This window comes from Pseudopodoces humilis, chromosome 28 (genome assembly GCF_049639895.1).
Source record: "Pseudopodoces humilis isolate 2021_Gansu_Grassland_sample_001 chromosome 28, ASM4963989v1, whole genome shotgun sequence".
NCBI classification, from domain to species: domain Eukaryota; kingdom Metazoa; phylum Chordata; class Aves; order Passeriformes; family Paridae; genus Pseudopodoces; species Pseudopodoces humilis.
In genome coordinates, this window is record NC_142227.1 from 4,585,706 (window position 1) to 4,723,381 (window position 137,676).

At 54.6% G+C, this 137,676-nt stretch overlaps 4 protein-coding genes across 14 annotated transcripts in view; all 4 read left to right on the forward strand.

The window, feature by feature from the left end:
- Nucleotides 1–7,895: 7,895 nt before the first annotated feature.
- On the forward strand, nucleotides 7,896–90,996 carry TCF3 (transcription factor 3). Of its 10 annotated transcripts, none has more exons than XM_088067886.1 (20): nucleotides 7,896–8,002; nucleotides 10,111–10,212; nucleotides 17,205–17,277; nucleotides 51,383–51,456; nucleotides 52,512–52,608; nucleotides 61,352–61,419; nucleotides 64,485–64,614; nucleotides 66,221–66,270; nucleotides 71,685–71,787; nucleotides 72,329–72,468; nucleotides 72,595–72,721; nucleotides 73,608–73,666; nucleotides 74,347–74,425; nucleotides 75,492–75,565; nucleotides 76,173–76,376; nucleotides 77,790–77,913; nucleotides 78,598–78,760; nucleotides 79,638–79,876; nucleotides 83,589–83,733; nucleotides 84,613–90,996. In XM_088067886.1, the coding sequence occupies exons 2-19, from the start codon at nucleotides 10,138–10,140 to the stop codon at nucleotides 83,729–83,731; spliced, it is 2,022 nt and encodes a 673-aa protein (XP_087924012.1). In that variant the 5' UTR covers nucleotides 7,896–8,002; nucleotides 10,111–10,137; the 3' UTR covers nucleotides 83,732–83,733; nucleotides 84,613–90,996. The 10 variants fall into 10 exon arrangements, with proteins under 10 accessions (XP_087924012.1, XP_087924014.1, XP_005531396.1 ...); XM_088067888.1 differs by lacking the exon at nucleotides 79,638–79,876 and adding an exon at nucleotides 82,698–82,921; XM_005531339.3 differs by having other exon boundaries at nucleotides 78,598–78,745.
- Nucleotides 90,997–92,666: 1,670 nt separating this feature from the next.
- UQCR11 (ubiquinol-cytochrome c reductase, complex III subunit XI) lies at nucleotides 92,667–95,947 on the forward strand. The gene is made up of 3 exons (XM_005531340.3): nucleotides 92,667–92,764; nucleotides 93,943–94,077; nucleotides 95,711–95,947. Exons 1-2 carry the CDS (start codon nucleotides 92,715–92,717, stop codon nucleotides 94,061–94,063), a joined length of 171 nt encoding a protein of 56 aa, XP_005531397.1. The 5' UTR covers nucleotides 92,667–92,714; the 3' UTR covers nucleotides 94,064–94,077; nucleotides 95,711–95,947.
- A 5,559-nt stretch (nucleotides 95,948–101,506) lies between these two features.
- MBD3 (methyl-CpG binding domain protein 3) lies at nucleotides 101,507–117,575 on the forward strand. 2 transcript variants are annotated; one of them, XM_005531341.3, is made up of 8 exons: nucleotides 101,507–101,662; nucleotides 105,619–105,675; nucleotides 107,624–107,783; nucleotides 109,869–110,006; nucleotides 112,052–112,142; nucleotides 113,047–113,224; nucleotides 114,366–114,563; nucleotides 115,712–117,575. In XM_005531341.3, the coding sequence occupies exons 1-7, from the start codon at nucleotides 101,649–101,651 to the stop codon at nucleotides 114,556–114,558; spliced, it is 831 nt and encodes a 276-aa protein (XP_005531398.1). In that variant the 5' UTR covers nucleotides 101,507–101,648; the 3' UTR covers nucleotides 114,559–114,563; nucleotides 115,712–117,575. The 2 variants fall into 2 exon arrangements, with proteins under 2 accessions (XP_005531398.1, XP_005531399.1); XM_005531342.3 differs by lacking the exon at nucleotides 105,619–105,675 and having other exon boundaries at nucleotides 101,517–101,662.
- Nucleotides 117,576–126,267: 8,692 nt separating this feature from the next.
- Nucleotides 126,268–137,676, forward strand: part of MEX3D (mex-3 RNA binding family member D) — a 12,727-nt gene continuing 1,318 nt past the window's right edge. The window contains exons 1-2 of the mRNA XM_005531343.3: nucleotides 126,268–126,724; nucleotides 136,627–137,676. The exon at nucleotides 136,627–137,676 is cut by the window's right edge and continues 1,318 nt beyond it. Of these exons, the coding sequence (XP_005531400.2) occupies nucleotides 126,268–126,724; nucleotides 136,627–137,676 (1,507 nt within the window). The remainder of the gene's footprint in view (nucleotides 126,725–136,626) is intronic.

Sequence of the window (137,676 nt, forward strand, 5' to 3'; positions counted from 1 at the left end):
CACACACACACACAGCTCTGGGGACACACACACAGCCCTGGGGACACACACACACACAGCCCTGGGGACACACACACACACAGCTCTGGGGACACACACACAGCCCTGGGGACACACACACAGCCCTGGGGACACTCACACAGCCCTGGGGACACTCACACAGCCCTGGGGACACACACACAGCTCTGGGGACACACACACAGCTCTGGGGACACACACACAGCTCTGGGGACACACACACAGCTCTGGGGACACACACACACACACACAGCCCTGGGGACACACACACAGCTCTGGGGATACACACACAGCTCTGGGGACACACACACACACACAGCTCTGGGGACACACACACAGCTCTGGGGACACACACACACACACACAGCTCTGGGGACACACACACACACACACAGCTCTGGGGACACACTCACACAGCTCTGGGGACACACACAGAGCCATGTGTAGCTGTCAGTCACACTCAGCCAGGAGAGGAGCCCAAAGGAGGGGGTGTCCTGCCCCGAATGGCAGTGACAGGGACTCCCGGAGTGGTGACAGGGACTCCCGGAGTGGTGACAGGGACCCCCGGGGTGGTGACAGGGACCCCTAGGGTGGTGACAGCAGGGGAGCAGAGCCACTGGTGTCCCTGCTCCACGCTGTGTCCAAAGGAAGAAGAGGGTGATGATGCCTCCTGGCAGGGGGGACAATGAGGATGACAATGCTCTCGGCATCACTTCTGTCCCCACGGCTGGAAGAAAAGGAGTGAAATAGGCTGGAGAAAGGGATCCAACGCTGTCACCTATGTCCCTCAGATGCCCTTTGGGGCAGCCCCAGCAGGCTGGGATGAACTGGGATCTGTCATGTGTCTCCAGAGTGTCCCACGGGGGACAGTGACTGTCACAACTCAGCTGGCAGGGTCGGAACAGCGGCGAGGGCTGCTGGTGACACATGGCAGCCGAAGGGAGGATGGCTGGCAAAGCCAAGGATGCTCCTGAGGTGCTGCTGTGACACGTGCTCACCCCATGGGTGCAGGAAGTGTCCCCATGGGTGCAGGAGGCAGAGGGTGTTCCAGCTCTGCGGGGGTGGCCGGGAAGGGGGGGACACCCTCGGAGGGGAGTGGGACAGTGTGGCCAAAGCAGCCAAGCCAAGCTCAAAAGTCGCCCCCGCTGGGAGCCCATCCCGGGGGCTGCTCCCCCCGCAGGATGGGAGGGAGCTGGGGACAAAGTCACTGTAATGTGAGAGATGGGCGGGATTTAAAAAGAGGAGGGGAAAAAAAAAGAAGAAAAAAGAAAAAAAAAAGTTTTGAGGCCTTTCTTCTCTCTCGCTGTTGTTGTTGTTATCCATAAATAATAATTAAACCACCATTTCCAGCCCAGGCCACTTGTTTTAAATTTCCTGGCTAAAGTGATGTAACAGCTGTGCGTGATGCAACGCCATGTGGAACACATCATCCAGGAAACCAAAAACAAAATCGCCTTTCTGGCCAAGTGCTCGGCACAGCTCCTGCCCCCAGCCCCCGGTGCGGGGGTCCCGCAGCCCCCGGGATGGGCTGGACACGCTGATGTCCCCCTGGGACCCGGCTCTGGGTGCAGGGGGCACCAAGGGGGGGACACAAGGGGGAGGCAGCTGCTGCTCCGAGCCTGCTGAGCTCCAGGTCAGTTTTAATTAAAAACTTTACAGATCAAAAACTGGCGTTTTGCTGAGGACAAACAAACCTGCACAAGCCTGACACGTATCCCGAAGCAGAGGGGAGGGTCTGTCCTGGCAGTTTACCCCATTTCCTCCCACTCCTCCCCCCCCAGTTTTGCCCTGCCCTGGGACCTCTTGGCAATGGCCAGAGGAGGCAAAAGCTGCTGGTGGCTTCAGTGCCACCCCCGTGTCCCCCACCACTGCTGGAGAGATATGGGGGCTCCCTGGATCAACCCTCTCCACCTGGCAAGGTTTAACTCTCCTTTGGCTTCCCACTGCTACAGGGAAGAATAAACTCTGCGGGATGTCCCTGCCCATCCCTCTGCCCCATCCACCTGTGCCCGGTGCCAAGGACCTGTCTCTGGAATGGGGCTGGCCAGAAAGAACAGAGAAAGGGAAGAAAAAGAAGAGAAAGGGAAAGGGAAAAGGGGAGGGGAAAAAAACCCCCTGCAAACAAAAAGAAAATAAAAAACCAACCCAAGGTTGCAGTGGGAAATCAGAAGTCAGAGCTGAGGCATTTCGGCAGCCGGGGCTGGAATGTCTGACTCACACTGTGACTAAATGCAAATATGAACCAAACCTGCTCCTTAAAGTCCTCGGGATCCAGCGAGGAGCCCCGGGCTCTCTCCAGCCCCTTGCCAGTGGCCCAGCCCGGCTGGACACCGGCCATTCTCAGTGGCTCCAGGATGGGCATCTGCAGTGAGCAATGCTGTGCTTTGTTTTACCTCCCTGAGGGAGGATGAGGATGCCTGGGGGAAGACGGGGCTGCCAGGGCTCTGGGTGGGACACGTCACCTGCTTGTGGCCCTCACCCCTCCTTGGGCTGTCCTGGTGTTTAGGGCAGGGGGGCTCAGTGCAGCCACCGGCCTCGCTGGGTGGTCCTGGCCCATCCATCTCCTCTGGACCAGGCAGCAGGTCCCTGGCTGTGGGTGGCTGTCACAGTGTCCCCAGTCACTCACAGAGGGAAAACGGGTCTGGGTCCCTGGAGGGGGCAGTGCCATGCCCAGGGAATCACAGGGTGGAAACCCAGCCCAGCTCAAAGGAAATTCCAGGGAAATGGGGCTCCAAACCCTGGCCAGCCTGGTCTAGAACACTTCCAGGGATCCAGGGGCAGCCACAGTTTCTCTGTGCAGCAGAGCTGAGGATGACATTGTGGAGGATGACCTGCCTGTGGGGGAAGCTCTCCACGCCCTTTGGAGTCTCCACTACACTTTTCTCCCCTGGCATCACCAGCTCTGAGCGTTGCAAGAGTCGCTGTGAAACTGCATTTCAGGCACAACTCCCAGCACTTGGACACAGCTTCAGCATTATTTTCTTATTTACCTGCTGTGTGTTATCAGCACAACCAATTGTGAAGAGGGTGAAAACTGCTATCCCCATCCCAAAGGTCCAGGGGATGGAAACAATGAGAACTCAAGATGTTCTTGGGAGAATCTTGATGGTTCTGGGGGCTTCCCTGTGTAGGGCCAGGAGCTGGATGATCCTTGTGGGTCCCTTCCCACTCAGAAGGTCCCAGGATTCTGTGGTTCTGCGTTGCCCATGTTGTGTTTTATGCCCCTACCCCACCTCACGAGGTGCCCAGGGGATGTTGAGGTTGCCCCTGAACCTGAGGCTCCAGCACTTCTTCAGATGGGGAATGTCACTGGAGCCCTGCTGGTGTCACCTCTGGGTGGATGTGTCTGCACAGCATCCCCATGGTGCCCCTTTGTGCATCCCCTCATCCCCTCTGCTTCCTCCTGCCCTACCAAAATAGCCTGAAATGGGAAACTGAGGGGGTCATGCTGTGAACAGGAAGGGGGAACTTCTCAGCTTCAAGAAAAAACCCCACAATGTCAGAGGAGTTTTAAACTTTCCTGGTTCCCCACGAGCAGGCCTGGGGACACGTTTTTTGCCATGATGCTGCCACCCACAAGAAAGGAGGCATTATTAATTATAGGTTAATTAATAACGGGCTGTGGAGCTGGGTGGGCATAAACCTAAGGAGGTTCAACAAGGGCAAGTGTAGGGTCCTGCACCCAGGCAGGAACAACCCCAAGTGCCAGCACAGGCTGGGGGTGACCCACTGGAGAGCAGCTCTGCAGAGAAGGACCTGGGGGTCCCAGTGGATGACAAACTGTCCCCGAGGCAGCAGAGTGTCCTGGGGCCAGGGGGACAATGGGACCCTGGGGGCCTCGGGAGGAGCGTGGCCAGCAGGGCAGGGAGTGACCCTGCCCCTCTACTCAGCCCTAGTGAGGCACACCCGGGCTGCTGTGTCCAGTTCTGGGACAAGAAGGACAAGGAGCTACTGGAGAGGGTCTAGCAGATGATTTGGGGTCTGGAGCATCTCTGTGATGAGGAGAGACCGTGGGAGCTGGGCTTGGGTAGTCCAGAGAAGACTGAGAGGGGATCTCACCAATCCATACAAGTATCCCCAAGGGGTGTCAGAGAATGGTGCCAGACTCTGCTCTGGCACCCAGGACAAGGAGCAGGTGGCCATAAACTAAACCACCAGCAATCCCACCTCAACACGATGAAGAACTTCTTTCCATGAGGGTGGCAGATCCTTGGAACAGGCTCCACAAAGAGGCTGTGAAATCTCTGTCCAAGAGTGGGGGACTCCAAAACCCACCTGGATGTGTTCCTGTGTCACCTGTTCTGCGTGACCCTGCCTTGGCAAGGAGTTGAACTGGATGATCTTCAGAGGTCTTCCCCAACCCCAACCATTCTATGAAACACAAATTCTATTTTCAAAATAGACCGAGTGACCAAAACAGCTCAGAGCAGGAAAATCTCCTCACTGCCTTCATCCCACACTGTCCTGACCATGGATGCCTGTGGAAAACCAGCGAGGCTCATGCCAGCTCCTGCCCATGCCATGCCATGATCCCTTGGCTTTCCTGAGTCACCAGCAGCAGTAGAGCAAAACTCGAAGGTTTAATTACAGTTGTTGGCAGAGAAATTATGGCCACACATGCAAAATTAGAATATAACTGTGTTAGGGAAATGTTTCATCTTCTCCCTGTCATCCCCAGGAGAAGAAGGCAGAGGGGGAGCAGCAGGAGAGAGATGGCATTGGCAGGAGGCCTCACAGAGCAGGGAGTGGCTGAGCTCAGGGTGCTGAGGGATGACACCAGTTCCAAGGGCCACTGGGCACAGCAAAAATGCAGCAGAAGGTGGTGAATGGCTCCTTTTTACAGAGCAGCAGCAACAAGGCAATGCTTGCCTTCCTTCACCCAGAGCTGGAGAGGGACTGGGGACAAGGCCTGGAGAGAGAGGACACAGGGAATGGCTCCCACTGCCAGAGGGCAGGGCTGGGTGGGATATTGGGAAGGAATTGCTGGCTGGGAGGGTGGGCAGGCCCTGGCACAGGGTGCCCAGAGCAGCTGTGGCTGTCCCTGGATCCCTGGAAGTGCCCAAGGCCAGGCTGGACAGGGCTTGGAGCACCCTGGGACAGTAGGAAATGTCCCACCCTGGGGCATGATGATGGAACAAAATGAAGTTTAAGGTCCCTCCCCACCCAAACTGATCCACAATTTTATGATTCCATGTGCCTTGGACCAGCACCTCACTGCCAGCCCACATCCTCATCCTTGCTGAACTGGGGCAGGGGCCATCCTCACCCCTGCGATGATCCGTCCCTGATGACAGGAGATGACTTTGGTCAGTGACCCCATGTAAATGTGGGCAATTCTTTCCACTTAAAAAAAAAAGAAAATAAAAGCTAAATGGCCCAAAGCTGCAGGTGACAGCTGGCCCAGATTTGGAAGCAGAAGGGTCAGGCACAGGGAAAGCCAAACCAGCTCTGCTGACCGATGAGCTTGTAACTGCTTGGGCAGAGCAGGAGCAGCAGCTTTTGCCAGGGAGAGCAGCCCAGCTCCTCCAAGATCCCTGTGTTGGGATCCAGGGTGGATGCAGGGAGATAAGGTAAACCCCATCCCACACCTGCTGCAACCATGTGTTTGTGCCTCTGCTCCTGCACCTCCTGAACAAGGTTTAACTGGGAAAAGCACCATCTCTCCACCGCCAGGCCCAATCCCAGCTCCTCTATAAACTAGCTGGAAAAGAGGTAGGGGAAGCAGCTCCCAGGACCCCAGGGAACAATATAAATTCCCTCACCCCAGCCAGGCAGACACACATTCTAGGAGCCATTGGCACCTTTGACCCCAAGCACCTGCAAGCTGTTTCAAGTGCCAGCACTGGCTGCAAAGGCAAAGTGGGCAGGTAAACAGGTGGAGTTCTACAGCTGACATGGACAGTGAGATCCAGGGCACTTGGTGACACAGAGCTCCATGGTGAGGTCACACACTGGAGAGAAGGGATGAGGAACCAGAGGGACTTAGGCTAGAGAGACAGGATTGTGCCAAAATCATGAAGTTCATCAAGTTCAAGTGCAAGGTTCTGCACATGGGTCAGGGCAACCCCAAGCAAAGGCACAGGCTGGATAAAGAACAGATCGGAAGCAGCCCTGGGGAGAAGGACTTGGTCTGTTGGTGGGTGAGAGGCTCAACCTGCCCCAGCCACGGGCACTGAGCCCAGGAACCCCCCTGTGCTGGGCTGAGCCCCCAGCGTGGGCAGCAGGGGAGGGGGGATTCTGCCCCTCTGCCCCTGTGCTCAGGTGAGACCCCACCTGCAGAGCTGCCCCAGCCCTGGGGAACAACATCAGGAGGACGTGGAGCTGCTGGAGCCAGTCCAGAGGAGGCCACGGAGCTGCTCCAAGGGCTGGAGCCCCTCTGCTCTGGAGCCAGGCTGGGAGAGCTGGGGGTGCTCACCTGGAGAAGAGAAGGCTCCAGGGAGAGCTCAGAGCCCCTTGCAGGGCCTAAAGGGGCTCCAGGAGAGCTGGAGAGGGACTGGGGACAAGGCCTGGAGGGACAGGACACAGGGAATGGCTCCCACTGCCAGAGGGCAGGCCTGGATGGGATATTGGGCAGGAATTGTTGGCTGGGAGGGTGGGCAGGCCCTGGCACAGGGTGCCCAGAGCAGCTGTGGCTGCCCCTGGGTCCCTGGCAGTGTCCAAGGCCAGGTTGGACGGGGCTTGGAGCAGGCTGGGATGGTGGGAGGTGGCCCTACCCATCGTAGGGGGTGGAAAGAGACGAAATTTGATGCCTCTCCGCATCCAAGCTGCTCTGAGGCGACTCCAGGATGTCACACGCGGGCTCTCGATCCCGCTGCACTTGCAGGGCCCGTCCGGGGCCGGGTCGCAGCCGCGCAGGCCGGTCCAGGCCTCAGCGCTCTCGGGTGACCCCACAGCGGGGCTGCCCCGGCCCCACAGCCCCCGGGGCTGCGCTGTGCTGGGGGTACCTCGAGGCCCAGCTCCGCGGAAGGGGCCCCCTGCGGCCCCCTGAGGGGGCGGCGCGGCCGGGCCACGGCCGCCACGCAGGTCCCGCCAGACCCTTTCGGCCTCTCGGGGAGGGTCCCGGGGGGCGGCGGCAGCGAGGCAGCAGCTGCCGGGCGGGGGCCCTCGCGGCGGGACCCCCAGGGACCTCGGGCCTGCCCCGCCGGGGGCCCCGTCAGAGCGGGGGGAGCCGCGGGCGGCGACGGCAACCCGCGGCCTCCTCCGGGCCCCGCCCCCGCGCTCGGTGGGCGGGGACCACGACAGTCCGCGTCCTGGTTGGCCAGATCATCTGCCAATCACAGCAAAAAAGCCTTTCCATTGGCCGAGCCCCCGCTGCTTTATCAGTCCATCTCGCGGAGCTCCCGTGTCGTCACTGTCGCTTCTCCCCGACCGCCCGTTCTCCTCCGCTAGGAAACATAGTCCCCGCTACGGGGGAGTCCCCGCCGCGCTGCTGCCGCCGCCACGGTCCCGTTCCGCTGCCCCCGGAGCGGCCCCGCCCGTGCCGGTGCCGTGAGGCGCTCGCGGCGGCATCATTCCCAGTTCCTCGCTGCTTTTACGGGCGGAGGGATACGGCGGGGGCGGGGCGTGCGGCCGCGAGCCGTGAGGGCGTGCGGGGGGTGGCGGCAGAGGCGGGCGCGGGAGCAGGGGGGGGGCTGTGAGGGGAGACGCCGTGGCTGCCGCCGCCGCGGGGGGAACTATGCGGGGGCCGCGGGCCGGGCGGGCGGGCCGGCGGCGGGAGGCGGAGCAGCAGCGGCGGCCCCGGCAGCAGCAGCAGCGTTAGGGCCCGGCCCGGCGCGGGGCGGGGCCGCGGGGCGGGCCGGGGCGCACGCGCCGCCCGGTGCGGGGCGATCGCGCCGCTTCGCTACATTGTATCCGCCGGCGGCGGAGAACAATAGGCGCCGCCGCCGCCCCCGGGCCTGGGCGCCGCGCCCGCCCCCGCCCCCGCCGCGACCCCCGACACCCTTCATGCGCTTCCCCTCCCCCGGGCGCGCCGGGCCTGGAACAGGTAAAAAAAAAAAAAAAATAAAAATGTAGAAATAATAAAATAATAACCAAGCCAACCCGGCCGCGCCGCCCTGGGGCTGCGTGGAGAGGGGGTCCCGGCGCTGCGGGCGCGGCGGTGCCGGAGCTGTGGGTGCCGGTGTGGCGGGGCTCGGAGCGCTCGGGCTGCGGGCGCGGAGCGGGACGGGACGGGCTCGGCGCTATTGTCCCCTCGGCAAAGTTTGCCGGGGCCGAGGGAAGGGGGGCGGCAGCGGCGGGGCGGGCTCGGGGGGCGTGCGGGCCCCTAGGAGGGGATGTGCGGGTGCCCGGCGGGGAAGGGGGCCCGGTGCTCGCTCCTGCTGCGAACTTCAGCCGAGCACAGCCCGCCGGCCGCCCCCGGCCCGCCGCAGCCCCCCCCAGAAGTCCGTGAGCCCCTTCCCGGCTCGGGGACTGCAGCAGCCGCGGGACCCAGCGCGGGGGCGGCTGCTTCGGCTTCCCCCACCCCGGCAGGGAGGGGGCTGGTGGGGGCCGCTTCGTCCTCCTGTGCTCCCCGGTCTGGGCGGGGGCTGCCCGCCGGGACCCCCGTCTCTATGGCGCGGGGGTCGTGGGTGAGGGGCAGCGAACAACTTCACCCCCGGCCCGCGCCCGTCCCGGGGCAGCCGAGCCTTTGTCCGGGCTGGGGAGGGACCCCGGGGCAGCGGGGACATCTGGGAGGGGGAACCGGCCCAGCGCCCCGGCCCCGCGGGCTGCTTTGGGGTCAGAAAGTGCGCGTGGAATAAATAAAAATAACCTCCCCAGCCTGGCTTTGGGGTGGCCACGGGTTTTGTTCACGTTGTCCCCGGTGCCTCCGGGGTGCAGGGTTTGGGGGTCTGGGAAGAGATGTACCCTCCTCATTCCCTGGGTTCTCCGGGGTCTTGTGTCCCCCAGCCCCACTTGAGGCACTGGGGCTGAAGCTTGGGAAAGTGGCTTTAAAAACACTGACCAGATGCCCTGATGACACTTTGAAAAAGGCTTTTCAAAGAAAATGAAAATTTAAAAAAAAAAAAAAAAAAGAAAATTCCCGGGCTGTTTTTTATAGTGGTGAAGGCTTTTTACATGCTGGGCTGATTTCAGCCTTTTTTAATGAAACTTCATTGAAATGTAGTGGCTGAGCCTACAAACACTTTGGATCGTGTGGAGTTTTCTTTTTTTTTTTTTTTACGTCTTTTTTTTTTAACCTTACGATTAATGAGTTAAATTTATTGGCCAGCTGCCCTTTGTAACCATGAATGAGTTCCTAAAAAAAAAGGCCAAAAAAAAAAAAAGGAATCTTTTATCTCATCCCAGGCCTCTCTTCCTCCCTCCCAAAGAAATATTTTTCTATCATAGCAAGCTGGCCAAAAAGATCAATCTCCCTTTTGAAAAAAAATAATCTGTAAAATTAGGAAGAATAATATTTACCTATCTTTCAAGGTTGCCTGGAGGGCTTTATTTTTGCAAAAACACTCCGAAAACAAAATTTTTTTGTTTCCAGTCCCTTTTGGGAGTGGAGAGGTTCAGTTCTCACTGAGCACGGCCTGGCTGGGCATCCCCAAACACAGCCCCTGAAAAAGCAGCTGCAGGTGCTCGGCGACCCGAAGGAAAGAGCTGTAACATCAGACTTTTTTTTTTCACTTTTTTTTTTTTTTTTTTTTTTTTTAACAAAACTCGGCAAGGACAAGAGAGCCTCCTGCGGGGAGCAAGTGTGGGGGAAGGCGAGGGGGCGAGCCGAGCCAGACAAGCGCCTGAGTGATAACTTGCCTGAACCCTTTGATAAATGAGTTGACTCTTTTTTTTTCCTTTTTTTTTTTTTTTTCTTTCTTTTCCCCCCTTCATTCGCCACACGCCGGGAACAGAATTGGCCTGAACTAGTGGAATTGGCAGCAAAAAACTAACATACAAGTGTGTCTGGTCAATAGAACGCTTGTTCCTGCCGCTGGGTGCTGTGTGAGGACTCCGACTGTGCTCTGGCCCCGGAGTTGGACGCTGCAGACGCATTCAGGGTTTTTTTTTTCTCGCCCCTCCACTCTGTCTTTTTAAAATATTCATCAATGGGGTGGGTAGTTTGCTGTAGTCATTAAAATATCTCTCTCCCCTCCCCCTTGCTTTCTCCAGGACTGCCACTGTTGAGTCTGTGGGAATATGAATCAGCAGCAGCAGAGAATGGCTGCAGTTGGGACAGACAAAGAGCTCAGTGACCTGCTGGACTTCAGTATGGTGAGCGAGTGCGGCCGGGGGGCTGCGCAGCCCTGGGGCTGGGAGCTGCACAGGGGAGGAAATGTGAGCCTGTAAATTGGACATGATGGGTTTCAGATGTGCCGTGTTTGTGTGCGTGCACATGTGCTGCAACTTGTTTATTTTCAAGTTAAAGCAAAGCCTCTGCCCCTCCTCTCCCCCTCTTCCCCTCAAACGTGTGTTGTTCCCTCGCCGGGAAGGCAGAGAGGTTTCTTTTCTGGATGGGAAATTCTGGGGGAATTAACAGAGTTGTGTGTTCTCTGTTTAAATGTTCACTGGGTGACTGTTTCTGCAGCAATGCGGAGATGTAACTTCAGTAGCTGATTAATCAAGCTTTTTTCCTCTCCCTACATCCAGACTATTAAACTTTTGCTCCCACAGGTTATTTTGTCACAGTTTGAAATGTGTCCAAGCTTTCCAGCATGTTACTTTCGCGGTAGTTGGACACTTGTGTTCACCATGCTCTGCTCTTCTATATCCTGGAAACCTTGAGCTGCATTTAGGAGCTGTTTATTTTCAAAGAAACAGGACCTAAGAGTTCCCCCTGAAGGGTGTGCACAGCTCAGAGGGAGGAGAAGTCCCTTTAGTCACAGCAGAGCAGGGTTAGTTCCTGGCACATCCCACTGTGGCACTGCCAGCAGTGCTGCCTCTCCTTGGCAGGTGACTTGTGGAGGGCAGAGCTGGTGTTCAAAGGGAAATAACTGTCTGTTGGGTTCCTCTGTTGTGTGCTGCACTCTCATGGCACTCCAAGCGTGTGTCTTGCTGTAGAGATAAGCAAACGTGTTGCAGAGATAGAAACAGCTCCAGGAGGGGGAATGGCCATGAGAGTCACCCCAGTCTGGGTCACCCAGCCCACAGCCCTGCTGGGTTGATGTTTCTGCCCCTTGGAGGAGAAGGAACAAAAAGTGGTGGCAGAGCTAGGGTCACCTGCTGTCCTGGTGGCTGTGACACCTGTGGATGTGCTGAGGCTCATCTGCTTTTCTGCATCCGCACACTGAGGTTCAGCCCTGGGAAATAAACCTTTTTCTACAGCTGGGGGTTGTACTTGTCCTGACAGGGCTCTGCCCTGGAGAGGGGGCAGCAAGGAGGGGGGGGTGACTATCAGCCCCCCAAGAGCAATTCTCCTGCAGGAGAGGCCTAGTTCTCCCAGTTTCGTACCTCTACTGGGAGGCTGGTTCTGTTAAATTGCTGGTAATGGGCTTTTCTGGTAGAACGTTTTAAAGTGGGTACAGGGACTGCAGCGATGGTATCCCTGTGAGACCAGGAATCTGATCAGTGCTTCCTGTGGTTATTTGTCCCTCTCAGAGGTCCTGCAGGAGCCCTGGGGCTTTCCGTCAACTGCACTTTGGGTCAGTAACCCAGAACCTGCTCCTTGATGGGGGCTGCAGCAGGTCCCACTTTGCTTTTTCTCCTTGGAAAAAAAAAACAAATCCCATTCACCATTTAGAAAAAAACCCAAGACCTTATTTTCCAATTTGACCAGCCATCCTCATTTGCATGCCTGGAGCTGTATTCCCGGGAGGAGTCTTGACCTGGTCCCTCTGTACACAAATGTCTCTGTCCTTGGAGGTGAATCCACACCAAAAAGGTTAAATTTGGGTTTGGATTCAATGCTCTTCCACTGATGTAATTCTGGAAAGGACCAGAATTCATCCTGTGCTCCTCCAAGGCTGCCATGGAGGTGCTGGGGGTAGGTGCTCACAACATCAGGGCCTGCAAATGTCATTTTTCAGCAAATGACTCGAAGACGTTCCCTGCAGGATCCGTTGGCCGATGGGCTCTGGCGCAGCCTGGACCGCAGCCAGCTCTGTTTCACAAACCCTCATCTCCACACACCCTTCTCCTCCTTTGCATAAAGGGAATATTAACGTCTCTCCTCAAGGATGAGGAGCTGAAATGGAAAAGCTTCCTAGACAGTAGATGGGTCTGTTGAATAGGTGTTCCATGGTTTGCTCTCCCTGTGTCCTTGGGATACAGGATTTTTGACCACAAAGCTCACTTTTTCAAGTGTATTTATATTTTTCTCTGAATAAACAGGAGTGGAGCATTGGTTCAGTAATCCTCTCCAGGAGAGTAGAGAGGAGGGAAAAGCAGAGCTACTCAGAGCAGCTGGAAGCATTTGCTTCAGACCAGTATTTTGATTCCTTTTTTCTAGGGAAAATGTGTTCAGCCCTGCCAGTCTGTGGTCTAGCCCTGTCCTGTGTTTTGCTGTACAGGGAGGGAATTTTAAGGCCCTAAGGGGGTGGTATGGCCTGCCATAAGTTCCTGGGGACAGTAAATGACAAGAGTTGTGCGAGATGCTGCAAACTGGGCTTGCAGTCCTGAAAGAAGAGACTCATCCCCTCTCTAATAAATAAATCCATTTGGTAGATATTGAACTGCAAAGCACTCACCAAAAGCCTTGTGCCACTGTAATTTGCCAAAAAGGGCACAAATCAAAGGAATCTGTAAGTGAGCAGGAGTCAAAGGAAAGGCCCAGTGATGCTTTGGGGTGTGCATGGCAGCACACTTACCTCTACCCCCAGATAAATTGCCTTTTCTAATTGCCCCAAAGTGCAGGTAATTTGTAAGCCTGCCTTCACCACTGCTCCCTGGCAGCAGGCCCAGATGGGCTGGCAGATCTGGAGAGGAGCTTTTGAGAAAGCATCCTGCATATAGACCCGAGTGGGCAGCTCAGCCTATTGATCAGGCTGGGCTTTGGTGGCTGCCAGGCTCTGCAGCTCAGCCTGACGGGCACAGGCTGTGTATGGGGGGAGCTGCCTGTGCTGTCGGGAGATGATCAACCACAAGGACTTGGATAAGAGGAAAAGGTTCTTCCCCCCGAGGGTGCTGGCACTGCCCAGGCTCCCCAGGGAATGGGCCCGGCCCCAAGGCTGCCAGAGCTCCAGGAGCGTTTGGACAGCGCTCTCAGGGATGTTCAGGGTGGGCTTGTTGGGGGGTCTGGGCAGGGCCAGGTGTTGCACTGATGATCCATGAGGGTCTCTTCCAGCTCAGGATATTCCAGGATTCAAGGACTTTTTGTGGTTACTGGTTATCCCAGGCAGTGTCTCACCTGTGCTGGTGTGCAGAGGGAAGGTGCCACACAGCTGTCCTGGCTGGGCTGGGCTGCTCTGAAGGACAGGGGAGCAGAGCAGCCCCGGGTGAGTCGGTGGCACCGAGCGCCAGCCGAGCTGGGAGCGGCCCTGTGCCAGTGCCAGCCGGGGGCTCTGGCAGGAGCGAGGTGCTGTTAACAGCCATGATTATTAGCAGAGTATTAACCATATGCTGCGGGGAGCTGCCTGGCAGAGGGGCTTTCTGGCTCGGCACAGGGTGGGCAGGGGCTTGAGCAGTCACACAGGACCTGCCTCTCATCGCTGCACCCACGGCTGCTCCCGCTGCGCCGCGGCTCCTGCGGCTCCAACCCCGGATCCGGGGGTGGGAGCCAAACTGTTGGCAGCAAGCAGGGCTGGAGCAACTCCTGCTGCTCCGCTGGAGGATGCTGAAGCCATGCCCTGCTTGGGCCAAGGCCCAGTGCCTGCATTTCCATGATAAAACTCTGAGTTTTGTTCAGAGCGAAGCAGTTGTGGGGTTTAAAGTTTGACTTCACACACAGTGGGCGTTCGGGGCTGTAGTCAGGAAGGTCTGTCTTAAGTGAACATGTATAGAATGTCCTGCTGGCAATGTATTTTGAGTCAAATTGCCTCTTCTCCCCAGATTAACAGCTGGATAGTTTCCATGCTGCAAAATAGATTTCAGGTTTCGAATTCAGGCCTGAGGTTGGTCCAGCCTGGAGTTCATCAGGTGGGAGAGGAGAGAGAGTGAGCACTGATTTAATTTGAAAAGAGATGCTCTTCTAGATGGACACAGTAAATGAGAGGCTGATTGATGTTCCTCGTTTCTGGCAAATTCCCTTTCTTCCTTAGGAGTTTTCTGTATGACGTGTAGGGTCTCTCGGCTATAACCTCTGCAGGGAGGGTGCAGGCATTTGGATCTTCCCATGCTCTGGATTTGCCTCTTTTACCCAGGGAGAAATGGAGGAAGAATAAATTGTTTGGGAGGGGTGGAAATTTAGCTAGAAGGGAATGCAGAAATTGTTGTCAGCTCTCAGGGAGGCTGGAGATAGGACTTGAAAAACCAAATACAGGACTTAAGATAGGGGATTTTACATAACCGTTTAAATCTACATTATTCAAATCTAACAAAGGCCAAGTAATGACCCAATTACTCTTGAGAGCTCATGCCTGGGTCCCTCCTCAACGCCTGGGTCCCCTGGTAGGTGCCAGCTCCGGTTCATCTCCTCCCTCCCCGCAGTTTATTTTTAAAGCAGCATTTAAAAGCAGAAAGGAAATTTGCAGTGGGTGGATGAACTTTACCTCTGAGCGACACACACCATCGAAGGCACTTATGACTTGTGCCGGGCTCCTCGGGGCAGCTTCAGCCCACACCACAGTGGAAAAAGAGGCTGGGAGCAAGAAAAATGCCCAAAACACCTCCTGGGGTTGTCAAGTGATAAATGTGGAGGGGTAACCCAGGGTTCCCTGCTCTCCATCACCCTTCTTTGACAGCATGAGGTTGTGTCAGGGCTTGGATCTCAGGGCAAGGTTCTTCCCCCCGAGGGTGCTGGCACTGCCCAGGCTCCCCAGGGAATGGGCCCGGCCCCAAGGCTGCCAGAGCTCCAGGAGCGTTTGGACAGCGCTCTCAGGGATGCTCAGGGTGGGCTTGTTGGGGGGTCTGGCCAGGGCCAGGGGCTGCACTGGGTGATCCTTGGGGGTCCTTTCCAGTTTAGGATATTTCAGGATTCTGTGCTTTAGCATCTCCACTTGTCCTGCTGCAGGAAGGGGTCCGTGACTCCTAAATCCCATGGGGAGGGAGAGCAGGAAGATGTTGCATCAGCCTCAAAATCTCTCTCTAAGTAGTTGGAGGAGGGGAGGAGTTCCCCGGGCTGAGGGGGGGTGTGGGGGTGTTTTGGGGGTGCTGGGAATTGCTGTCCTGGGGGAACCCTTGTCCTGTTCTGCAAAAGCAGAAGGTGCTGGCTGTTCCTTTTCTCCACTCGTGTTTGCTGCTCAAACCGTGGGATTTTCAGCCTCAGCAAGTGCTGAGCAGAAATGCTCATGAAAAGAGCTGCCCGTTTATTTTTTTTTTTTGTGCCTGTAGTTTGTTTGTTTGTTTGTTTGTTTAAATTTTTGGTTGATTTTTTGTGTGTATGTGAATGTGCTTTTTGTTGGTTGGTTCTTGGTGCATCCTTTCCCCCCTGCTCGCACATGCAGACCTGTCCCTTGCCACTTGGCAAAATGGGAGTTTGATCTCAACCTTCTTCCCCACCTTGAGAAGGGGGAGCGAGCACAGGTGGGGTGGGATCAGCCCCTAAGGCCCATTTTCAGCACTTTTGGAGATGTTTGCAGAACCCCCCTCCTGCCCTGCAAGGGGGAGGGGGGCGCAGGGAAGCCCTGCAGCGGTGCAGAGGAAGGTGAGCTGCAATCTTTGGGGTTTGTTTTTATTTTCTAGCCCAACTTCCTGAGGAAACAAAGCTCATCCGATGAGCTGCTGGGCCACCCCAAACACCTCGGGAGCCCCTGGGGTGAGCAGCAGCCTCGGGGCACATCCCAAGGGGCCAGGGGGCCATGGGCAAGCAGGTCAGGGCAGGTGAGTGCAGGCAGCCGGGATGAACAGCAAACACTGTTTACACCTTCATTTAAATCCATGTATAAAACATCTACACCCTGCACATGCATATATATGATCCCAAATTTGTGCTCTTTATGAATGGCAGTTGGTTCCTTAACTGTTCTCTTTGCATCTCTACCACATTTAACTGTTTTTTTGTTGGGTTTTTTCTCCTCCCCAGCATTTGTGAACACAAAGCTGGGCAGACGGTTCTGTACAAAGGAATGTTTCTGACCACAGCCAGACATCAGCTATGTCAGGGCATGAAACGCTGCCTTTCTGTAGGCCCTTGTGCCATTACATTGTTTAATCTTCAAAGCATTAAACTTTTGAGTTACTCAGACATTACAAAGCTAAAAATAATAAAAATTCAAATGACTTGGTGGTGAAAGTATCTTGAGTAGAAAAAGGATATTAAAATGTTAATTCACTGAGCATTTTCCCACCAGTTGTTTTATTGGCTGGAGCTCCATTTGTGTGGAGGAGAATTAGTTTTCTTTTCTGCTGCACGCAGGTGCATGTAAATTATTAAATAGCAGCCTCTGAAACTCTACCAACTTTTATTAAAAATATTTATACAGGTTAGGTGACGAGGTGTGCAGTATTTTTGAGTAAGCTCCTGGCAGGAGAGGCTCAGTTGTGATAATGAAGCTGCAGTGATAGAGCAAACAAGTCCCTAGAGCAACTAATTCTGTGAAATATATTAATTTTTTAAATCATGTGTAATGATATTGCCCTTGGAGCAGCTTCCTCCCCCCAGGCCCCAGGGTTGTGTTAGGTTCTGGTGTTGCTGGAGTCCCCAAAGCAGCAGGGTGGGAGCTGCTCCATGAGTCTGGGGGCTCATCAGTGGGCCCTGCCAGCCCCATAGGCAGCCCTTGTCCTCCCCAGCACGAGGCTGGAGGTGTGGGATGGGACCAGGACTCCTGTGGGAGCTGGAATAGTGAGGGATAAAATAGCATTGCTGTCGTTATCCTGCTGGCTTTTAATGAGTGGAGTCAGCCTTTCCCCAGGGCTCACCTGGAGCCAGGGTGAGCAATTTTGGGATGAAACTGTTGGTTTGGACCACAGCAGGGATGCTCCTTGGCTAGTTTCCAGCTGCCCCTACAGAACCAGGGGTTGTGCACATGGGGATGTGTGTGGGAGCAGGGCTGGGCCTCCCTCCTGCCCCTCCTGAGCGATGGAGCAGGCACACAAGGAAAGGTTTTTGCATCAATAACGGGCTGCCTCCCCCCTCCCCTCCCCCAGTGTGACCCCTTTGCAGCGGTACAGTAAAACCAACATACTGAAATCTCTTTTCTCTTCCCTTCTCTCTCATCTCCTTGTTTTTCTAGATGTTTCCCCTGCCAGTGGCTAATGGAAAAAACAGACCCACGACCCTTGCAAGCACTCAGTTTGGAGGATCAGGTACTGTCATCTTACTTTTTTTCCCCTTATACCATAATGTTTCTTGCAATAAATTTATGTTTGGTTCCAGAGATGCCATAGGGAAAGGGATTCTGTATTTTGGTGATGTATTTTTCTGGTGGTGCTCTGCTGCTGTTTCTCTGTATGGTTTCCTTCTTGCTCCATGAGTGTCTGGGTGGGCAAAGCTGCTCTTGCTGAGCTGTCTCCCATTCAGACATTGCTGCCTGAGCTGGAGGTTGTTGTCCCACTGCTCCAGGAGCCTGGGAGCAGACAGGGCTGGTCTCTAAGCTGCTTAGATGTGTCTGCACTGCCTTGGAAGACTTTTGCTGTTCCCCTCTGAAGATAGGGGGGTGGTGGCTTGTTCCTGGTGCACTTTGGGGGTCTGTTCAATGCAGCCCCTCCAGCAGGTCCCTGCTGCTGGGTGGGATCTCAGCATTCCCAAAGGGACCTTGCAGAGCCCTCCAGGGTGCCAGGAGGGCACCAGGGATGCTGAACACCCAAAGTTTTTGGGAACAGGGCAGTGGGGACGAGAGGGCTGCAATTGGAGGCTAAGTGTGCTGGTTGGTTTGAGGCTCAGGTGGAGGATTCCTGACCCAGGGTATTAATGCCTAGGGAAGCTGCTCACACAGCCCCTGGCATGAGGGAAGTTCAGCTAATTTGCCCTTCCTGCTGAACACTTCGTGGATGGTTAAAACTCAGCCTTCCCTGCCCTGGGCTGGCTCCAGCTGTGCAGGAAAACTCCTGGCTGTGCTGTGACATTGAGATGCATCCCAGAGACTGGGCTGGGATTTCTGGAGAGCGGCTGTGATGCCCCAGTGAGGCACTGGGGAACCTGCGGCAGCGGGATGGGGGCTCTGCCCTGCCCTGCTTCTGCACCAGGCAAATGTGATGCTCTCAGACTGAGCTGTTTAGCTGCGTGTCAAGATGGTTTTGAGCAAACACTTTTGCAGGGAGGGAAGCTGTTGAGTGGGCGCTGGAGGAAATTGGAGGGGAGAAAACTCTCGGGTTAACCCAGATGGAAGCTGATCTCTCCAGTGAGTGTTCCTTGTGTGCCTTGTGCTGTTAAAATAATCCACAAAAGGCGTGCTACACGCTGGGAGGAGAAGAGCGGTGCAGGAGCTCCCATTAATCCGTTTCCTGCTCAGAGCCTGCCTTGGCTGCCAGGTCCGTGGTGCTGGCCAGAAGCAGAGGCTGGAGTGGGGCCCTGCGGCACAGCCAGACCCCACTACAGCCCAAACAACACCAAATCTTTGATTCTTCCCCACCCCTTCTTTTCTTTTGGGTGAGTGAAAGGTAGTCACCACCCTTCCTCTGGCCTTCTGCTCTCTGAGCCTGACTGGGAGCAGTTCATAAAAAAAGAGCACTGAGTTATACAGCTGCACTGAGGGATGTTGCACAATCCCTGCTGTCCCAGCCTTGGACACAGCAGAGACTCCCTCATCCACGGGCATCCTGGCTTGGGAATGCAGCTCAGGGCTGGGTGTAGGGCAAGAGCTTTGTTCCAGCAGCAGAGTTATCCCTTGGGCAGCCATCCTGGCCTCACCTGGAGATGAGGGGACAAATTTCATCTAAGTGTCAGTTTTGGGACTTTGCCTTCCTTCTGCATCTTTGGCTTTTTGCTGGTGGGGTGAATAACTGCAGTAAGACATCAGTGAGTTGTGCCATGCAGAGGTCTATGTTCTGCCTGTTAGAAGGATCCAAGGTGTCTAAACAAGGCCCTAGAAAATGGCAAGAGGTTGCTTCACAGATTGTTGGTTTGTTGGTTTAGCTTTATTCACTGAGGCAATCAGATGCTAGTTAGAATTGCAGAATCATGGAAGGCTTTGGGTTGGAAGGGACCTTAAAGCTCATCTTTTTCCACTCCCTGCCATGGGCAGAGACACCTTCCATTAGACCAGGTTTCTGTCCAACCTAGCCTTGGTTATCCCCTAAGGTAGTTCATCCCTCAACACACAGGCAGTCATCCAGCTCAAAATTTGATTTGGAGTCATCGTTAACCTTGATGTGGTTGGAGGGCAGAGAGCCTGGTCCTTGGATTTTGCAGGGGGAGCAGGGCACCTCACAGCCACACCATAGCCTGGACCTGGAGGTGATCACACTACATCTTGCCATGCAGGAAGGCCTGGGCTTCTTTAATGTGCCACATGTGTTTCAAGCACTTCTCAGTCAGGGGGCTGACTGCTGCCTGCAGTGAAGGCAGCGCAGCATTTCCTCTCTGCCTGCAAAGGAGAAGCAAACACTGATTTGTCTGAGTCTTAGCTTGGTGCTGTGCATCACAGTGCCAGGATCTCTTTGTTTGGGCTTATTGTGGTAACCTCAAGATAACAAACTGATGTTAACTCATGTGCCAGAAATATTGGTGTTTTATCCTTCTGCCCATGCAGGATGGGAGCCCATCACTAGGTTGGTGTAATTGGGTTGGACACAGGAATTCATGATCTCCCTCTTCCCATCTCCTTGTGGAAATGCTGGGGCAGTGTGCAGCTTTTATTCTTTTTCCCTTCCAGAGAAGCTGTTATCTCCAGGCTCTTTCCTCCCCAGGGAACTGAGGATGGAAGGAGGGAAGGGAGCAAAGCACTGACTGATCAGTCCCAGCCAAAATGAGATTCTTGCTTCCAAAGTCCAACTAAGTAAATAAAGGAGCAGAAGCATTTTTTAACAGGGAATCCCAGTGATAAAATTGTCCCAAATTCAAATCCTTTTCAAATTCAAAATTTCTTTACCAGAAGTGTTGTTAACCATTGGCACAAGCTGCCCAGGGCAGTGATGGAATCACCATCCCTGGAAGTGTTCAGAACAGGTGTTGATGAGGCACTTGAGGACATGCTTTAGTGGTGAACATGGGCTGACAGTTGAACTTGAACATCCTAAAGATCTTTTCCAACCTTAACAATTCCATGTTTCTAATAACTGCCCTGGCCAAGCTCCTGGTGGCCCAAGGGAAGCCCTTTTTCTCCCCCAGGGCAGAAAAATTCAAAGTGTTCACGCAGACCCTCCAGCTTCGAGATCCCTTTGCTTTCCTATTTGCCTCCTGCTTTTATTTTAAGCCCTGCCACTGTTCCCCTCATTTCTGTCCTCAAATGCTCCGGGGAGGAACTGGTTTCGCTCCCCCGCCGCATGGACAATTCAGCACCTCCGCTTTGCCTTTTCTTGGCAAGGAGAGACCCAACAATTGCCACAAGGATGGAGCTGACGTCACCCAGCCCGTGGCTGCAGCATTTATAGCACATATAGGTCACCACGGGAAGCTGCTCTGCCTGGGGCTGGAGCTGCAACCAGAGTGTTCCAGCAGGGGCTGTTTGCTGCTGGGGTTTTATTTTAGCCAAGGTGCTCAGCCCATGCCTGTTGTCCTGCTCCTCAAAGAGGTTCACTGTCCCCTCCCCAAAAAGTATTTGTTATTTGCAGTAGCAGAACATCTCAAAGCGTGTCCCCCATCGTATCATAGTTCATAAATGACTAATCTGAGCTGCAGCAAGCTCCCTCCCAGTGCTTCATCGGGCCCTGCCTCAAGCAGGAAACCACTGGGGCTGAATTTCTCATGGAAATGACCATTTTAATTGACATGGAGGCAGTGGGAGTGGCTGGAGGCAGCAGAGTTGTGCTGTGGCCTCGTGGCTGCTGAGTTTTCAGCAGGGTTGGTGCGTGCTGGCTGCACCTTTGCTCCAGCAAAGGGGTTTGGGCTCTGCAGAGCAGGGAAATAAACCCAAGGCACGTGGCTGAGTCAGGTAAAACATCTCCTGGAGCAGTGCATGAGCAGCACTTCCACCTGTGGGTAACGTGGAGGGTGTGCAACCATCTCCCTTCCCATCCCAAATGGTGTGGGGTGCCAGGACTGGGTCCTGATGGGATGGGAGCCATGGGGTCTCCTGCTGACAAATTATTCTGCTCTCAACAAGAAAAACCTCTGCTAATTTTTATTTTTTTCTTTTCCTCCCCTTTTAAATAAGCAAAATTCAGCATGAAGTGCCTTTTCCTTTATGCTTTGTGCTGAAGTGGGTTGGGCTCTTTGCTTGGGGTCTCAGGTGGGTTTGGGAGGGAGGGTCCCCTCCTGGCCTGTGCTGTGATTCCTACCCCCAAAATTCGTTGGTGCTTCCTTGCTCATGAGCTGAGGCTCCCTGTGAGGGAATTGCTTTGATCGGGGGAAGTTCATCAAGTCCATTTGAAGCTGGTGAAGCAGGGAGTTTTTCAAAGGGTTACAAGCCGGTGCATGTAACAAATTTCAAGTTATAGTCTGGTGAACAAAGCAAATGGATTCTCCCTGGAGGGAGGCGAGCCCGAATCCCCTTTGAAACTTGCTTTAAACAACGCACAAACTTGGATACCTGTGGCAACAGCACCGAGAGTCATAAATTCTCTGAAAGCTGGGGTTGTCTCTTTAATTGATGCTATGGGGGAGCTGTTTGAAGGTTTAATTATTTTGAGTGTGCAGGCAGCCCTTGTGTTGGGAAGCTCTGAGTGGGATGGGCAGGGTCTGAGGCAGCAGGATGGTGCTGGGCTCCCCTCTGCTCCTGGAGCTGGGTGGTTTGCAGGGACCACGACAGGCAGGGCTGGGAAGAGCCAAGCGCAGCATTTCTGTCGCCGTGCTGTCAGCAGTCAAGTCCCAGGCTGCAGAAACCCATTTGCAACTGTTTTCCATAGTGAGGAAAGCAGGAGCTTTTATTAGCAAGGCTGTATCACGTTTTCCTACTAACTGCCTCGAGTTCCCACATGTTTTGCTTACGCTGAAGTGGGAGTGCTGGGCTCCGCTTGTTATTTTGATGGATGATGAAAGGCAGACATGAGGTGTGCAATATGGGACTTGATATTTAGAACTGGCACTTCCCGTTCAAGTTTGGGATCTGGGCTGTGTGTTTTTATGGCGTGCTCATGCAAACTGTCACCAAACACAAAGCCACCACAACAGAAAAAGGCAAAGCAGAAAAATTCACTCGCCAGGCCCTTGGTGTGACCGTTTGTTTCAAAGTAAATGTTACTGTTTAGCCATTATCAAAGGAAATCAAAGGAGAGTTGGGGGTGCTCACCTGGAGAAGAGAAGGCTCCAGGGAGAGCTCAGAGCCCCTTGCAGGGCCTAAAGGGGCTCCAGGAGAGCTGGAGAGGGACTGGGGACAGGGCCTGGAGGGACAGGACACAGGGAATGGCTCCCACTGCCAGAGGGCAGGGCTGGATGGGATATTGGGAAGGAATTGTTGGCTGGGAGGGTGGGCAGGCCCTGGCACAGGGTGCCCAGAGCAGCTGTGGCTGCCCCTGGATCCCTGGCAGTGTCCAAGGCCAGGTTGGACGGGGCTTGGAGCAGCCTGGGACAGTGGGAGGTGAACCTGCCCACAGCAGGTGTTTGGAAGGAGATGAAGTTTAAGGTCTCTTCCAACCCAAAAACCATTCTGGGATTCCATGGAAAAGCCTTTCCAAGGTCAGGTCCAGCTTACAAAGCCGTGCAGTTTCATTGCCTCCAAGTGCAGTCCCTACATCCCCCTGCTCTCCATAGTGCTGGAGCCTTTCCATTCCTGCTACTGGCAGAGCCCATGGGATGCAGGAGGATGCTCCAGGTGTGGCAGGGACACCCCCATGTGCTGCAGTCCCACCCTGCCGGTAACAAAGCCTGGACACTCTCAGTGACCTTCATCTCCTCCGTGCAAACCAGACTTTCTGCTTTGGTTTTGTCTTTGTCCTTGGGAAGCTCCTGTTCTCCTCCCCCTCCCCATTCTGCTCCCTGTTTTCCCCATGGGGTGCATCCCATTTACCAGGATATAGAAAACAAGGTCTGGAAAAAAGGAGTTGGAGGGCCCAAAATCTTGGGGCAAAGAGTGCAGGTTGGCATGTTTGGGGCAACAAATGGCAGGGGAAGGTCTTCACACCTGTGTGCTTTAAATCCAGGGTCACACCCCATCTCTGATCCTCATGTGCATGTTCCTGCTCCCAGGGCTTCCCCACCTGCACGGATGTTTCTCCTGTGCCTTTGCAGTGAGGCTGAACCAGAATCCCAGATTTGGGCCCATCTCATTCCATCTGCTGCCATGGGCAGGGGTACCTTCCACTATCACAGGTTGCTCCAAGCCTTGTCCAACCTGGCTTGAAATATGAAGGGCTCTCACTTTCTTGCAATTAATTTTTTCCCCTTGAATTTTATTTCACTACTGGGAGCAAGGGTGTCCTGTCCTTCCAGAGGCACAACTGGTTTCTAATGGACACACAAGGATCAAGCCTGGGAAAAGCAGGGAGATGGTGACAGTGCTATGGGGATGCTCTAGCAGCAGCTCAGGGCTCCTCTAGCAGTCGGGGAGAAGCAAATATAACCAGTCCCTGTCTCAGTGTGTGTTTAACTTGAGGTGTGAAGGGTTCATGTTTTCAAGGGGAGGTTTTGAGGGGTTCTTTTGGGGCTTTTTTGTTCGTTTCCCACCTGGAGAAGAATCCTTCTGACTGGATTTAAGATCTTTAACTGGGAAAAAGTGCAGAGAATGCTGGGAGTGCCAGAAAAGTGTACTGAGATAAGTGACAGTTTAGAAACTGCCAGTTTGCCACAGACCTTGTTTAAGCACAGTTTTAATTTGCCAGAATTGCTGAAGTAGTGCAGGGCTCTGTTCACGGCAGAGCTCTTTCCTCCCCTGGATGAGGCAGTTCCGCATCAGTGAGGCCGTGGCAGCTCGATGGGTTCCAATGGGATCAGTGTGTCTTGTGTAAAAATCTGAGGAGCTGAGGGGAAACTGGACTAGATGTGCGCCTTCTGAAAGAACAGGTACAAGCTCCAGCACCACCTTATCTTTAGCGAGAGGAGCTGGTGGGCAGCAATTAGTAAGTCAAGAGAGTAAGTTCAGCTTAGATATTGGGAAGAAATTCTGCCCTGTGAGGGTGGGGAGGCCCCGGCACAGCGTGTGGCTGCCCCTGGATCCCTGAAATGTCCAAGGCCGGGATAGAGAGAGCTTGGAGCAGCCTGGGATGGTGGGAGGTGTCCCTGCCCATGGCAGGGGTGGCACTGCATAGGCTGTAAGATTTTTTTCTAATCCAAGCCATTCTGGGATTCTGTGAATTCCCTCTGTCACTGCCCTGTTCCTCAGGACTCTCACCTGCATTCTGAGCTCTTAGGTGGTCTCTGCAAGGCAGGACTCTGGGGTTTTCTGAAGCTCTGCCTGAGTTCACCTCCAATCCTGCCCCAACTCAGGGCTGCCTGAGCAGCACATGTTGGCTCAGCCTTCCAGCTCGTGGCCTCCACGCTTGTTGTGCCCTTTCCAAAGGGAGAGATGGCTTTGGAAGGGACCCAGCAGGTCTGGCAAGTGTTGCTGCTGGACCTTGCTGCTGCTAATTTGCAATTCCTCATGCCCTGTGGGGTGCCCTGCTGCAGCACGTGTCCCACGTGTGACCAGCTCCTCGGCCTGGTGCATCTCCACTGTTAATGGTTCTGTGCAGTGACACTCAAACTGCAATTAGTAGTAGTATTATTTTTAATTAGAGACAACAAATGGGTGTTTTAAGGGGCTGGATTTAGCACAAAGTGCTTTTTTGTTACTCTGGAGTGCCTCATCTCTCACCTGGCATTACATTTCCCAATGCACACAACTGATGGACACTATAAATACCTGGTTCCTGACTGTTGTCTCTGTTGTCTTGGTGGCCTGGAGAGGATCCTCTTCACTTCTGCCCAGACTGTGCTCCCTGCTCCAGACACAGGGTGGAGGGATTCACCTAGGGCCATCATGGGAAGGGAGGGAGCCAAGGGGGAGCCGGTGGTGGATGTAGGGACAATAGAGCTGTCTTAGTGATGTCAGAAGGTTTACCCACATCAAAACAAGTCCAGAGGAGGCCACGGAGCTGCTCCAAGGGCTGGAGCCCCTCTGCTCTGGAGCCAGGCTGGGAGAGCTGGGGGTGCTCACCTGGAGAAGAGAAGGCTCCAGGGAGAGCTCAGAGCCCCTTGCAGGGCCTAAAGGGGCTCCAGGAGAGCTGGAGAGGGACTGGGGACAAGGCCTGGAGGGACAGGACACAGGGAATGGCTCCCACTGCCAGAGGGCAGGGCTGGATGGGATATTGGGCAGGAATTGTTGGCTGGGAGGGTGGGCAGGCCCTGGCACAGGGTGCCCAGAGCAGCTGTGGCTGTCCCTGGATCCCTGGCAGTGTCCAAGGCCAGGCTGGATGGGGCTTGGAGCAGCCTGGGATGGTGGAAGGTGTCCCTGCCATGGGAGAGGGTGGGAATGAGCTTTAAGGCCCCTTCCATCTCTAACCACTCTGGTTCTGTCTGCCTGGTGGATTCCCATCTGTGTAAGCTGGGATATCTGCACTCTCCCAGCACCTCCAAACAGCTGGGAATGGGGGCACTGAATTGCCCACCAGTCCCTGTGTGGCCAGGACAAGGGACCTGGGCAGTGTCAGGATGTTTCAGGGGTGTGCAGGGGTTTCCCTGGCACATCCCCAAGCCCAGCTGGATCCATGCAGTGCCCTCAAACTGATGAGCTTGGGAAGCCAGGATAGCAGTGATCCCCTTGGTGCCTCTTCGCCTGAGGGCAGGGGCAGGGGCTGAGTTCTGCTCTGGGACAGGGACAGGAGCCCAGGAAGGGCTGGAGCTGTGCCAGGGCTTGGGATGGATCTCAGGGCAAGGTTCTTCCCCCCGAGGGTGCTGGCACTGCCCAGGCTCCCCAGGGAATGGGCCCGGCCCCAAGGCTGCCAGAGCTCCAGGAGCGTTTGGACAGCGCTCTCAGGGATGCTCAGGGTGGGCTTGTTGGGGGGTCTGGCCAGGGCCAGGGGTTGGATAAATGATCCCTGAGGGTCCCTCCAGCTCAGGATATTCCAGGATTCTGTGATTTCCAGCTAGTGGGCAGCTCCCAGCCCCACAAACCCCTGGGATGATATGTTGGCCTGACTGCAGGGGCCTGGTGCTGGTGGAGGAGGGATTGCATTTTAGGAAATCCAGGCTTTTTCAGAGGCTGGTGGCAGGACCTGTGCTGGGACAGTCAGTGCCTGGTCCCCCCTCCAAGCAGAGCCCATCCTGTGCACACTTCAGAGCCATCTCTGCCGGGAGGTCCCCAAGTACCTGGCAAGCTTTGATTAGCACATTAGCTTAAACAAATTGAGTTATACACCCACAGAGGGAAGAGGTGCTGCACTCCTTCAGTGGTGACTTAAAGTTTAATTAATTTTGTTGCCAAATGAGGCATGAAATACACTTTGAAATACATTGTGGTGCTGAATGTGTAATTGTACAGGGGCCTGGGAGCACGGCTGAGGATCGGGGATCACCTGAGGCAAGCCAGGCACGGAGCTCTTGTGGCCCCAAAACGGGGCTGTGTGACAGCAGAGAGCCCATCTGGGGGGGCAGAGCCCCCCTGGGAGTGGGGACCGGGCCAACCCCCTCAGCACAGCAAAGCAGTGCCCAAAGATGTCATTGTGCCCACAGGTTTGTCACTATTTGGGGTTTTTCTGCCAGAGGATCCAACTCCTGGGCGAGATTCAATCTGGTGGCAGAGTCTCCAGGTGTGTCCTCACCAGCAGCAGCCACTGTGGCCATTCTGTCCTTGCCTTCCAGACAGGGATTTGCCTTGGTTTGGGGGAAGGTGGAGGGTGGGAGTTTTGCCAATTGGTTGCAGAGATCCTGGTCTGTCTGTCCCTGTCTTGCAGGGTGGAATTACATCTGAACAAACATCAGAAAGGGAAAATCTGAGCCATGAGAGGAGATTTCTTGGTTCAGCTTTTGAGAGTTTCTGCAGTGGCTGTTTGGATGCTCTTCTCCCTGCCCTGATTAATGTTTGTGGAGGGAAGTTGCCTCCAGAGCCTCACTCCCCCAGTAAAGAAGGGAAAGAGGCAGTCCAGGACATCTGCCCTCATTTTTTAATCCTGAATTTTTCAATTAACTCACCAGGTAGCCCAGCTCCAAAGCCAGCAGGGAGAAAAATCTAAAAAACACTGTCCATCTGCCTGTGAACCCTGGGAAGCACATCCCCACCTCCAAAGTGACCTCAGGCAATGTCTTCCTCTAAATTTAGCTGGGGATTGCGTCAGGAGTAAGAAGGAGGTGAAGTTAATGTGGCATAAGCTTTTTCTAGCAGGGGAGTTTGCCTGATTAGACAGGGACTGAAAATAAATAAATGAGCTTCATATCAGAGCCTCTGGGGCCAAGGCTGGGAGGGAGGGTGGCCTCCAGCACACAGGGACATGAGGATGTGGCTTTTTTCGGATCAAACAGGGCAAGGGACAGTCATCTATAAACCTCGACTTGTCCTAGCTGGGAATAACCTTCCAAGAAAGTGGGTGATGCTCCCTTTGTCCTGTCTGAAGGCAGTGGATGTGGCCAGCAAGCTCTGGGGTCACCTCTGGTGGTGGCACCTGCCTCTCCTGGGGCAGGTTTGATGGTGGCTGCTGGGCACTGCTCAAAGCAGAGCTGTTCCTCCCCTTCTCAGGGAGTTCTGCCCATCCTTCCTTCATCCCTGGCCCCTGGGGTGGGGAATTGGTAACGTTTTCCCTGACCTGGAAGAAGCCAAAATCCTTCAGGACAAGCCCTGGGGTCACTGTTGTTTCCAATCCCCTCTCTTACCTTTCTGCCTTGTCATTCCCAAGCTGGGGGGACAAGTCTCACTTCTGACAAGTGACAAAACCCATCCTGGTGGCAGTGAGTGTGTGACCTTCCCTGAGAGTGGGGGTGGCCTGGGCCTCTTCTGCTTTCTGGGACATTTTATTCTGAAGTGATGTGGTCTCCCTTGCAAAGGCTCCTCCTGCCCTGTTAACATTGTTATACAAAGCAGCAGTTTGCCATCTAATTAGGAAAAATATGCACTAACCTCTACCATATGTTGCTCTTCTCCTCGGATTTGCATTTGAAAGTCCAGCTGAATTTCAATGTGAAACTGGATTTTATCCAAATGATGAATGGCCCGAAAAGCTGTGGGAAGGTGGATGTGCCTCCCCATCACATATGGTTGGTTGGGTGTTTTTTTTTCCCTTTTTGAAGAAAAAAATTTAAACCAGGGTTCCTTCATTTCTTGTCCCATGGTTCAAAGTGTTCACACCTTTCCTCTCAAACTGGATTTGTCTGGCTGGGTGGTCATTCCAAGGCCTGTGAGGTGCTAGAGCTCCAGCCCCATGAGGGAGAGGGAATAGATTTACTCTTAACAAGTTGTTTTTGGTGGCAGCTCCACTCCTGGCTGTGTCCTGGGCTGAGCCCCCAGCGTGGGCAGCAGGGGAGGGGGGATTCTGCCCCTCTGCCCCTGTGCTCAGGTGAGACCCCACCTGCAGAGCTGCCCCAGCCCTGGGGAACAACATCAGGAGGACATGGAGCTGCTGGAGCCAGTCCAGAGGAGGCCACGGAGCTGCTCCAAGGGCTGGAGCCCCTCTGCTCTGGAGCCAGGCTGGGAGAGCTGGGGGTGCTCACCTGGAGAAGAGAAGGCTCCAGGGAGAGCTCAGAGCCCCTTGCAGGGCCTAAAGGGGCTCCAGAAGAGCTGGAGAGGGACTGGGGACAAGGCCTGGAGGGACAGGACACAGGGAATGGCTCCCACTGCCAGAGGGCAGGGCTGGATGGGATATTGGGAAGGAATTGTTGGCTGGCAGGGTGGGCAGGCCCTGGCACAGGGTGCCCAGAGCAGCTGGGGCTGCCCCTGGATCCCTGGCAGTGTCCAAGGCCAGGTTGGATGGGGGTTGGAGCAGCCTGGGATGGTGGGGGGTGTCCCTGCCATGGCAGGAGGTGGGACTGGATGAGCTTTGAGGTCCCTTTCAGCCCAAACCAGGTGGGATTCACTACATGTTCCCAGCCCTTCAGGTAGGTTTGTACAGGAGCCCCTCACGTTGTTCCCGGTGTTCCCTGAAAGGGCCCTGGCTGCAGATCCCAGGCTGGGGATTGAGGCCTTTTGGTTTTTCACTTCAGTTGGAGCAGTGGCTGCTCCAAGCCCCTTCCCACAAAGGGCTGTGGTTTGGGCAGTGCTCCCCAGGTACCACAGAACAGGAGCAGGGGTTTTGCTGCTGCTTGGGCTGCTGAAGGTTTTGGGAGCCATAGGATTGCTGAGCTGACACTGCACATCCCCAGAGTCCCTCAGAGCTGCCTGGACTTCCCACTTGGCTCGAGGCTGGATTTTTCCCCTTGACTGAGGTCTATTTAAGCTGAGTTAAGCTCTGTGACAAACTCAGTGTTATGTTGCTGAGCTGGGTGTGCTTGCATGGCTCTTACTGACCTTTTACCTCACCTACCTGGCAAAAAAAGCTCTTAAAAATCACTTTGCATCCTGATTATTTCACATCCTCTGTGAATCTGTTGTCAGAGAGTGGCTTGGGTGCTGGGCTTGCCATGGTTGCTTCGGGTTTCTGACTTTTGTTCTCATTTCTCTTCACTCCTTGGAGATCAATTCAATCTTTATGACAGTTTTTGTTGGGGATTTTGCTATGTTAATGCAGCTGAACTAATATGATTACATTTCCAGATTTGAGTAATGGAATAACAAGTCAGGAAGTTTTGTTGTTGGGGTTTTTTTTGTTTGGGTCTTTTTTTTTTTTTTTTAATAAAGGAGAACTTATGTCACTTCCAAGTCTTCAGTTGGGAAGCTCTTTCACTTTATCAGTTACTCAGAGAAGCTGGGAGCTCTCCATCCCTGGAAGTGTCCAAGGCCAGGTTGGACAGGGCTTGGAGCAGCCTGGGACAGTTTCCCTGTGATGGCAGGGGTGGAATGAGCTGGGCTTTGGGGTCCCTTTGCACCCAAAGCGTTCCATGGTTTCATGTTCTGTTCTTGACACAAGGGCTCCAGGGGGCTGTGGCCATGCAGGGACACCCCGGTCCTGGGTGCTGCACTTAGTGCTCCGAAGTGACAAAGATGTTCTGGATGCCCAAAAAGATGCATCTTCCCTTTTCCCCGAGAGCTGCCAGGCCAGAGGGGCTGTGTCCCTCCTGCAGGGGCAGAGCCCTGGCACACCCACCCTTCCTGGTGCAGTTTCACCAGCATCTTGAGGCATGTTGGCTTTGCTCATCTCTGCACTTGCTCTCACGTTCAGAGGAGGGATCTGGAAAACAGCTCAGCCAAAGCATCTCACAATAGCAACTTCCTTTCTAAAAAGAGAAGGATGTTGTGGAGTTGGTGGCTTCTCATTATTTTCCCCAATTTGAGCTTTCTTGCCACTGGTCCCACAGTACCAGAAGGATCCAAAACTGTTGGAGAGTGTCCAGAGGAGGGACACGGAGCTGGGGAAGGCTCTGAGGAGCAGCTGAGGGCACTTGGCTCGTTCAGCTGGAGCAGAGGAGACTGAGGGGAGGCTCCTCGGGGGCTGCAGCTCCTCCCGAGGGGAGGCGGAGGGGCAGGGGCTGAGCTCTGCTCTGGGACAGGGACAGGAGCCCAGGAAGGGCTGGAGCTGTGCCAGGGCTTGGGATGGATCTCAGGGCAAGGTTCTTCCCCCCGAGGCTGCTGGCACTGCCCAGGCTCCCCAGGGAATGGGCCCGGCCCCAAGGCTGCCAGAGCTCCAGGAGCGTTTGGACAGCGCTCTCAGGGATGCTCAGGGTGGGCTTGTTGGGGGGTCTGGGCAGGGCCAGGGGCTGCACTGGATTATCCTTGGTGGTCCCTTCCAGCTCTGGCTATTTCAGGACTGTGATTTTGTGTCAGGTTGTGTGTCCTGCTTTGCTTTAGGATCAGTGTAACTGCTGCTGGAGCTCACTGTGGCTCAGGGGGTCCAAGTCTCAGAGCTGTTGTGTCACCGAGCTGCTCCTGCCCTCGGATGGGGTCCTGGCCAGTGGAGCAGAGCGGGAGTGGGGCCGTGGTGTTTTCCCTTTTTGGGAATGCTGTAAGAAGGTAGTGACTCACTTTCCATGGAGCTGATAGTTACCCTGCTCCTGTCTTGGATTTGTGTTGTGTAGCCAGCAGGATTATTTATAACTTAGCCAGCATCCCGAGTCTATTGTTTCTGCAAAGAGCAGGAATGACTAGATGACTTCCTGAGATTTTTTTTTTTGCCACCCCCTCATTTTTTATTTTTTTAAAAATCTGCTTTTCCTTCCAAGTATTATATTTGCCAGTTGGATGTTTTCCCCCCACATCTTCCCCTCCTGATTGTGCATTTGTGCTGCTGACAATCCCACTACCGGTATTGCTTTAACTCTAAAATCTCTCCCAGGAAGAGAAGGGGTCTGGCACCTTCCCATGGCATGAGGGGCTCTCTGGCCTTGTAGGTGCTGGGGACTGGGGCAGGAGGCTCTGGCTGTGCCATTCATGGGAGGACTCTCACCTCTGCACCCTGTGGATGCTTTGGGGTGGGAGGTGCATCCCAGGAGCAGAATTAGTCTGGTCTGTGATTGCACCATCGAGCTCTGGGTCAGCCTTGTTGTCTCTGCCTCTCTGAAGGGTCACTTTGGACAATCCAGAGGTATCACCTGAGCCCAGGGATGTGCAGAGCTGTCTCCATCCTGGCACAGCCAGCCTTGGGGATGTGGCACTGGTGGGCGTGGAAGGAGTGGCTGCTCTCCCAGTGACAGTGGTCCCACCTGGGCAGCGTCTGCCCCAAACCCTGGAGCTCTTCTGGTTCTTGTTCCCCTTCTCTTTGCCCACCCACCTGCTGCTGATTCACTGTTGGTATCATGAAGCCCAGGAGCCATCACCACTTTAATTAATTAATTAAGCAGTTCCATGGGAATCAGTGGGGAGTGAAGGTGCAGGATGGAGAGAAAGGGCAGGGTGGCTTTGGCCAGCTGAGCCGATCTGAACCTGCATGTTGAGCTTCCTTGGGGAGCATCCCCCAGTGCCCCGAGGCTGCCATCCACAGCTTCTGCTCACCCAAACAGCTCCACTTTGCACCTTCTTGCTTGACCTTCATGCCTGGGACTCCTGTTTTGGGTTTGGTTGAGTCCAATTCCCTTTGGGCCAAGTGTGGAGCCTCAGTGGTGCCCATCCCAGCTGTGTTTCCCTCATTATCTGCTGCCTGGCCGTGATGTACCGAGCAGCTTCTGAGGTTGGAGCAGCTGCAGAAGTGACCAGGGGTGAAACAGCTGAAGGGGAAGGAGCCTGGGCTGCCTTGTGGGCAGCAGAGACCCTGCTCAGGTCCTCTCGGTTTCCATTAGTTCAGAACTCAAAACTTGGGGCTTGTTCAAAGTTAAGCTGCTGTTTCTGGCCAAGGTGCCTGGAGGCCTCTGCCCAGCCTCTCCCCATCAGTCACCAAGAGCTGCCTCATGTCCCCTCTGGCTCTGGCTCCTTCCTGAGCTGCAGGGGATCCATGGAAGAGGCTGGCAGTTCTGGTGCTCCCCGTTCCCAGGGCACTGAGGTGTTGCTATCCTTGTGCTGACTTTCCAGGAACTGCCTGGCTCCGCAGGAAACGTGAGGTTGATCCAAGTGGAGTTCTGTCATTCTTGAAACATCACTTGGATATGAGCAGCCTGGAGTGGAAAATGAGTCCTGAATTCTGTCCTGTGGGGTTTTTACATGCTCTTCACAGAATTCCAGAATGGTTTGGGCTGAAAGGAACCTCAAAGCTCATTCTGTTCCACCCCCTCCCATGGGCAGGGACACCTCCCACTGTCCCAGGCTGCTCCAAGCCCCATCCAGCCCGGCCTTGGACACTTCCAGGGATCCAGGGGCAGCCACAGCTGCTCTGGGCACCTTGTGCCAGGGCCTGCCCACCCTCACAGGGAAGAATTTCTTCCCAAAATCATATCTAACCCTGCCCTTTGGCAGTGGGAAGCCATTCCCCATTGTCCTGTCACTCCATGCCTTCTTCATGGCCAGTTTTGGTCTTCCAGGTTTCCTGTGGTGCAGAGCACCAGATGTGGGTCAGAAACTGGAGGGGTGTCTGTTGCCTGAGATCCTGGGCTTGGGGGAGAGATGATGCTCAGAAAAGGGTCTGGGAATTGAGGCATCTCAGGGAAGTGATGTTTTGAATCGTGTGTTCACAGCAAACTTCTGGAGTTCTCTTTGGTTGCTTGTTTTAGTCAACACTGGAGGCTCCTTAGGTCCAGCTTCATGTGGGAGCTGGTCCTGACACCTTTACAGCCTGAGCAGGGCAGGTTTGTGCATCTCAGAGGATGCCTGTGCTGGGCTGCTCCTGTTGCTGCTTGTCTTCATTCCTGTGAGGTTTTCCAGCTGCCAGGGCACCCTTGTGCTGGCTCCTTCCCATCCTAGACACTCAGTTATTTGGGGTTTCTCCCTTAGCTGGAGCCTGCAGGCTCTGGGTGATGTCCTGGGTGAAGTGCTGGTACAATTCCATCCCATCTGTCTCACTGCAGCATTTCCCTGGAGCACTGGGCAAAGCCATGCTGGGTGGCACTGAATTCCCAATTCCTGCTGGCCCCCAGGTTCTTTTAAATTGAAGTGCATGGGAAATAAAGCTGGGTGAAAAGATGGAGAGCTCCCTACGGCCCCCATGGCCAGCAGGACCTGAGAGCCAGTAGGAGCATCTCCCCCAGCTCCCTGCCCTGCCCAGCCATCCTCAGTCTGCTCAAAAATAGAGAAGAGCTCTTCTCCCCCAGCTTGCTTTGTATTTTTAAAATCATTGTGGTTTTTTGTTCTGTTTTCTTTAAATAATTTTCTAAAAAGTTGAAACTGTAGAACTGATTTTTTTTTTGGGGGGGGGAGGGGTGGTATTTTTGTTTGCTTGTTGTTTTTTTTTTTTTACCCAAAGAAGAAAACTGAAAGATGGGTGAGACATTGTGGTTTGGAGCACCACTTGCAAATAAATTTTTGGGTGCTTCAGCATGCCAGGCTTTCCCACCTGGATAGTGAGTGCTTCTCCCAGGAGCAGGTCTTGAAGAGATAATCTGTGTCACTGTACTTCATTCCAATAAAAGCTGCTCTGGCTCAGCTCTGGGCTCTGCTTCCTCCCTTGCTCTGCCCTCATTTTTGGGCTAGTCTCTCCATCTGTACAATATCAGAAAGAGTTTTGTTCCCTGGAGAGGCTTCGAGGTTTTAGCATTTACAAAATGCTTTAAGATCTGCAGATAAAGGAAAGCCAAACAATAACCAGTGCCCAGGGCTGTGCCAAAGGAGTCCCCTGGATCACTGTGGCAGAGCTGTGCAGGATTGGGTGGAGGTGGCTTTTGTGAGAGGGCAAAAACTGCTCCAGCTGCTGGTGCTGCCTGGCCTTTAAAGTGCTCCTGAAAAGGAGATAACAAGATAACATCATGGAATCACAGAGTGCTTTGGGTTGGAAGAGACCTTAGGGATCATCCAATACCCCCCCCCGCCATACCCAGGGACACCTGCCACGGGCAGGGACACATTCCCCTATCCCAGGCTGCTCCAAGCCCCCTCCAGCCTGGCCTTGGACACTTCCAGGGATCCAGGGGCAGCCACAGCTGCTCTGGGCACCCTGTGCCAGGGCCTGCCCACCCTCATCTGTAGATCAGAGCATGACTGAAGCACATGGGTGATTTTTTCCAGGGCTCCCTAGGAACAATCCTGATCTGGAAGAGATGCTGTCCATGTGCTCTTTGCTCTCCAGGCAGTGCTTCATAAACTCCCTGGTAAACCTGATCCACCCCATAAACTTCATTAACTTTCCTTTCAGTGCCTCTGCCTGTCCCTACAGTGAACTCTCTGCAGTCCCCAGACAAAGGCAGGCAGTGGTGGGCAGGACAGGAGCGAGGCCCCGGGAGCTGCTCCTCCCTCCCCAGGGCTGGGCTGGAGCGCAGGGAGCGGGGCTCCTCACTGCCAGCGCCTGCGGGGACATGGCAGCCCAGAACAAGCTGTCCGGGGGTACGTGCGCCTGCCACACATCTGGCAGGATTTTTGGTAAAGGGTGGAGGATGGAGTGTGACGGGGTGATTTGTAGTGGGTCGATTGGGAGCTGGGTGGCAGGTGGGCTGTGGAGGGCCAGGCTGGAATTGTGAAGGGATCTTCTTCCTCACTTCTGAGAACTTTTGTGGCTGTTGGGCAGGAACTGAGAGCCGTAAAACTGATTGAGGGCACCCAACCCTTTTTGGGAGCAGGAACAGCTCAGATTTGTCTGCTGCCTCCCCTCTGTGTGTGCCCAAGTCCCCTGAACCTGTTACAGCTGTGACCAGGGCAGGGCTGCAGGAAGAGAGGGGACTGTAGGCTGGGGACACAGCACAAAGTTCAGGTGCCAGCTGAGGGTGTCCTGTGCAGGGTCACCTGTGGTCCCCACACCATGAGCCCATTGCTGGCACAGTTAATTGCTGTATTGTTAATTGCTGTATTGTTAATTGCTGTGGTGACATGGCCTGGGTGTGGGGTTTCTGTGCCCTACAAGGGGCTCATGGGATGGTTTTTATTTCAGGTGGTTTTAGATATGAATCAAACAGTTCCCTGGAGGTGATCTGGCTTTGATTGGACTGACTTGCGTGTGTGGAGTAGTAACTTAAGCGGTGCCATTTCATCTGAATCGCTGCACATGGTGCCTGCTTTGAACTGAGGTGGGGTACAGGGACACCTTGGGAAACCTGTATCTCTGAGTTTTAAATAAACAGGCTTGTGTGTAGGTGAGGCAGCATCCTGGGTGCAGACTGGGCTCTCTGGGGTGCCAGGGAGCAGCTGAGGCTTTGGGATGCTGCAAGATGAGGGGGAATTGCAGGGTGGACAGAGCTGTGCAAGCCCAGGAGCAGGTTCCCATGAGCACCCTGGGATCGTGGAAGGTGTCTCTGCCCATGGCAGGGGGCAGAATGAGATGAGCTTTAAGGTCCCTTCCAAGCCAAGCAATTGTGGGACTCTCAGAGTTACAGCTTTGTGCCCGAGGTGAACAGAGGTCTGTATGTGCTCCTCGCCCTGACCACAGCAGTGTGGGCAGGACCTGGATGAACAACCCCAGAGTGTGGTGGATCCTGGGCACCAGAGATTGATAACAGCTTATTTCCCCTTGTTGATTCTGTCAGGAAATTAGGGGTCTGATGGGAGCAGCCAGGGCAGTTTACCCCCTCCAGCCTGTCCCTGCTGTCTGTACCATGGTGGGGCTCTGAGAGGCGAAGGTGTGGGGCTGTGGTTTTGCAAACCAGCTGCCAGCTGAGATCTTCCTCTTCCCATCCATCCTGGCCTGCCCCGTCTTGGGGGCTTCTGGGGCACGTTGTGCTCCAAATGGGGAACCGATTTTCTTTGGGTTTCCTGCTGCCTTACATGTTCAGCAGCCCCTGGAAAGTCCAACAAGCCCAGAACTCACTCAAGAGAAATGCTGGGTGAGAAGGGCCCTTTCCTCCCACAGCAGCCACTGCTGCTGTGCCCTGAGCTGCTCATGAAGCTGCTGGAGGGAGCTTTGTCAGGGGCCAGCATGGCCCTGGGTGTCCCCAGAGCAGAGGTGGGAGCTACCAGCAGAGCTCACGTGCTGGAGGCAGTCCAGGGATTTGGGGCTGACTTTGGTCCTTGTTTTCCTGGCAGCACTAGGCTAGAAATAGCACTTTTTTTTTTTTTGCCATTCTCATTTTAATTTTTTTTTAAGTTTCAAACTTGCATTTGAAAATGCAGCCACTTTCCTTTGAGACAGCAGCTTCTCATTCACAGTGGTGAGCTCAGCTCTCACTATCCCAGCAAACTGCAGCTCCAGGTTTTTAACTGCTGCAGCTCTTTTTGTTCATGTAGAAAAACATTTCTTTGAGCTTCTCATAGTTAAAAGAAAGCAATCTTTGAGAAAAATATCAGAGGAGCTTGCTAATGGGTCAATTTTCCTAGACAGTTGCATTAGGATTCCTGATAAGGAGTGTTAGTGCCTGGCTTGACAAAAGCACCAGAAATCGAAGCCTCATGTAGAGGAGACACAGACAAGATAATCTAATGGGTCTCTTTTTGTCTCCAGCTTGTTCTGAGCAGCAGAGAGCCCTGGTGTGTGAGCCCTGGAAGGGCTGGGATGGGCTGTGAGGCCAGGCTGATGCTGCTGTGGGTTTGCCACGCTGGCTGTGGAGCAGGGAGGGGAAACTGCCTCCCACCTTCTGGGGTGACCCATCCACAACCCAGACCATGGTCAGTGTGTGCCCAGGGTAACGTGAGAGATGTCAGTAAAATAATAAAATCTGTTTTCTTGACATCTCTGGGGCTTCCAAGGGGCTGGGCAGTGGGTTTTTTTCGGGGCTGTTTTTGTTGCCTAGCACAAGGGATGAGACCTTGTTTTCTTGTATTCTTGATCCGTTTCCCTGCACTTTTGTCCCTTGGACCCTCTTTGACATCAGCACCAGCTCCTGCCAGCTGCTGTTGAGTGATGCCAAAGCTGCACCCAGGAAATGGTTTGAAATGTGCAGGCAGGAGGATGGTGCTGGTTATTCCTGGGAAAGAGGAGGATCCGTGCTACTCATTGAGTGCCATCTACTGGCACCTCACCCGTGCCACCGTTTGCCCAGGGAGAGTGTGGGTGAAGTGGGGGCACAGTCGGTGCCCAGCCTGAAAGGATGTGAGGGTGGGCTCCCTTTGCTCCTTCAGCTCTGCACTCCCTGCCCCGTGTAGAGCAGGAGGAGCCCAGCAGCACCTGCTGAGGGTGGCGTGTTCCAGCCAGAGCTGGTGCCACCATGAGCTGTCATACACAGATTGGATCCAGGCTGCCCTTGGCTCCGTCCTGTCCTCTCCCTGGGCCTGCCCCAGGCACTTCTCTACATCCCAAACCAGGTGATACATTCAGATTTATAAAACTTTCCTCCTCACCAGCTCCGTGCCTGAATCCCTCCACCAGTGTTTAGGCACTGTCTGGAGATGTGTGTTGGGAGCTGGATTTAGGGACAAGGGGACAAGGACATGAGGACCTGGAGCAACTTTTTGGTGTCCCCTGAGCAGTGTGTGGCAAACAACAGTCAGTGAGGGTGGATTGACAGCCCAAACCCACAGTGCCATGCATCAGTGACTCCTGCCAAAGTCATGAGGGCTGATGGCCCTGCCTCATACACACCATAAGCCTTGGTAGCCTTAGAGCTGATGGGCTGGGATTTGTCTTCAGGTGAACTCTTCCTGTGACTTGTCCATTTGGCTTTAGGGCTACAGGGGGAAGTTAGGGCATTGGGTATGGTTATACAAAGATGTGCATCCTTTCAGGGCAAGGGACAAATTAACATCTTGAAGTGTTTATGTTTAAAGAGGGGGAAAAAGAGTTGTGTTTCATGGAAATGGTGCTTTGTAGGAGCAAATGGATTGAATTCAGTCCTTTTTAATGCAATTTAAATAATCGATGGTCTATTCAATTACAGAAATATTTGGCAGAGCTCTAAATAGGTCACATCTGTCTTTAAATTGTTATTCAGGTAAATACCTCATTGTGTGGTGTCACAAGGGAGGGAGAACTCCTTGACTGTACATGCAGTTATCCCCAAAACTCTGCACCTGGTGTGCTCTGACCCATGGATTTGCTTTAGGGATTCCTTAGGAAGCCTAGCTTGTATGTTTTGGGTATATCCAGCTCCTGAAGTTTGCAGTCCTGAGATTGCTGGCTGTAACTGGACATGGCTGGGGGCTTTGTTGGCAGCTTCTGTGTTGTTCTCAGGGGCCAGGATGGAATCCTGAGCCCACTGTGCCCCAGAAATGGTCACCTTGGGAAAGGGGAAAACAAAAACACCGTCTTTTGTTGTGACCAGAGGCTGGAGGTTACTCGCGAGCAGGAGCCGGGGCTGAGGGAGGGAGGCAGGTGGTGCTGAGAATGCTTTGTTTGGGAAAGTTTTCCTCATTGTGTCCAACAATTCTTCTGAGATGATCCTTCCTGTGGGCTGAATCATCGTCTGGGCCAGTGCTGGCTCTCGAGCCCCGTGGCTGCATCCTGCGCCCTTGGGGCATCCACAGGGGCCGAGCACCCTGCGGGAATAACCTTGGAATAAGCACCCCTGGCTGTCTTCCTCACCCCTTTGGGCTCTGTTTTCATTCCCCACCATCCCTCTCCCCGCTGAGAGGAGGCTCACAAACAAACTGCCAAGGCCACCCTGGTGGGGTGTACGTGTGTTTGGCCACTTCCCCATGTAATTTCCACATTATTTGGAAGCCATCCTTAATTTGTCTAATTTTTAACAGCCCCTGGCCTCCCTACCTGTAGGGCTGCAGCAGTGCAGGGCTGGGAGGGCTCACGTACACACAGCTGGCACTGCCTGCCTGTTTGATCTCAAATGCTTCTCTGGCAAACTTCTGGGTTGTTTTTTTTTTTGGTCACTTGTAAGTAAACAAGCTTCTGTCCCCATTCGTCTTCTTGGTGAGTAATGGAAACCAAATGGGAGAAGATTTCTGTTCCCCGGTGTTCCGGTTGCATCTCTGCGGCTGTAATTTGATTTTACATTGCAAATTAAACAATACTTGGAAAGATGCAAATCAGAGCGGAAATAGAGGTGGGTGCTGCTAAGTGGAGTAAGTGGGGGTGTTGCAGCTCCTCTGTGCATCTGTGGGGGTGTGCAAAACACCCCGTGGCCCGAGGAACACGAGAGGTCACTGAGAGCATCCCAGGGGAGCCAGTGTGTTTCAGTCCTCGCTGGCTTCAGGCTGTGAGTTCACTTGTTCACTCAGCACAATGAGTTTTCCCCGTTTGGACAGCAATCCATGTGTGAGCGTGGAGTGTCTGCCCCTGTCATGAGTGTGCAACTCTGTGCTACAATAAATCATCTGGAGAAACCAGGATGTGGATTTATGCTCAGTGGTCTCCCTGGAGGTTTCTGTTTAATGGAATATAACCCCTAGTTTGGGGAATAACCTGTATGTAGTGAATGTCACTTGTTTTGTGCTGATGTTGTTGAATGCACATGAGGCAGAAACAGGGAAGGTTCTCCATGGGGCTGTCTGTGCATTTATGGGAGAATGGATCAGCAGCAGCCCTGGGGAGAAGGACTTGGGCTGTTGGTGGGTGAGAGGCTCAACCTGCCCCGGCCACGGGCACTGAGCCCAGGAACCCCCCTGTGCTGGGCTGAGCCCCCAGCGTGGGCAGCAGGGGAGGGGGGATTCTGCCCCTCTGCCCCTGTGCTCAGGTGAGACCCCACCTGCAGAGCTGCCCCAGCCCTGGGGAACAACATCAGGAGGACGTGGAGCTGCTGGAGCCAGTCCAGAGGAGGCCACGGAGCTGCTCCAAGGGCTGGAGCCCCTCTGCTCTGGAGCCAGGCTGGGAGAGCTGGGGGTGCTCACCTGGAGAAGAGAAGGCTCCAGGGAGAGCTCAGAGCCCCTTGCAGGGCCTAAAGGGGCTCCAGGAGAGCTGGAGAGGGACTGGGGACAAGGCCTGGAGGGACAGGACACAGGGAATGGCTCCCACTGCCAGAGGGCAGGGCTGGATGGGATATTGGGAAGGAATTGTTGGCTGGGAGGGTGGGCAGGCCCTGGCACAGGGTGCCCAGAGCAGCTGGGGCTGCCCCTGGATCCCTGGCAGTGTCCAAGGCCAGGCTGGAGGGGGCTTGGAGCAGCCTGGGATGGTGGGAGGTGAACCTGCCATGGCAGGAGGTGGGACTGGATGGGATTTCGTGTCCCTTCCAACCCAAACCTCTCCATGATACTATAATGATAGACGTTGTGCTGTGTGACACCTTCCTGCACAGGAGGTACTACAGGGTTGGGTCTGGGCCACCTCCTTGTTTTTCTGCAGGGTTGGGTTTATCCCAAGCTGCTTCCAGAGCTTTGGGACATGCCTCTGTGCTCTCCCAGCTGCCATGGTCCCTGTCACCCACCCTGTCATAGTGCAGTGGAACTGTGGGGTCCCCACTGTCACCTCACACTGGGTCTCTGTTTCCATCTGCACAGAGGGAGCAAAGCTGTCCCTCCAAAACACAACTGAACTGAGGGACAGCGAGGAAAAGCGGCTCCTCTGACACCTGTTGTGGGTCTGACTCAGCCCTGTGTTATTCTTGGTCCATTTCCCTGCACTTTTGTCCCTTGGACCCTCCTTGACATCCTGCTTCTTGCAGGGCCATCAGGCCTGGATGGAGGCTGGGGATGAGAGACATGGGTAGGTGTCCTGGAGAGGCTGGGGACAAGGGACATGGTGGGTTCGTCCTGCAGGCTGATGACCTTTAGAAAGCCCTGAATGTGTTATCCTCCATCCCCTTCTCCTGCCGCTCCTTTGTGCTCATGTTTGGTCACTGCTGGCCTTTGTTTTTACAGCTGGGGGAAGTGTTTTGAGCTTTAAAGTTTATTTTCTTCCCTCTGGTTGTCGTCACAGGTTTGTTTTCTTTCTCCGTGTGGCATCTTGCTGGCTCTCCCAGGGGCTGGGAGAGGGCCTGGCTGCTGCTCTCGGGGCATTCCTGCTGGAGGGAGCAGGATCTTCCCTGAATTTGGGAGGCCCCAAAGTCTCTCTGCCTTCACTTCTCTCGCTGGATTTTTATCACAGAATCCCAGAATGGCTTGGGCTGAAAGGGACCTCAAAGCCCATCCCATCCCACCCCTGCCATGGCAGGGACTCCTTCCACCATCCCAGGCTGCTCCAAGCCCCGTCCAGCCTGGCCTTGGGCACTGCCAGGGATCCAGGGGCAGCCCCAGCTGCTCTGGGCACCCTGTGCCAGGGCCTGCCCACCCTGCCAGCCAACAATTCCTTCCCAATATCCCATCCAGCCCTGCCCTCTGGCAGTGGGAGCCATTCCCTGTGTCCTGTCCCTCCAGGCCTTGTCCCCAGTCCCTCTCCAGCTCTCCTGGAGCCCCTTTAGGCCCTGCAAGGGGCTCTGAGCTCTCCCTGGAGCCTTCTCTTCTCCAGGTGAGCACCCCCAGCTCTCCCAGCCTGGCTCCAGAGCAGAGGGGCTCCAGCCCTTGGAGCAGCTCCGTGGCCTCCTCTGGACTGGCTCCAGCAGCTCCACGTCCTCCTGATGTTGTTCCCCAGGGCTGGGGCAGCTCTGCAGGTGGGGTCTCACCTGAGCACAGGGGCAGAGGGGCAGAATCCCCCCTCCCCTGCTGCCCACGCTGGGGGCTCAGCCCAGCACATGGGGGTTCCTGGGCTCAGTGCCCGTGGCCGGGGCAGGTTGAGCCTCTCACCCACCAACAGCCCAAGTCCTTCTCCCCAGGGCTGATCCCATCCATCCATCCATCCATCCATCCATCCATCCATCCATCCATCCATCTCCATTCTTTTAGTTTAATAAATCCTGTTCACTCTGACCCATCCTCCAGGAGGAGCACAGCCCAACAATTCACTGCTGGTGTGAACCTTGGCACCCTGGGTCAGGTCCTTGGCCATGTTCTGGACACAGGGTGGGGTGGCTGTGTCCCAGTGCCACCATGGGCACCCTGTGCAGTCGTTTTGCAAGGTCTTGATGAGACTTGGGCATACCCAAGTTATTAATTTCCTTAATGAAGACTTAAAATAAAGGCAAGCTTTTATTTTGATTACCATAAAATCACTCTCTAAAATGCGGTGGGGACCTCCCTTTGCATCTGTAAATATGACTCACATCTAAAGTGAGGGATGGATGAATTTGCTTTTTGGGTTTTGTTGGTTTTTCCAAAACTTCCTCACCCCTGTGCTGGGCACTGCTTTGTACATTTATTATTGCATATAATTATTACTGTTTATGCACATGGTAGGATCGTTGGGGTGTCCTGAGCAGGGACAGGAGTTGGACTCAGCAATCCTTGTGGATCCCTTCCAGCTCAGGACATTCCAGGGTTCTGTGTCTGGAATGCCACAGCAACACCCCCAACACCAGCCTGGGGTTGCCTTGGAGCCTGCCCTGTCCTTTGAGAGCTGTTTCAGGGGTAGCACAGCATCTTCCAAAAGACCGGGAGCTGCTAAAGTACTTCTTTGGCTCTTTTCCCCTCTTTCTGGCTTTGTTTGGTTTTGGTGTAGGTTCAATTTCTCCCCATAGTTATCCCTCATGGAAAGCCAGGGCAAATGAATCCTTTTTCCCCACTCCTTCACTAGTTCTCTCCTATTTTTCCCCAGCCCCAAACATTTCCTAAACCCCATCTGTGTGTGTGCAGAAACTGCTGAACTGGAATACAGTGCAGGAGACGCTGAGCAGATGCTGAGCAGGGGAATTAACAATCACCAAAGTGGTGGCATCAGCTTTTTGAAGTCAAAAATTATCCCTGAGTGCACATTTGGGGAGGGGGCAGCAGCAGCAGGTGCTTCCCTGAATCAGGGGTGTGTGGGGTGGGTGGGCCTGTCTTGGCTTCGGGTTCTGTGTTCATTCATCATCACAAAGATAAAGGGGCAGAATCTGCCCCAGGAATCGTGCAGGGATCTGTGAGTTTAATGTGGGTGCTGTTGTGTGTCCTCCCCTTGGGGTGCCTGCTCTGGGGGATGGTGTCAGTGCTTTCTCCTGGTCCAGAGCATCTGTTTATGGAGTCCTGGAATATCCTGAGCTGGGAGGGACCCTCAGGGATCACCCAGTGCAGCCCCTGGCCCTGCCCAGACCCCCCAACAAGCCCACCCTGAGCATCCCTGAGAGCGCTGTCCAAACGCTCCTGGAGCTCTGGCAGCCTTGGGGCCGGGCCCATTCCCTGGGGAGCCTGGGCAGTGCCAGCAGCCTCGGGGGGAAGAACCTTGCCCTGAGATCCATCCCAAGCCCTGGCACAGCTCCAGCCCTTCCTGGGCTCCTGTCACAGAGAAAAATGCCACCTGGCCCGTTTGATGCCCCTGGACAGGTCAGGAAGTGGCAGCACATTCCAGCCCCCTGTCATGGTCAGGGACACTTTCCAGTATCCCAGGTTGCTCCAAGCCCTGTCCAGCCTGGCTCTGGACACTTCCAGGGCAGCAGAACAGCTGAGCCTCACTATCCCAACCAGCCAGTTTTGGTCCAACCTCAGATTTCAAGGCAGTGAAGGGGATAAAACATCCCCTGACCCACCCCATAAGCAGAGCCCTCCAGGGTGGCATTGCCAGGGACCTTGTGCTGCCCTCCAGGTGTTCAGGGTGGGTTTCCACCCCTCCCCTTATTTTTATTTTAATTGTTTTGTCGTGCGCCGGGAAAAGGAAGTGAACACACTGTATGGTCCCCTCCACAATCGACGTCCTGTAAACAGCTCCCGGCTGCCTTCCACTCACAGCTGTTTTTTCCTATTTGGGGGTGGATGGGGTTGGTAAATAAACAGGAATTTTTGGGAGCTGCTGCCAGCACCCCCTTTTCCCTCACAGGGCCTGTGCCAGCACGTCAGAGCCTTTCCTGGGGGGTGCTCGGGTGGGCTGTTCCTCACTGAGTGGAGCCAACTCTCTTCAGGAAAAACAACTTTGCTGGTTTTCCCGGGACTAAAGCTAATTACTAGTTGACTAATTTTATTGATTTCCAATCCCTTTTAGCAGAGATTTCGCTGTGGGGCTGATCGCCAGAGCGATTAGCACACAAAGCCGCTTAATTTGGAAGTGTTTATCAAGCAGCCTTCTGTCACCTCTGCTTCAAATCAAATTACAGTGGCACCGGTGGCCCTGCCTGTGCTGGCTCGTGCTGTCCCAGCCCCGAAGGAGGCAGGTGGGGAGCAGGGCTCCTCTGGGCTAAATAACCATTGCAGGGGGTTTGGAGCTAGATGTTCTTCAAGGCTCCTTCCAGTCCAAACCATTCCATGGATCTAAATGTTCCATGAGCTTGAAAAGCTGCTGGCTGTGGGGTTTTTACTCCCAGCTGCCACCACATCCTTGTCCTGCTCCAGCCCTCGGGCACTGCTGTGGCTGCACAGTTGGAATTTCCCTCCTGACCCTCAAATCTCCACCATGGGCACTGTTTGGTCTCTCCTAAAGATGGAAGATGCACTTTTGTGGCAGCTACAGCTGCTTCCAAACCTCCTCCAGCCACAGGAGGGATTTGGCCTAAATATTTTTAATAGAATTTAAAAAAAAAAAAAAAGGAAAAGCCTGGCCCAGTGGTTTTGCTGGAATCAGATTAGGGAGGGCAGATTGTGGAGGCTGGGGGAGGGAGAGGCTCAGCCTGGCTCAGTCACAGCTCCAGCAGCACAGAAACCCCAGCAGTGTCCCCCAGTATCAGCACTGCAGCTGCTGGGAGGGTCCTTCACTGCCTCCTCCTCCTGACAGGTGAAAACAAGGTGCCTTTGGGACATTTAGAGTCATAGGAAGAAATCCCAGAAATTCCTCCCTGGGAGGGTGGGCAGGCCCTGGCACAGGGTGCCCAGAGCAGCTGGGGCTGCCCCTGGATCCCTGGCAGTGCCCAAGGCCAGGCTGGACGGGGCTTGGAGCAGCCTGGGATGGTGGGAGGTGTCATTGCCCATGGCAGGGGTGGCACTGGATGAGCTTTAAGGTCCCTTCCAACCTAAAACATTCCATGATTTGAGGCTGCAGCGCTGCAGCTTTCCAGGAGTGCATGTTCTCCTCAGGGTATCCCTTGGTACAGGATTTAAGAACAAAAACTCTATATTTGCTTTACAAATGGTATGTGAGAGGATTCAGGAGCAAAACATTCCCGTTCTCCATCTCTGCATGTCCTCTGGATCTGGAGAGATGGCTGCACACCCACTGAGCTTTGCTTTGAGCAAAGCAATGGCTGGGGGCTGAGCTTGTTTTGAAAGTCCTTTTACAGAATCCTGGAATACCCTGAGTTGGAAAGGGACACACAAGGACCATCGAGTCCAACTCCTGACCCTGTCCTGTTCACACAAAGGCCATAGGTTGTGGGGTGTTTGGCTGTGTGCAGGTGGTCAGAGCTGACTCCAGAGCCACATTCCCTCCCACACCATATCCAAGTGCTGTGCCCAGACTGGGGCATTCAGAGCTCAGGGCTCAAGCACCTGTGCCCAGGTAGGTTTGGGGGCCCTGCTTGTTAAAACCAGGCCAGCCTCTCTTGGTGCAGCATTTTTGGCTCCCGTGGATGGCAGCTGGAAGGCACAGACTAGGAACTGAGCAGGTGGGATGTGGGATGTGGAATGAATCACAGCACCTGGCCCCCTGTTAATGCTTTTACATAGAATCCTGGAACAATTGGAGGGACCTTAAAGCCCATCCAGTGCCACCCCTGCCATGGCAGGGACACCTTCCACCACCCCAGGCTGCTCCAAACCCCGTCCAGCCTGGCCTTGGACACTGCCAGGGATCCAGGGGCAGCCACAGCTGCTCTGGGCACCCTGTGCCAGGGCCTGCCCACCCTCACAGGGGAGAATTTCCTCCAAATATCTGAAGTAAATCTGTCCTCCTTTAGGTAAAACAGCTCCCCTTTCCTATTACTCTCCAGTAATGTTGGAATTGTGTGTCTACAGTGGCTCTGTTCCTCCTGGATGGGAGCAGCTCTCATTGCTCTGTGTCACTGGTCTCTTGTCCATAGCCTTTCCTAGGGTCCATTACTGCACCAAGGAAGGTTTTTCTGAGCTTAAATGTGGTTAAATCATTTTTATCCCTGATGAAGCTTAGGACAGCTCTTGTCTATCAGCTCTTCTTGGCTGCAGCAGGAAAACCGTGAGGAAAAAAAAAAAAGACTGTCTGACAGCTACATCTTATTCTATTAGTATGTTTTAATTAGAACATGAGCAAGAAATGTGTTATGAATATTCATGCTTAGGGTTATTAAAATGCACAATTAATCTGTATGCAGTTTAATAACTGTATTAATGGTGAGAGGAGGTAGCTCCTATTTTTGTCGTTTCTCAATTGGAAAGTGTGCCTTAACTTGGGTAGTTGGGAAATGGGGTTATTTTAAAATCAAGTTGGCTCCCGGCAGCAGCATGGGCACGTGGGTATCTCCAAAACTCGCACACCTCACTGAGGGAGAGCACTGGAAGGGTGGCAAAGCCAAGCCCTGCCAGGATGGAGCTTTGTCATGCAGACAGAATTCAGCTCAGTGCCATGGGAGTTTTCAGTCACAGAATCACAAAATCCCAGAAAGGATTGGGTTGGGAGAGACCTTAAAGCACATCCAATCCCACCCCCTGGCATGGCAGGGACACCTCCCACCATCCCAGGGGACTCAAAGCCCCGTCCAGCCTGGCCTTGGGCACTGCCAGGGATCCAGGGGCAGCCACAGCTGCTCTGGGCACCCTGTGCCAGGGCCTGCCCACCCTCCCAGCCAACAATTCCTTCCCAATATCCCATCCAGCCCTGCCCTCTGGCAGTGGGAGCCATTCCCTGTGTCCTGTCCCTCCAGGCCTTGTCCCCAGTCCCTCTCCAGCTCTCCTGGAGCCCCTTTAGGCCCTGCAAGGGGCTCTGAGCTCTCCCTGGAGCCTTCTCTTCTCCAGGTGAGCACCCCCAGCTCTCCCAGCCTGGCTCCAGAGCAGAGGGGCTCCAGCCCTTGGAGCAGCTCCACGGCCCTTTGGACATGATCTCTCTTCAGTGACTTGGATTTATCATTTTTTTTGCCAGCACTGTGGGTGTTTTAAGGCAGCAGATTTGTCCACAAGTATGGGCAGTTGGGGTCCAGAAGATTCTCATGGCATCTCCATCTCACCTGTGGCAGCTCCTGGGTGATGCCCAGAGGCAGGAAACACATTTCCAGGTGCCCCAAGGTGCCTCTGATCCTTCCCTGGGCACCTGGGTCACCTCTACCGCTGCTGGGGTGCCCTTGGTTTAGCCCTGGAGCTGCTGAGCCATGTCCTTCCAACCCCAGCTTCCTTCTCCCCCTTCCCCTTCCTCTCCCTGCACTCAGGTCCAGCCTGGCTGCTCCATGCTCACAGGGCCAGGATGTGTGACCGTGTTTGGGGTGACACCGTGTCCGAGGGCTTTGTGCTGGAGTGGAACAGATCCTGCTGATGGGAGCTTTTCCAGACACACCTGCCCATGGCCAAACATTGGGATTTTGCAGAGCTGGCCAAGGGCATTTGCTGCCAAATTGTGGATCCTTAGGAATACGAAGGGAGGGAAGAGAGGGCTGGCAGGGAATGTAGGACAGATGCCAGACGTTGAAAGAGGGCAGTCTGCTTTTTCCTGGCTTCATCCCAGAAATCCCTGAATTCCTAAAACACTTGCAGGTGCAGGCGCTGAAAACAGGGAGATTTTTTGCTGGCACCTTTCTAGCCAGTGGCTGCAGCTTGGGGAAGGTGCAAGACTTTATTTCTCAGGAGACATCAGACAGAGCTGGCATGGGCACCTTCAGAGGTGCTTCCAGAACCTTGGGATACTCTTTGCTGCTTTGGTGTAAGACTGGAACCTCACTTCACCTTGGCAGCTACAGGAACTACCTGGAGGGTACAGGAGAACTTTGGCTTTCCCTGGGGGTTACAGAATCCCAGAATCCCAGATTTGAGTTGGGCTGGGAGGGACCTCAAAGCCCATCCACCCCTGCCATGGCAGAGACACCTCCCACCATCCCAGGCTGCTCCAAGCCCCGTCCAGCCTGGCCTTGGACACTGCCAGGGATCCAGGGGCAGCCCCAGCTGCTCTGGGCACCCTGTGCCAGGGCCTGCCCACCCTCCCAAGGAGGAATTTCTTCCTGAAAAAAAAGGGTTGGTTTGCTTTGACTCCATTTAGGTCACAAAGTGGTCAAAGAAGGGCTGGGGACCTGGCCATGCTCCAGATGAGTGGCTCATCCTCTGCAGTCACTGTTGGAGCACTCAGGGGTTTGACCCCTCTTCAGGGTCTCTGCCATGGTGGCGGCACCACGGGGTGCAGCAGCTTGTGCCAGGGGTTTGTCCTTGTCAAGGGATGTGTGACCCTTACCTTCAGCCTTTGCCCCCTGCGCCACTCACTGTCCCCTCTCCCTCCTTCCTTGGGGAGACCAGACAAGGATTCACTTTTATTTTTCAGGAATTTTGGCACAGAATCCCAGAATGGGTGAGGTTGGAAGGATCACGGTGGCTCATCTGGTCCCATCTCCCTGCTCAAGCAGGGGCATCCCAGAGCACAGGGCACAGGATTCTGTCCAGATTGTTTTTGTCATAATTCAAGAGACTATCTGAAGGTTCTTGAATATCTGAAGAGACATTCAAAGGAGAAAGACTCAACAACCTGAGGAAAATTTCCCTGGATTTCCAGGCAGCCTATCTCCTTCCAGAGCCCACTGAGCATCCTCTCCAGGCATATTCTGGCCTGAGAATGCTGCTCTGCTGTTGGGGTGGTGGCAGGACCAAGGGCTCTGTGAGAGGTCAGGGTGGCCCACGACCCCCAAAGCCTGTCCTGCACGGGGCAGGGCTGGGTGTGAGGGTCTGGACCCCCATGCCTTGGCTTCCCCTCTGCCTCTGAGGCTTCTGGGGTTCCTCATGGGGACTGTGGTATTGCAGTTCTCATCCTTCCAGCCAAAGGGAACAGTTTTCCAAGGATGTCCAAGGCTGCTGATCCTGCTCCTGTCTTCTCCCCGACCCTTGGGAGCTTTAAAACCAGCCATGACAGCAAAATGACTCAAAGGAGCATTTCTGCCTCCTGCCTCGCCAGGGTTTGCAGGGATTGCAGATGAATTGCTTTGGAAAAACACATTAGCAAAGCAAAAGTTTATTCTAGGAAGTAGGAGGTGGGAGAATTGGCAGTAATTCTCCCTAGTATCCAAGGTATTATTAGAGGCTTATCCCTGCTCTGCACAGTAATCACATTGGAAATTTTTGATTAGAAAACAAAATCTAAATGAGAATTATGAATATTCATTAGGTGTTGAGATTAATATGCATAATTATGCAAATTAGACAGCAATTAAACACCAATTCTCTGGGGAAATGATTAACACAAAGGCACAGAAATAGAAGGATGTAATTTGAAAGAAGTTTCTGGTTAAATGAACAGTGAGGGGAGCGGAGGAGACAAATCCAAGGCATGTTTGCCATAATAATCAGCTTTGCCAAGCGAAATGGGAGTGAGCCCTGACCCCCTGCCCCCATGGCCTTGCTGCTGCTCAGCTCCTTGCTCCCCAAAGGGCATCCTGGGGCACCTGCAGGTGCCATCCCCATTGGAAGAACCAGCACAGGATGGGTCCCCAGAGAGCCACAGGGATGCTGAGTCTGGCGTCACTCCATGGCCAGTGTGGCCATGACCCCTGGTGGGGAGCAGGGGGTGTCCATGGCCTGGGAAGTGTCCATGGCTGGTGCCACCCTCACTCTCAGCCTTCTGCAGATCTGGGATTTCTCCCTGTCCAACCCAGCAGAGTTCACAGCATTTGTGCAGCACCTCCAAAGATGGTGGATGCCCCCACCCTGGCCAGCCTCTCTCAAATCCCTGGATTTTCCCCCTTTGGACACCAACTGCTGCCCACCAGCCACTGGTCACCCACTGGAGCAGGAGATGGAGCAGCACAGGGATTCTCCAGCTGGGTCAGGTCGAGGCTGTGTTCCAGGGAAGGTTCCTTCTGTGTGATTGTGCTATCAGCTGGAAATGTGGGAGCTGGGCTGATGCAACATCCCAAGGTTTTTGTGTCATGGTGGACATTCCCAGCTCACTAAAGGGGCTCCAGGAGAGCTGGAGAGGGACTGGGGACAAGGCCTGGAGGGACAGGACACAGGGAATGGCTCCCACTGCCAGAGGGCAGGGCTGGATGGGATATTGGGCAGGAATTGTTGGCTGGGAGGGTGGGCAGGCCCTGGCACAGGGTGCCCAGAGCAGCTGTGGCTGCCCCTGGATCCCTGGCAGTGCCCAAGGCCAGGCTGGAGGGGGCTTGGAGCAGCCTGGGATGATGGGAGGTGTCCCTGCCATGGCAGGGGTGGGATGAGCTGAGTAAGGTCCCTTCCAGCCCAAAGCATTCCATGATTCTCTGACTCCCCTGGGTGCCTTGTGCAGCCCAGGAGGTGCTGCCTGCATGGACTTGGCAGGGGATGAAAGGAGCCGATTCCCACCTCAGCCTGTGCAGAAACATTGCAAAACCTTCTGCCTGCTCCTCTGCTCATCTGTTTTGGATAGCTTTTTGCCAAGGATATTTTTGGGAGGGCTGAAGCTGAGAAGGCTGGGGGTGTGCTCTGATGGCCCCACTTCCTCAGGGGAACCTTGAGGTGCTGGAAGATCACCCCTGGACAGGTGACTCTGTAACGCTGGACCCCCCAGCAATTCCCACCTGAGGATTTTGCCTCTGGGCACTCTTTCACTCTGCTCAGGTTGAGCAGAGTTTGGCCCATGATCTTGCAGCACCATGGGCAAAATTCAAGTCCTGCTGGAGCATCCAAATGGATGCAATGTGGTTTTGATTTATAGTTAGTTCCTGTCACCATCACTCTCCGGGGAAAGAGGTTTGTGGGTGCTCTCTGGAATAAAGGAGTTAAAATACTTGTTTCTCCTCTTCCCACTGTCCCATGTTTTGAACCATTTCCAGGCTGTGGTGGGATTTGCTTTGAAGTTTGTGGAGTAACTCCCAGCGGGAGTGGGAAGGTGAGGAGGCAGAGGGGAGGCTCGGTCACGCCAAGTGGAAGTGGTTTATTAATGAAAATATTGTTTTGTTTGTAGAAGGAAGAGTTAATTTTACGAGAACACCTTTGAGGCTTTGCTGATAAAGCAAAGAGTAACCTTTGTTCTTCCTGTTTTTCGGTAGGCTTGGATGAAAGACCGGGATCAGGTTCCTGGGGAACGGCAGATCAAAACAGCTCCACGTTTGACCAAGGAAGGGTAAGGACAAAGCACAAACACCAAGCTCCAACCAAAACAAACTGGGTCTTTCCCAGGCCTTTCAGAGTGTTCGGTCCAACCCTGGAACAGCTTTTCTTGCCCCATTTTGGACATGGGTTCTGTGAACTTGTCTAGGGTTTCCCTCATCCCCATCTCCCCAGGCTTTGCTGCCTTGAGGTCCCCTTGAGGTTTCTCCTCCAAAACCCTCTCCCAGACCTGCACTAAGATGGGCTTCGGTGGCTGCTCAGGCATCTCCCTCCCTGCACTCAGTGTTGGTCTGGGGAGAGGGGGCCCAGGGGAGACTACCTGCAGGAGACACAGATGGGTGGGTCAGGGGATCTCATCTGATGGCAAAGCTTTCTGAGCACCCACCCCACAAGACTTTGGGAACCTGAGGAGGGAATCCCTGGAATCCACCACATTGTCTGGACATGGCACCTTTGGTGGGAATGGAGAACTTGGGAAGGGTTTTTCAGGGAAGGAGTTGAGGCTACAACACCTCATGACAGGGGCCCGAGTATGGGAAGAGAGAAATGCCACAAACTTCACGGAAATGGTGTCATTTTTGTTGTAATGGGTTTGTGTGATTCGTTTTTGCAATGGCACCTTTTCTTTCCCTCTGGTCAGTGACAGAGCTGGGACTGTGGTGTCAACTCTCATTTGTATGTTTAGAATTTATATTTTTATATAAATATATCTAAAAATATACATTTATATTTATCCAGCCTTTTCCTTGCCCCTTCACCCTCCTGGTTCAGGGAGGGGCTGTCTGGCCTTTACTTGGTGGGTGCCAAATTGCCCAAGAGCTACCAGCACAGGGCAAAGCATGGTTCCATGTCCCCTGTCCCCACATCCCCAGCTGCCATGTCCCCTCCCAACACCACAGCCTCTGCACTGCACAGCTCTCCCTTGGCATGACGATAAAACCCTTTCCATGCCCTTTTCATAAGGAGCCTCTGGCTTTGCCCCTTGCTGGGTGAGGCTGGGCCCTGGCAGTGTTTCAGGGTTGGGCTCAGCATCCCCACATCAGGTGTGACTGTCCCCTGTTGTCCCAGCAGAGCTATGGCGAAGGCCCCCACTACGGTGAGCACCGGGAGCTGCCATCCCACAACAGCATCTCCTCGTCACCATTCCTGGGAGCTGGACTCGTGGGTGAGTGCCTGCAGCTGCCTGCCAGGTCCCCAGGGCAGGGGACACGTGGCACTGGGGGGAGCGTTGGGACAGCGTTGCTGTTCCCGGTGCTGGACCTGCTCCAGGTCTTCTCCAGGCTGTGGTCCAGGGAGGTGGTACCCAGAGGGTGCCATCAGTGCCAGCTGTTTTATGTGTGTGGTTATTTTTCCCTGCTTTATGGTAGCACTCCAAGGCAGTAGCAGGGGTCGATGCCCTCCAGGGTGGGCTGAGTGTGCTCCTGGGAACTGGGAATTACAGATGGGAGAGATGCACATTGTTAAGGATTTATTAAGGACTTGGGATGACCCTTCTTGATTGGGGAGTTGTGATCAGATGATCCCACCGTGGTCGCTTCCAACCAGACCCACTGGGTGACTGTGATTTGCAAGGGGCCGGTGGCTGTGTCACTTCCCAGAGAGTTGGGGGTGCCCCCTTTGCTGCAGTGGGGGTTGGAGGGGCCTCTTTCCATATCCTGCCAGGCTCCAGCAGCCTTGTCTGGCCACTCCATCCCCAGCTCCAGGCAGGCAGTTTGAGGAGCTCACAGGGACTGGCGAGTGCTGGGGACGGTGATCCTGTGTGACCATTCACTCGGTCATCTCTCCCAGCTCAGGGGTGGGAGGAGAGATTAAGAGCAGAAATATCCCTCCTGGAGGGCTTAGAGAGCTCTAATGGCATTAGGTCAGGAATTGGGGTTAGTCCTCCCCATCTTTATACACACAGGGGTGGTTAAAACACTCCAGCACAAGTGGAAGGAGTGGGGCCAGGGCAGGGCTTGCTCATGGTTGGGAGGGAGGGATAAGAAAAGGGAGTCATGTTTGAAACAGAAAATCCCCCCAAAACAAAATCCCCTCTGTGGATTTTGTGGATGTGGTGGCAAAGGGGAAGAGCAGAGCAGGGTCATGCTGGAACAGGAGCAGCCACACATTGGCCCCTCCTGGCCTGGGTCAGGGCTTGGTGCTCCCTATGAGCTCTGCTCCCCCCTTTCACCTCTTGTGCTGTTGGGGGACAAGGTTTGGGTGTCCCCTGGGGATCCTGTGCAGGGGGAGGAGCCATTCTGGGCAGTTCCTCCTTTCCCTCCCTCCCCAGGAGGATGTAAGTGGAGCACAAAGAAGTTTTTGAGTAGGACAGGGGAGCCTTGCTGCAGCTCAGTGCGGCTTGAGGGGGATGTGCGTGGGGGGACCCATCCCAGCCCATCCCACACCCGGGGCCAAGGCAGCCTTGAGAGTTCCCAGTTGAGAAGGAGCTGCCTGGGGAGGAACACGGAGGTTTCCCCTTTGATGTGTGTGGGGAAGATGCCTTTGGCTCCCTCTCAAAGCCGGGGCTCCGGGTCCTTGGCAGCCACTGCAGCTCTCCCTGCGAGCCCGACCGGTCCCCGGCACGTGGGGCCATTTGCAGTGGCTCTGGAGCTGAGGATGAGCGCTGGCCCTGGGGCCAGCAGGACTGTGGCCACACTCTGGCCCCAGGCTCAAGGGGCTGCATCTCCCCAGGGGGGTCACCACTGATACAGGGAACAGGCAGGCAGGAAAGGGTTCCTCATATTTCCAAGTCCCTTTTGTTCCTAAAATTGAATGTGGTTAAAGTAGAAAGCATCGATTCTGGGAACAGGTTCCAAAATTCATAAATCAGTTTTCATTGTAGAATCAAAGAATCATGGAGTGCTTTGGGTGGGACAGGACCTCAAAGCCCATCCAGTGCCACCCCCTGCCATGACAGGGACACCTTCCACTGTCTCAGGCTGCATCAAGCCCCGTCCAGCCTGACCTTGGACACTTCAAGGGATGCAGGGGCAGCCACAGCCAACCTGTGCTAGGGCCTGCCCACCCTCACAGCCAAGAATTTCTTCCCAATATACAGTCTAAACCTACCTCTTGGCTTATGTGCTGTGAAGAAAGGACATGGGGAAGAGCAGGGGTGGGATTTTCTCTTCCTCTTTTCCAAGCTGCTTCTGAAAACTTTCAGAGTGGGAAAATGCAAAGGGATAAGGGAGAGGAAAGGCAGGAAAATAAAATAATGCTTCTGTAAAAGCAGAGGGGAAATGGTAGGGAAAGGGGAGTTTTGGAAATGTGTCCCCTTGTCTGCCAGGTCCTGGCTGCCAGCAAGATGCCCCTCAGGGTGGGAAGTTCATGTTAATGGGGTGGTTGAGTGGAATCAGGGAATTTTAAAACATGAGGAGGTGGAGGGGATGAACATGTTGTGGTTGTTGATGGATGAAAGGTGTGTGAAACATCTAAACCCTTCTCCAAGAGCAGAATTTTTATCTCTCACTCGACCTCTATTCCTTCAAAGAGGATCAGGAACTGTGGGAAGAACCATTTTGGGAGCAGCATGGATGCTCTGTGTTGGCAATAGTGGGTTGGGCCAGTAGAGAGGGAGGCTGAGCTGAAAGGGACCCCCAAAGCTGGGGATCTGAGCAGTCAAGGTGGTGATGGCTCCTCCTGGGACCCCTATCCTTTGGATTTTGTGTTCCTGGAGTCCATGCATGTCCCAGGCCAGGCTGCAGCCCCCTATCCTCTGAGGATGGGCTTTAGGGACAGGGAGCACCTTTCCACAGCAAAGGGACACTACAGCAGGCAGCATTTGTTGGAGCAATGGAGCAAATGGTGATTTTTTGCCTCAATTTTCCACATGGTGTGAGTTTGAGAGGAGCAGGACACTGCCAGCACATCCCTGAATTGCACACAGGCTACATCCCTGTCCCAGTTGGGCTTTAGGTGTCACCCCAACCCAAGCCCTCCTTCCCTTCCCAGGGTCCCGCTCCCCAGCCCAAGTCCCCTCCCAGGGGCAGTGAGGAAGGGGCTGCTGAGCCCCTGGGGTCAAGCTGGGGAGTGCAAAGCTTTGATTTAATCCCTGTTGTTCCCTGCAGTGGCCCCAGAGCAGGAGCAGCAGACGGTGGCAGCCAGAGGACGGTCACTGCTCCTCACCCAGTCCAGCCCAGTCTCTGGGTGGTGGTGATTGTGTGGATCACAGGGTGCACACCTGATCCAAAAGCAGTTTGAAAGGAAAAGCACTGATTTCTATTCAGCCATTGAGTTTGAGCTCATGGATGTTCTTTGGATGAACATGGGGCACAATGGGAGCTTGGTTTTGGGAGGCACCTTCTGCACAGAGCCAAGAGAGGCTGCACAGACACAGCACCTGTGGGAGATGCTCCCCCATCCAGGGTCCCACAGTGCTGTGGGTGATGCCCCTCCTGCTCTCATTAAAGGCACTGTGAGGGGAATCTTCAGTCACTGCCCTCTGCCACAGCTTCAGTTCCACAGGTGATGGGGAAAATCAGAGCTCTCTACAGGATGGACTGGGCAGGGAGCTCTGGGCTGTGTTGTACTGGACGGAGTAACCTAAATTTGTCAAAAGAATAAGAAAATAAATTAGAAAGCATTCAAAGGAGGGACACGGAGCTGGGGAAGGCTCTGAGGAGCAGCTGAGGGCACTTGGCTCGTTCAGCTGGAGCAGAGGAGACTGAGGGGAGGCTCCTCGGGGGCTGCAGCTCCTCCCGAGGGGAGGCGGAGGGGCAGGGGCTGAGCTCTGCTCTGGGACAGGGACAGGAGCCCAGGAAGGGCTGGAGCTGTGCCAGGGCTTGGGATGGATCTCAGGGCAAGGTTCTTCCCCCCGAGGCTGCTGGCACTGCCCAGGCTCCCCAGGGAATGGGCCCGGCCCCAAGGCTGCCAGAGCTCCAGGAGCGTTTGGACAGCGCTCTCAGGGATGCTCAGGGTGGGAATGTTGGGGGGTCTGGCCAGGGTTGGACTCAATGATCCCTGTGGGTCCCTCCCAGCTCTGGCTATTTCAGGATTCCATGATTCTAAATCCCTGATGGAAACACCATCAGTGCTCTGAATGAGAAGCACTGATGCTAGGTGGGGGGCTTTGAACCAGGTGAGCAGGTGCAGAACCAATGTCTGAGCTCTCCATTGCTCCCTCCAAGTTTTCCAGGTTTGAGCCTTTAGTGCTGCTCCTGGAGGACAGGGAACCTCCTGGGGAGTTCTGAGCTTCCCAGCCTGGGCATTCCTGGCTGTCCCAGGGTGGTGCCAGGACACAGCACAGTGACAACCTGGCTTGTCCCAGAGGGTGAGGAGGGTGAGAAGGGCTTTTCTGTCTGTTTGAAGTCACCAGTTTCACAATTTACCATTCATCTTCAGCAGGGACAGGCAGGGAGTGGCGGTTAAACAGTGAGGAAACTGATAAGCCATAACAGATTTCTTTCTAGTAATTATTTCTAGTAATTAGCTGCCTTTCAGAGCAGTGTTCCTAATCGGGTGGGTATTGTCAGTGCCTGTAGATGGGGGTCTTCCTGGACAATGGGTTTAATCAGGGGGTTGTTGCTGCTCCTGGTTTTTTAACTTCTTTCTTTCCTCCCTGTTTTTAATCCCTGGCTGTGTTTTGCCTCTCCTTTTCCCCCAGGCCAGAATTCTAATGGAATTCTAATGGAATTAGGAGTGTGGGGCTGGGGGAGGTGCACGGTGGGTGGTGACTGTGCTGGGGCTGGTGTGATGTAGGGGCACTGGTTCTGCCAGTGGCTGCTGGAAAAACTTGTAGGCAGCATTTAAATATTTTTTCTTGGGCTGTCAAGTGCAGGGCCAGGAGTTGGACTTCGATGATCCCTGAGGATCCCAGCTCAGGCTATTCTGTGATTCTGTGGTGTGTGAGAGAAATGGCCAACACATAAGATTATTTAAAAGCAGTTTGCTCTGGTGGAGGTGAAATGCTACCGTGATCCAGGGTGCCAAAGCCAATCCCTGACACTGCCAGAGTGGGTGGGAAGCTCTGGGAAGAGCAGTTTTTATTTTTCTACCTCGTGTCCAAGCTCAGGAGGAGATGTGCCTTTGGGAGGAGTCACACAGACAGTGTGGGGGGTTCCTCTGGAAAAGCCCTGGGTGAAGGCAGGGCTGGGGGAGGCTTCCCAGAGCCCCACACAGCCAGATCCTGCAAGAGGGAACATGCTGGGAGAGGAGAGAGGCTGGGAAAGACTCCTTAGGCAGGGCTGGAGGCAGCACAGGCAGATGAGGGGCAGGAGAAGGAGCTGGCAGGGGGAAAAGCAGGAGGGGGGTGCCAGAAAGATCTGAAAATGCTGAATGCTTTCAGCCAGTGTTGGGGTGTAGTGACTCGAGGTGCCTCCACTGTGCTTCACCATCTTTTCAAAGGAAGCCCCTTTCCTCTTCAAGGGATTTATTCCCATTATCTTCTCCTCCTCCCACAACATCCCTGTACACCCATCTGCAGGATTTCAGTAATTCTTCTGGGAGCAGGATGGAGTTTGGGGAGATTCCATCCTGGTCCTTGCCTCCTTCCTGAGGCTTTGCCACCTTTCCTGGTTGGTGCCCTGGGCTGTGGCTGCCAAGGAGTGACAGAGTGGCTGTGGATTTGCCACCTGTGCCATCTCTCTGCCCACAGAAACAGCTCCTTCTGCTGGCAAGTCCAGCCTCTCCTTTTGAATTTCAGCAGGCTTAGGTACATTCCAATCCAGAGGTTTGCCAGTCTTTCTTCTGCCTTGTTTTCATAGACAGTTAAATGTAAAATTTCTTCTGCTGACTTTTTTACTGCTTTTTTCCCTTGTTATGGAGGGATGGATGGTGCAGGAGCTGGGGCTGTCCGGGGCTGTACTCTGTGTCCCAGTGTTCCCCATCGCATGGGGCACCCACAGACCCAAGGGTGCAGCAGATGCTGAGTGAGGAATGAGAGAATCCAGAGAAGGATCTGGGTTTGGAGCAGTGCAGGGCTGGCACTGGGTTCATAAAATCCTGAAATAGCCAGAGCTGGGAGGGACCCACAGGGATCATTGAGTCCAACCCTGCCCAGACCCCCCAACAAGCCCACCCTGAGCATCCCTGAGAGCGCTGTCCAAATGCTCCTGGAGCTCTGGCAGCCTTGGGGCCGGGCCCATTCCCTGGGGAGCCTGGGCAGTGCCAGCAGCCTCGGGGGGAAGAACCTTGCCCTGAGATCCATCCCAAGCCCTGGCACAGCTCCAGCCCTTCCTGGGCTCCTGTCCCTGTCCCAGAACAGAGCTCAGCCCCTGCCCCTCCGCCTCCCCTCGGGAGGAGCTGCAGTCCCCGAGGAGCCTCCCCTCAGTCTCCTCTGCTCCAGCTGAACGAGCCAAGTGCCCTCAGCTGCTCCTCAGAGCCTTCCCCAGCTCCGTGTCCCTCCTCTGGACACTCTCCAACAGCTTTGGATCCTCCTGATCTTGTGGTGCCCCAAGTGCCCCCAGCACTGGAGGTGAGGCTGTCCCAGTGCAGAGCAGAGTGGGACAATCCCTCCCTGGGCCTGGTGGCCCTTTGGGCTGCCAGGACTCACTGGTGACTCAGATCCAACTTGCCACCAACCAGGACCCCCAGGTCCCTTCCCAGGGCGCTGCTCTCCAGCCTCTCATTCCCAGTCTGTCCCTGCACCCAGGGCTGCCCCATCCCAGGGCAGGATCTGACACTTGCCCTTGTTAAGCTTCACATGGTTGGGGATTGCCCAGTGTCCCTTCACCTTCCCACACATATCCAGGAGACCCCTGGTTCAGCCCAAGGTCTCTGGTGAAGGCAGAGGTTTCTGCATGGAGTTTGGAGCACCCTGGGATGGAGGAAGGTGTCTGTGCCCATGACAGGGGATGGAACTGGATGAACTTTAGGGTCCCTTCCAACCCAAACTATTTTGTGATTCCGTGATTCCCCACTCCAGTCACACATGGAAGCAGCAGTGTGTTATCAGATGGGAGACCTGGCTGCTGCTGTCCAGCCAAGCTCTGCTTTAGGAGTAATCAGGACCTGCCTGATGCCACAACCTGCTTTGTCCCCTTGGCTGGTGCTGTGGCAGATCGAGCTCTTAAGCTCTTTTAGAAATTAGGTCATTTAGGAGATCCATCCTCTGACATTTTGACCTTTGTTTACTTAACATTTAAGCCTCTGAAAGGAAATGGCAGCAGCACCCGGAGCCTCCGGCTGTCACTGGACAGAGGGAGGGGGAGGCTGCACCGTGCCAGGACATTCCCATCAGGAATGGGAGTCTGGGGCTTGGGGGTTGTAGTGGGAGAATCCACTCTAAAATTTTTGGGTTGAGTTCAAGACCTCCATGGTGAGGCTGCAAAATGAGCAGCCTCCTCTCTCTTCCCATCTGGCACAGGGTGCCCAGAGCAGCTGTGGCTGCCCCTGGATCCCTGGCAGTGCCCAAGGCCAGGCTGGACAGGGCTTGGAGCAGCCTGGGACAGTGGAAGGTGTCCCTGCCATGGCAGGGGCTGGGATGAGATGATCTTTATGATCCTTTCCAACCCAAACCACACTGGCATTGTCTGGTCTCTGGGTCCGGTACTTCAGGCAGGATGGTTTGAGGCATTTTGCTTCCACTCCTCTTCATCTGCTCCCCAAAAACCTCTTTGTGGTGTGAAAAGGTCCTGCCAGCCCCAGCGTTGCCTGTGTGCATTAACCTGCATCTTAGTGGCTTCAGGGCTGGCTTTAGGCTAAGCAGATTGGCAAAATCCTGCCCCTCCCAATTTTGCTCACTAAGCCAGACCAGAGGCAGGATGTGATCTGTGGTTCCCTTTTTTGGAAGGGTTTGGGGATGGGGGCTGGTGGAGTGCCTGTTCCCCACAAGAAGGGTGTCTGGTTTTGTTTTAGGGTAATGGAGAGAATCCCAAAGGATGCAGTTGTGCCTCCAGCTGCTCCAGGAACAGCACAGAACCATTCCCTCCCTCCCTTCCTTGTGTCCTTTGCTGTCCTGGCACCCCTGGGTGCTGCTGCCTGGGCCACTCTGTGCCCAGGGCAGTGACCATGAGGCAGGAGAGTGCCAGGATATTTCAGAGAAGGAACATCCCACCAGGGGTCTGGGCTCCTTTATTTTCAGCTGAGAGTGTGCAGGTTGAGGTGGTTGTGAGAGAAACCTTCACTGATCCTGAGTACCAGGACAAAGGGGAATGGCTCCCACTGCCAGAGGGCAGGGCTGGATGGGATATTGGGAAGGAATTGTTGGCTGGGAGGGTGGGCAGGCCCTGGCACAGGGTGCCCAGAGCAGCTGGGGCTGCCCCTGGATCCCTGGCAGTGCCCAAGGCCAGGCTGGATGGGACTCAGAGCAGCCTGGGATGGTGGAAAGGTGTCCCTGCCATGGCAGGGTGTGGCACTGGATGGGATTTAAGGTCCTTTCCAACCCAGATCCTTCTGGGATTCTGTAATGGTCACAGGGGCATGCGGCACTGCTGGCACAGGGCTGTTCCCACACAGATACCCAGCTGGCAGCAATGCTCTGGCTGTGGGGAACCACAGTTCACTTGGGAAGTTGAACCTCCCCCAGGAGAGGGGAAGAAGGTGCTCAGTGCCCTGTGTGGAGCAGGAGCTCAGCTCTCATGTGCTGGGATTGCATTTCCTGTTGTCTGGAAAGCACACCCGGAGTCTGGTCACTTGTCCTGGCCCTTGATCTGCTCTGCCCTGCCTCTGCCCAGTCCAGCTGGCCGGGTCTCCGGTGTCTGCAGGGAGCTTTTGGCTCAGGGCTGACACTGCCAGTTTCCATGGCCACAAGCACTTCCCTGTGCCTCTGCAGCTCCAGGCTTTTGGTGTTTATGGACCTGCTCTCCATGAACTTAAAGCAACTCCTGCTTTAATACGAGCTTTTCAGGCTGTCCCTTCATGGGAGGGCAGGGCAAGCTGCCTCGCAGGAACAGGACTTGTCCCTTAGCAGGATCCAGGTGCCTGGAGGCAAAAAAGCCCCCCTCCACTTCCCTCTTATCCCAAACCTTGTCTTTTTTCTTCTCCTTCTGCAGGGAAGAGCAGTGAAAGAGCCTCATACTCCACGTTTGGAAGAGACACAGGGATGCCAGGACTAAACCAGGTAATGAATGATAAAATGCAGTGAGATTTTCTGCTTCATTTACTGGCTCCCAAGAGTGAGTCTGATAATGAAAACCAGCGTGGATTTACATCTCATCTCCGTGCAGGGGGTCCTGGGAAGCCTCTGCTCTGCTCTAAAACCTCTGTGGAATGTTGGGGGCTCATACTGGTGTGGGCTGCTGGCTCAGAAGAGTTGCCAGAGGTTAGAAATTGTTGGTAGTAGCAGCCTCTTCCTTCCCAATCTTCTTCAGCCTCACTCATTGTGTTATTGCTACTCCTGGTTTGTATTTGATCAGCCGTGACCAAGCCACGCTGCCTTGCTGGGGAGTTCCAGGGAGTCAGATCAAAGCAACACCTTTCCCTGTGCCAGGTTGGCCATGGGCAAGGGAGCATTCCAGGAGGTTCCTTCCCCCTCCACTGCCTGCCCTGGGCTTTCCATCTCCCTCTTCAGCAGCATCTCCCAGTTCCCTGGCCAGTGTCCTGTGTCCCAGTTTTGGGGAAGGAGGGTCTCTGAGCTGGTTTCTGTGCTGCTGCAGCATCATTTGAGTGACTGTCAGGTGGAGCTGTGGTTTCATGGTGGGGCTGTTGATGCAGGACCTGCAGCAGGAGCTCTCTGTGGAGCATCAGGACATGGAGCTGCTGGAGCCAGTCCAGAGGAGGCCATGGAGCTGCTCCAAGGGCTGGAGCCCCTCTGCTCTGGAGCCAGGCTGGGAGAGCTGGGGGTGCTCACCTGGAGAAGAGAAGGCTCCAGGGAGAACTCAGAGCCCCTTGCAGGGCCTAAAGGGGCTCCAGGAGAGCTGGAGAGGGACTGGGGACAAGGCCTGGAGGGACAGGACACAGGGAATGGCTCCCACTGCCAGAGGGCAGGGCTGGATGGGATATTGGGAAGGAATTGTTGGCTGGGAGGGTGGGCAGGCCCTGGCACAGGGTGCCCAGAGCAGCTTTGGCTGCCCCTGGATCCCTGGCAGTGTCCAAGGCCAGGTTAGATGGGCTTGGAACACCCTGGGGTAGTGGGAGGTGTCCCTGCCATGGCAGGGGGTGGGATTGGATGAGCTTTAAGGTCTCTCCCAACCCAAATCCTTCTGGGACTCCATGATCTCCACAATCCTGGATGGGATCTGGCACAGCAGAGCCACCTCCTTCAGACACATCCCAGCCCCGTTGGGTCACCCCACATGAACCCTGCAGCAGGAGCTGCTGGGGGGAACAACTTTGCTTCCTGTGGGGAATACCACAGGCGCCAATCCGAGCCTGGAATGCAGGGGAGCAGCCCTGAGATAACCTTCCCTGCTGCCACCAGCATCCAGAAATAGTTTCTTGGGAAGGAGCGAGCACCTCCCTTTGATGTGTGGCTCCAAGTGCCCCCTCAGTGCCCAGCATGGCCCTGGGGAAACTGTCCCAGCACTGGAGCCAAGGGAGGAGCTTTTGGCCGGAGAGCTTTTATTTTATCCATGTACACACACACATATTACATGTTTTAATTTTACACAAATTTGTCATAATTTCCTCCTCTCTGAAGTGAGGATGTTTCCTTTGCTGGAGCAGCTGTGCTGGCTGTGCCAGAGTGGATTTCATTTACCACTGAAGCTGCTCAAAGAAAACTGGGCCCAGTGCCAAGTGTTGCTTTTGGATGTGATGGTTTTGCTGGGCTTTTGTGGAGGAGGGGGAATATAAGGTAACAGAAATGGGGGGGCAAATGGCCGGGAGAGGCCCCGGGAGAGGCGGGCACAGGGCTTGGGATCGGGTGGCAAATCCCACTTGATGTGGAGAGGAGACAAAACCCCCTTGTGGGGGGTGGGGGAGGCCAATGGAGCCTCTGTGGCCCCCAGAGCAGTTGTTGCTTCTGGCTCCAGTTTGGGGGAGTAAGGGGGGTTGACCCTTTTTTTTGTTTGTTTTTCAAAAGATGAAAAATTGTCTGGTGGAGATGCCCTGAATGTGGATCAGGTTCTTCCCCAGAAATGCCCTGCTCTGGAGCAGAGCTGGCAAAGCATTTCCCCCTTGTTTAACCCTGAACCATCTCCTGGGGCATCCCCAGGGGGAGGAAACAGGAAGAAAACCCCTTTCTCTGGGAAATTGCTTCAAAATCCCAGTGCATCTCCTGCCTGCAGGAGGAGCAGGGCAGCAGCTCCCGGGATCCCTCCGGGTGCTTTCCTTGGCTGTGCGCGGAGCGGGTCCGGAGCAGAGGAAACCTGAGCAGTGGAACAGATTGCAGGAATGTCACCAGCTGTGAACACACGAGCTCTTCTTTCCCTCCATGACCCCTTTCTGGAGGAGACAGAGTTTGAAAGCAAAGGTTTTTCTTTCCAGTTTCTCAAAAGCCTGAAATCCTCCTTTATTTCCATGTGTTGCCCTCGGAAGATGGGTCAGAGCTGAGCTTTTGGGATTTAAGGGCCCTTTGCCAGCCCTGTGCAGTTCCATGTAAATTTACTGAACTTCCTCCCGAGGTGAGAGGGGCAGTGCTGGAGGAGAGGCTCCGTCCCAGGAGGAGCACCCTGGGCTCCGGCTCCCCCAGCCCCGTGCTGCTTCCCAGCGTGCCCAAGGTCAGCTGGGATAAACATGAGGGAGGAGTTTCCTGGCTTTGGAAAGAGGGATTTGGCTTTTCCCTGATAAAACTCAGGAGAAAACCACTGTGAGCATTGGGTCAATACCACTCCAGGGTATTGGCCACAACGTGGGCTGGTGACATGGGGCTCATCCTGTCTTCCTGGACATCAAGGTGAGCGTGCAACCACTGGGGTCCTACCATGGCACCTGCACTGTGACTGTGGGACCACGATGCCCCCCACCATGGCACCTGCTGGTTTGCATCCCTGGTTTGCAGAGGTTCTTTGCTGAGATCCAGCAGGAAAGCACAAGCTGAAAGCCCCTTTTGTTCCTCCACACCTATTCCCCCACCTCCACCCCCATATTTACAGATTTGCTTTCCCTCCTGGCCCCTTGGCTTGTGTTTATTTTTCCCCTCAGCTGAATTGGTTTGAAGGTGGCTCAAAGCAGCTCTGTTCTCTCCCAGCAAGTCATTTTCCAGTGTAATTCCATGGAAGGGCTTTTCTCTCTCCTTGTTTGCAGCCTGGTTTCCTGCCCAGCGAGATGGGAATCGCCAGCCCGAGCACGCTTTCCCCCACTGGGGGCAAAGGGGGGTCTCAGTATTTTTCTTACCCCAACAATCCTCGCAGGAGAGGTGCTGAGAGCAGCATAGGTGAGTGCCTGCGTGTTCCCCGGGTGCCACCACGCCAGCTAGGCAGGTGCCCTAGTCAGATCTGCCTTTGGGAATGAGGACATTGATGCTGGGAATGAGGGACTGATGTTGCCATGTGTGCCCCTGGCATGAATTTGGCAGTTGTTCTTTTTTGGGAGGGAATGCATATAAAGATATATATATATATATATATCTTCTATATGTATATAGAGAGAGAGATCTAACCTCAAAGAAGGGGTGCTCAGAGTCGGGTACAATTTCCCTCTTTCTGGAAAATACCAGATTAGCTGAAAGCAGCAAATGGCTTGAGGTTCTTGTAAAAACACCTCACTGCACATCGCTTGTCCTTCCTGTGAAACCTTGGGCTGCCATGGAGCCGTTTGTGTGGCTGGTGGCCCTCCTGGAGCTGCAGCAGGCAGGGCTGGCAGGAGCAGGGTGTAGGAGGCAATGGCAGGTCTGGGTGCTGTGCCTGGGACACAGGCAATGTTTGCTCCAGGAGCTCTCCCTGCCCGCTCCGCTGTTCCCAAGCAGGGCTTGCCTGTGTCTGGATCGACCTGGGAATAAGCTTTTACCAAAGCCTGGGGTCAGGTGTGAGTTTAACTTCGGAGGGAAGACAAGCTCCAGTTCCCCAGAATTTGTGTTTCTCGTCACAGTTCCCCCTACACCCTCCAGAGCCGCTTTCCTGCTGCTATTTTGGGCTTTCCCCAACAAATGAAACCAGAAGTGACCCAGTGATGGGTGCATTTTTCAGTACTTTTCAGAAAAAGGCACCTACTCTGGTGCTGCCACTTCAGCCTGGAAAATAATTCCCTAGCATTCTGTGGGATGAATTTTTGCTCTGGAGGTACATCCCAGCAAAGTCCCTGGCTTGGCAAGTAGCTGTGTTAGCACCCTGCGCCCCCCAGCCAGGGCTTTCCTTAATTATGAAAAATAATAAAAAGTAATGATGAAAAATAATAAAAATAATTATGGGAAAATAGTTATAAAAATAATAATTATGAAAAATAGAATTTTAAAAAAATTTAGCCATTGCTTCCCCATGAGCCACTTCTGGATGTTTCCCCACCACCTCCGTGAGCCATCCCCTTCCCCCAGGACACTGTGCCCCTCCAGAGCTGGAACTGGACGGATGGGCTGGGGTCTGTCCCTGGGAAGCACATCCCTGCCTCCTGCAGCAGTGAAGCTTTCCCAAGTCTATCCCTGTGTAGGAAGCAAATGAAAATACAGCCCAGCCCTGCAAGCATTCCATTTCTGCATCCTCTCTCCACAAACCCAATTCTAGTTGAAAGTGTTTCCAAAGAAACAACCCCAATGAGGGGTTGTAACATTAAACATTCTTATATTTATGGGCTCGGTCTCTCCCAGCAAGCTCTTGCTGTCCTGGGATCTCCGTGTGGGTGTGAAACATGTCCCCAAAGGGCGCAGACAAGATTTGGAGAGGCTCATCCTTGGACATTTCCACTGTTGATACTTCCTTGGCCACGGGACGTTTGGAATCTCAGCCCTGTCTATAGCTGCAGTTTCCAACCCCAGAGATTTTGGCTGCAGCTCGTTTCCCCTCCCTCTAACCCCCTTGAACACTCAGATCCTCTCTTCTCTGATCCAGATGGACAGCCCAAAAAGGTTCGGAAGGTGCCTCCTGGACTCCCCTCCTCGGTAAGTGGCAGCAGCGTGTTCCCCATCCCTGCTCCCCGTGCCCCGAGCAGCGCGGCTGGGGAAGGGATTTCCCGTGTGGGGAGTGGGGAGCGGAGGGAGAGCTCCCCGGGAAGGAGCAGAGCCGTGGCCCGCAGCCTGGGCCGTGTCTGGCGCTATGTGGCGGGTGAAAGGCGAGCCCTGGGCTCGGGTTTCCCTGCAGGAGTGAGGTGCAGTTGCGCCGGGGGCCGGCAGCTGAGCCCGCTCCAGGTGTGCGCTGCCTCAGAGGAAAGCTGAGCTACCCCTGCTCCCGCGGCTGTTCCAGGGGAATAAACTGAACAATGTCTTTGTGGCTGGAAGTAATGGGATCTCCAGGAAAGCTAATTGGAGCGGGCTGGAGGGTTCCTGCAGGAACACGGGAGCTGTCTGGCGGCAAGAGCTGCATTCCTGGCTGGAATGTTTGCGTGCTTGGAGGGGGTCGGCTCTGTCCCATCGGGCTCTGTCCCCAGACCGGGGCTGTGCTGGAGATGTGCCCTCACTCTCTGCCACAGCCGGTGTGACACTCCCCCATTTCCCAGGGAACACCCCCATCCACGGGGAAATCCGTGCTGTGGCATTCCCTGACTGCTGCTGCGGAGCTGTGACCTCCAGCACAGGCTCTGCCTTTGGGCACCCTGAGGTGCTGGCTTTGCAGGATAGAGGAGGGGGGACACTGAGGCCTTGCCAGGTTAGGCTCACAGACCTGGGGGTGTTGGAGGGTCCTTGTGGATCTACATGAGGCAGAAACCAGCTCCAAGAGTCTGTGCTTTTACAGGGAAAACCTGCTTGAGTCACAATCTGTGTTGCTGCCTTGAGCTTCTGTGTGAAATTTTGGGCTTTAAATATATATACATGAGGGGTAAACATCACCCCTGACAAATGGCCTTTATTGGCCTCGAATTTCAAAGTGCTGGGGCTTGTCCCTTCCTGCTAGCAGAGCCCTGGAGGGCCCTGATTCCCACAGGAAGAGCTGCTTGGCATTTGCCACAGCTCAGCCCCTTCCCTCTGTCTGAGTGACACCTGCACTCCAGCCTTTCATAGGATCATGGAATGCTTTGGGTTGGAAAGGACCTCAAAGCTCATCCAGCCCCACCCCTGCCATAGCCAGGGACACCTTCCACCATCCCAGGCTGCTCCAAGCCCCGTCCAGCCTGGCCTTGGGCACTCCCAGGGATCCAGGGACAGCCACAGCGGCTCTGGGCACCCTGTGCCAGGGTCTCCCCCACCTTCACAGGGAGGAATTTTTTCTCAACATCCAACCTAAATCTCGCTCTCTACCCTGGCTGTTGCCTCAGCTTCCCCTTTATGCCAAAGCTCCAATTTTCAGAGGACAGGCTGGTTCTGCCCCTTTTCCTCACCCTCCTTGTGCTGGGAGCTTCAGGTTTCTTTTTGAGCTTCCACACCTGGGGAGACAGATCCGTGCCTAGGCGGCAGGAGAAGTGTGAAGCAGGAGTGGCCTCAAAGGCAGCAGATCAAAGGCTCTTTCTTGTCTGACTTGCCCATGCAGGAGCCCGCCCCATGTTATCACTGGACCCCGTGCAAAATAAATAGGTTAATCAGCATCTGATTAAAATGAAGTGCTTTAATCTGTAATTCCCGAGCTGCTTTGAAACCTCACTGAGGTCAGCGGCTGCAGGAGTTGAGGGTGGGTGGGTGAACAGGGAGTGATGCCAAAGACACCGAGAGGCACTGGCACCGTGAGGGGCTTCAGGGGGTGTGAGCAGCAATGCCAGGCAGGGACAGGCACAGAGGAACCTGTGCTGGGAACCCAGGGCCTTTGGGCTCAGTGCTTTTGTCCCAAAGAGGCCACAGGAGGCTCCAAGGGCTGGAGCCCCTCTGCTCTGGAGCCAGGCTGGGAGAGCTGGGGGTGCTCACCTGGAGAAGAGAAGGCTCCAGGGAGAGCTCAGAGCCCCTTGCAGGGCCTAAAGGGGCTCCAGTGGCAGAGGGCAGGGCTGGATGGGATATTGGGAAGGAATTGCTGGCTGTGAGGGTGGGCAGGCCCTGGCACAGGGTGCCCAGAGCAGCTGTGGCTGCCCCTGGATCCCTGGCAGTGCCCAAGGCCAGGCTGGACGGGGCTTGGAGCAGCCTGGGATGGTGGAAGGTGTCCCTGCCATGGCAGGGGTGGAATGAGATGGGCTTTGAGGTTCCTCTGAACCCAGACCATTCCAGGATTCCATGCAGTAGGTGCTGGGTTGGGGCTGCCCTCAGGGCACGGAGCCCCTTGGAGTCTCCCTGCAGCTCTGGAACTCCTGGCCTGTCTGGGCACAGGATCCAGGGCTGGATATGGCCCCACATCAGCTCTGGTGCCACAGGAACCCGGGGAGGGATTTTGTGCAAGTTGGTTCCTGCTGGATTTTGTTGCCACAGTCAGTTCAGTGCCTGGGAGCTGTTTCAGGCTGTACATTCCCAGTCTGGTCACTGCTCTGTTTAGCCTCAGTCTGCCCAAAGTCCCACCCCAGCTCCTGCATTTAAGCAAGAAAAACAAGGAGGGAAAAACAGCCCAAGACCACAAAGCTCTGCGAATCCCAGCACTGGGCCTTTTCGAGCGGCTCTCGCCGTGCTGGCAAGTTTTAACCGGAGGAAATGACCTCACCTGGAGGTCCCCGAGGCCGCCGGCGTTGGGCTGGGGCCGCGGGCTGGGGAGCGGGGCCTGGCCCTGATTTACAGCTGCCTGCAGCGCCCAGCCCCGGACACGGCTCCGTGCAGAGCATGGAATTGGCTTTCCACAGCCTCCCCTGTGCTGGGCAGCAAAAGGAAAAATTAGCAGGGGGTCAGGGCCAGGATTGTGGTGAAATTTGGCCCTCCAGGATCCAGCAGGAGGTGTTCCAGGAGTGGTGGAGCAGGGTGGATGCGCAGCAAGGTGAAGTTCCCCCTGCTCTGCCTCCGCCCTGCTTTGCACCCCTGCTCCCTCCATCCCTGCCATTTTATCCCTGTTGTTTTCTCCGTGGGTTTCTGGCTTGGCTGTTGGTGCAGCTGCTGGGCGCCTGGCCCCGAGCCAGCCCCTGCCAGATGGCGCGGGGCTCTCAGACGTGCTGCACTCCATTCCCTGTCCCGGCTCCCGCTATTTAATCAAATTATAGGAAAAGTCAATTTGCTGGATTCCCATTCTGCACTGCCTCCCCCATCCCCCCCCAGCCCACGCGAGGCTCCCTCTGCCCACAGCACCCGGCAGCATCCTGGGGACCAGGGCCTGGAACTCTCTTTTTTGAGCAAGGGACAAAGGGCAGCTGCCAGTGTCTGTCAGGATTTGCCCTTCCCCCTCTCTCTTTTTTTTGTCTTTATTTTACGAGTTCCCTGTAGAATCACAGAGTCATTAGGGTTGGAAAAGCCCTCTAAAGGTCACACAGTCCAACTGTTCCCCAGCACTGCCAAGGCCACTGCTGACCCGTGTCCCCAAGTGCCGCATTCACACGTTGTTTGAACTCTTCCAGGGTGACTCCACTCCTGCCCTGGGCAGTCTGTTCCAATGCTTCCCAACCCTTTCCCTGAAGGAATTTCTCCCAATATCCAACCTAAGCCTCCCCTGGCCCAGCCTGAGGCCGTTCCCTCTCCTCCTGTCCCTGTTCCCTGGCAGCACAGCCCGACCCCCCTGGCTGTCCCCTCCTGGCAGGGACTTGTGCAGAGCCAGAAGGGCCCCCTGAGCCTCCTTTTCTCCAGGCTGAGCCCCTTTCCCAGCTCCCTCAGCCCCTCCTGGTGCTCCTGACCCTTCCCAGCTCTGATGATCCTTGTTGGATTTCTAGGGGGCTTTAGGGTTGTTTTTTCAAACAAATAGAAGCTGGCACAAGCTGTCCAGGGCCATGGTGGAGTCACCATCTTGGAATTGATCAAAAAACATGTGGATGTGGCACTTGAGGACATGGGTTAGCAGTGAACATGGTGGTGCTGCTGCTTTTATGGTTGGACTTGATCTTAAAGTTCTCTTCCAACCTTAAGGATTCTCTGATTGTGTCTTTTATTCCCCACCATCAATTTTGGACGAGGGCTGGAAGGGAGCAGCTGGCTGTGGGGAAAAAGAAACTCAGGCAAGTTTCCTTCCCAGAGAGAACTGTCTGTGCCAGGCAGAGCCCAGCCCCTGCCCCACCTCTGCTTTTGGCTGGATTAAAAAAAAATTATCAGTTTCAGAATGAATCAAAGGGGATGAAAATAAGCTGTGACAAAAGTTCTCACATCATCAGAGTGCTATTTCAGTTTCTTTGAATGCCATTTTGGTTTCTTTGCGTGTTGGGTTTCTGCTTTAAAAAAAGAAAAGTCTGTTTTTGTCCTGGCAGAAGCTGATTTTTGGTCAGGGCTTTCTAGGATGAGTTTGGTTAATTTAGAAGGGAAGGGAAAGCTTTTTCTTCTGCTTAATGTGCTGTTAAATGACAGAGCTGAGCAGTGCTGCTTACCCAAGAGCTATGTGAGGGCTCTCTGAGATTTGTCCCCTCCCCTGTGAAAATGGCTGTGAGGGGCTGCTCAGCCCCCGTGCCTCAGTTTCCCCTCAGCCTTGTTTCCCTGTGGGCTTTGAGCAGGGGCTGTGCTGGGGAGCCTGGCACAGGGCAGGGTTGGCACAGGGGGGTCCCGAGGCCACACGGGTGCCCACTGCCACCACCCAGCCCATCCCCCCAGTGTGGGGTCACTGCAGCAGTGGTGGCTTTTGTGGTTACCCAGAAAAAGTTATAACCATGGAAAACGGAACTGGAACAGAGTCGAAACTTCTGCTGGAGATGGGCAGGTTCTGGGGACCAAGAAAGAAGACAGGAACAGACAGAGAGGAGCCCTGTGTCCTGTTTCCTGTTCCCCGTGCCCTCTCCTCTGCCCCCTCTGCCCTGTGCTCTGTCCTCTGTGCCCTCTGCCCTATCCCCTGTCCCCTGCCCTGCTCCATGTAGGGCTGTGCCCTTTGAGGACTTGGGCTGAGCTGCTCCAGTTCCCCACCCAGATCTGCTGTGAGATGAATCAAAGCAAAGCTCCTGAACTCATCAGATGGTTTGGGTTGGGAGGAACCTTAAAGCTCATCCAGTCCCACCCCTGCCATGGCAGGGACACCTCCCACCATCCCAGGCTGCTCCAAGCCCCGTCCAGCCTGGCCTTGGGCACTGCCAGGGATCCAGGGGCAGCCACAGCTGCTCTGGGCACCCTGTGCCAGGGCCTGCCCACCCTCCCAGCCAACAATTCCTTCCCAATATCCCATCCAGCCCTGCCCTCTGGCACTGGAAGCCATTCCCTGTGTCCTGTCCCTCCAGGCCTTGAAAGGTCAGTTGAGTGAAGCACTTGCTGCTCTGCTGCCTTGGGAGAGGTGGTCAAACACTGCTGAAGTCTGAGGTTTGAAGTTTAAGCTGTGCAGAGTTGGGGGCAGCCACGGTGAGGATGTGGGGCTGTGTACTGACCAAGCCCTTCTCTTTAACCCCTTTGCTGCCCCACAGGTGTATCCATCCAACTCAGGTGATGACTACAGCAGGGATCCAGCTGGATATACTCCCTCGAAACCTCCCAGCACTGTGTATCCTGGAGCCTTTTACATGACAGGTGAATTATTCCCAGCTCTGTGATCCCACAAGAGAGGCAGAGCAGGGGCAGCCTTGCCCATTATGGACCATGGGAGGGATTGCACATCTGCACATTGCTCAGGACAGGAGTGCATGAGACACAATGCAGCCCCAAAATCATCAAATATCCTGAGCTGGGAGGGACCCTCAGGGATCACCCAGTGCAGCCCCTGGCCCTGCCCAGACTCCCCAACAAGCCCACCCTGAGCATCCCTGAGAGCGCTGTCCAAACGCTCCTGGAGCTCTGGCAGCCTTGGGGCCGGGCCCATTCCCTGGGGAGCCTGGGCAGTGCCAGCAGCCTCGGGGGGAAGAACCTTGCCCTGAGATCCACCCCAAGCCCTGGCACAGCTCCAGCCCTTCCTGGGCTCCTGTCCCTGTCCCAGGGAGTTTGTCCAGATTTACTCAGCGAGTGATGCTCAGCACAGGCAGGGCAAGGTGGGGACAGTCACAGCCCCTCAGCCAGGGCGGCTGGGGACTGTCTGCTGCTGTCCCTGCCCCACTCAGCTCTGGGTTCCTTGCAGATGGACTCCATAACTCGCCAGACCTGTGGAGTTCCCCGGGTGCCATGAGCCAGTCCAGTTACGGTGCCATGCTGGGCAGCTCCTCGTCCCCGCTCCCGCAGTCCAGTGGCTTCAATAGTTTACATCAGCATGAACGCATGGTAACGTGTCCCCATGGCTGTGTCACCTCCCTGTTACCTTCTCCCCTGGCTGTGGGCTTGGGCCACAACTGCTGAACCCTACAGCTTTTCCAGGGCCCCTCTCACCCCTCTCCCCCTCCCTCCCAGAACTACCAGCTGCATTCAGGAGAGGTGAATGGTGGACTCCCCTCAGTGTCCGGCTTCTCCTCGGCCTCCACAGCGTACGGAGTGTCCAGTCACACCCCCCCGATCAGCGGCACGGACAACATGATGGGTATGGCCATCACTGCAGTGACCCCTCGCTCCACAGCCAGGCACAGGCTCACCTGGAAAACCAAGGCTTGTACAAACCTGGTGCCTGAGGCATCCAACACACCCAGACACCTTTGGTCCCTGTGTGTCACCTGTGCCTGGAGTCCCTGCCCGGGGAAGAGGCACAGTGAGGTTCTTGCTGCTGGAGCAGCTGGGTGCTGGTCCGGGGGTTTACACCTCGTGGGGTGGGTCTGGGGGAGCCCAGGAGCCCTGGCAGTATCTCCTGGAGGTGCTGTGGATTAGATGAGTTGTGGGATGGATTTGCACCTGTGTGAAGCTGCTGCCCTAGATGCTGAGCGGGAATGTTCGTGCTGGGTTTGGATACCACGTTAACCCCCAAGTGCTTTCATCTCTGACCCTGCTGAACCTGTTACAAAACCTGTTACTGAAATGAGCTCATGCTCCCCAGGAAAGGAGAATCCTGACATAGATTTGTAGAAAAAAACTTGTTTTTCTGTGGAGAAGCAAGTTTGGGATTCATAGAATGAAAGTATCATTAAGGCTGGAAGAGACCTCTGGGATCATCCAGTGCATTGGTGGTTGTTGGGGTTTGAGATGCCCCATGGCAATGGCTGTGCTGCAGCAGAGACGTCTGATTGCTGTTGGTGGCACTACAGCTCCAGCCCAGAGCTTGGAGAGATGTCTCTGAAGCCCCTTGATGGCTTCCAGGGGAAGGTGCTCCATGTCCCAGCTGCTCCGAGCTGGACAAACATTTAATTTTCAAGCATAGTACTAAAAGCAGAAAATTTCCACCCCAAAGCAGGAGAGCCCAAATAAGGTCTTGTAAGGTCCTGTGTCCTGCTGGGGTCTGGGGCCTTGGCAATGGCATCTGTGTCCTCTCTTGGCAGGTAACAGAGGAACCACAGCCGGGAGCTCTGGAGACGCGCTTGGGAAGGCTCTGGCCTCGGTAAGAGTTTGGGATAGTCCTGACCCACTCCTGGTCCTGCTGCTGCAGGAACACTCTACCCAGCAGGGAAGCATGGACACGTTTGGTGAATGGATCCCAAATCCACAGCAGCCTCTGAGGGAAGGTTTTCCCTCTCCCTGTGCTGTCATCTCAGTCCCGGCACCTTTTGTTGGATGGGGAAACTGATGTACGGATGGGGAAACTGAGGCACTGCAGGTTGTGGTGGCCCTGCAGCCCCATTTCCTGCTCTGTGCCCTGCCAGCCTGGTGCTGCTCTGCCAAGACCACCCTACACAGACCTTGTGGCAGGACTTGCAGGTCCTTGCCCTGTGTGTGCTGGTTCAAACTGGAGGGCACTGGTCTCACTGGGTTACCAGAGAGTTGCCTCTGTCCCGTTCCATGATCTTTGCACGGTGCCAGAGGGGTGCTGACAGTGCACCCTGCAACAATTCCTGAGAGCTTCTGCTTCCTCCTTGAGAGGGGACCTCAAGAGCAGAGGCTGCACTCAGGGGTGGTGACAATGACAGAGAGGGAGACCCCGGGGTTAGTGGGGGAACTGGGGGGAACTGGGCTTTGTGCTGTGGGTTTGGGAAGGGAGGTCCCAGCAGGTGGTGGGTGCCACTGGGAGGGGACAGCTAGCTCAGGATGGCACTGCTGACCGTCCCCCTTCTGTCCCTGCAGATTTACTCCCCCGACCACTCTAGCAATAACTTCTCCTCCAACCCCTCCACCCCGGTCGGGTCCCCACAGGGCCTTGCAGGTGAGTAAAGGGTAAGGGGGGGTCGGGTTTGCTTTCGGGAGCTCCCAGGCAGTGAATTTCCCAGATCAGCCCCAAACCCTCAGACCAGGGCTGGCAGCAACCCTGGGAGCTTCTCCTGCCGTTCCTGACCTTGTCCCTGAGCATCCCATATTGGAGAGGCTGTGGCTGGATTGCCCCCACAGGAGAAGTGCAGTGAGAACTGGGAAGCAGCCAAGGGTTAAAGCCCATGTTCAGCACCTGCTGAAAGCCCATTCCTGGTCCCCTCGGGCAGGGCCCCCCCCGCCTGGGGTGCAGCATAACCTGGCCCCGAGGTCACAGCGAGTCACTGAGGCCAGGCACATTTGGACACCTCTCAAGGTGTGAAGGGCTGAGCCAGAGCAGAGCTGGTAGTGTCACACTGTGCCACCTGTCCCTGCAGTGTCACACAGCTGTGTGCTGGCCCATCAGGTGCCAGGCAGTGCCGTGGTGGCCTGTGCACCACCATGGGGGCTTGTGTGGGGCTGTAGTGGCCCATGCACAGCATGTGGTGCCACAGTGGCCCATGCAGTGCTGTGCTGGCCCATGCAGTGCTGTGCTGGCCCATGCAGTGCTGTGCTGGCCCATGCAGTGCTGTGCTGGCCCATGCAGTGCTGTGCTGGCCCATGCAGTGCTGTGCTGGCCCATGCAGTGCTGTGCTGGCCCATGCAGTGCTGTGCTGGCCCATGCAGTGCCATGGTGGCCCATGCAGTGCTGTGCTGGCCCATGCAGTGCTGTGCCGGCCCATGCAGTGCCATGGTGGCCCATGCAGTGCTGTGCTGGCCCATGCAGTGCCGTGCTGGCCCATGCAGTGCTGTGCTGGCCCATGCAGTGCTGTGCCGGCCCATGCAGTGCTGTGCTGGCCCATGCAGTGCTGTGGTGATGCCGCAGTGGCCTGTGCAGTGCTGGGTGGTGCTGGTGTAGCCGGAGAAGTGCTCCAGCAGTGCTGTGTGTGGCTGGTGGCCGATGGCCAGTGTGGTGCCCCAGCTTCCAGCCCCATCTAGTGGCAGCCGTGGCCACAGCCGGTCCCCAACTCTGCGTTTGTCTCCAGGCTCGTCGCAGTGGCCGCGGGCGGGTGGAGCGGGTGCCTTATCTCCCAGCTACGAAGGGAGCCTCCACACTTTGGTGAGTGGCACCAAAAATTCCAGCTTTTCCTTTTCTCTCTCATCCCTCAGGGCTTGGTGGTGAAGGGTTTTTGGGTGTCGCCCTCTCCCCATAACACCTGGAATCAGCTGGTGGGTCAGGGATGGGTATCTGGGGGGCAGCAGCTGAGCAGAGCCGAGTGCTGCATCCCTGACCTGGAGTCCCCCGGCAGCCTGGCACCCTCCCCCTGCCCCCAGCCCGGGCCCAAGGGATTCCTGGCAGGTTTCTGCCTCCCTGCCCTGAGCAGTTCCACTCATGTGACTCGTTGTGCCTTTGGGGAATGGGTTTATTTCTCCCCATCCCTGGGATACAGGTTGCCCTGCAGCACCTGATTCCAGGATTGCCACCAGCCATTCTGTACTGCAGAGCAGCAGGGGGCTGCTGGCTTTATGGGATTGCAGTCATGGAATTGGATTGGAATAACAGAAAGGTTTGGGTTGGAAGGGATCTTAAAGCTCCTACACTTCCACCCCCTGCCATGGGCAGAGATGCCTTCTGCTAGACCAGGGTGCTCCAAGCCCTATCCAACCTTAGACACTTCCAGGGGTGGGGCACTTAACACAGACCTGTCTCTGTCTTGCCCTTCCAGCAAAACAAAATGGAAGACAGGTTGGATGAAGCCATCCACGTGCTGAGGAACCACGCTGTGGGCCAGACCTCTGCCATGCCCAGCAACCACGGGGACATGCACGGGCTGCTGGGCTCAGCACCAGCACACAGTGCCACTGTGGGCAGCCTGGGCCAGGCCTTCCCTGCCTCAGTCATGGCCCTGGGGAACAGGCACCCGAGTTTGGTGAGTGTGGGAGCACTGTGGCAGCTGGCAGGGACATGCTGGGGACATGTGTCGAGTGTGGCATGCCCTGGCATTCAGAGGGACGTTACCTTTGGTGCAATAGCTCAGTGTGATCCAGCTTGGGTCAGGTGCTGGCAGCGTTGCATGGGTGACATGCACAGAAGTCAATTCCCATGTCAAATCCCATTCCAAGGGATAGTTGAGTCATAGAATCCCAGAGTGGTTTGGGTTGGAGAGACCTCAAAGTTCATCTTGTTCCACCTCCTGCCATGGCCAGGGATACCTTCCACTATCCCAGGCTGCTCCAAGCCCCATCCAGCCTGGCCTTGGACACTTCCAGAGATCCAGGAGCAGCCACAGCTGATCTGGGGACACTGAGTCCACCCTTGGCACAAGCTCTGTGTGCCCTTCCCTTGTGTCCCTTCTCAGGGCAGGCAGAGGTGGTGAGAGAGCTGCTCTTGTTCAGTATGATTGGAAATCCCTCAAAACAACTTCATGGCATCCCTGGGACATGCAGGGAGGAGAAGAGGGATTCGGTGGGTACAGGAGTGCCAGGTGTCACCAGGAGTTCCCTGCTCTGAATGGTTTGGGCAGGCACCATGTCCCTCTGTGCATGTGGGGACCACTGGTGTGTGAGGGCTCATTCCAGCTCCAGTGAATGTGATGGACCCAGGGTGCCCTGGGCACGTGGATGCTGGGGTCCCATGCAGGGTCACCCAGGTCCCCCCTTGTCTAGAGGCTGGTGACCACAGCAGCACATTTTTGGCAGAGCTGCTTGCCTGCTGCAGCGAACAGTGACACCTCTCCAGTCTCCAGAGAACCAGTTGTGATCCCTTTCCAGGCCCCCTGGATTCTGCTCGAGCAGGGAATGAGATGTGTCCTCTGTAGGCTGCTGCCAGCTGGGGAGCCAGCAGGGCTGGCTCTGTCCTGTCACTGCCCAGCCTGTGTGGCACAGCCTTGGGGCCATGGGCTCAGAAGGGGCCCTCACTCTTTGCCTCCAGCCCCTTTGGAGACAAGTTCATGTTGCTGGGGTGTCCCTTGCTCTGGTGCCACTGGGGAGGTGGCTGAAACAATGGTCCACAGGACACGTGTCCTCTCTGGTGTGCTGGCTTGCCCCGGCCACAGAGTGGGGGACACAGCAGTGACAGGGGCTCTGGGCTGGGCCCAGCTCCTGCTCAGAGCAGGGAGCTGCAGTGTCCCCACCACAGTCCCAGAGAGCTGGTGCTGGAGCAGGCTGGCTCTTCCCTCCTGCATTCCAGAGCTCCAGGTGTGGGAGTGTGAGGGGAGCACACGGTGGTGCCCGGTCTGTGGAGCCCCAGGGGTGTCCTTGGCTGACTGCTCGGGTCAATGTCCCCATTGCCACTGGCCATGACACACCCCCCTCTAAGGCTCACTCTGCTCCTTGTGCTGCAGGTGGGAGGAGGCCACCCTGAAGATGGGTTGTCCAGCAACCCCAGCTTGCTCCACAACCATGTCACTCTTCCATCACAGCCCAGCTCACTCCCAGACCTCAGCAGGCAGCAGGACACGTACAGTGGTAAGGCAGCTCTGCACAGTGCAGGATGGGGCTCACCTGTGCTGGGGAAGGGTCACCTGTGGGGCTTGGGTCCAGGCCTGTGCAGCAGCAGCCTGGGAGAAGATGTATTTCTCTGCAAGGCTGGTGCTTCCTTGCAGCATTCACAGGGCAGTTTCTACTTGGAGCCTTTTCCAGAGGTTTCACAGTCCCAAAATGGTCTGTCTTGGAAGCTCAAGCTTTAAAGTTTTAAATGGCTTTAAAGCTCATCCCCTTCTACCCCCTGCCATGGGCAGGGACCCCTTCCACCATCCCAGGCTGCTCCAAGCCCCCTCCAGCCTGGTCTTGGGCACTGCCAGGGATCCAGGGGCAGCCACAGCTGCTCTGGGCACCCTGTGCCAGGGCCTGCCCACCCTCCCAGCCAACAATTCCTGCCCAATATCCCATCTAACCCTACATGTTTGACCTGTATTTTCCCGTCCCCCCTGCCGGGTGTGGGTGCACAGTTCACAGTGCTCTGCTGTGTAGGTTGGGCTCCCAAACTGAAGTAAGAGGGAAAACAGGGAGTGTCAGCAGGGCACCCCCATCTTCCCTGAGTGTGGAGCAGCAATGCAGGATGAGTTTGGAGGAGCAGGGACTGGGGACCTCCCAGCCTCCTGTGTGGGTCAGCCCCCTGAAGCTCTGCATGTGGCTCTGCTCTCTCTGCAGGCTTGTCCGGGGGGCTGGGGCGCAGCAGCGTCTCCTCAGGAACGAGCGAAATAAAGAGGGAAGAGAAGGAGGATGAAGAGAACACGTCAGTGGCAGATAACTCAGAAGAGGAGAAGAAGGAGCTGAAACCCTCCCGGAACAGAACAAGGTGCTCTTTGAACAGGTCTCTCCCTTCACTTTCTCTGTTCCCAGGCCAGGGGTGTTTGGGCTGGGGTCCAGCTGCCAGCACCTGCTGAGAATTTGGCTTGGCCCAGCACAGACCCCCCCCCAGCCCCTGCCCACCCTGGAGCCTGGTGTGGTCTCACACAGCCTGGGCTCCTGCTACTGCCTGAGGGTCCCTGCCACCCTCCTGCTCGTTCCTGTCCCTGTGGCCTCAGGGTGTCCTCATGCTCTTAAAGCAGAAGGATGCACCTTATCCCCCACCTGCCTGTGTGGGCACTTGGAGCCACACAGAGAAGGAAAAAGTGCTCAGTCAGACACAGTTTGACCCCTTCCCTGCCTTGACGTGACTCTGCTCTCTCTTTGGGCTCCTGTATCCTCTGTTGCATCCAGCCAGAGGAGTGGCAGTGGCTCAGGTAGAGTTCTTCAGCGTATTGGCTGCTCTGCAGCCTTGCCACCAGCTCGGAGACCTCACCAGGGTGATGGGTGCCCAGAGAGGCAGCACCAGCCCCACTCCTGCCCTGGAGGCAGAGAGCTGCATCTTTCCAAATTCCAGCCAGGGATTCCAGTGTTGGCCTTCACCTTGTCCGGGCCACCCTGCACTCTCCTGGCAACAAGCTCAGGCCTTAATCACATTGTGGTTTCTTTCTTTGCTGTTTAAAAACAAAACAAAACAAAAAAGAGGCAGAAGAAGAGCCTTAACTGCTTCTCTCTGAAGCCCCTGCGTGTCTCTGCATGTGGCACAGGCCAGCAGGTCCTGGCAGGGCACATGGGGGGTCGGCGTCTTGGTGCGTCACCGTGTGTTTCTTGTCTGTGAGTTGACCAGTGCTGAGAGTGCACACGAGGAATGTCCCTGTCTCGTTCTTATTTTAAACCATTAGTCAAGATGAGGATGAGGAGGACGATCTTCTTCCCCCAGAGCAAAAAGCCGAGAGAGAGAGAGAAAGGAGGGTCGCCAATAATGCCCGTGAGCGCCTGCGGGTTCGTGACATCAACGAGGCCTTTAAAGAGCTCGGACGCATGTGCCAACTGCACCTAAACAGCGAAAAACCGCAGACCAAACTGCTAATCCTACACCAGGCCGTATCAGTCATACTGAACCTGGAGCAACAAGTTAGAGGTCAGTGAGGGTCCCGGAGTGGTGATATTTTACGTATCTGATCGGCACGGGGCTGTCTGTCTGTCTGTCTCCTGTGACGTGCTGTGGTGCCTCGCACTGTCTCTCTCCCCTGTGGCCTTGGGGACCAACCCAAGGCTGTCGATGTCCTTTTTATTTTTATTTTTTTTGCCTTTTTTGCATCCATCCCTGCTGTTCTCTCCTTTGTTCCCCGCTGCCACCGCGTGTGCTGCATGCCGGTCCCCGCGGGGACACCTGTGCCATCCTGCTTCCCCACAGCCAGCAGCGCTCAGTGCTCGGCCAGCAAAGTGACAGAAACCCCACTAGAAAATCTCCCAGAGGTGTCCAGCTCTGCCATCTCCAAGGGCTGCTCTGAGCACAGAGCCTGTTCCTGTCCCCTCTGTGTGCCCGATGGGGCTCTGTGCTCCTGTCCCCGCAGCGTGGCACCTGGCAAAGCCCTGGCACCACGGGAGCTGTGCGAGGGCAGCAGGATGCCGTGGGCTGGGCAGCCCTCGCTGCCTGCATCACTGCTGTGTGACACAGGCTGGGAGCACTGTGCATCCTGAGCCTGGAGCTGCCAGCAGGCACCTGCAGGCTCTGCCCCTCACCGGGACACCCTCAGGGCACCCTCGCTCCCCTCCACACACGTGTGCACCCACGGTGTGTGTGCACCCATCCCAGGGAGGGAAGCGAGGGGTGGCTGTCCCTCTCCGAGGACACGGCTGCTTTATCCCTCATCCCACAGTGCATGCTCCCGCTCCTGCTCCGCCTGCAGCGCGGGGTGCCGGGGCAGGATAACCCCTTTCTCTCTGCAGAGCTATCGTAACACGCGTCGGGGGCTGTGCCTGCCTGTGCTCCTCTCTGCTGGCCTTGCTGTGCCTTGATGTTGGAGTCCTTTGTGCTTCTCTTCAGTTTGTAATTTTTTGCCTTTCATAACATGTATATTTTTTCCTGTCTTCTTTTTTAATTTTCCCTTCCTTTTGATTTTTTTTTTTATTTCAAGTTTTTATTTTTTGGTTCTGTTCTTTCCAATCTCCTACAGACATGCCCCAGCCGTGACCTCTCGGTGGTCCCACTCTACCTTGTACTTGCTGCTCACGGATCCCAGGCAGGACCGAGGGTGGGGCAGGGCTTAGGCAGAGTTGGCACCATGTTCACTTTGGTCTCCCACGCTTGTCCCTTTTTAAACCCTTCCTGGAGGCAGCCAGGGAGGTGGCTGAGCCCTGCAGGCTCCCTCAGAGGTTAGTGCAGGCAGGCAGTGTCCCCTCCATGGGTTTGTGCTGCTTTCCAGGGGAGAATCCCACCCTCACACACCTCTGGCAGCACTGCCATGGGTACGGGACCATCAGGTCCCTGTGTGCTAGGCGAGCTGCCAGGATCCTCCCTCTGCTGCAGCAGCTATAGGAAGGGAAAGGAGAGGAGTTTTAGGCTGGTTGGTGACCCCCAGGGGCACAAGGCAGCCAAAACATCCCTTCCTCACACAGTGCAAGTTGCCAGCGGTACGTGCCGGTGGTGGGGACACGGCTCTGTCCTGCCCACGTGTGACATCCAAGCCTTGTCCCTGCTGGGGGAGCCACCAGCCAGGACTGGCCACCATCAAGGACCTGCAGCCACCAGCCTGTGCTGGAGGAAGGATCTGGGATCCTGTGTGGGGCACAGGTGCCAGGATGGCCCTGTCCCCCCGCCTGTCCTGGGCATGCAGAGAGGAGATGGCAGTGCCAGCTGGGGCAGCCAGGAGGGGACAAGGCAGGGACAAGGCAGCGAGAAGAGGGTGCAGCAGGGACAGTGGGCAGCCCTCTGTCCCACACAGGCAGTGCTCGCCTGTGGAGCCCCTGCTCCCCCTTCACATGGCCATGCACTGTCCCAAGGCTCTCCAGGAAGGCTCTGACTCTTTGGCCCCTCTTTGCTAAAGGTTTATCCCCACATAGCTCCCCAGGAGCCCAAGGCCACAGGCTGTCCCAGTGTCAGGTCTCACCCAAGAACTCTCCTCAGATAGGTGTCTTCCTGCAAGAAGTTTTGCTCTGGGGGAGAAGGTCGTCTGGGCTTAAATTGGAGCTTTTGAGGGGATGGGCAAAGGCCACGGTTCAAGATGCTGCCAGCACAACTTTGCTTCCCCCCATCCCTGCCTGTGTCGTGCATCCCTGGGGTGCTGTCAGCAGTGGGGGCTCTCCTAGAACTTCTGACTGTGCCTGGAAAAGAAAATCACCTGTTCTGGTGGGCTTTTGGCTGGGTGGAAAGATTGGGATTCAGTGTCTGCATCCAAGTCTGATCCTCAGAGCAACCCTGGCTCCTGCTCCCAGTGCTGCCCTGGCCCCTAAGAGGGTGCCAGGCCAGGCTGCGCGTGCTGCTGCAGCACCACTGCTCCAAACACCAGCACTGGGAGCTGCAGATGGAATTTGAGAAGGAAATCTTACAAAGGATGATTTGCTTCCTGCCAAAATCTTTCCCTGGGGGACAAACCTGATGTTTTTGGCAGAGACCCTCCCCCAGTCTTTTGAGTTTTCGGTCGAAAACAAACAGGAAGGCAAAATTTTGCAGAGGGTAGAAGGTGTTGGTGGCTGATGCTGCATCAATGCCACCCTTGCCCCCAAGTGGCCCCTCCAGACCCCTGGGCACCTGGCTCTGTGCTGGCAGCACCTTCCCTGGACTCACAGAGGTGACACAGCCCGGGCTGCTCTGGGAAGCACCCGAAGGAATTGGCTTTGCAAAGTGAGGCCGTTTGGGCCATTTCCAGTGGACACCCGGAGCACTTCCAGCACGGCAACACAGAGCCCCCCTCGGTGGCACCCCCTGACTAACCCCTGTGGTGCTATGAACCCAGCAGTACAGACGAGGCCTTGTCACTGGAGGACAAAGATCTGAGGGACCGGGAGAGGAGAATGGCCAATAACGCCAGGGAAAGGGTGCGTGTGCGGGACATTAACGAGGCCTTTAAAGAACTGGGACGCATGTGCCAGATGCACTTAAAAACGGACAAAGCACAGACCAAACTGATCATCCTACAGCAAGCGGTGCAGGTCATTCTGGGCCTGGAGCAGCAAGTACGAGGTATGGTACCACTGGCAGGTGCATTTTGGGGCCTGCCTCTCCCCCTGTCTCTGCATGCTCGTGCTTCTCTGTCCTGACTCCTGCTTTTGGTGTGAGGTGTGTGTTTGTAGCACCAGCAGCACCTCTGGGTGTTGAGCTCTCCCCAGCCCCAGCCCGGGGTGGATTTGAGGCTCCTCTCTCTCTCTGTTCATGCTTAATATAATTTGGCACCTGGATCCCATTAAGCAGCTTTGGAAAATTCAGTCCTCAACTCTGAGTGCTGGCTGAGGCGCACTGGGGTTCCTATAACAAGCACATGGAGATGCCCTGGCACAGATTGCCCAGAGCAGCTGTTGCTGCTCCTAAATCCCTGCAAGTGTCCAAGGCCAGGCTGGCTGGGTCTTGGAGCACTCTGGGACAGTGGAAGGTGACCCTGCCATGGCAGGGTGTCAGAACAAGACGGGCTTTAACATTCCTTCCAACTCAAACCATCTCATGATTCCATGTTTAAGTGGGGGTGCAGCTGGGGTTCTGCTCGAGCAGGGGCCTGGCAGATTCCTGCACAGAGCTCATCTCCTCGCACGGGCCTGCCTGGGACTGTCCCAGTGTCCCCCTGGGATGCTGCTGCCAGGGCTGATGCTGTTGCCCAGACTGAGGTTGCTCCCCTCCCTTGCTGTTTTGGGCACAGAGCGCAATCTGAACCCAAAAGCGGCCTGCTTGAAGCGTCGGGAAGAGGAGAAAGTGTCCGGAGTGGTAGGAGACCCCCAGATGACACTGTCAGCTTCACATCCTGGTCTAGGAGACGGTCACAACCCTGTTGGACACATGTAAAGGTACCATTCCCCACCTTTGATCCCATGTCCCAGTGTGGGTCCAGCCCTGTGCCCACACCCTGCTCTGCTCTGGCTGGGCAGCCCCGCTCCCTCAGCACCTGCCACAGCCCTGCTTCATTTCCCTGAAATCAATGATTTGCATGTGTGCAAAGCCTGGCACAGGGTGCCCAGAGCAGCTGTGGCTGCCCCTGGATCCCTGGCAGTGTCTAAGGCCAGGCTGGACAGGGCTTGGAGCAATCTGGGACAGTGGAAGGTGTCCGTGCCATGGCAGGGGATGGAATAAGATGAACTTTAAGGTCTCTTCCAACCCAACCCATTCCATGATTCTCTTTGTCTGTCACGTGCCCCATGGACACCCACAGCCTGTGGCCCACAGGAGAATGCAGCCCCATAACTGGGATGGGGGGGTTTGGAGCTCTCTGAGTGGGCTCTGACTGCACCTCCCAGTCCTGCCCCAGCTGGCTACTGGAAACCAGCAATTCCTTTTCCTTGTGGCTCTATGAGAGGGAACGGGCAGGTCCCTGAAAAGCCAAGAGAGTCAGAGAAGGTGGAAATCCCTTTGATGGGCTGTTCCCATTTTTAAGGGAGCACAGATGTGAGCAGTGCAGAGATGGTGGGGGGGGATTGAGCAGATCCAGGAGTGGCAGGTCAGGAGCTGATCCCATGGAGTGCATGGAGAGGACACAGTCCCTTGGCGTCCCCTGCCCCAGTGGGTGCCTGGGATGGCCTGACCAAAACAAAGGCAAAACTCAGCTGCAGCCCTGCCCAGCCCTGTGGGGACAAGCTGCAGCAGGAGCCTTGGGGCCCTCTGTGCAGGGAGCACAGTTTCATTCTCATTTGGGTTTCTATCACTTCAGACTTCTCTATTTTTATTTGTAGATCTTTTTGTTCCTCTGGATACGGAGATGTGTAGGAAGAAAACCCTCGGTGTGACCTGCAACCCTGTTGAACCATAAACTGTAGTACTGCTCATACTGACACACACAGACGGATCCTGGTGTGACGTAAGGGGTGGAAAAAACACTTTGTCAGAAACAAAACAGAAACAAAAAATTGCCTTAAGTATAAAGTGCAGAACAGTCAATACATATCACTCAGTTAGGAGGGGGTGGCGTGTTCTCTTGGCTTGTTCACAAGCAGCCAGCAGCAAAATTGTGCCTAAGCTTGATATTTCTTTTTTAAAAAAAAAGAACATTAGTTATGAGATTTTTTTATGTAGAACAAATAGCAATGCCTTTTGGTTTTTTTAGCTTCTTTTGCATATGTTTTGTAAGCAATGAAAATTTTTTTTTTTGTATAAAAACATGTCTTGTACCCTCCGCTTTTCTGCTGCTGTTTCTATAGTTAATGTTGCATCTTTAGGATCAACCAGAATATTAAAATTGTATTAAGAGAGACTGGATATAAAGAGAGGAATTCTCAGATTCGGCTCGGAAAGCCACTAAAAGCGAATGTAGCCACAGTGAGGGAATGTTCTTCCTTGCCTGGCTTGTACCTTCCATGACAAAAAACAAACAAACTCATGTGCTGAATTCACCGTCTCTTTGCTTCGGCCACTTCTGATTTGGGAAAAGGAAGTTAAACAGCAAAGCGAGTGGCAGCAGTGCTCCCACTCCCCCTGGGCCATGACCCAGCTGCTCGGCAAGGTTTGCTTTGTCCCCGGAGATCCCGAGACCCCACGGCTCCATGTGGGAGAGGACACGGCTGTTCCAGAGCGTCACCGTGGGGAGGATGAGCTGCTGGGAGAGAGCAGGCCCCGGGTGCAGGAGAACCAAGGGACTGAGGCGCTTCCAGGTGAGCAGAGCAGCCAGGGATGCACGAGGGAAGTGCCTCTTCCCACATGCCAGAGCTGCCGGAGACACTTCCAGGAGCAGCATTGAACAAAGACCAACTGAACAAAGCTGGAGCACTGGGAAGAGCTGGAGGCAGCCGAAGCACGGCAGCAGCAGTGGGATACAGGGCCAGGAAGCTGGGCAGCAGCAGACCTGAGGATGCTGGAGGCAGGAAAGGAGCAGTGATCTGGCTCACTCCAGCCTCGGCAAAGCCATGACCAGCAGCAGGATCCCTTCTTGTATTGGAAATGCAAAATGCTGGCTCGGGAAGAAGGGTGGCTTCACACCCTGCTGTCACTGCTGTCACATCTCCCAGGCATCCTTGGAGGCAAACTGAGCTCAGCACTGTGCCATGGGACAAGAGCAGGCACCGTCACCTGCACCTGGTCACCTGGGCTCCTCTCTTGGCACTGGGAAGGAGGGCAGCAGGAGTGCCCATCCTGCACCGTGTGCTCCAAGGGCAGCCATCCCTTCACTCCAAGGGATTCCCAGTCACTCCAGACCACTCTGGTGTGCTCAGCAGGAAGAGAATCCCTGGCAGCCCCTCTGGCTCCAGAGGTGTGGAGCAAACAGAGGTGCTGGGCAGTGCTGAGCTGCAGCAGCTGGTCTGGAGATGGCCATGGAAAAATGTTCACCAGGAATTTACTCTTGGTTCTTCCCTCTTCTTCCCCTTCTGAAACATTTTGTGCCTGGCTCCTCTCCGCTCCACAGAGCCCAGTCAGGCAGGGTGGCACACGGGACGTGGGTGCTGGTCTGGGGGGATGTGGGGAACTCCCCTCTCCCCTGCAGGGTCCATCTCTCCCGTGCTGCTCCAGCCTGGGCTCCTGGGGAAGCTGTGTTGCTTTGGCATGGGGAAAGGGAGGGACTGGCAAACAGGATTAGATCCTGTGGCACTTCCCAGCAGCCCCAGGCTTTGCCATAACCTGCTGTTCCTCCATGCTCACAGCTGTGCTTCGTGCTCTGGCAAACCTTGCTGGAAGTGCTCAGGGCAGTGCTTATCTCCCACCCACACCTGGGCACCATGGCCCTCATTCCCTGTGACAGCTCCAAGCTGAGCCACTCTAAGTGCCAGGGCAGGATGGGACTGTCCCTGCTGCCCCTGCTCCTGCCCTGGGGCTCCCCAACATCCAACCACCGCTCTGAAGCTTTTGGGTGCTCCTGGCTTTCCCCAGCTTGCTGCTTCCACCATTCCTTCTGCATGGTGAGAGCTCAGCAGCCCCAGCTCTCTCCCTGGGAAGGCCAGGAAAGCTCAGTGGTTCCAGTAACCCAGGTTCTTGCCTGTGTCAACAGACACATTTTAGCCTAATCAGCTCATCAGGTTTTGACACTACCCTCCCTTGGGTTCTTCTGGCTGCTGAAGCAGTTGGCAGGGAGGGGGAAGAGGTTTTCCTCCATGTGTGACAGCCTTGACTCCTATTCATGCTCTGGAGGGCAAACTGGAAGGCTCAGCATCTGCTTTTTGTTTACTTCATGAGAGTTCCTGCTCCATTAGTGAGACAGTGCTGGGGCTGCAAAGTACCCACTGCTCAGGGGTTTTGGCTGGCTCAGTGCCCCTGTCCCAGGGCCAGGAGGGATGGAGCAGTGTCCCAGCCCTGGAAAGCTTGAAACCCTACAAAAAATAAAAGTGCTTCACAGACCTTTTGAATTTGCCCCAAGAATTGGAGGTGGCAGTCATGGACAACGGGACTTAAAGGGACTAGCCAAGAAAAATCCATAAATTCAACAAAATTGGAAATCTGAGAAGATGTATGAGTTGTTCACAAATTTGCTGAACTTCATCCCCTCTGAGTCCTGCAGGCCAGGGGGGAATCCCAATGAGCCAGAACCTTTCTCATCATCCCTGAATCCCCAGGCATTGCAACAAAAATGGGGCTTTTAAGCGGCATTTTGGTGACTTAAGATGTTACTTTGACAGCAAATCCAGCCAACTTCCTTCCATGGCAAGGCTTGGGTGAAGATCCTTGAGCATAAGCCCTCGGAGCCAGGGTTTGGAGAGATCATCTCAAAAGCACAATGTAGGGGGTGGCAGTGCTGTCCCTGGAGCTGCCTCGATGGCAGCCCGGTGGCCTCAGTGGCATCTCTGCTTTCCAGGTGCTCAGGGAACAATTGGGAAGAGCAGCAAGGAAAAATTCCTTTGTCTTGCCAGTGTGTTTGGCTCAGTGTGAATATGGTGCCTGTAACCTGCCAGGGGAAGTGGCTTTTCTAAAAACAATGACTGCCAGGTGCTTTCCCCAAAATACCACCAGCCCAGCCCCGAAATGTCACCCTGTAGCAATGAAACTCTTGTCTTTAGCTGTTGTGATCAGCGAGGGCCAGGCCTGCACTCTCCCCAGCCCACAGCCCTGCTCCATTCCACTTAGGATCTTACAGATCCCCAGACCTGCTCCTCTGCCTGGCTGCGTGTCCCCCCCAGCAGTGGTGCTGCCAGGAGAGGTGTCACGGGTGGGTGACATGCTGTGCAGTGCCATTTATTCAGTTTTCTCCTTCCTCTCTTAGCCTTTGCTTGCATGGCTGCTCCTGGGGACGTGTGCCCTCCTCTTTGGGGGCCACTGAGCCCTGCCAAAGCTTCCTTCATCAGACAGAGGGACTATCTTCCCTTCTGTGCAGCTTCTAGTTCCTCTTTCCCCAGGCTGCATCTCCCAGTGAAGCAGCACAACTGGGACACGGCCATGGGACATTTCTTGTGTCCCCAGCCCAGGAGCCCCCTCTTGCCTCGCTCAGCCAGCCCTCTGCCTCCCTGCACACAAGTTGTGCATGCCACAGTACTGAGGAGTGTCTGGAGTCCAGTCTGTGAACAGTAAAATTGCAGATTTTTGTTTTCTCCCTTTTCACCTGCTTTTTCCCCAGAGCAAAGCAGCTGCAGCCTCCTATGTGTTGGTGCTCAGGCAGTGGTGGCAGCCTGGCTGCTCAAGCTCACAGCCCCAGGGAGCAGAATTCCAGCTGTTTGGCATGTTTGGCTGTCTGCCTGTGAGCCCTCGGCAGATCTACTCACAGCCCCAGCCAGCTCAGGACTGTCTGCTCCCCTGCTTTCACACACAGAGGTGTGCTGGCAGCAAGGATGGAATCAAGCTGTGGTTTCCTCAGAGTCAGTGCAGAAACTGCTCTCCAAGGTCCTTTGTGTCTCACCAGTGTCCCTACTGAAGCCAGCAGAGCCTTTGGGCACTTGCTGGGTGGTTCCAGTTGTGGGGACTTGAGAAACAGGGGCTTTGGAACCCCCCCAATCCCCTGCCCCCCTTGAGCTTTGCTGCCAACTTTGGGGCCAGTGGAACCCGAGTTCCTCTTGCAGGCCCTGCTGTGCTACAGTGGGGAGCCTGGGCCAGCTCCAGTTCATCCCTGGGCTTTGGGAGGTGAAACAAAACTCGGGATGGAGCTGAGCCTTCAGCCCCCACCTGCAGTGCTGGCTAACCCAGAGCAAGCCCTGGCCACTGGACTCTCCCATTCCTGCCCAACACCAGCAATAGCAAGGCCTGATTTCTGTACCCCGAGCTTGCACAAGGTCTTTGCCCTGTTAAAAATCCTATGCAAATCTTATCCCTCTCCCCTTTCCCAGGGCTCTGCAGATCCCAGCCCAGCCCATTCTCTGCTCTTTTCTGAGATTGCTCCTGAGTTCATGCTCCCCTGCTGCCCTCAGGGTCCAGCTTCATTCCTGGCAGATCCAAAAGCATTTGGAGACCTGTGCCCTGGAGCTGGGAGGGGGCAGATGAGACTGTAGGAACACCCAGCTCATACTGAGAACTGAACTGGAGGGGACAAGGCCTGGTCCTGGGGCTCCTCCACACACCCTTCACCCTCCTGTGCCTTCTGCTCAATGCTGGTGGGGCACTGCCAGCATCCTTCATCCCCCCGGCCCCCCAAAAGGAGAAGCTCAGTTCCACCTTGTTGGTGCCCAGACTGCCCTGTTCTAACACCTGAGCCTCAGGCTTGCCTGGGGCTGCTCTTCCTTCAGCTGCCCCAAGCCTGAAGGGGTGTTTCCCCTCCTCCCACGATCCCCAATCTCTCCAGCCAGCACCTCTGAGCTGTTGCCCTTTGCAGAGGGGCAGCCCATGCCAGCAGCTGCCCATCAGCTGGGGTGCAGGCAGGAGGATTTGGGGGGTGGGTGCTGCCGCTGTCCCACAGCACGGCTGCCTCTCCCTGTCCTTGGGGCAGGTGTTGGGGGACCTGGTGCTCTGTACTTTGATTTCCAGGACAGTTCAGCCCTTTTGGGGAGCCAGCACTGCTGTGCCTTGGCCTGCAGGACTCCCAGGGGGAGGTGGGCTCTGGTTAGGAGGGTGCAGGCTCCACGTGAGCTTCTGCCAAACCTTGTGTGTCCATCTGCAGCCCTGCTCCAGGCCAAGGGCAGTCCTGTCGTGGGTCTCCACATCGGTATCTGTGTCCCCCTGGTTTTGTACCCCTCTTGCTCCTCAGGGCTCTCCATTCCCACCCTGGCCCAGACAAGCCCCTGCCATGGTGGAGTGGGCTGTAACACACCCTGGGACAGCTCAGCACGGCTGCAGCACCAGCTCAGGAGAGCAAAGGGGTTTCTGCTCCCCAAGGGGGTGTTCTGGTACCAAGGCCTTTTGCCAAAGAGCATCCCCTGTGTCCCTGGGCTGAGCCTGGGGGAGCCGTGGAGCTCCGGGAGCAGCGAGCTGGGGACACTGCGGGTCTCCCTTCCCGGGGCCACGTCTTCCCAAGTCACTTGATCCCACCAGCTTTTGAGCAAACCTTGTGGCATGGAGCCACTCAGGAGGGAAGGAGCCATGGGAAACCACACACCAGCCACTGTTCGTGTGCCAGGAGAGGGGAAAGAGGCACCTGGTGAGGCAGGACAGGGAAGATCCCAACCCCACGCGTGGGAATGACCCGTTGGGTGCCGAGGCCTCCAGCTCTCTGGGGAAACAAAGCATTCCTGGGATGTTCTTTCTCTATATTTTTGTAGGAATGGGGGGTGGGAGAGCAGATGGGAGATGCCTGCGGAAGTTGTTTATTTTTAACCCTGTAGAAAGTTTTGGGTTGTTTTTGGTTTTTGGCCTTTAAAATAAAAAATGGTCCTTGCTTTTGATGTTTATGCTGCCTACCTGTAAATCCAGATGTACTTAAGTGGCTGAAATCCTTGTTCTTAAATCAGATACACATTATAGTTTTGAACTATATATATAGTAAATATATATATATATATGCCTAACCCAGCAAAAAAAAAAAATAAATAAAGTATTTGGGGGTGGGAAATGCGTTGCTCTTTGAAATGAATCACAATTGGGGGATGAAATTGTGTTTCTGAGTGCCTCAAGATATGAATTGTTTTCCTTTTTTTAAATAATTTTATACAAGTGTCAAAACAGCTGGCTGGATTATTTGGAATTTTTAAATAATCCTAACTTTTTTAAAGTAGATTTTGAGAACTGTCCTGTATATAACAGTAATGTAGCAATAAATGTGACATTTTATAACAATATTACTTTTTTATCCCCTTGTGTGTCCTTCAGCTGTTGTATCCCTAGGAATGAGAAGTTGGAATAAAGGCTTTGCCTTGCACTAAAAACAAAAGAAAACAGCAGACAGGTTTTCAGACACTTGCCCTGGGTGTGGATCCTGCCCCTTGCATCACTGTTGTTTCCTTGCCTCTGCCCCTGGGGAGCAGCCACAAGTGGAAATTCCAGTTAAATGCCCCCAGCCTATCCCAGGAGCCCAGCACAGACTGGTGATGGGAGAAATTAATCAAATCAGAGTCGTTAAGGTTGAAAAAGACCTTTAAGATCATCAAGTCCGACTGTCAGTTCACCACTAACCCATGCCCCAAGCACCACATCCATTGTTCGAACACTTCCAGGGATGATGACTTCAGCCTGTTCCAGTACCTGACAACCCTCTTTGTGAAGAGCTTTTTGCTGATATCCAACCTAAACCTTCCCTGGCACAACTTGGGGCTGTTTCCTCTTGTCCTGTCCCTTGTTCCCTGAACAGCCTGACCCCCACCTGGCTCCATCCTCCTTCCTCCCCTTCGGGCTCCAAGGTCCCCCAGGACGTGCACAGAATTACAGATTGATTTGGGTTGGAAAGGGCCATAAAGCCCATCTTGTTCCACTCCCTGCCACAAGTAGGGAACACCTTCCACTGGACCACAAAGCCCCATCCAACCTGGCCTTGGACACTGCAGGGATGGGGCAGCCACAGCTGCTCTGGAGTATCTGTTCCAGTGTTCCTCCTGCATGTTCACAAGTTGCTGAGCAGGCTCCAGCAGGGCCTGGGGAACACTGGGAGAGACTGAGAGGCTGTGACAGGAGGGTTTGCGGAGGCACTGATGGGCTCTGGGGAAACCGCTTTGGGAAGGGAGCAGCTCCCTCCAGCACGAGGCCGAGTCCCAGCTCAGTGGGGGAACACCGCCACCCCTCAGCGCCTGTGTCCCCTCTCCAGCCTGGGGTCATCCTGTCCCCTCTGGGCTTATGTCAGGCCTCATGTCCCCTCTCCAGTGCAGGGGCAGCCTGTTCCCCCACGGCAGCTGCTGTCCTCTCTCCAGGACATGGGGGTCCTGGTCCCGGTGTGGGGACAGCCCGCCCCCTCGGCCCTCTCCAGCATGGGGACAGACTGTCCTTTCAGGTCTCGTGTCCTCTCTCCGGTGCGGCGACAGCCCGTGCCCTCGGCTCGTGTGTCCTTAGTCCCCGTGTCCCTCAGGGCCCGTGTGCCCGCTCCCCCCAGGCACAGCCGCAGCCTCTCAGCACCGAGCGGGCCCCGCTCCGCCCCCGGCCCCGCTCCGCCCCCGGCCCCGCTCCGCCCCCGGCCCCGCTCCGCCCCCGGCCCCGCTCCGCCCCCGGCCCCCGGCCCCGCTCCGCCCCCGGCCCCGCTCCGCCCCCGGCCCCGCTCCGCCCCCGGCCCCGCTCCGCTCCCGGCCCCGCTCCGCCCCCGGTCCCGCTCCGCCCCCGGCCCCGCTCCGCCCCCGGCCCCGCTCCGCCCCCGGCCCCGCTCCGCTCCCGGCCCCGCCCCGCCCCCCGTCCCCCTCCGCTCCCGGCCCCGCTCCGCCTCAGCCCCGCCTCAGCCCCGCCCCACCTCAGCCCCTCCCCGCCCCCGCTCAGCTCCCGACCCCGCCCCGCCCCCTCCCCCCGCGTGGTCGGGGCGGCGCCCGCCCCCCCCGCCCCGCGCCCGCGCCCGGGGTCACTTGGAGGCGGCGCGGACGCCATGTTGAGCCAACTGCTGGGGCCGCGCTACGCGCAACTGCTGCGGACCTGGTGAGGGGGGACCGGGCTGCCCACCCGCCCTGCGGCTGGCTGGGCCTGCCCGCTTCGACCCGGGGCTGTTTGTCCGCTCCGACCCGGCCTCTGCTCGCCCCGCCCGGAGCTCTGCGCTCCCCTCACCGCGTCCTCCGGGCACGGCCGCGCACTCAGCGCGCACTGTGGGAGCCTGAAGGGCGTCCCGACCCCTTCCCGAAGCCCTGCCCGAGGCTTCCCCGTTCCCTCCGCGCTCTGCGCCCTGTGAGGGTCTCTGGGGACGGTTCTGGAGGGGGGAGCAGCGCTCGGGCCGGGGCTGAGGGGCCGAGGAGCCGGAGAAAGCGCTTGCGGCCCACCCGGCGCTGGCTGTATTTCACATATATAAATATAACAGTGTCCGTGGGTGCCCTTTGTAGGGCTGTGGGAAGCAAAACGAAGTTTTCGGCGGTGCAGAACCGACGGGATGTGGCTACAGCAGTGTATAGCAGTGTGTCTTGTCTTTGCTGAGTAGTAGTCTTTTAAAGTAAAAGATTATGACCTTTATCCGTCAGATATCTTGTCTGCCCTGAGGATTAATGCTGTTTCATGTCTGTGAGGTTCTTTCAATATTTCTGTGTCCAGTTCGGGCGCCACAAGATCAGGAGGATCCAAAGCTGTTGGAGAGTGTCCAGAGGAGGGACACGGAGCTGGGGAAGGCTCTGAGGAGCAGCTGAGGGCACTTGGCTCGTTCAGCTGGAGCAGAGGAGACTGAGGGGAGGCTCCTCGGGGGCTGCAGCTCCTCCCGAGGGGAGGCGGAGGGGCAGGGGCTGAGCTCTGCTCTGGGACAGGGACAGGAGCCCAGGAAGGGCTGGAGCTGTGCCAGGGCTTGGGATGGATCTCAGGGCAAGGTTCTTCCCCCCGAGGCTGCTGGCACTGCCCAGGCTCCCCAGGGAATGGGCCCGGCCCCAAGGCTGCCAGAGCTCCAGGAGCGTTTGGACAGCGCTCTCAGGGATGCTCAGGGTGGGCTTGTTGGGGGGTCTGGGCAGGGCCAGGGGTTGGACTCAATGATCTTTGTGGGTCTCTTCCAGCTCAGGATATTCTGGAATTATAAGCTCTTTTCTTGATTGAAGTGAGTTTCTCAGGTACCTCAGCCATGAGCATCTGCCAGGCCTTTCATAGTGGTAATTTGTTGTTTACCCAGGTGTGTGTCTCTTCTTTAGGACCCCCACCCTTGTCACATGGGGTGGAGTGGCTGGTGTTGGTGTGATCTGGGCCACAGACTGGAAGCTGGTCTTGCAGTATGTTCCCTACATCGGCGGCAAGTACAAAACTGAAGACTGAGCTTCCCTCTAATGGTGAGTTTTGTTTGTGCTTCTCTTGGCTTAATCAATAGAATTATAAAATCACAGAATCCCAGGCAGGTTTGGGTTGGAAGGACCTTAAAGCTCATCCTGCTCAGCCCATGCCATGGGCAGGGACACATTCCACTATCCCAGGCTGCTCCAAGCCCTCTCCAGGACAGCCTGGCCTGGAACACTTGAACACAATTGCCCTGTGTTGGTGTGACAGTGGATGTTTCCTCTTTGCCTGGGGCACAAGCATTTTTTTTTTCTTTTTTCCTTTTTTTTTTTTTTAAATGGAGCTTCACAGAGCGCCAGAAGGATGAAATATTCATTAGAATATGTTTTTCAAGTGATTATTTTGCAAGCAGCAGATCTTCCACAACAAAATGCAGTTCTTAAGAGGTCAAATCAAGCTAATTTGGAACTTTTGACTTCTGTTCCTGAGCAGAAGGGCTACAAGCTCATGTCTAGTTTTGTGACTAGGCAAATTCAGACTCCTTTCTGCTCCTTGCAACTGGTATTAAAAGTAAATTGAATTTTCAGAGCTGGTTATTGTATTCCACAAATTCCTTGGAAGATTTGCTTTCTCGAGGTTTGGGTTATTTTCCTTCTTTGAATGTTTATCAGAAGTGCTGTTCCAAATGTTCTGAAAGTCTGACCATTCCTAAAGCTGGAGCAGCAATTATACAATCCTTCTGTTGGGGCTCTAACTGCATATTCTTTCTAGTAGCCAGGCTTCAGATTTCCTTATTCCTTGCTGCAGATAGAAGGGAGTTAGGAAGATTTTTCCATTTGTTAAAGGATGCTAATGGGGAAACTCGGAGTCCAGAGGAAACTCTGTCTACCTCAGTGTTCGTTTCCTCTGGTCAGAAGAACAGTTACACCTAAATGTTGACTAATGGAAGTGAGCTACTTGTGTTCCAGCTACACAGTATTTTGTAGGGAAGTCGGTCAGTTTGGGAAGCACAGACAGTACTTTTTAAGGTTTTTCTTAGCAGTAGTTGTTGCAGTTTAAACAATTTACTGTTTGTAAACTCAGTATTGCACAGATCCTTCTGTAACCAACAGAGGAGTGAAATTGTCTTGGAAGTCAGCTGAACTGGAGGCATTTTGGGTCATTGTGATGTTTACAGACAAGTCACAGAGCCATAGAATCACAGAATGGTTTGGGTGAGAAGGGTCATTAAAGCCCATTCAGTTCCACCCCCTGCTATGGGCAGGGACACCTTCCACTATCCCAGGGTGCTCCAAGCCCCATCCAACCTGGATGGAGAAAAGTTTTCAACTGGAAAAGCTCTCAAGTTACATAGAGGCAATTAAATTACTTTCTAAGGGCTTTCCTTCCTTAAAAATTGTCAGTAGTAGGAACACAGCTCTATTCCTGAGCCAGCAGCCTGCGTTTCCCATTTTGAAGTGAGAACTTTGTGTGTCAGTCCTCTGGAAAGAGGAGCAGAGAAAGGGGATGTGTCTGTGGTGGCCTGTGCTCCCTTCCAAAGGGACTCCAGGCCTGCACACCCGCAACTGGATCAGCTCCTGGATCAGAAACTTCCTGCCTGGCTGCTGGGGGCTTTGAAAACCTCTCGTGTTGGCTGCTGTGGCACTGTGCAGGAAGCTCTGCTTAACGACTGCTCTGTGTTTGTTGTAGGATTGTTATTGCTGGAGAGTGTTTGGAGCCATCCGTCCGCTGAGACCCTGCTTGGGGTGACCCTGAAATGCCCAGTACAGATTCTGCAAGCAGTTGTGATCTGTCTGTCTCTCCCATGAACAGCTGTGAGCAAATTCACCTTCACTGACCACTTCCTCTGAGCACTTTCCCAGCACATCTTGCCTTGATGGGAGTAATTTATAAACCTGGTGTACAAAATAAACCAAGTGAATGATTTTTTGGGGGTTGGGTTTTTGGGTTTCTGTGTGTGTGTGTGTGTGTGTGTTACCTTCTCAGTCTGCATTCTTAAGACCAGACTTCTGGTTTGGTTTTGGGTTCTAGAATCATGGAATCACAGACTGGTTTGGGTTGGGACACCTGGCATGTTATCCCAGGTTGCTCCAAGCCTTGTCCAGCCTGGCCTTGGACACTTCCAGGGATCCAGGGGCAGCCACAGCTGCTCTGGGCACCATTTTATGTCTTCAACTTGTTGGACTGTGTGTCCTGAGGCAGGTCTGCCATGTGTTTGCCTCTTTTCCTGTGCAGGTTCCTTGGGAATTAACCACTGGCTGCAAGGATACTGAGTTTGATGATTTATTTATTTCAGTTACAGCTCTTGAGCTACTCTTAGGGATGTGTTGATTTTAGGCTCATCATTCCTGGATCACTGTGACCTCATGGATACAGTTAACTTTTCACAGCCAATATTGCAGAGTTTCATGGTAACAGATTCCTGAAATTTAGTTTAAAGAAAGGATTTGGGGTTTTTAACATCAATTCATGGACCCCTTAAATGCTCTATTCTTTAAGCTTTTCTGGCTTCATCTAGGGGCTTGAGGAAGGCAGGCCCCAAATCCTGGGTGTCTTTCCTTGTACTAGGATGAAAACAAGGGGTTCAGGGAGCTGTTCCATTCTTAATTTGGAGTTGAGTAGAAAAAAAAAAATCTATATCCTTTATTCATAGATCTCTTTATTTGTGAACTTAAATCAATGATGAAACAACCCACAAAGAAAGGCCTTTAGGTGAGAGTTCTTAGCTGTTAGAAAACCCCTACCACAACCCCTTTAGATGAGAGTTTTTAGCTGTTAGAAAAAGGAAGAATGAGGATTATTTAGCTCTGGTCTCTGCCACTCAGCCACAGATGACTCAGAGGGGAAAAGTTCATCCCTTTTCACAAAGACCAGAATTTACAAACAAACTTCCTCTGTGTGAGAACAGGGTCCCTGTTTTCTCTCTGCTTAGTGCCCAATTTCATCTTACTAGAATGTTTGGCTGTAATGCAAGGTTTGAATCTCTTTAGGGGGAAAATCCCAGTTCTGGCTGTGCTGTCTATGTGTCACTGTCAGGGCTGTGTCACCCTCAGGGATATTTCTATGGAAGACTGTTGGAAAACCTGTCCAAACAGTGGCACTATGCAGGACACTTGGATTATTTAATTGACAGTAAAATTTATTAATGTTGCTTCAGCAGCATCGTTGTTAATTAACTGGGGGCAAAGAATATTATTTTCACATGCAGAAACCTCCTTTTGCTGCTCTTCTGTGTCCAATAAGATACAATCACATAATCTTGAATATCCTCAGTGAGAAGGAACTCACAGGGGACCTCAAGTCCAGCTCCTGGCCCTGAACAGACACCCAACAATCCCACCCCGTGCCTCGCTGAGAGTGTTGTGCAAATGCTCCTGGAGCTCTGGCAGCCTTGGGGAGCTTCCCTGGGAGCCTGGTGGAACAGAAGCTTGTGGAATAGTGGGATAAGGGTGCTGGTTCCTCAGGCTGTCCCATCCCTGCTCCAGCAGTGCTCCTGACAGACCCACAGGAGGCCAAAGCCTCACCTGAACCTCAGGATACTGAGAGTGTAGGTCTGACAACAGCAGCCCTCTGCCACATGTAGAGTTGTTGATACTGATCCATTTACAGCTAAATTATGCCTGGAAAGTGGATATTCCATCAGCCTGTCCTTGCACAGCAGCAGGATTGTAACCTCAGGTCAGGACAGCTCAGTCCCTGCTCTTACTTTACCTGTGTAACACCTGTGGACAGGATGGGTATAACCTGCTGCTGCAGAAATTCCCTGGTTTTGCCTTGTTCCCATGGGTGAGTGATGTGTTCCCACGGCTTGGAGTTCTTTGGGGAGCCTGAAGCTGGGGGTCTGTGGTGTCCATCCCTCTGAGGACTCTGGGGTCCCTGAGCTGTCAGTCAGTGGTGACAGTCCCCTTTACACAGCCCCGGTGGTAGAGGTGTGCCCAGCAGGTGAGATGAGATACTGAAAGGAGAAAAACATTTAAAATCCCAGCTGTGTGCACAGGCAGCACTGCAGGGAGTGTATAGACCTTGGATTTGTTTGAGGATTGTTCAGCTCCTTGTTCTTCAGACAGCATTCCCAGTGATGGATTTATTGCTAATTAACCCTAGGATTAGTGTATAACTGATTTAATTGCTATATTTCTCTTGCTACAAGAGCAAGAAACACACTCTTGAAAATACCTTCTGCATTCTTGGGCAAGTTTCTGTTAAAATTCAAATAATTACTGTTCAAGTGGCATGGGTGATCTTTCTAATGTTTAATATCCTAGCATTGCCTCTCTTCTAACAGTTAATTATTTTCATAATGAGCTATGAATGCCACATATGTTAGAGAAACAAATTAAAAAACAATTACCTGACAGAGAGGGAACAAGCTTCCCCTTCCAAACCTGGAGAGGGCACAGAGGTAGCTTTGGATTTACAAGCATCAGAGAAGCTCTGGGTTGATGATGTAGCTTTGAAACAGCCCCTAAGAAAAGGGAGGCTTTGCATTCCTGCCTGCCTCTCCCAAGTGTTTGTCCTTGCTGTGGTACCCCCACTTCACTTCCCTGGTGGAATGTGCAAGTGGAGATGGGACAGGGTTTTTTTACTGCAGCCACCTCAGCACAGTGAGCCTGCAACAGCCCTTGTTGGTCTCTTCTCCTGGAAGAGCCTCTGCTGGGGCTCCTGGTTTGGGAATTCCATGGCAAATCCTGCTCCGGAATAAGCTCCTCAACTAGCTCTGGGAGTGCGGAGTAGGAAGCTTCAAACCACAGATTCCTGCAGAGTGAAATCAGGAGTTCTTCTTTTGGGTTATCCTGCTGCTTCCTTCTGTGCCTGACAACAACTGATTTTGGTGATTTTTTGGATTATCTACTCATCCTAGGGCCACACAGAGTCTGGCAGCTGAATCCACTTTCAGCTGCTGGTTGTACCTGCAAATACCTCACCTTGGCAGTGTTCCCAGAGGAACACTGGTGTATTTTCCCTTCAGCTCAAGGGTTCATTTCTACCCAAACATTTCACGCAGTCCTAGGAGAGAGTAAATGTTTCCCTTGCATAAACCCGTGCCAGCTGCCAGTGAAATCTGATTTTCTACCTCTTGATACAGTCAGCTCGAGGTCCAGAGGACATTTCAGGGATCCTCTTCCACATCCAAACCCACAGCTCCGCTTACTCCCAGCTCTGCCACTTCATTGTTAAAAGATACCACTGAAGGTTTCACCGTGCTTCAGTTTCCCCTTCGCACTCTAAAGCTCCATGTCAGTACAAGTTTTTTGTTCCAACAGTATCAGTTCAGCTGGATTGTGGGGTTTGGGGTGTTTTTATTAAAAAAAACAAGGAAGTGCATTTATGGAAAATAGTGTGGGTTTGATCAATAACGGGAATTGGAAGTTCTCCATCTCTTTTGTGCAAGACTGCAGAAAATAACAGCAATGGCCGAGCGAGACATTTCCTACCTGTGAGCCCAGAGGAGACAACATAAACCACCACACCCCGGTACCTGGGGAGCTGGAATGCCTTCAGGGCAAAGCTCAGCATTGATCAAATTAAAGACACCACCTTCACCCTCACGGATCTTAAACCTTTTTAAACAAAGCAAATGCAAACCGGCACCTACAGGCACACCTGGATCTTGGAAATTTCCAGTTTCTAAGCCTGGACAATTTGCAGCCCATTGTGGGGGTGTGGGCTTCCCTCTCATCCATGGCATGTCACATCCTCCCTCAATCTCCTGCTGCTTTTCAAACGAGGGAGTTTGAAATGAGTGAGGGAGCCCTGACTTGAAAAAAAGTGTAATCACTAGTACCTAACCATGTGATGTTTAACGATGGTCAGTCCTGGTTCCTGCCCTGGGATGGGGCAGCCCTGGGTGCAGGGACAGACTGGGAATGAGAGGCTGGAGAGCAGCGCCCTGGGAAGGGACCTGGGGGTCCTGGTTGGTGGCAAGCTGGATCTGAGTCACCAGTGAGTCCTGGCAGCCCAAAGGGCCACCAGGCCCAGAGAGGGATTGTCCCGCTCTGCTCTGCACTGGGACAGCCTCACCTCCAGTGCTGGGGGCACTTGGGGCACCACAAGATCAGGAGGATCCAAAGCTGTTGGAGAGTGTCCAGAGGAGGGACACGGAGCTGGGGAAGGCTCTGAGGAGCAGCTGAGGGCACTTGGCTCGTTCAGCTGGAGCAGAGGAGACTGAGGGGAGGCTCCTCGGGGGCTGCAGCTCCTCCCGAGGGGAGGCGGAGGGGCAGGGGCTGAGCTCTGCTCTGGGACAGGGACAGGAGCCCAGGAAGGGCTGGAGCTGTGCCAGGGCTTGGGATGGATCTCAGGGCAAGGTTCTTCCCCCCGAGGCTGCTGGCACTGCCCAGGCTCCCCAGGGAATGGGCCCGGCCCCAAGGCTGCCAGAGCTCCAGGAGCGTTTGGACAGCGCTCTCAGGGATGCTCAGGGTGGGCTTGTTGGGGGGTCTGGCCAGGGTTGGATCAATGATCCCTGAGGGTCCTTTCCAACTCAGGATATCCCAAGATTCTAAGTTACTGCCAGCTGAGGACTGGAAGAAGCACTGGCTATTCACACAAACAGAGTTTGATGTCAGACCAGAGCGGTGGCTGGAGAGAGTGGACACACTCCTATGGACCCTCCTGCTGTAGTGTCTGACACTGATCCCTTCCAACTGCTGCTCCAAGCAGGATTCTTAACAAAAATCTAATACATCATGCATTAAATGAAAATTGGTTCCTCTGACTTGCTTTGGGAAGGAGGCTGCCTTGTGCTGTTTCCCAGCATGTGGATACTGGAATGGTGAGGAACACGAGCTGCCGGAGTTCAGGGGTTGGATGGTACCTCATCCCCAAAGCTGGGGCTCCCAGTGGATGTTCCTTGGCAGCAGGCGGCAGATGCCCCTCCTGGCGGTACCATAGGAGGGAATTTGCCACTGCAGCTGCAGTAGGTGTTGGTTTACACGCTTTCCTGAAAAACTTTTCATTGCTTTGTCTTCACTCCAGCTCCTCATGTGCAGATTTCCCCTTTTTTTTTGTTGGGGTTTTCTTTAAGCGTTTTTTCGCTGTTGTTGTTGGTACGCTGCTGCTGCACGGAACGATCCCCGCGAGCCCCCCGGGGGCAGCCCCATCTCCCCGGGGGTCCGGGCGGCTCCGGGGCGCGGGGCGGGGCCGGGGGTCGCGGGGCCGCCAGTGCGGCCGGGGCGGGCGCGGGGGAAGATGCCCAAAGCGGCGCTGCCGGGACACCGGGGGGGACAGCGGCGCTCGGCGCTGGGGTAAGGCCGGGACCGTGGGGGTTCGCCGGGGGGAGCGGCGCTGGGACAGGGGAGCTCCCACGTGGGGGCGGCGGGGGGAGGGACTATATGCGGGCGGAGGGATCCGGGCGCGGCGGGAGGTGGGAGGCGGCCGGGTGGGTGGAAGGGGCGGGCGGAGGGGGCGGCGCTCACCGGAGGGCGGGAGCGGGGCCAGGGCCCGGCGGCGCCCGCGGGAACGGGACCGGGACCGGGACCGGGAAAAGAACGGGACGAGCCGGGGCCGCGGCGCCGCCTCCCGGGGGCAGCGGGGGCGGGGAGGACCCGGGGGGGGGAGCAGAGCGCGGCGGCCGGGAAGAGGTGGCGGGAGCCGGCCGGAGCCAGGCGGGAGCGGGCCGGGAGGAGCCGCCATGGAGCGGAAGAGGTGGGAGCGCTCGGCGGGGCCGCCCCGGGCGCGGGGGGGCCGCGGGAGGCCGGGCCGGGGCTGCAGCCACAGGTGGAGGGGAAGGGGGCGGGGACCCTGCCCCGGGGAGCCGCGGGGGGGTCGGGGATGCTCGGTCCCCCCTCAGGGATGGGGGAGCGCCGTGAGGAGCCCCCGCGTCCCCTCAGAGCGGCTCGTGCCCTGCGAACGGGGGTTCTTTATTCTCAGATGAGCAGCAGGGGTGTTGTTTCTCCTTTCTCGGGGCTCGCTCTGCTGCTTTTTGGGTGTACTTAGGAATTCTGGGGAGGGAGCGCCGGCTGCTCGCGGTGGTGGCCGCGGGGCGGGCTCGGGATGCGCCTTCCCGGGAGTGTGGCTGTGGGGGGAGCGCATGGCCCGGGAGCTGGAGGGTTTCTATTTATAGCCCTGTATGGCTCATATGGCTGTAGGTGGCCATATGGATCCTCCCCGCACCCACGAGGCACCCGCGGGCTGAGGTGTGAAACTCGGGTCCAGCGGGAGCTGGGAACGCAGCAGGAGCTGGCCCTGTGTCCTCACCTGGCCCTGCTCGTCGGCAAAATCCACACCATCAACTTGTGCATCTGTCACAGAATCCTCACAGGATGGTTTGGGTTGGGAGGGACTTAAAGCCCATCTCATTCCACCCCCTGTTCCCAGCCCCGTCCAGCCTGGCCTTGAACACTTCCAGGGATTGGGCAGCCACAGCTTTAGCTTCAGGTTTCATTTTTAGACTCAGATTATGGTTGTGAGAAAAGGATGAGTGAACCAGAAGGTGCCATCCTCGAGAGCGTGAAGCCGATTCTGTTGCTGCAGCTCAGAGGCTGAGGGCACGATGAGACCACCAGCAGCAGCTGAAAGCTTCAAAGATCCTGCTTTTCCCAGAACTTGTTTGTTAAGTTACAGTGTCAGAGCTGAACTTTAAAAAAAAGGGGGAGAGAGGATAAGTAGCATGTTTTTATTCCCAAATTATTATGGGTTTTCCCTTTGTATCAATTTGGATTGAGATCAAAGGTAGAATAGAGCTTTGTTGCGCTAATTTTTGGTTTCTGTTGCATTTTGCATTACCTCAGAGTGGCAAATACAGGTGTGGCAGTTCAGTAATACCTGTGCGAGTTCTGCCTGTTGTTTGCCCGGGTGATTGTTCTGTCCAGCTCCTGGGGATGTACAGATGCAGGGAGGGTTTGTGGAAAACCCCCTGGGAGATGTGTGTGTGAGCCAGTCTCTGGCTGGAAATTACATTTACCTCAAGGTGTGAGTACCTGGGCAGGTTTTTAAAGCTAGTCTCGAACCTCATCCTTAGGAGGGTTTCTGGCTGATACAGTGGGACTTGTGGGCTGGATTTGGAGTGAGCAGGAAAAGTTCAGGGATGGAGGGTTTAAGGAATAAAATCGTGTCTGGGATTTTGTCAAAGTGGCAGGTTGTCTTTGAGAGAGTTTTGGCTCTTTTCAAGCTCAGGGTTCTCACATGGGGGAAGGAGAATTTAGTGCTGCTTTGTGGGGCTTTTTTCTTCAGAGTGTTTTTCTCCTGAAGGTTTGATGACCAAGTGTCAGAAATCTGGGATCGCTGCTTGTCTCTGCCTCAGGTTGTTGACATCACTGTGCTGGGAAACTTCACACTCTTGTGTGAAACTTCTTTTGTTGAGAATTCCCTACCTTTGCAGCACAAATGTAAGAAGTTGGAAGGGAATGTTTTAACACTCCTTCATGGATATTTTGATCAGTACAATCTCTTCCAAAAAAAAAAATTGTGGAGCAGAATGCTTTTACTGAGTCTGTGCTTTGCTCTTCCTCTGTTGCTCTGGTTTGCCTGCAGGGAAACTCACGATTTCTCTCATGAGAAGGAAATAGCCTCAAGTTGCACCGGGGACGTTTAGGTTGAGTATTAGGGAGATTTTTTTCCTGGAAAGGGTTGTAAAGAATTAGAACAGGCTGCCCAGGGCAGTGGTGGTGTCATCATCACTGGAAATGTTCAAGAACATAATGGATGTGGCACTTGGGGACATGGTTTAGTGGTGAACATGGTGGTGATGCTGGAGTGATGGTTGCATCTGATGATCTTAAAGGTCTTTTCCATCCTTAACAATTCCATGATTCCATGATGCCTGAGTTGAGCCCTATAAAATCATTTGGTTGTATTTGTGTTTGTCCCACCATTGTTATGGAGCTGCCACTTGGGCTCTTCTATAGGGATGTCATGCTTCTGCAAATTTAGGAGATTTTGTGTGTCTCCGAGTGCTTTGGGGTTTGGGAATTTTTTGGGGGTTTAATTTTGGTATGATTGGAGTCCAAGTTGCTGAACGAAGACCCCCCCCCCGCCCCACTGCCTTCCAGGCAGGGAGCATCATCCCTTGGGAGCATCATCCCTTGGGAGCATCATCCCTTGGGAGCATCATCCCTTAGGAGCATCATCCCTTGGGAGCATCATCCCTTGGGAGCATCATCCCTTCCAGGTGCTTGGGGCAGCCCCAGTGGGACAGGACAGGTGGGGTCCCCAAGGCTGCTCTGTTCGGAGCTGTGGGATGGGGCTGTGAATGTTTCAGGGTGTGGGGTGGACTGTGGCAGCTGGAGGTGTCGCCCACCTGGTTGGTTTTTATGGCTGTGCCAGCCCATCCCAGCATAACCCAGCTGTAGAGTGGGACCCCGAGGCAGGGCTGGGTGTGGAATCTGCATCAGGGATAACGTGAGGATGCTGTGAGAGAGACACGGTCAGTGGTGGGTTGTGGGGTGTCCTGGGGTTCCCATCTCCCTGCGAGCACCGTCGAGAGGTCCTGCAGCCCTCCGGGAGCCCCTGGTGCTGGGATTTGCCTGGAGCAGAGCTGGGGAGACAACTGAGGGAGGGAGCACGATGGAAATCAAGAAGTAGAATCATTTTGTGTTCTTCCCTTGCTCCATCCAGCGAGGGAACGAGGCTCTGAGTGTGAGTCTGCTTTCAGTGACCTGCTTTCCCTGGGTTATTCCTGCCTCCATTTCTTCCAGAGGCAGGCGGTGGCTGGGTTTGCTCAAGGTTTTTTTTTGTCTTTTGTCCCTTGCTTCCCAAGTTGTGCAGATCTTGTGCAGGCTAAATGGGAGAGCGGAGGGGAGGAGACTGTGATGAGGGAGGAGGGGAGAGGGCCTGGGCAGCCGCTCTCTCCTTAAGGATATAAGGCAGGAAACAAAGGGTGAGCTGCACATGGAGAGCAGGGGCACCTGGCAGGCCTGGCCCTTCTATAGACTGCCCTGAACGCGGCTTAATCCACACGGAAAAGTCTGGGAATGAGAGCTGGGGGTGCCTCGGGGTGGGTCCCAGCAGCCAGGTCTGTTTTGTTCGCGGGAGCCAGGCGGCCCAAGTGAATAAAGCCCTGGAGCTGGTGATGGATGAGCATGGAAAATCCTTTGCAACTTGTAAACTCCTTTGCAGCTTGGCCGTGTCCTTGCCTTTCACACACGGGGAACTGTGACCGAGCCTAATTCAGGAGCCCGGGATCAATCTGGGCTCTCAGCGTTGCTCCCTGGGGGGATGTTACAGAGCAGAGGTTGGGGTTTGCAGCTTTATACAAAAATGTCTCGTTTCTGGGCCTCTTTAAAATCCTTGCACAAAGCCAGGAGTGCAAGAGCAGCAGAAGGAGGTAAATTCAGTATTTTGTGACATTTAAAGGGCACTTTAACAGGACTCAGAGTTCTGTGGTGTTAGGGGAGTTTCTGTGTGTGCTGATGTGCAGCAGGAATCGAGTTTTGGGTTCCTCTGACCCCCCCAGGTGTGTGTAGGTGCCCCAATGTCCTGCATGCTCCTGCCAGAGGGTCCCCAGGAGCTCCAGGGCACCCCACCCCTTCGTTTCTCAGTTCACTGTCACCTTTTGGTCATAGCTTTGCTCCCTGGTCTGCTGTTGTCCCAGACAGCCTGGGGATGATCCTGCCTTTTGCAAGACCTAATCAGAATAAAAGTTTTTCTTCTGAACATTTCAGTGCTTTTCCTTTGGGCCAAGCTTCCCCAGGAAGAGACAGGACTCTCAGTCATTTCAGGTGGGTTTTTTGAGACTCTGAGCAGCTTTTCAGTTCTTCCTTACAAAATGACCACAGCACATACTAAACACACAAGAGATGAAGGGCTCTGTTCACTTAAAATCCTGTCTTTGAGGCTGTTCTGGAAGTTACTCTGCACTTTAATGCATTATTTTTAAACCTGCTAAGACACTAAATCCTAAATTGGAGCAGCAGATCTTGGAAGAGGAAAGCAGTGCCATGTTCTTAATGTAGCAAGAGTTTCTCTTCCTGGCTTCACTGGCAGCAACAGCTCTGCCCTAAAGCTGCTGGAGTTGGTTATTCCTCTTTCTGGATTGAGGCAAATAACTCCCTTTATAGTTTTAAAAATTGACTCACAAATTTGAGGCTGGACACAGGCTCTGTTCCTGGCTTCTTGGTCCTACTCTGTGTTGCTCCCTGACCCAAGTGCTGGTCCAGCTGAGGAATAACCAGTGAGGGAGTGTTTCCTCCTCCTCTCCCTGCCGTCTAAAGACAGATTATTTTCCTCAGCTGGTTCATTTGCATGAACACTGGGCTGTGTGAGCAGTGGTGGTGGCAGGGAGGAGATCCAGGCAGGATAAGCAGCTTGGGAGCAGTTGGAGCCAGGAGCTTCCTAAGCAGATGCTGTGTGGGATCACCACAACCTTTCAGTCTTAACTCCTTCAAGAGACTTTTTCTAATTTCAGTTTTAGTGTAATTTATTTATATTAAATTTCTCTCACTTTTTGGAGAGCTTTTAGTATTTCAGTACTTTCTGGGTTTGTTTTTTAATCTATTTTCTTTTTTTCATGCATAGTCTGACTTAGCCTAATTGCTTTGTCACTGTTCTATACCAGAAATTCTTTGCTTATGCTGGTTTCCCCCTAATAAAGCTTTAGGGCAGCAGACAATATGTGAAAATAGACTTTTCCTTTTGTTTTGTTCTCACCAGTTTGAGGTAAGGTGCTAACTGGCATTTTTGGTCTTAAAATGCTTTCCAACCCATTAACCTGTGATAGTGGGATGGATATACAGGGAATGAGCTTCTCCTGGATGTGAACTAGGATTGAATATGCAAGTTGGAATGTGGAGAAAACCAGAAGTGAGAGTAATCGAGGGAATAAAGAGGTGGTGTTATGATGCTCAGGGAGAAGGTGCTTATTGTCTTTGCAGTCCTACACTGCAGCCGTAGCACACTGGCTTATTTATGTTTATTAATAAAAAAGTAGTTTATGATATTGGATTATTTAAAAAAACCCAACAAAAACAAAAACACAAAAAACCCAAAGAAAACATCAATAAAGATTTGGAATAGTTTGTGCCTGCTCTCTAGATTGAGTCTTTGTGGAAACCCAGGTGTTACAGAAGAATCTCTCTTCCCTGTTGCCATTAATGGAAAGTTTTACAAGGTTTTGACATTGAACTTTGCATCACTTTGGGATTCTTTGCTTTGCAGCTTGTCAGTAGTTAACTTCTGGTTTTCTCCTTTTCTGAAGTCTTCAAGGTACTACAGAAGACATAGAATCAAACCTGAATGTGCTGTTCAAGGGGCAGGGAGAGGAGACAAGGTGCATTTGTGGTGCTAATCAAATGCAACAGTCCTGGGAGAAGAAATTATACTTGAAAATGGGTATTTACTATGAGAGACAACTGAATGAAAAATGCATCTGTGCTGAGATCTCTCTTGATGGCTTTGTGTGCATTATGCTACATTTGTTTACTTGATCTGAATCTTCCTCTTGACATATAAAAACATTTTAACTTAATTTGTTTGTTCCACACAAGAAAGAGTCAATATGAGAGGAAAACCACACATTTTAGAGTTGAATGTGAGCTTCATTCTTGAAAGTCCAGCATGTGTTTTTCAGAAAGGAAATCAAAATTACCTCTCTTGAGTTGTAGAGACGCCACTGTGGAAGTTCTGAGGGTTTAAGTTTCCCTCCTTGTGTCTCTGGTGTGTTTTCTGCAGCCCCAGTGGGAAGAAGTTCCGGAGCAAGCCGCAGCTGGCACGTTACTTGGGCAGCTCCATGGACCTGGGCACCTTTGACTTCCGCACGGGGAAAATGCTGATGAACAAAATGAACAAGAACAGGCAGAGGATGCGCTACGACTGCTCCAACCAAGCCAAAGTAAGACTGAGTGGCACTGGTGCTTGTCTTCTCTGCTGTGGAAGTGCCAGAGCAGTGTCTGGGAGGGAGGGAAAATGCAGCATTTCATAACTGAAGTGTGAACTTGGAGTTGTGTCAGAACATCTCTGTTGGTGGGGGAGGGACAAATGCTGCTCCCAGGGGGTTGGTGCCATGGAGGAGAGTTGTGTCACTGCTCAGTTGTCTGTGGAGGAGGGCAGGGAAGAGGCTGTTACCTTCCTCAGTTCCCAACACAAGAAAGGCATTGACCTGTGGGAATGAGTGCAGAGGAGCCTCTGTGCCGTGGATTCCAGCTGGGAGGGCTGGGGGTGCTCACCTGGAGAAGAGAAGGCTCCAGGGAGAGCTCAGAGCCCCTTGCAGGGCCTAAAGGGGCTCCAGGAGAGCTGGAGAGGGACTGGGGACAAGGCCTGGAGGGACAGGACACAGGGAATGGCTCCCACTGCCAGAGGGCAGGCCTGGATGGGATATTGGGAAGGAATTGTTGGCTGGGAGGGTGGGCAGGCCCTGGCACAGGGTGCCCAGAGCAGCTGTGGCTGCCCCTGGATCCCTGGCAGTGCCCAAGGCCAGGCTGGACGGGGCTTGGAGCAGCCTGGGATGGTGGAAAGGGTCCATTGGCAGGGTGTGGCACTGGATGGGCTTTAGGGTCCCTTCCAATCATAACCATTCCATGATTCTGTGATCTCCCACCCTGGAGTGTGAGCTCACCTCCTCCAGCACAATCTGCTCCAGAGCCCCACATCTCCTGGAGCTGTGCAGCAGCTCTGCCCTTGCCTTTGGTTTGAGAGGAGAGGAAGGATTTGGGTCCACAGGGATGAGGAGATGCTGCAGCTCCTGCCAGTGAATCACTGGAGCTCTCTCAGGCTGTGCTGGTGACCCAGCTTTGGCACTGATAGAAGGGGAGGTGGAATTTGGGGTAAAAAGCAGGATAGGGAAGAGGACTGTGAGGCCTGTCTGTAGAACAAAATAAAAGATTCTCTAGCTGATAATTCAGATTGTTGAGGTGTCAGGATGGCAGTGACAGGCTCCCTGTCAGGTTTGATTGTCCCAAGTCAATCCTAAGGATCTTCATCAGATGCTAAAATCTTTCCCAGAACCCCAAAACTGCTGTGTATGCACCTAAATACTGTATGTGGAAAAGGCACAATGCTTATTTTTCAAATACATCAGCCACTCAAGGATCATCATCACGAGAGTGCTGGGAACATTTCTTACAGTCCTGGGTGCTGCAGTGATATTTTGAGGTTTGCCTTGAGGCAGAGACCAGCAGCTCACACACCTCTCAGGCTAAAAATTCTGCCCAAAACTCTCCGTAAGTGTACAAATGTTATCACTGGCTTATGAATGGATTAGCACCCAGATGGTTCAGAATTATATTTGTCCTGAATGCATCTTTTCTACATCTCATGAATAAATCTGTGAAGCAGACACAGTGTTTGCATCCCTGAGAACAAAGCGTGTCCTACAGGCATTCCAAGGGTTGTATGTTAGATTTTGGGGATGAGGAACAGTCTTCCTATGCTTCCCCTAACAGAAAATGCACTCGTTTAGTGCAAAATGATGAGCTTCATTTAAAAGCTGAGCTTAGTTCAGAACCAAAGGTAAAAAAAGGGATTCGACTTCCAGCTGTGTTGGTTTGTTTATTGGTCACAACTGGATTTGGAAGGAAAGGTTTGGAGTGGTTTCTGCATTCACAAACCAGCCTCTAAATCCCTGTTTGTAATTTTTTATGTGTTACAAATATTGTGTTGTAATCCTCTCTTTTAGTGATTGCACGTGGTTTATTCAGATTCCTAAAGTCATTAAAAATGGGAGTAAAATTGATGTGTGTGACCTAACATGGGAGGAGGCTGCTATGTTAAACAGAATGAGTGGAAAACTTTGATAGGTCTAAGGCAAGATTTGAATTTAGTTATGTATTTTTAGCAGCCTAACTTGTATAACTTGAGATTAGACAAGATTTCAAGCCCAGGAACTGTTCCCTGCTGCACTTCTTTGTGGCTGTAGTAGCATTTTAGCAAATTGAAACTGTTTTGGTGTTTTTTTTCCTTTTCTTTTTGTTTGAAACAGGGCAAGCCTGATTTGAACACAGCCCTGCCCGTGAGACAGACAGCCTCTATCTTCAAACAGCCCGTCACAAAGATCACAAACCACCCCAGCAACAAGGTGAAGAGTGACCCCCAGAAAGCTGTGGACCAGCCCAGGCAGGTAAGGCTGAGAAACTCCTGGATTTGCTACTGGGAGGATCCCAAGATAATCCGCTTTAATTTTGTGATGCTGAACAATTATTCCCTGGCAGTTCCTGATCTCTGACACTTCAGAATTCAGTAAAATTTGATCTTTTAGAAGCAGTGGCTTGCAGTGCTCCCAGCTCTTAAAATCAGAACAAATCACATTCCTAATCTCTCGTTATGGACTCTGTGCACTGGGATTTAAAAACTCCAGCCTTTGGTTAGATCACAATTCTGGTGTAGCTAAACCTGAATTTCCTTAATGCTGAAATTAAGTATTACCTACAAAATTATTCAGACATTGTAACCTTCAGAGGACACTTAGGTTTAGAATCACTGTCCAATGTTGCAAGTGTGTAAGAATTCCATGTTCCATTGAATCCATGTTCCTGCACAGATCACATCCAGTGTGGTGTTTGTTGCAGTGCAAGGGACTGTACATTAGTAGGAGTAACCTCTGCCTGTATAAGATCATAAATTCACTTAGAATGTTATTATTAATACAAAATCAAAGTGGTTTTCATATCATAATGTGTAATTGTAAGCAATAAAACACACCAAAATTAAAGGGAAGGGTGCTCAGGACAAGGCAAGGCCCTGGTAAAATAAGATGCATTGGTTGGAATACTGAAAACCTTTTCTGAAAATTTAAAAAACACATTTTGAAAGCAGTTTTTAAGAATTACATAAACCTAGTTCAACTAGAAGCTGCAAGTGTGAGATAACTTACCTGAAGTGGATGGGGTTTTTTGGTGGTTGGGGTGAGTTTTTTCTGTTTTTTAAGCAGGTTGGCAGGGTCTTACCATGGTTTTCTGCAGAAGTAGATCCTGTATGCTCACAGTGTTTTTGCTATAGTTAAGGCAATAAAACAGAATGCTAAAGATAAAATGCCTTCTCCCAGTTCTGAGCTGGATTTGTGTTCCTGTTTAAGATATTTTACTGGGCTGCAGAGTATCTTGACTTTTGCTCAGCAGACTCCAGATGTTTCTGCAAAATTTGAAAGCAGTGCAAAGTCCTATCATGCACTGGCTTAAAAATCCCAGAATCCCAGAATTCTTTGGGAGTGGAAGGGATCTTAAAGATGATCCCATTCCACCCTTCTACCATGGGCAGGGACACCTTGCACTATCCCAGGTTGCTCCAAGCCTCATCCCACCTGGTCTTGGACACTTCCAGGGATCCAGGGGCAGCCACAGCTGCTCTGGGTGACAAAAAAAAAAAAAATCACTTATTTGAAAGGCTAGAGAATATCCAGCCTGTGTTTGGGATGTGACTGTGCTCATTCCCCTTTTTGGAAAAGTCCTGTGGGGTCAGTTGCACTTGGGTTTTGACAGGCAGGAAAAAGGGGTGGGATATGAATGGTCTGTTTGAGGTGAATTCTTGATTTCTCAAAACCTTGATAAAAATGTGGTTTTTTGCAAGATAGTTGATTCATCCAGCTATGCATTGCTATCCTCGTGACATCCCTCCTGCACCAGGCACAAAGTTAAAGGTGTATCAAGGTGATGTATTTGACTTTCTACCCCTCTGGACATTCGGGTGATTTTAAGCCTCGGGAGAGGCTGTCACTCAAAATCTGGTAAAGGACCAGACATGGGGGACAGGACCAAACTGCTGGACAGGAAGAAAATAATACTTTACCTTGAATACAGTTCTTGCATTCCTTAGCTTTCTGTGGGATGTGTAGGAGAGAAATAGGGTATAAAAAAGGCTATTTCACATGTGGGCTTGTAGCTGAAAGTCAACAAGCCTGGCCTTGCTGCTGCAGCTCAGAGAAGTCAAAGTACCATGCCCTGGAAGAAAAGAGAGTTTTCTAGGGCAGCAAACTGGGAGAAAGGAGTTTTGGGGCTGACTGGCAATAAGGATTGTTCCTGCTGCTGGAGGTGACAGATCCCTTCTGTGGTAAATCCACATTAAACTGGCTCCAGCACTGCTGTTCCCTCTCTGCACAGGAAGCAGGGATTTTGTGGAGTTGTCAGTCCCATTTCTGGTTGTGCCAATAACCACCTGCTTTGACTGCAGCTCTTCTGGGAGAAGAAGTTGAGTGGACTGAATGCCTTTGACATTGCAGAGGAGCTGGTGAAAACAATGGACCTTCCCAAAGGGTTGCAAGGTAATCAGAGGGTGCCCTTCACTCAGGGTTGGCATTTTGGCACCTGGCAGCAGTGAGTGAAGGTGCTGAGGGTGAGCTCCCTGTTCCCAGAGCCTGGCAGGGCTGTGGCCATTCCTGCTGCAGCAGGAGCTGCAATGCCAAAGGGTCCCAGTGCCCTTTGGTCTGAGGAGACACTGAAGCAAAGCTTCTCAGCCTTTTGGGGGATTCATTTTCCAGAAAGAGCAGAGCATCCACAATGCTCTTTGGGTTTGGGTTGGAAGGGACCTTAAAGCTCATCCTGTTTCACCCCCTGCCATGGGCAGGGACCCCTTCCACCATCCCAGGCTACTCCAAGCTCTGTTCAGCCTGGCCTTGGGCACTGCCAGGGATCCAGGGGCAGCCACAGCTGCTCTGGGCACCCTGTGCCAGGGCCTGCCCACCCTCCCAGCCAACAATTCCTTCCCAATATCCCATCCAGCCCTGCCCTCTGGCAGTGGGAGCCATTCCCTGTGTCCTGTCCCTCTAAGCCTTTGCCCAAAGACCCTTCCCAGCTCTCCTGGAGCCCCTTTAGGTCCTGCAAGGGGCTCTGAGCTCTCCTGTGAGCCTCCAGCTCTCTGAGCCTTGTTCTGGTTGAACACCCCCAGCTCTCTGAGCCTTGTTCAAGCAGAATGGAAACATCTTCCCTTCCCAGTTTGGTGGTTTTTACTACCTTTTTGGTGGTAACAGAATGAGGAACTGCTCTAAGTTTAAATACCCTCAGAGAGCTGCACAGGTGTTGTTAGAAGCATTTAGGTTTGAGATTTATGTTGTGTGAGCTTTCAAACTGACAGCCTGTGCTTTGCCATTAAAATTTAATTCCCATTGTCCTGATTTCCTGCTCCCTGCCTGGGGCAGTGCTGGTTATGGATTTCCCTCCCCCTTGCAGGGGTTGGTCCCGGCTGCACGGACGAGACTCTGCTCTCTGCCATCGCCAGTGCCCTGCACACCAGCACCATGCCCATCACTGGCCAGCTCTCTGCAGCCGTGGAGAAGAACCCTGGGGTCTGGCTGAACACCTCCCAGCCTCTCTGCAAAGCCTTCATGGTGACAGATGAAGATATCAGGTATGAACTGGAAATAGCACTTGGTGTCCTGGAACAAGGTTCCTTGTGCATTCCTTTTCTTTCTAAATGTCTGATGGAGCACTGTGGCTTGGGAATTAATTTGAATGGCTCTCTAGCAATAGAGTAGACAAAAGTACTTACATTAAGCTCTGTCGTGTGCTTAAAGCCCATTATTTTTTATTTGACCTCATGCTCAGTTACTCTGGAGTTTCAGGCTCATGTTTATTTTTCATGTCAAGTTTCCTTTAATTACAAGTCTGTCCAAGTTGGGGAATCTTGACTGAGGCACCTCTGAGCAGAGATGGGATTGGAGAAATCCTGAACGATGGGATTGGATTCTCTTCACCTTCCCCTGTGTCAGTAAATGAATTAAATAAAATGTATGGGTTGGTCAAATCCAAGCTGTGCCTGCTCTGGTGACAGGGAGCAGGGATGCAGTTTATTCTGCTATCAGTAATGAAATATTAAATCAGGATTGGTCAAACTCGGCTTTAAGCTTTTGATGAAGAACTGAATATACCAAAGGCCTGCAGCATGCAGTTTGCATTTATTAAGTGTTTAAAGGCAGTCCTTGCTTTGACTGCTTGATACAGGATGACTTTTCTGGTCTTGATCAAGACATAAATGACCAAGAAAAACAGTCTGTTTGTAACTTTGATGTCCTGTGGCTGAGCTGAAATAGGATCCCCATGAGCCACTGATTGTTGATCACTTCTTTGCTGTGTCTTTGACTTCTTAGGGTTGGGACTCAAAAGGAAAATGAGCAGAAAGAAATGGCCTGAAACTTATTTTCTCCAGTCTTATTTTTGAAAGTCTGTGCAGGGTAGGCTGACTTGCTAGATATTAGTAGTAAGAGTTGAAAATCGGCATCAGGCTAAGAAAGAAAAAAGTTAGCTGCTAGATTTGCCAAATTTCAGCCAGAAATCAACTCATAATGTAAATATTGGACAAATTTTTAGTATTTTTCATCTTCATTTACAGTACAATGCCAGGTGGGGTTTTTGGGGGGGATTTTTTTGTTACACAATGGAGTTCTTAGAGGGCTTTTTCAGTCCTTGTTTCATGTTGGGAGGATTGGAGACTCTTCCCTTGACAGGGGCAGCCTTGGGGGCTGATGTTGGGTGTCCCTTGTGTTGGGCAGGAAGCAGGAGGAGCTGGTGCAGCAGGTGAGGAAGAGGCTGGAGGAGGCCCTGATGGCTGACATGCTGGCCCACGTGGAGGAGATCGCCAGGGATGGGGAGCCTCCCTCGGAGAAAGAAGGAGCTGAAGAGGAAGGAGAAGAAGAAGAGGAGGAGGAGGAGCAGGACCATGACCAGGAGATGGAAAATGTATAGTCCAGGTAAGGTGATAGTGCTGTGTCTCATCTTAAACATTGGGGACAGGGAGGTTTTCAGGAGGAATCTTAAATATTGGTGATTCTTTGCTTTTTAGCCTGTGCTTTGAAAGGTGTGGGGGCCTTAGGTCAGGAATGGGGGAGGTGGGCATGAGACCCCACCTGCAGAGCTGCCCCAGCCCTGGGGAACAACATCAGGAGGACGTGGAGCTGCTGGAGCCAGTCCAGAGGAGGCCACGGAGCTGCTCCAAGGGCTGGAGCCCCTCTGCTCTGGAGCCAGGCTGGGAGAGCTGGGGGTGCTCACCTGGAGAAGAGAAGGCTCCAGGGAGAGCTCAGAGCCCCTTGCAGGGCCTAAAGGGGCTCCAGGAGAGCTGGAGAGGGACTGGGGACAAGGCCTGGAGGGACAGGACACAGGGAATGGCTCCCACTGCCAGAGGGCAGGGCTGGATGGGATATTGGGAAGGAATTGTTGGCTGGGAGGGTGGGCAGGCCCTGGCACAGGTGCCCAGAGCAGCTGTGGCTGCCCCTGGATCCCTGGCAGTGCCCAAGGCCAGGCTGGACAGGGCTGGGGAAGTCTCTGGAGCACCAGGAGTGGCTGGGGGACCTGGGAGGGCTCAGCCTGGAGAAAAGGAGGCTCAGAGTTCAGCCTCAGTTGTCTCAGCCTGTCTCCATAGGAGAGGTTCTCCAGCCCTTTGATCAACTTAGTGGCCTCCTCTGGAGCCTCTGAGACAAGAATCAAGAATGTGGTGGGGGAAAAAGGGACTTTTTAGGATGAATAGCAGAAGAGCTCCTTTGGAGAGGGAGTGGGGATTTCAGGTTGGAGGAAGATTGCACATTATAATCAATCCTCAGGCTTCAAGGATTTCTTAACAAAATCAATCTGCTTGGCCTTTGGGAGATCCCATCTTTTATCTGGGCTCTTTTTTCCCATTTTCCTGTATCCCTAACAGTAGCTTTATTTGGATGGTGAATACCTTGAATTCCTTTCTGCTATAGAGGTCTGGCAACAGGCAGGAGCCAGAACAAACTGACTGCTGCAGGTGAAATCCAGGAGATGAAGACATGGATGTGTTATTACAGTGGGATTTCTTCTTTTAAGAAAAGATACAAAAAAATATTTTTGAGTTACAAGATCTCTTTTTTTCCTCTTTCAGGGCGTTCCATCTAAGAATTCCCAGTATAAACCCATTCAGCAGGGTCAGCACAACCATTCACAGAGCCAAGAGTGCACCACCAGTCCAGCTGTACCCCAGAGCCTTTGGATGGACTTCAGGAAACGTGGAAGCTGATGGTTCATTCATTGCTGGGGAGTTTTGCAGATGGAACTTGACTAAACTCTACTCCCCTTCCTTTTTCTAAAGGGGTAGGGTGATTGGAAATGCAAAAGTGGGAGGGGATAAAGAAATACCATGTGGTGGGAGGGAAAATCCTAGGAACTGAATTTTCTGTTTCTTTTTTTTTGTTTGTTTGTTTTTTGTTTGTTTGTTTTTTTTAATTACTTTTTGTGGTTCAGTACTGGGTAATACATTTTTAAGCTTTTCTATCCAAGTACTTTTAATGACCCACAGAAACAACTTCCCCTCTAACCCAAGGGAGGGAGATGCTGTTTCACTCCTTGGCTACTCTGCTGTGGGCTACCTGTTTGTACCTGACTGTAGGGAGGTCATTTCATGTTGTGAATGGTTCATTCCATGTGTGAATTCCAGTCACTGAATTGCCATTTCCTCACAAGACCACATTGGTCTTGGAAGTGTAGTCTCAGAGCTGAGCTGCCAGTGCCTCTCCCACCTGAGCTTGGGTGAGGAGGGGAAGCTGCACTTGAGGACTTGGGCTGCCAGCTCTGGGAATTGGGAGTTTTGGTTATTCCACACCACGGTTTGGATACAGAGCTTTGTGTGTCCAGACATTTTGAACAGAGTCTTGGAGGCAAATATACCCAGCCTGAGGTATATTTTACTTTGGTTTAAATCCAGTCAGAAGGACTTTGTCAACTGGGGATGGAAGGAGGACTCATTTCTGACTGGTAATGAGGAAAACTTCCTCCTTTTTCTCTTCTGGTGCCAAGAACCTGCCCTCTGTTCCTCAGTGTGGAGGGAAGGGGATCCATTCCAACAGGTGTGGCTTCACACCTGCTTTTGTGTGCAGTAATGTTCTGACCTCTTTAAAAAAAAAAAAAAAAAAAAAAAAAAGAAAGGAAAAAGGTTGATTTTTCTATAATTGATATCTAAAAAAGGAATTTAAAGCTTTTTATTAAGTATTGAATCTTTCTTATTTGCATGTGCAGTGAAGTGACCAGCATTTTGTGTCGAAAATTGGACTGATGTGAAACCTGCCTTAATGTGTTTATAAGTATTCGGCTTCACCATGGGTACCTTGATTGATTCCTCAGTCTCTTCCAGTACATCTTTGAGCATATTGGGGTAACTTGTGGCTAAAAATGGATTTCTCTGGGAAGGGCAACAAGGAGAGGGGAGGAAGATGAGAGCTGATAGCTTGGGGAATGTGTTGACTGGGTTGCAAAAGTTATTTTAGTCTTAGGGTATCTGTTTTATAATCTGTGCATGGACATCTTGGCTGAGAGAACACTGCAAAGTGGTGGGTTAAATATTGTGCCACAGACCAATTGTACAAGTTGTTGGTATCCCAAAACTTGGGGAAGAAAGTAGCTCCCAGAGCCTTTATTGTGTGAGAAAGATTAGCAGGGACAGCCAGGGGCCAGGGAATTGCCTTTGGGAGTAGTGCAGCTTAGTGATCCCTGAAAAATATCCCATGCCAAAGTGATTGATCTTTTCTTAAGGGTTTGAAAACACAAAATTGGTTGATATTGCTCATTTGAGTACTGCAAGGAGACTGAATTGTACTCTGCTGCCGCTCTGCCAGGTGCTGCTTTGGGGAGCTTTACCTGGCACTGCAGACACCGACCATTATTTTCCTTTCTGAACAGTCTGTTACAGTTACTACTCTGTAAATCTGTCCTCTTGTAAGTCATGGTGTTGAATTAAATGTTTCTCACAAAGAGGAGGTTGTTCTAGTCTGCCTCAAGCCCTTACCTGGAGTTTTGTGCTCTGCCCTTTCCACTTGTCCCAGTGGAGATGCTCTGGGGGTTCTGTTGTGGGCTCCACTCTGAGATTTGGATCTTTACACTGGGGGCCTGGCAGAGGGGAATGTGGAGGGAAACTCGTGGAAAACAGTTCATTCTTGTTGCAGAATCCTCTTGTGCGTCCTGACCAAGGGAGAGGCTCCCAGGGTGTCCCATCTCTTGGTCAGGTTGGTGACAGAGAGTCACAGAATTGTTAAAGTGGGAAAAGATCTTTTAAGATAATAAAGTCCATCCATCAGCCCAGAACCACCATATTCACCACTAAACCTTGTCCCCAAGTGCCACATCCACGCTGCTTTTGAACACTCCCAGGGATGATGACTCCACCACTGCCTTGGACAGCCTGTGCTAGGGCTGGACAGCCCTTTCTGTGGGAAGAAAAAAAATAAAAATCCCTGATATCCAATCTAAACCTCTCCTGTCTCAGCTGGAGTCTATTCTCATATGGCCCTTTGAATCTCAACTCTAGCAGTTCATAACCCACACCAGAAGTGTCCTTGTGACCACAGCAATCTTATTCTGACACTGTCTTTTTGAAATCTTGTTTAAAAGCTGGTGATGTCTTTATCTACTTTTACTTGAAGCTAAACATACCATTGAGGTACCCTAACACAGGTCATTGAGATGTTCATACTCAGATTTTGATGCACTGAATATCAGGTTTAAATCTCTGCCAACTTTCTTGTTCTCCCCCCTGCTTTCCCTGTTCAGCTCTCTTTCCCTCAGTTTACAATGTTTATTCTGTTTTCATTGACACTGAGCAGTTGCTTGTGCAAAGTGCCAAAAAGGGACCAAGAACTCTCACAGCCAAAGAAAGTGAAATTATTTTACCTGCTTACCAATGTAAGGAAATCAAGAGTTCCTGTTCACTGACCATTGTGTCTTTTCATGTTGCTGCAATAACAACTGGATTAGTTTGTCTTATCTTAGCCCTGGACATGACTGATGGGCATAAAGTGTCTGCCATCATCAAATCTATCCCCAGGGTGGAGAAAGCAGCTTGTTTGAGGTACAACTTGTTAAGCATATGATTAGTAAATAATGTGCTTAAAAGAAATTGAGTGGAATTGGGGCAAAGCTTATATTTCATTCATTAATATTCTCTTCTGCATAAGATGTTGATGGCTACAGTTTTTCCCTCCCCACTTCATTTTTGAAAGCTTAAAGATTTAAAGGGAATGTCATTATCCTGCTGTTGGGGAGTGTTATTTTTACTGAATTCTAGCTGGATTAAGTTTTGTGCAAGCCATAAAATGAATTGGAATGGATATTGGTGCAGTCTGGATTTGGCCAGCAGAGCTCTTGGAGGTGGTTCTGCTCAGGAAAAGTTGGCTCAATTCACATCTGAAATTGAACTTGCTGAACTGGCTGTTGAGCAAGGAAAGGGAGGAGTTTTCTTGCTTGTAAACTGAGCACACCAGGAAGAGAAGAGTCAGGGATGACATGGCTGGACTCTAGGAATGCAGGCATGTCAAACCCTGCCTGGGGAGGCTCTGATGTCATGGCTGGGAGTTTGGGTTGGAAGGACCTTAAAGCTCCTCCAGTGCCACCCCTGCCATGGCAGGGACACCTCCCACCATCCCAGGCTGCTCCAAGCCCTGTCCAGCCTGGCCTTGGGCACTGCCAGGGATCCAGGGGCAGCCACAGCTGCTCTGGGCACCCTGTGCCAGGGCCTGCCCACCCTCCCAGCCAACAATTCCTGCCCAATATCCCACCTAAACACTTGTTTCTGCTCTGTGGGATATGAATGAAGCAGAATACCTGGAAGGACTCCTGAATCACGTTTTTGTCTTGCTTTAAGGAGGGATCATTCTGTCTGGACTGATCATCCTGGTCCTTGGAAAGAGTGTGGGATAATGTGTTTAAAGGGGGAGGAGGCAGGAGAATGCTTAATGGAGGAAAAGGAAGTTTTTTGGTAATAAGTCTCCAATCAGGAAATCCTAGTTATTTGGGATTATGTGCATAAAATCAATCCCCAAGAGTCCAGATGCCTGTGCAAATACTTGGATAATACCACTTCTTCCCTATCACATAAAATGCATATTCCTCGCTGTTGTCACTCTGAACAGGAATTTCAGCATCTGTTGGAATTGCTCCAGACTTTGGGGTCAGTTGAGGATCCTGGTGTTGCCTATTTTACCTTCCTGCATTAATGAAACACAGCCACGGGAAGGTGGTGTCCTAATTCTGCAGCACAGAAAATAATGTCCTCTATGGGCTGTAGTGAGCTAAAAATTTGGATTTGTTCTCAGATTAGCAGGGATCAACTTGAATTAATGAGGGAAAACCTTTCTCCCCCTCCTCCCCAGGCTGATCCCGTGAGTAGCTGGAGTGTAGGAGAGAACAGCACAGAACAGTGTGTGCTAAATGGTATTTACAGTGACAGAACATTTGGGAGGGTGGGGAGAGAAAAACGTTTTGAACTCCAGAATGACCCACCAAATGCACTTGGAATTATCAGGGCATTGCTTAGCAATCTCAATTAGTATTGCTAATTTCTTACCAATATACATAACTACTGCTTGACTAGCTAATAACACTGACTACTAGTAAGAAATAATACTGAACTCCAATGGGAAGGCTTTGAGTCAATTCATTAAATAAGTCTTGGATTGGATTTTTCTTACCTTGCAGAGTCACACACAGCAGTAATTGGAGACTGCACAGAACTGGGCAGTGAGTGAGCTGAGCTGGTTTGTCTTCAGTGGCAAAATTCAGAAATTCTTTGCTAAATAAATCTGGTTTCATTTGCATTTACAAATGACAAGTTTTCTGATACACAGAATCTGAGAATGGTTTGAGTTGAAAGAGACCTTAAAGCCCATCCAGCTCCACCCCCTGCCATGGGCAGGGACACCTTCCACCATCCCAGGCTGCTCCAAGCCCTGTCCAGCCTGGCCTTGGACACTGCCAGGGATCCAGGGGCAGCCCCAGCTGCTCTGGGCACCCTGTGCCAGGGCCTGCCCACCCTCCCAGCCAACAATTCCTTCCCAATATCCCATCCAGCCCTGCCCTCTGGCAGTGGGAGCCATTCCCTGTGTCCTGTCCCTCCAGGCCTTGTCCCCAGTCCCTCTCCAGCTCTCCTGGAGCCCCTTTAGGCCCTGCAAGGGGCTCTGAGCTCTCCCTGGAGCCTTCTCTTCTCCAGGTGAGCACCCCCAGCTCTCCCAGCCTGGCTCCAGAGCAGAGGGGCTCCAGCCCTTGGAGCAGCTCCATGGCCTCCTCTGGACTGGCTCCAGCAGCTCCACGTCCTCCTGATGTTGTTCCCCAGGGCTGGACACAGCGCTCCAGGTGGGGTATAGACCCCAAGCTTGAGCTTTTGGAAAAAGCTGAGCCCTAAAAAGTTCCTCACATGTTTTTGTTTGCAAGATGAGTCCAGTTCCATGTCCTGGATTTGCCTACTGGGCACATTTTCTGGGGTTTAGTGATCTGAAGGGCTGCAAAACCTGAAAGCGTGGTGTACCTGCTTTTATTTGTTCATGCTTTTGTCTGATCCGCAATTAATTCTTAGCTTTCCATCAAGTTGGCTTCTCCACAACTCCAAAGTCATTACCTGACAGCTCAATTCTTCATTCATCTAATGCATGAAAAAGAGCCCTTTGCTAATGGCTTCCCCCAAGGTGCCTCTTTCATGTTGTGCTGGAGGGAGGGAGGCTCTGAAGGTGCCAAGAGTAACAAAAGGCTGCTGGGCCTGAGGCATCACGGTGGGCCCGGCTTTGGGTGACCTCAGCTGGAGCTTGTGCCTCTACTGCAATTGTGGCACAGCACAGTGACATTGAGCCTCGACACCTTGAGCTGTCCCCATATGCTGTTCCCTCAGTCAGCGACTTTGTGGGATGATTGATCTCAGGCTGAGGTCATCTTTCAAGTTCCAGATCTTGTCAATCCGTCTGGCTCCACCCACATGCAGTGATTCAGCTCCTGATGTGCTGAAATATTCCCTTAAGTCTTCCCACACAGAGTAAGGGCTTTTTTGTGATTCTGCTCGGAGCTGCAGCACCTCTTCTGTGCTGTGCTCCAAGCCTGTGCTTTCTGCATGGTATTTGCATGTGCTTGGAGAGCTGCAGAAAGTAGACTGACCTCCTGAAAAGTAGAAGAGCAGCTATAATCGCTCTTTAAAACTACTTTTTCCTCTAAATTTTGGATCCCATTTTATAAAATTTGGCTAATGTGCTGTGTTTTAGACAAATTGTAAAATACAGAGAGCAGCCCTGGGGAGAAGGACTTGGGCTGTTGGTGGGTGAGAGGCTCAACCTGCCCCGGCCACGGGCACTGAGCCCAGGAACCCCCCTGTGCTGGGCTGAGCCCCCAGCGTGGGCAGCAGGGGAGGGGGGATTCTGCCCCTCTGCCCCTGTGCTCAGGTGAGACCCCACCTGCAGAGCTGCCCCAGCCCTGGGGAACAACATCAGGAGGACGTGGAGCTGCTGGAGCCAGTCCAGAGGAGGCCACGGAGCTGCTCCAAGGGCTGGAGCCCCTCTGCTCTGGAGCCAGGCTGGGAGAGCTGGGGGTGCTCACCTGGAGAAGAGAAGGCTCCAGGGAGAGCTCAGAGCCCCTTGCAGGGCCTAAAGGGGCTCCAGGAGAGCTGGAGAGGGACTGGGGACAAGGCCTGGAGGGACAGGACACAGGGAATGGCTCCCACTGCCAGAGGGCAGGGCTGGGTGGGATATTGGGAAGGAATTGTTGGCTGGGAGGGTGGGCAGGCCCTGGCACAGGGTGCCCAGAGCAGCTGTGGCTGCCCCTGGGTCCCTGGCAGTGCCCAAGGCCAGGTTGGACGGGGCTTGGAGCAGCCTGGGATAGGTGAAGGTGTCCCTGCCTTCATGGTGTAACAGGGGTGGAGCTGGATGATCTTTAGCGTCCCTTCCAACCCAAATCAGTCTGGGATGATTCTGTGACAAATCTGAGGGTTTTTGTTGGGGAGCAGGAGGGTTCCCCTGTCTGCATTCACTAATCCCATCTTTAGGGGTGGCTCTACAAAGGATGGTCTCTGTTGCAGAATAAATATTCCAGCTTGGATATTGTCACCTCTACCATTGCACTCTTGATCTGGAATGAGCAGCAGTTGGAGTTGTCCCTGAGGGAGTTGGGAGCTGTGGTGGCACTGATGTTCTGCTGAACTCCTGTTGCTTTTTCTGTGTATAGGAAACACCTTAATGGGCTCTGAGACCTGGTGTGCTTTAGTCCACTGTTCTGGAATTCCCTGTCTGTACCTGGGATTCTATTGATCTTTTTGGGGACATCTTTATTCTGTGGATTACAGAACCCAGAATGGTTTGAGTTGGAACAATCATTAAAGCTCATCCAGTTCTACCCCTGCCATGGGCAGAGACCCCTTCCACCATCCCAGGCTGCTCCAACCCCTGTCCAGCCTGGCCTTGGGCACTGCCAGGGATCCAGGGGCAGCCACAGCTGGTGTCAGACACCAAATGGTAACAGGTGGTACAAATATTTGGGAGTGACTTCTGCTGGGAAATGGGGAAGCACATGGACCCATGGGACCCTTTTCTTTCCTCTTGTGTTTAATGAAGTTGGTTCTTCTGCATGGTCATGTTTTGGTAAAGAAATAGACTTGTGCTGAACATCTTCCCTGGTTTGTAGACTCATTTCCTCTGTTAATGGGAGACACAAGTCTCTTTAAGAACTGCTAATTGCTCAGGTTAAAAAAACCCCAAAGGCCACTTGGTGTCATGTGTTGGAATTAAGACTCTCAGAAGAAAGTGTGAGCTAGTTCTTCTGAAAATGGAACAGATCAGAGGCACAACATCTACAAACCAGGTTTGCCAAAGTGCTTAAAATAACAACTGGCAGTTTCCCTGGGTGTTGTTTGACTTGATGTAGAAATTTCCCAGAAGGACTGAGAGAGCAGAGAGACAAAAATGGCAGTTGGGAGTGCAGTTCCTGAGGGGTTTTTGAAAGCCCACGTACAGGACTTGTCAGTGGCTTCAGAGCTGGTGATGTGGTGGCCTGCGGTGGCCAGGAGCGTATTTGGTGTTGGAACTGCAGCAAGGACATCCCTGAGGAGCTGTTCAGGTACCTTTGCAATCCTCTTGGGTTACTCAAGGTTACCTAGTGGAGTTACCAGCGCCAGTGTTGGTCATGCCTGAGTTCCCTCCATAATCTGGGAGCAAAAGGAGCTCAGAGAGGAGGGGTTGTACCTTTCTGTCTCAAGTTATGGAACACCCACTATTTTTAGTTGTTTCAACTTACTATGTTAAATATTTTGGGAAATGAGGGGGCAAAGGGCAGGGGGAATGTCTCAAGCACAGACTTGGATTTCCTGTGTCTGTCCCTGGAGGAGAAACTTCTCAATAGGTGCAAACCCTCATGTCAAAAATGGCATGGAGCTGTGCCAGGGCTTGGGATGGATCTCAGGGCAAGGTTCTTCCCCCCGAGGCTGCTGGCACTGCCCAGGCTCCCCAGGGAATGGGCCCGGCCCCAAGGCTGCCAGAGCTCCAGGAGCGTTTGGACAGCGCTCTCAGGGATGCTCAGGGTGGGCTTGTTGGGGGGTCTGGGCAGGGCCAGGGATCCCTGTGGGTCCATTCCAAGCTGGGATATTCAAGGATTCCATGCAATGATCCTGGAACCTGCCAAGTCTCCGAACAGCTCATGGCATGGAGAAGGCAGGTCTGGAGTGGGAGGATTCCCAGAGTTGTGTTGATGCTGTTGGATCTGTGTGAGCACAGGAATCAGGATGGGTATGGACACATTTCCATGAAATTGAGCTGTTGGGGGGAAAATAGAAGTTGCTCCAGCTTTCTCTGCTACAGCCAGACAGAAGGAAAGGGCTGGTGGGAGTTCACAGCTGAGTCCTCTGGAGAGAAAGCAGGAGAAGAAGAGGCAAAGCAGGAGAAGCAGCTTGTTAACTGTTTTCATTAAACTTTTTAGCATCTGCAAGATGAGCAGTTTAGTTGTCAAGTGAGAGGAGGGGAAAGAATTAAGGGGACAGTTCCTGGTGGCTGTTACCTTGCTGGAAAGATCCCACAGAAGTTTCAGGTGCCCTTTTCAGTGTATCAGGATGTGAAAATCTCTGTCCATAGAACAGTCAGCAGCTTGGAAGTTCAGGGCCCGCCCATGTGGGTTTTTTTGGGGCCATGGAGAAGCAGGAGTTAATGTTTCCTGGGATCTGAAATGGGAACAGAGTGGGTGGATTGAAGGGGGGGTTTCTAGCCCAGGCACTGATGGTTCTTGCAATTAAAAACAATCCCAAGCCAAACGGTTGAATTAATCCCAAAGACAGTGACTGGGAAAGACAATTATGTGTAAATGGAGAAAATTAAACTTGAGTGTCGAGCTGTGGAATGGGAATGTCTGGGTATGTGGGGTCTTGGGTGAGCTGGGAATTGGTCTGTGTTTTTCCTGGGAAGGAGTGTGCCGGGCCAGCACGGCCAGGGAAGGTTGGAGGCAGCTGCTTGGCAGTGAGCCATGGTGGGGGACATCCATGGCAGCAGGGACCTGCTGTGGTGTGGGGAAGGTGACTGGGGTCCCTGGTCTGGGGGTATCCAGGCTGCTGAGGTGTTTGTGGCTCTGCCGGGCAGAACCAGGTGACGCTGCTGCTGAGCATGAGCAGCAAAACTGGGGGGTGGGACTGGATGGTCCCTTCCACCCCAAAGTGCTGTGGGACCCTGTGGAATAACCCTGTGAAACGGAAGCTGAAGATCCAAGGGGAAATCGTGGGGGGAAAGGCGGATTTTTTGTTTTCTTAAGTTTAGTAACTCGGCGAGAAGGAGGAATGCAGCGGTCCCGATGCGGGGCTGTGCCATAGCTCTGTCCCCGAGTGCCTGGAAGGGTCGGGACCGGGAGGAGCTGCCGCGGCTCCGGTTCCTGCGGTGCCGAGCGGTGCCCACTGACCTGCTCGCTCCTCTCTGCCGAGCGATGGTGGCAGCGGTCCCCGGCGCTCCGACTGCCTCCCGCCTCTCTCGCTTTCGGCGGCGTTTTCCAGGCAGCTGAGCCCCGGCTCCGCGATGGGAGCAGCCGTGTCTGAGCTGCGGATGGGGGGAGGGCGGCAGTGCCGTGCGCCGGGGATGCTCGCGGCCCCCGGGGATGCTCAAACCCCTCGGGATGTTCGATACCCGCCCCCCCGCCATGGTCGCGGTCCCCTTCGGATGCCCGGAACTCTCGGGCTGCTCAGAACCATCTGCCATGCTGGAGTGCCCTGCAGTTTTAGGAGACCCTCCGGGGATGCTCGGATCCGTCCTGGGCTGTTCGGAGCTCCCTTGGGGTGATCAGAACGCCCCAGAGATGCTTGGACCCCCCCACGATGCTCGGACCTCTCCCATCCCCCTGCAGTGCTCAGGACCCCCTTCCCCCCACGCTCGGAGCCCCCCGGGGTGCTCAGCCCCCACCCTCCCCCCCCCCCCCCAAACGCTCGGTCCCCTCGGGCCGGGCCGGAGTCGCGGCTCCGCGGGCGGGGGCGGGGCCAAGAAGGGCGTGGCCCGGTGGGCGGGGCTCCGGCGGGCGGGTCTGTGCCGGTGGGCGGGGCCTCGGCGCGCATGCGCGTGGCGGGCGCGGCCCGGCCCATCGCCGGGCGGGGCGGGGGGCGCAGGGAGGCGGCGGCGGCGGCCCCGGGCAGCGGCACCGCCCCGGCCCCGGCCCGCTGCGCTGCGCCCGCTCCGCGCCATGCCCGGCTCCATGTACCAGCCCGAGCCCGGGCAGCCGGCCCGCGGCCCGCCGCGCTGCCTCACCCTGCTCAGCCCGCCGCCGCCCGCCGGGCAGGACCCGCCGCCGGAGCCCGAGCCCGGCCGGGAGCGGGAGGGGCCGCCGGGGCCGCCGGCGCAGGGCGAAGCCGCCGCGCTGAGGTTCGCCCTGGACCAGCTCTCGCTGCTGGGGCTGGAGGGCGCGGAGGAGCCGGCGGGGGGCGCGGGGCCGGGCGGCCTAAGGGAGCGGGAGCGAGGCGGCGGCTCCCCGGTGCCGGCCCCCGCCCCGGCCGCGGGCGCCTTCGGCAGCCTGGCCCCGCCGCTGGGGCCGCCCGCGCTGCTGCCCGAGCCGCCGGCGAGCAGGAAGAAGAGCGTGAACATGACCGAGTGCGTGCCCGTGCCCAGCTCCGAGCACGTCGCCGAGATCGTGGGCCGGCAAGGTAACGCGGCGTGGGGACACGGCGGGACACGGGGACCCTCCTCCCTCGCGCCGGCCCGCCGCGATCTGGGGCAGTTTCGGGGCTTTGTCTCCGTGCGGAGGCGGAAACTTAACGGCGACAGATCCCGCGGCCCCGAAAGTCGGCCGCGGGTCCCGGGAGCCGCGCTCCGCGCCGGTCCCACCGAACTGCCTGGAAATAGCGATTAAACTCCATCGGCCCGGATGGGAGAACGCCGGGTGCCCACGGAAAGTTCCCGGGAGCCACACGAGTCCGTGGGAGCTGCCAGGACACGGAGCGAGGCGAGAGCTTTGGTTTCATTGTAGTTGTGCCTCTGCCCCCTCCCCTCCAGCTCCGTATCTCAGACCCGGCGTGTAAACGGTGTCCCTTATCTCAGACTTCGTTTACAAATCCTGCTGATAAATCCGATAGAAATGGTCACTAACCCGCTCGTTTGTAGGTGGCCGGAGCTCCGCGGGCCCCTCGCACCCAGCTGTCACAAAGGGACGCCCCAGCCCCCGCCGGGTGGGTGTGCCTGGAGTGGGCTTTGTCTCCAGGACATACCAAATAAACCAAACTTGCACCTTGAAAAATCAAAAAGAAAAGACCCAGGGCGGAGGATTTAAGGAAAAAAAAGGAAAAGGAAGAGAGCTGCTGCCCGCAGGGATCCCGGCAGGAATCCCCTGGCAGGGAGCGTGACCTCCGGGGTGTTTTGCCCTTGTGGGCTCTGGCACCCCGGCCCTGCCCTCGTCCGGCGGCTCTCACCCCTCCCTGCCCGGGGGCTGCGGGCCGGGGGTCGGGGGGCTTTTTTTCCAGGGGGGAAGCGGGGAACTGGGCAGCCTCATTGTTCTCTTTGTTAGCCAGAGCCATGCTGTGATGAGCGCGGTGACATCATGCTCTGCGCTTCCCATTGGCCTGCGCTGCCTCCCAGCCGGCCCCGCTTCCCGGCCTCCCAACTTTCCGTGCACCCCTCTGCGGTCCCGCCGCCCCGTTCGGGGGTCCCCCCGGGCTGCGGGACCCTCCCGGGCTGCGGGGTCTCCCCGGGCTGCGGGACCCTCCCGGGCTGCGGGACCCCCCCGGGCTGCGGGGTCCCCCCGGGCTGCGGGACCCCCCCGGGCTGCGGGGTCCCCCCGGGCTGCGGGGTCCCCCCGGGCTGCGGGGTCCCCCCGGGCCGGCGGAGCGTTGGGCAGAGCCGGGGGAGCGGAGCGTGGCACCGCTCCCAGGGATTCTCCCACTCGCCCCGGGCGGGATGGAGTCCTGGCTCTGCTGGCCTCGCCGCCGGGCTCTGCGGAGCCACGGGGTCCGGCGGCTTGAAACCGAGCCTGTGCCGGGGGCTGGGCTCTGCTGGGAACCCGCTGGTTCTGCCGGGGGAATGGCTGCGTTTGGCCCGGGAGCTGCCGGTCGGTGCCTTCCTTCTCCTGGGTGTTTCGTTGTGGTGAGACCCCGGTGCTGCTCCTCCAGCACCCCGAGCAGTTTGGTGCACAGCCAGTACCTGCCCAAACACCTCGGTGGAGTTTGGGTGCTCACTAAGCTTCGCGAGCTCGTGAAACTTTTGAAAAAAATACTGCCAGAGGAATTATTATGTTGGCCTGAGGAGGGGTGCTTGAGGGGCACCGTGTGGGCTTGGAGATGACCTGGGGCCAGCTGTGAGCTGAAGCACCCTGCTGCCCTCTCCAGGAGTTTCCCCTTCTGTTTCCTGCCCCTCTCCTGGTCTTGGCCTGCTGGGATGCAGTGTGCTGGCCCTGCACTGGATTTTTGTTCAGGAGGGGCGCTGGGTACCCTTGATCACATTGTGGGATGGGTGATGATTGTGGGTCGGGCAGCACAGGCTGGCAGCAGTGTCTTTGTGCTCCAGTGCTCTCTGTGCTGCTGGCAGCTGGATTATGGCAAGGATGTAATATTGCTCAGGCTACCTCTGAGCAATACCGAGCTTATTCCTCAGGGCTCACACTGAGCAGAGCCCTCTCACTCACTCTGTGCTGCCTCCTGGGTCCTTCTGCTTCCCTGTTCCCTCCCCCAAGTCTCCCTCAGCTTTGGCAGCCCCGTGGCAGCGGGGTCTGGTGGTAGAGCTGAGCCTTAGGGTGTTGGCTGGACCATCATCATCATCATGGTGACAAAGTGTGTGCTGCTGGTGACACTGCAGGGCTGGGTTAGGTCACCCACACCGTGTCCCTGTCACTCTTGTCTTTCCCTCACTGCCCAGCCTGGTTGTGACCCAGGGAGCAGAAATTTGTGGTGCCGTCACACCTGGAACGTTGGATGGGATGAAGATCGTGCATCTTGAGTGCCCTGGAAGGGGCTGGAGTTGGGGCAAGGCTCAGGATCTGTCCACACACACCTTGGGGCACTTTGGGACCTGTTCTGCTTTGCCCAGACCTGGCTGCTGGAGCAAGTGGGGACCAGGGAGGTCCTGGAAGCCAGGACCAACACATGGATGTCCTGTCCTGGGCAGGCTGAGATGGGACGAAGGCAGTTGGAGACGACTCCTCCTACTTCTTTTCTTCAGTTTCTTTCCTCCAGATAACCTAATTTAACCCTTTCACAAAGGAGCAGCAGCAGCCCATCAGGTATATCTTTGTTCTCTAAATCAAATTGGTGTTTTCTTCCCTGAGCTGGAGGAGTGTTTGCCATGACCCCACGTCCAGACTGGCATCGGTGACACCACGAAGCAGCAGCTGCCTGCCAGGATCTGCGGCTCCTCTCCCCGCTGCCCACATGGCTGCGTGGCCGGGCGGGATTCCCTGGCTGTGCCTTCGCCTGCAAGCCCGGTCATGACTCCTGCTGAGGGAGGAACCATCTCCAAAACGTGCTGTGGGCACCGATTGGAGCCGTGTGGGCTCCTCTTGCCATCCAGCAGAGAGAGCCGTGGGGATAACGGGAATCACCACACCAGGAGCACGGGGCAGGTGTTAGAGCTGCCCTGACTGTCATGTGGGATTGCTGGTGTGGATTCCTGCTGTCCCAGCTTTGGAGGGGCATTTCCAGCAGTGTCTGCTCTCCCCTCCCACACCAGGTGCCTCCCGTGGGACGGAGCCACAGCTCCTCTCCCCGTCTGTGACACCTGGGGACTGGCACAGCTCCACAAAAGGAGAGTTGCTGTTTATAGAAGATGCTGCGATGCTCAAAGGGTAGATCCAGGGAAGAATGGCACGTGGCACCTCTGGACTCTGCTGGACTCCGCAGCATTCCAGTGCTGAGAGGATGCACAGGGTGACCATGGGCGTGTCTGGGCCAGCCTGGGCACCTGTAACCTCACCATGGATCACACGGGTGCAAGGAATCCTCTCATTTCAGAGCCCTGGGTTGCTGCTCTCTGTTGTCTCCTGCCCAGGTGCCATGTCCTTGGAGGCACCTGGCACATCCTCCTGGCTGCCTCCTCCCAGCTGGGTCACAGCAGAGCTGGGAACTCCTGAGCTTGGTCACACAGATGGATCTGGTTGCTGAAGGATCTGCCTGTACATCTGAGAGCTGGCACTGGCTGCACACTGTGTCCCGAGGAGGAGAGCCCAGCCTCCCTGCCCCGCTCTTGCAGTGTCTGGAGAAGAAGCCAAGGTGTGATGTGCTCGCCTCCAGCAGCAGGGCTGCAGGGATGAGTTCATTCCTGTGTGCAGAGTTGGGAAGGAGCGCTCAGCAAGGGGAGAGGAGCTGTGATGGAGGTGCAGCGTTTTCCCCTCCACGCCTGGCCCCAGTCCCTGCCCATCCTGTGCCAGTCACTGGTAACAAAGGGGACTGGGAGCTCCAGAACTCTGGATCAGAGGCTTCCCAAGTGTGGGAATGTGGGGATTCCCACACTCGGGGAACATGGGATGTGGCTCCTGCCTGATGGCACCGTCCTCCTGCCTGGTGCCATCAGAGGCTCCTCCAGAAAAGTTCTGCTGGTGCTTTTTGGGTTTAACCAGCTCAGAGCTGGGCACTGCCAGCACAGACCTCCTTGGTCAAGCACAGATGCAGTCTGGGCAAGGGGATGAGCTGGCTCTGTCCTCCTTGTGTGCAGGAGGCACCTGCTGTGGGAGCAGAGGGTGCCCAGGCCGTGCTGGGATCAGGGTGTGGATGAGCTGTGTGGGATCTGTCACCTCCAGCGTGGTCACTGGAGGATGGAGAAGCTCTTCCCAGCCCTCTCTCCCAGTTTTCATGGGCTCTTGCAGTGGTCTCAGCCCTGATCTGTCTGGGGCTTCTCACAGAGAGACAAGTTTTCTTTTTTTCATCCATGTGAGGATGTCCAGGGAGAGCAGCCACCTTTCCTGGGGTGCTGCCCCCATCACCACATTATCCTGGGAAAAATTCCCTGGGATTCTGTTTCTTGTCAGAAATTACCAATGTCCCATCCCAAGAGCAGGTGGGATGGGTTCAGCCAGGACAGTTTTACAAAGTGGAGTGTAATGGGAGCAGTCTGTGATGGGGAGAGGGTGAAAGAAGAGGGGATGGAGTTGAGACAGGTTTGGGAGGAGTGGGCTGCTCACCCCCCATCGGGGCTGTCCCTGCAGGCAGAGCTGGCTCTAGTGGCACAGGGGCTGTGACTTGGAGTTGGGGTGAGACCTCTGCAGTGCTGGGGTTTGCTGGCAGCCATGGGGTGTCAGGATGAGTTTGTGCCCACAGGGACTCAGAGCTCCACCAAAGAGATGTAACACAGCAGCTGAGCCGCTCTCGGGCTCTGGAAAGACCCAGGCTCTGTTCACAAAGGGCTCTTGGGGCTGAAGCATCCCTGGGTCTGTCTCTTCCACTGCCCCTGGTTTTGGGCTGTTTTTATTTGGATCTTTAAAGCTGCTTCAGTGGAGACTTGCAGCAGAGTCTGGCACTCTGTTGCCATTGGTGCTGCACAGCAGCCCAGGGCCAGGGGAATGTGTGGATGCCTCCTGCTGCTGCTGGGCTGAGGTCTGGCACTGCCTGGGCTGGGAGCTCACCAGCACTTCCAGGCAGCTCCAGGTCCTTTCCACAGCCCCCTTTGGCGTGACCCTGACCCTGCAGCAGCTTCACAGGGATGTGGCCATCTCTGGAGATGGTTTGCAGGGGCTCATCTGAAAGGTTTCCTACTGGTCTGAATCGCTCCAAGTACAAGAAAGACGTGGAGCTGCAGGAGCCCCTCTGCTCTGCTTTTGGGAGAGCTGGGGGTGCTCACCTGGAGAAGAGAAGGCTCCAGGGAGAGCTCAGAGCCCCTTGCAGGGCCTAAAGGATCTCCAGGAGAGCTGGAGAGGGACTGGGGACAAGGCCTGGAGGGACAGGACACAGGGAATGGCTCCCACTGCCAGAGGGCAGGGCTGGATGGGATATTGGGCAGGAATTGTTGGCTGGGAGGGTGGGCAGGCCCTGGCACAGGGTGCCCAGAGCAGCTGTGGCTGCCCCTGGATCCCTGGCAGTGCCCAATGCCAGGCTGGATGGGTTTTGGAGCAGTCTGGGATATTGGAAGGTGTCCTTGCCCATGGCAGGGGGTGAAACAAGATCAACCCTAAGGTCGTTTCCAACTCAAACCATTCCATGCTTCCCCCAGCTGCAGTTGCTGGTTAAATCCCCAGTTTGCAGTTTGAGTCCATCTGGCTCTGGGGGGGCTCAGCCAGGAGGTGCCATCCCCCCCTCCTGAGCAGGGGCAGCCTGGCTCAGCTGCCTCAGGGGGTGCAGGGGTGCTGGAGGGCAGGGCTGTGCCCCCGGTGTCCCAGAGCCTCGATCACTGTGCCAGGTGGGGTTAAACACTTCCCTGAATGCCAGCCTGGGGAGGCTGCTCATCCTGCCCATCCTGCTCCAGCCTTTGGGACCTTTGCCTGGGAGTCCCTGCAGCCAAGGGGTGTCTCAGGAGCAGTTTGGGCCTGGGGACAGGGCAGGACAGATTGGTCCCCTGGTGTGTCCCGATGCTGGAGACTCCTCACAGGCACAGTTCCTGGTGCTGGTGCCAGCACATGGCCTCAGGCAGTGGCTTCCCTGGCCGCTGCCTCCCTTTCCAGTGTTTCCTGGTGTGGCTCTGGGACAGCTGGGGGGTGACTCCACACCCCCACCCTCCCAGATCTGCCATCCTCCTCTCCTAGCCCTCCCCTGGGAAACCCAGCTCCCACCCCAGCTGTGTTTGGTGCCATTCATGACCCTGGCAGCATCCAGCAGCCACGGGCTGGGGGCATTTTTCCTGTGCTGCTGGTTTGAGGAGGGTGGAACTGGCCAAGCCAGGCACCCCTTTGATTTTTATCCAAGGTTTTTGGCTTTGTCCCTATGAAGAGCTCACGGGAGCAGCCAGACAAACTCTTCCTCTCTTTGGTGCTGCCATGGCATCATTTGGGTCCCAGTGGTGCTGCTGGTGTGATGGAGTGGGGTGGGGAAGAGCCACGTCCCACATGGGATGTGGCTCCTGAGTGACTCCTGTGTGCAGCTCCTGGAGCTGCCAGTGGCTTTGCATCCTGAAACTGCCACTTGCTGAGGCTTGGGATGGATCTCAGGGCAAGGTTCTTCCCCCCGAGGCTGCTGGCACTGCCCAGGCTCCCCAGGGAATGGGCCCGGCCCCAAGGCTGCCAGAGCTCCAGGAGCGTTTGGACAGCGCTCTCAGGGATGCTCAGGGTGGGCTTGTTGGGGGGTCTGGGCAGGGCCAGGAGTGGGGCTCCATCCCTGGGGGTCTTTACCAAGTTGGGATATTCCATGATTCTGTGATGCTGCAAAGGATGAATTTGGGACCTTGGGCATGAGGCTGGTGCCCATGGGAGGCAGCAGCAGAGCCTCTTCCCACTGCATTGGGCTTGTCCTGCTTTGCCAAGCAGTGGAGCAGGGGCAGATCTTACAGCAGGCACCAGGATAAATCTGGGAGGGGAACGTGGGAGTTGCAGGTGCCTCTCCCAGGACAGCCTGTAGGAGCTGGCACATGATAATGGCTTCAGTAAATGTCGCCTTCGATGGTTCTGCCCTGCCCCAGTCCCTGGGCCATCGCTTCACTGTGCCATAAATCCACGTGCCAGGGGTTGGTGGTGCTGAAGGGCCTGGCTGTGGCACCCAGGGCAGCTCCTGCTGCTCCCTCACTCTGACAGTTTCTCACTTCTTGTCATCCACGAGGCTCAGTGCTGTGGGAAGTGCAGCACACCTGGGCTGATCCAGGCTGTTCTCACTCTGCTCTCCAGGTGCTCCTGGAGACCCTGCAGTGATTTACCTGGTTGGGACAGACCTGACTCAACTTCTTGTGCCATTCCAGCCCTGGCTGAGTCACAGAACCCCAGAATGGTTTGAGGTGGAGGGGACATTAAATCCCACCCAGTCCCAACCCCTGCCATGGTATTCCACTATCCCAGGCTGCTCCAAGCCCCGTCCAGCCTGATCTTGGACACTTCCAGGGATGGAGCAGGCACAGCTGCTCTGGGCAGCCTGTTTCACTCTAGTGGGTTGACTCTGGCTAGTTCCAGACATTCACCAAAGCTGCGCCATCACTGCTCTCCACAAGTGGGCAGGGGAGAGAAAATACAGCAAAGGTTTCATGGGTTGAGATAAGGGCAGGGAAAGATCCCTCACCCAGTATTGTCAAGGGCAAAACAGACTCAACTTGGGGATACTAATTGAATTTATTACTAACAAAATCAGAGCAGGAGCATGAGAGGTAAAATCTTACAATCACCTTCCCCTTCCCTCATTCCTGGGCTCTCCCTCTGCCCCCCAGCAGCGCAGGGGGGTGGGAATGGGGATCACGGTCAGTTCATCCCACGTTGTTCCTGCTGCTGCTCAGGGAGAGGAGTTGGAGCTCTTCTCCTGCCCCAGTGTGGGGTCCCTCCCATGGGACACATGTCTCCACACCCTGTCCCACCCTTTGTCCCCCTCAGGATCACCAAGTGCATCCAGCAAACCTGCTCCAGCATGGGCTCCTCTCTCCACAGGTCTGCAGGTCCCTGCCAGGACCCTGCTCCAGCTCAGGCTTCCCCCAGGGTCACAGCCTTCTTTGGGCATGTCCCTGCTCCAGCGTGGGCTCCTCCTGGGGCTGCAGGGGGATCTCAGCTCCAGTGCCTGGAGCAGCTCCTGCCGCTCCTTCTGCCCTGCCCTGGGTGTCTGCAGAGCTGCTCCTCTCACTCCTTCTAACCCTGCTCTTCTCTAGACCAAGTTGCAGCTGCACAAGACATTTTTTCCTTCTTAAATGCATGATCCCGAGGTGTCCCTACCATCTCTGCTGGGCTGGGCCTTGGCCAGTGCCAGGTCCATCCTGGAGCTGCCTGAAATTGGCTCTGCTGGAGACAGGGGAAGCTTCTGGCAGCTGCTCACAGAAACCACCCCTGTAACCTTTGCTGCTACCAAAACCTGGCTATAGAAACCCAATACTCCCCACCCTCCCAGCCAACAATTCCTGCCCAATATCCCATCCAGCCCTGCCCTCTGGCACTGGGAGCCATTCCCTGTGTCCTGTCCCTCCAGGCCTTGTCCCCAGTCCCTCTCCAGCTCTCCTGGAGCCCCTTTAGGCCCTGCAAGGGGCTCTGAGCTCTCCCTGGAGCCTTCTCTTCTCCAGGTGAGCACCCCCAGCTCTCCCAGCCTGGCTCCAGAGCAGAGGGGCTCCAGCCCTTGGAGCAGCTCCGTGGCCTCCTCTGGACTGGCTCCAGCAGCTCTGCATCTTTCATGTGCTGAGGCCCTTCAGCCTTCTGGGCCTCTCCTTCTCCAGCCTCACAGCTGGAAGAGCAGCCCTGCCCTTCCTCAGGGAGCGTCTGGGAAGAGGAGGAGGGGAAGGAGTGCCCTGAGCCGTTCACAGAGGAGCCAACCAGGCACTTGCAGCTGCTCGGCTGTGCCCGGAGGAGTCGAGCTCTTTATCCACAGGGATCTGCAGCAGCGTTTGCCATGGACAGGGACAAGCCCAGGGCTCCAGTGGAGCACCCTCCATCCCTGCTGGCTCCCAGCTTTGTGTTGGATGGCCTGCAAAGCTCAGGGGTGGGAGGGGACAGATGGGGGTCACTCACTGCTGTGTGCCAGTGGCCAGTGAGCTCAGCTCTGGTCGTGCTGTGCCTGGTTCGTGGGGACTTCATTAAGAGTGGATGCAATTAGGGCTGGGGGTGCAGGGAGTGGGGCTGGGCTGGGCTGGCAGTCACAGACTGCTCCTCAGTGGAGCAGAGCAAAGTGGTCCTGGAGGAGAGTTGGAGCCTTTTGCAGCCCCAGAGGAGAGCAGGAGCCTTTGGCTGGACGATGCTGCCAGGACCCGCAGCCAGAGCCCAGCTGGGCCGTGCCCAGGGCTGTGCCCAGGGCCGCACGGTGCTGCAGCTCCATCTCACAGCCCCACAGCCAGCCATGGGCAGCTCTGCCTGCTGAATCACGTTCCTCCTGCAGGGGAAGCAGGATTTTCCAGAACAGGGAGAGCAGGAGCCCTGGGAGCACCCCTGCCCCAGCCCAGGCACTGGGGAGCCCTCCCGTGGGACAAGGCGGGGAGGGGGTGGCTGTGTCCCCTGCCTTGGGGAGGTCCAGCTCCCCTGTCCCTCCAGGAGTGCATCCAGGGCTGTTCCTCAGGTTCAGCTGGTGACTCAGAGGTGTCAGTGGACCTGCAGGATCCAAACAGCTTTTCCCTTCCTTTCCATCTTGGCATCTTTTTTTCCTTGTACCTCCTTAAATTCCTCTGGAGTGAATCCAGCTTCTCACCTGCTCAGTGGCCCTGATGGTGCCCCCATGGGTGCCTGCCTTGGCACCTCTGCCCACGCCTGTCCCAGCCCTCTGGAGCAGGCCTGCAGGACACGTCCTGCTGATCCCCAACCCCTGAGGGTCAGAACAGTGCCAGGAGCTAGGAGAAGCCAGCACTGAGCCATGAGCCCCCATCTGCCTTGGAGGCCGGAGGGACTTCTCTGTCCCAGGGTGTCCATGCTGCAGGTGGAGAGGGACCCTCAGGTTCCTGCTGGTCCGTCGTGTCCCCGTCCTGGGTGAGCAGAGGGTCGCCGTGAGGCCTCGGTGGCGTTGTGTCATTTTTCCCCCTTCTCCTTGCCCTGCAGGCTGCAAAATCAAAGCCCTGCGTGCCAAGACCAACACGTACATCAAGACACCAGTGAGGGGCGAGGAGCCCGTGTTCATCGTCACTGGCAGGAAGGAGGACGTGGAGATGGCCAAGCGGGAGATTCTCTCGGCCGCCGAGCACTTCTCCATGATCCGGGCCACGCGCAACAAAGTCAACGGGCTGACGGGGGCCATGCAGGGGCCCCCCAACCTGCCAGGCCAGACCACCATCCAGGTGAGGGTCCCCTACCGCGTGGTGGGGCTGGTGGTGGGACCCAAGGGAGCCACCATCAAGCGCATCCAGCAGCAGACACACACGTACATCGTGACGCCCAGCCGGGACAAGGAGCCGGTGTTCGAGGTGACGGGCATGCCCGAGAACGTGGACCGGGCGCGGGAGGAGATCGAGGCGCACATCACCATGCGGACAGGCTCCTTCATCGACGTCAACGCCGACAACGACTTCCACTCCAACGGCACCGACGTCTGCCTCGACCTGCAGGGCAGCGCGGCCGCCCCGTGGGCCAAGGCCCCCCACCCTGCCCAGCGCCCCTCGGCCGCGCTGCGCAACGACAGCCTCAGCTCCCTGGGCAGCGGCTCCACCGAGTCCTTCTACAGCGGGCGCGTGGCGGCCGCCAGCCCCACCAGCCCCTACAGCACCTTCAGCGAGCCCCCGGCCCCGCTGGGCTCCGACGAGTGCGACTTCGGCTTCGACTTCTTGGCCCTCGACCTCACCACGCCCACCACCACCATCTGGTCACCCTTCGAGCGCTCGGGCAACCCCCTGCAAGCCTTCAGCAGCTGCTCCTCCATCAACAGCTCGCAGAGACGCAACAGCGGCCCGGCCACGCCGCGCCACTCGCCCACCCTGCCCGAGAGCGGGGCGGCGGGGCTGGAGCACCCCTCGGCTCGGCGCATCCCCAGCGACCCCACCGGTGCCCTGGCCTGGCTGCCTGCCCAGGGCTCGCTCTCCTCCTTCTCCAACAGCACCGGCTACTCCTCCTCCTCCTCGCTGCCCGGCAGCATCTCGGCCACCTCGGGCTCGCCCA

Excerpts from the sequence above, each read along its gene's own strand:
- TCF3 (XM_088067886.1), top strand. The coding sequence starts at position 10,138 with ATGAATCAGCAGCAGCAGAGAATGGCTGCAGTTGGGACAGACAAAGAG. Across the intron at positions 10,213-17,204 it reads ACCTGCTGGACTTCAGTATG|ATGTTTCCCCTGCCAGTGGC; the intron begins GTGAGCGAGTGC and ends TTGTTTTTCTAG. Across the intron at positions 76,377-77,789 it reads GGAACAGGCACCCGAGTTTG|GTGGGAGGAGGCCACCCTGA; the intron begins GTGAGTGTGGGA and ends CTTGTGCTGCAG.
- UQCR11 (XM_005531340.3), top strand. The coding sequence starts at position 92,715 with ATGTTGAGCCAACTGCTGGGGCCGCGCTACGCGCAACTGCTGCGGACC. Across the intron at positions 92,765-93,942 it reads GCGCAACTGCTGCGGACCTG|GACCCCCACCCTTGTCACAT; the intron begins GTGAGGGGGGAC and ends TCTCTTCTTTAG.
- MBD3 (XM_005531341.3), top strand. Across the intron at positions 112,143-113,046 it reads CCTTCCCAAAGGGTTGCAAG|GGGTTGGTCCCGGCTGCACG; the intron begins GTAATCAGAGGG and ends TCCCCCTTGCAG. Across the intron at positions 113,225-114,365 it reads GTGACAGATGAAGATATCAG|GAAGCAGGAGGAGCTGGTGC; the intron begins GTATGAACTGGA and ends TGTGTTGGGCAG.